The sequence below is a fragment of the Carassius carassius genome, chromosome 15 (assembly GCF_963082965.1).
Source record: "Carassius carassius chromosome 15, fCarCar2.1, whole genome shotgun sequence".
In the NCBI taxonomy this organism is placed as follows: Eukaryota; Metazoa; Chordata; class Actinopteri; order Cypriniformes; family Cyprinidae; genus Carassius; species Carassius carassius.
This window is the reverse complement of record NC_081769.1, coordinates 2,715,938-2,860,116: the sequence shown is the minus strand read 5'-3', so window position 1 is coordinate 2,860,116 and position 144,179 is coordinate 2,715,938. Positions and strand designations below refer to the sequence as shown.

At 38.0% G+C, this 144,179-nt stretch overlaps 6 protein-coding genes and 1 pseudogene across 7 annotated transcripts; 4 read left to right on the top strand and 3 right to left on the bottom strand.

Moving 5' to 3' along the window:
* Window positions 1-37,004: 37,004 nt before the first annotated feature.
* Window positions 37,005-41,579, top strand: ttc29 (tetratricopeptide repeat domain 29). Of its 2 annotated transcripts, none has more exons than XM_059566969.1 (11): window positions 37,005-37,072; window positions 37,170-37,247; window positions 37,326-37,373; window positions 37,459-37,628; window positions 38,748-38,933; window positions 39,174-39,386; window positions 39,864-39,949; window positions 40,032-40,123; window positions 40,775-40,898; window positions 41,096-41,319; window positions 41,402-41,579. In XM_059566969.1, the coding sequence occupies exons 2-11, from the start codon at window positions 37,171-37,173 to the stop codon at window positions 41,421-41,423; spliced, it is 1,242 nt and encodes a 413-aa protein (XP_059422952.1). In that variant the 5' UTR covers window positions 37,005-37,072; window position 37,170; the 3' UTR covers window positions 41,424-41,579. The 2 variants fall into 2 exon arrangements, with proteins under 2 accessions (XP_059422952.1, XP_059422953.1); XM_059566970.1 differs by having other exon boundaries at window positions 37,046-37,072; window positions 37,167-37,247.
* Window positions 41,580-42,886: 1,307 nt separating this feature from the next.
* LOC132158005 (cytochrome P450 4B1) lies at window positions 42,887-55,315 on the top strand. Its single transcript, XM_059567243.1, has 12 exons — window positions 42,887-43,147; window positions 43,590-43,734; window positions 43,838-43,882; window positions 44,163-44,290; window positions 44,851-44,975; window positions 45,054-45,208; window positions 47,467-47,573; window positions 48,137-48,327; window positions 48,950-49,083; window positions 49,673-49,737; window positions 52,810-52,892; window positions 54,568-55,315. Exons 1-12 carry the CDS (start codon window positions 42,962-42,964, stop codon window positions 54,743-54,745), a joined length of 1,542 nt encoding a protein of 513 aa, XP_059423226.1. The 5' UTR covers window positions 42,887-42,961; the 3' UTR covers window positions 54,746-55,315.
* A 6,797-nt stretch (window positions 55,316-62,112) lies between these two features.
* On the bottom strand, window positions 62,113-64,793 carry LOC132158004 (serine/threonine-protein kinase pim-3-like; annotated as a pseudogene).
* Window positions 64,794-78,231: 13,438 nt separating this feature from the next.
* On the bottom strand, window positions 78,232-93,925 carry ppp1r8b (protein phosphatase 1, regulatory subunit 8b). The gene is made up of 7 exons (XM_059567242.1): window positions 93,612-93,925; window positions 93,248-93,308; window positions 92,485-92,638; window positions 91,113-91,330; window positions 79,847-79,991; window positions 79,150-79,214; window positions 78,232-79,074 (listed from the first exon to the last, which is right to left on the bottom strand). The coding sequence occupies exons 1-7, from the start codon at window positions 93,659-93,661 to the stop codon at window positions 78,721-78,723; spliced, it is 1,047 nt and encodes a 348-aa protein (XP_059423225.1). The 5' UTR covers window positions 93,662-93,925; the 3' UTR covers window positions 78,232-78,720.
* Window positions 93,926-94,119: 194 nt separating this feature from the next.
* On the top strand, window positions 94,120-101,579 carry themis2 (thymocyte selection associated family member 2). The gene is made up of 6 exons (XM_059567241.1): window positions 94,120-94,349; window positions 95,752-95,892; window positions 96,768-97,193; window positions 98,758-99,923; window positions 101,188-101,296; window positions 101,414-101,579. The coding sequence occupies exons 1-6, from the start codon at window positions 94,253-94,255 to the stop codon at window positions 101,506-101,508; spliced, it is 2,034 nt and encodes a 677-aa protein (XP_059423224.1). The 5' UTR covers window positions 94,120-94,252; the 3' UTR covers window positions 101,509-101,579.
* A 95-nt stretch (window positions 101,580-101,674) lies between these two features.
* rpa2 (replication protein A2) lies at window positions 101,675-117,871 on the bottom strand. Its single transcript, XM_059567240.1, has 9 exons — window positions 117,717-117,871; window positions 117,414-117,505; window positions 116,076-116,177; window positions 111,654-111,767; window positions 110,638-110,712; window positions 110,149-110,265; window positions 104,514-104,633; window positions 104,002-104,096; window positions 101,675-101,935 (listed from the first exon to the last, which is right to left on the bottom strand). Exons 1-9 carry the CDS (start codon window positions 117,727-117,729, stop codon window positions 101,848-101,850), a joined length of 816 nt encoding a protein of 271 aa, XP_059423223.1. The 5' UTR covers window positions 117,730-117,871; the 3' UTR covers window positions 101,675-101,847.
* Window positions 117,872-118,337: 466 nt separating this feature from the next.
* On the top strand, window positions 118,338-137,209 carry ube3d (ubiquitin protein ligase E3D). The gene is made up of 10 exons (XM_059567237.1): window positions 118,338-118,537; window positions 119,529-119,731; window positions 122,229-122,319; window positions 122,427-122,640; window positions 124,093-124,168; window positions 124,867-124,969; window positions 125,055-125,163; window positions 126,359-126,516; window positions 132,278-132,416; window positions 137,101-137,209. The coding sequence occupies exons 1-10, from the start codon at window positions 118,461-118,463 to the stop codon at window positions 137,119-137,121; spliced, it is 1,191 nt and encodes a 396-aa protein (XP_059423220.1). The 5' UTR covers window positions 118,338-118,460; the 3' UTR covers window positions 137,122-137,209.
* Window positions 137,210-144,179: the final 6,970 nt, after the last annotated feature.

The following is a 144,179-nucleotide window of genomic DNA, read 5'->3' as shown; positions in this document are numbered from 1 at the left end:
TCGCTTGTGTCCTGAAGTGAAGTCAGCCTTTAGTGAACTCAAACACCACTTTACTTCAGCAGCCATTTTCACTGTCCCGGACCCAGACAAAATCTTTGTCGAAAGGTGGATGCCTAAGAGGGGAGAGGATAACAGACTTCATTAATATGCATTCCTTTCCCACCGCCTTACTCAAACAGAGTGGAATTACCACATGGGTGACCAAGAGTTACTGTCAGTTAAATTGGGACTTGAAGAATGGAGACACTTGCTTGAGGGGGCCAAACACCAATTTTCAAGAACTCACTGACCAAAAAAATTCATCAGGCACACTGGTCATAGTTTATTTTATCTTATCTTCCCAGCTTAAAAAATCTTTAACCTGATGCTCTGTCTCGAGTAAATGTAAGTTATAATAAAGAAGAGCCTATCACTCTCATTATTCCAAGCTCCAAGATAGTGAGTTCTGTAATGTATGAACTAAAATAAGCCCAGGTCTGGGAACTAGACCCAGGTGGAAGGCCTTTTGGTGACTGGTCAAGGAGTCCTCCAAGAAGCTACCTTGAAGACCCTGGTCACACTTCTCCATGGACTTTATTACTGGACTCCCACCTTCACAAGGTAACAACACCATAATGGTCATTGTTCACATTTTTGGAATAAAGTATTTTTGTGGGCTTCTATCTTAGGACTGTTTTGTTATTTGAGAATTGATTTCTCTATTTTATGCTCTTTCTGTGAAATTTTTATTAAACTTTTGTTAAACCTTGTACATCTCAACTTCTTCTAAGTGTGTCTTTTTATTGGGTTCATAATGCTCCAGTGGCTGAAGGATTGAGTATCTGACTCTCATGTCACAGACCTGAGTCTTATCCCTGGCTCTGACAACAAAAAATAGAAAACTAATTGTAGCCTAGAGAGAACTTTGCATTGCCTGCATTGAGAAATTTGTACTTTTTTTAACTGGAGGGTTTGATTGGAGGGCAATTTCTCACACTAAAATCCCTCGAGCAGTGACTGGTGACCTGGAACTGGAGAAGCCATAATGGTGCTTGAGAGGAGATAAAAAATGCTTTAATAAATAGTTTGTTCCTGACCTCCACTATGCACTACAGACTTTCACTCTGTGTTTCTTGGTGGCACTGCATTTGGACTATTTATCTCTGTGAAGCGGTAGCAGTCTAAATGAAAACAGTAAAATTTATAAGCATTTCTCTAATTATTTATCTGTTTTGTAAAGTTATTTATTTAATAATATTTTTAAGTTTTTGGATATCTAGATTCATTTATGATTTGAGCTTCTTCCTGTGTGATTAGCCTTACTGATGTCATTGTAATCTTTAGTCAAATCAGACTCTATTACAATAAACCCACCAATCTCAACAAATTAGAATACTTCATAAAAACATTTTTAGTGAATTGTTGCCCTTCTGGAAAGTATGTTCATTTAATGTAATTGTACTCAATACTTGGTAGGGGCTCCTTTTGCTTTAATTACTGCCTCAATTCGGCGTGGCATGGAGGTGATCAGTTTGTAGCACTGCTGAGGTGGTATGGAAGCTCAGGTTTCTTTGACAGTGGCCTTCAGCTCATCTGCATTTTTTGGTCTCATGTTTCTCATTTTCCTCTTGACAATTAAGGTCTGGTGAGTTTGCTGGCCAGTCAAGCACACCAACACCATGGTCATTTAACCAACCTTTGTTGCTTTTGGCAGTGTGTGCAGGTGCCACATCCTGTCGGAAAATTAAATCAGCATCATCAAAAAGCTGGTCAGCAGAAGGAAGCATGAAGTGCTCCAAAATGTCTTGGTAAATGGGTGCAGTGACTTTGGTTATCAAAAAACACAAAGTACCAACACCAGCAGATGACATTGCACCCCAAAACATCACAGACTGTGGAAACTTAACTCTGGACTTCAAGCAACTTGGGCTATGAGCTTCTCCACCCTTCCTCCAGACTCTAGGACCATGGTTTCCAAATGAAATACAAAACTGGCTCTCATCTGAAAAGAGAACTTTGGACCACTGGGCAACAATCCAGTTCTTCTACTCCTTAGCCCAGGTAAGATGCCTCTGCTGTTGTCTGTGGTTCAGGAGTGGCTTAACAAGAGGAATACGACAACTAGCCAAATTCCTTGGCACGTCTGTGTGTGGTGGCACTTGATGCCTTGACCCCAGCCTCAGTCCATTCCTTGTATAGTTCACTCAAATTCTTAAATCAATTTTACTTGACAATCCTCATAAGGCTGCGGTTGGTTGTGCATCTTTTTCTTCCGCACTTCTGGTTAGATGCTAACTGCATTTCGTTGCCTAGTACCTTACATGTGCAGTGACAATAAAGTTGAATCTAATCTAATCTATAGGCACTAAAAACTGCCAGGGCCGAGCATATAAAAAAAATCCAAAACAATCTAAGGTTTTTATTTAGCTAAAATAAAAACCTTAGATTGTTTTGGATTTTTTAAGTTAACAAATAACCAGACGCCACCCGACCTAAATATTCCCTGACAGTTTAATAGTAATGACTTTATGAATTTCTTCACTGATAGAATAGATAACATCAGAAATACAATAACAAATATAGATTCTACAGCATCTAATACTTCAGCTTCATTCATCGCACCCAAAGTAGACTGCAGTGCTTTACAACTATAGGACAGGAAGAGCTAAATAAACTTATCACTGCATCTAAACCAACAACATTATTAGATCATCTACACACTAAAAATACTAATGAAAGAGTTGGTACCTGTAGCAGAAGAACTGCTTCTTAATATTATTAAATCATCTTTATCTTTAGGTCACATCACAAAACCATTCATGCTGGCTGTTATTAAGCCTCTTATTAAGAAACCACAACTAGATCCTAGTGAACTGGCAAATTACATGTCAAATCTTACATTTATGTCTAAAATTTTTTGAAAAGGTTGTGTCTGCTCAATTGTTCTCCTTCCTGCAAAAAAATTATCAGAATGAAGAATTTTAGTCAGGTTTCAGGCCCCACCATAGCACAGAAACTGCACTTGTTAAAATTACAAAAAAATTTCTTGCGTCAGATCAAGGCTGCATCTCATTGCTAGGTTTACTTGATCTTAGTGCCATGTTTGATACCATAGATCATGACATACTCATAGATCGATTACAAAACTATACAGGTATTCAAGGGCAGACTCTAAGATGTTTTAGATCCTACCTGTTTGATCGCTACAACTTTGTTTATTTAAATGGGGAGTCATCTCATTTATTACCAGTAAACTATGGAGTGCCACAAGGATCTGTCCTAGGTCCTCTGCTTTTTTATAATATACATGTTGCCCCTTGGTAATATTATTAGAAAATACGGGATTAGTTTCCACTGGTATGCTGACGATACTCAACTATATATCTCAACAAGACCAGATTAAACCTCTAAACTATCTAAACTAACAGAGTGTGTTAAAAATGTTAAAGATTGAATAAACAATAATTTTCTCCTATTACATTCAGATAAGACAGTACACAGAATCAAGAAAATATGATCATATTACCCCAATTTTACAGTCTCTGCACTGGCTACTTATTAAGTTCTGTATCAGTTACTAAATATTATTACTTACCTACAAGACCCTTAATGGTTTAGCTCCTGCATACCTATCTAGTCTTCTAGCACGCTAAAATCCATCAGTCACGCTCCCTAAGGTTGCAAAACTCTGGACTTTTGGTAGTTCCTAGGATAGCAAAGTCCACTCAAGGAGGCAGAACTGTTTCGCATTTGATTCCCAAACTCTGACACACTGAGGTTCAGACACACTCTCTCTGTTTAAATCTAGATTAAAGACTCATCTCTTTGGCCAAGCATTCAAGTAATGCATCTCATAATCTTGGACTGCAGTGCATATCTGATGTGGCGGGAAGAGCAAACGACAGACACAGTGGGGGTGGCGTCAGGCTTCGGAGAGGCTTTTATTAATAGAAAATAACAATAAAAATATAACAGCGGCTGCATCCTTCTTGCTGGCCACGGCGCTTGAAAGGACTAGACAGCCTGGCATCCTGGCCCGATGACCGTGTAATGGGTGCGGTTCTCATCGGGACCGCGGTTCTGTTACTGGTCACCATCTCTGGTGGCGCAGGAGTCTCTCTACGCACCCTTTCTGGACCAATGAGGACACCAGCATGCATGCATAGGGGAAGAGACCAGTTTCCCGAGGAGAGGCATGCTCAGCATTTAAACAGCGGCGGTGATGGGGCTCCATTTGCGTCAGGTGTGCCCATCACACGCCGCCAGCCCTGGCTCTTACAGCGCCCTTCCTCTCTCACGCACCAACTCCTGTCGGGAGCCTGGCCAAGGGCGGAAATTAAGGGACGGGGATGATGATGATTGTGGCGAGGGGGGCGTGGTTTGGCAGAGTCTGTAACGGGAGAGAGACAATGGAGCAGAGTGAGGCGTAAGTAGGTCAAGTGCAAATAATGAACACGTGTGTTTGATTTCAGTAATTGGCGTGGAGAGACCGGATATAAGCCGGAGCACAACACAGAGAGAGAGAGAGAGGGAGAGAGAGACAAGCTGGGACCTCGTGACAACGCTCGGGAGTGACAACGACCAGAAGACCAGAAGTATACTGATTATACCTGTAAATTTAATCATAGAAAGAAAAAGAATATGGTCCCGTGGATAAATGTAGATATTCTGAATGTGATGAAAGACAGGGATCATGCTTTGAAAACCTCACTTAAAACTAAATTGAGTAGTGATAGATATCGATTTACTATGTTGAGGAACTCTGTGGTAAAGAAATTTAAAAAAGCTAAAGCCGATTTCTTTCTCACTATGATAGAAAAAGCAAGAGGCAATCCTAGAATTATTTGGAATCAGTTAAAAAAATAACAGGCTAACAAAATAAAGATAAGAAAATTTTAGAACTTAAAGTACAAGGGAAATTAGTAAATAATACAGCTGAGATGGTAGAGATTTTTAATTATCATTTTGTTGATTCCATGGAAACTATTACTCGTTGTTTTCCGCCTGCGTATACTAATGTCTGTCCAGTTACAACAGTGGAGCCTGTTTTTACAATAAGGTCTGTTAGTGACTCTGATGTTATGAGAACAATTAGATCTCTTAAGTCATCTAGAGCAAAAGATAAACATGGTATGGATGCTATTATGCTCAAAGAATCTAGTTGGACTCTAATTAAACCTATCAGTAAAGTTATTAATCTTTCAATTTCACAGGGAAAATTCCCAAGTGTTTGGAAGTCAGCAATTGTTGTTCCAATATTCAAAAGTGGAGACCCCCTTTCTATTGATAATTATAGGCCAATTAGTATATTACCCCCCGTTTCTAAAATTATGGAGAAACTAGTTGCAGAACAGATTAGCAGTTATTTGAGTAGTAGTTCATTTTCAATGCATCCAATGCAGTTCGGTTTTAGAGCAAAATATTCCACGGAAACCGCAAATTGTTTTTTTATAGAAAATATTAAAACTCTATTAGACAAAGGTGGTGTAGTTGGAGCAGTGTTCCTTGATTTAAAGAAAGCCTTTGACACCGTTAATCATAGAATCCTTATGTCTAAGTTAGCTTGTTTTAATTTCTCATCACATACACTTAATTGGATAGAGTCATATCTATCAGATAGATCTCAATGTGTTAGACTACACAATCACCTATCTAATGATTTAGGTATATCAACTGGTGTTCCGCAAGGATCTATCTTGGGTCCAATGCTTTTTGCTATGTATATAAATGATTTTCATCTTTCATCTCCTGGCACTAATATACAAATGTATGCAGACGATACAGTGATTTATATACATGGTAATAGTCTGACACAAGTTGCAAATGAACTTACGAATTCTATGGTTAATGTGTCAGCATGGCTAAAAGAGAATTGCTTGCAACTAAATGTGTCCAAAACAGTGTGTATGTTTTTCTCTAAGTCTAACAGTATTATTAAAGAGCCGGATGTTTATGTGTCAGGGTGAGGCTGCAGGTAGTGCCACAATATAAATATCTGGGAATACTGATTGATTCTAAACTTACATTTAAAGCTCACGTAAAAAAGGTTTGCAAGCAGGTTAAGTTTAATCTCAATAATTTTAAGATTACTAGAGATAACATGTCATTAGAAGCAGCTAAGATGTTTATGTACTCTATGGTTCTCTCTCACATGACTTTCTGTTTAACCACTTGGTCTCAGGCGAGTTCAGTGACTTTAAAACCATTAGAGTCCTTATACAAACGTACACTCAAGGTCCTTGATAAGAAATCGGTATATTCTCATCATTGTCCAATACTGGAAAAATATAATTTATTGAGTTGGGAAAACATGATTAAGTATGCAAATGTATGCTTGATGTATAAAATTATTTATGGTTTATCTTCTCCCCCTCTTGGTCAGCTAGTTCGTATTAGAACAACTGATTATCGCTCTACAAGAGGTGCATTAAGACAAGACTGTATCATACCACTTAGACGAAGTAAATTTAGTCAATCTGCTTTTTCTGTTAAAGGTGCACAAGAATGGAACACTATTCCAACAACTATAAGAGATCTAGACACTTATGCTTTATTTAGGGCTCAATTGAAGAATTGGTTAATCAGTACTCAGATCTGTCATCACTAGAATCTTATATCTGCGTATTAGATATAATATTGCTTAAAATATTATTACATCCTCTTATTGTTTGTATTTTGTTGCATTGTTTTTAATTGATCTTAAATTGTTTAAATAGATTTTTTTATTGTATTGTGTAATTATTAAAATTTCTATTATGTATTCTTAATCATATTTTGTTTAGGTTGACTTGTAACATCTTGTCCAGGGACTACGGATGAAAAATAGCCCTTGGCTAATTCTGGTACATTTACAGGAATGTTTTTATTAATGTACAATGTCCCTGTCAAACTAAATAAATAAATAAAAGTCTGAGTTATTTGAGTAATATTGTGCAAAGGGCACACTGATCGCGCTTGAGGCGCAGTATTGTTTTATTATTGTAAATAAAAACGAGCGTCCCAGCTACAAGCCGACCCCTGTCTTCTTCCTTCCTGTTCATAACTGTGTCGAACCTCATCACACTGGTGCCGAATCCCGGGAAGGAGGAAGATCACCGCCGCCATGCAGTCCCCATCAGGCACACCATTTGTGGACATCATCCAGTCGCTTGCGGGTCTTCACCAAGAACAACATCAGCACATGCTGGCGATCAAGGAGGAGCAGGACAAACGTTTCGAGGCGCTCCTCTGAGCCCAGTATGAAGACCGCGAGCTGTTCTGGAGCTGGGTAGACCGGGAGGTCCGGGCCATCCCCTCGTCCAAGGACAGTACATCTCCTCTGCCGCGCAACAAAATGGGGCCTCAGGACGATCCGGAGGCCTTCCTGGATCTCTTTGAGAAACCGGCAGAGGCTCAAGGATGGCCCCCCGGGGACTGGCCCATGCGACTCATCCCTCTTCTGTCAGGAGAAGCGCAGGTAGCCGCCCACCAACTGCCAGTCCAAAACCTCCTGGTCTACCGGGACCTCAAGCGTGCCATCCTCCAGTGGGTCGGTCGGACCCCGGAGCAACATCGCCAGAGGTTCAGGACCCTGACCCTGGAAGAGTCTGGCCAGCCCTTCGTGATGGCACAGCAGCTCCGGGACTCCTGCCGCAAGTGGTTGATGGCCGACAGGGCGGCGGTAAAGTCTGGGCCGGCCTAATGGCGCTGCGGGGACCCAGGACATTTCATTGATAGATGTCCATTGATGGAGGTGGGGACATTGATCCGGGTCCCCGATGCGCCACAGGCTGCCCTCGATCAAGCTGGCCTATACCAAATAACAGTGAGTATCAAGGGGGGTACATATCAGGCTTTGGTGGATTCAGGATGTAACCAATCCTCCATCCATCAAAGTCTGATCCATCTGAGGGCATTGGATAATAGCCGCATGGTTAAGGTTCGGTGTGTACACAGGGAAGTGGTGAATTATCCTATTTTGCCTGTGGATATTCAATTCAGGGGAGAAAAGCATAGAATAGAGGTGGCAGTTAATCCGCACTTCCGGCATCCAATAATTTTGGGTACTAATTGGCCCTCATTTAATAAATTATTGGGGTATTTATGTGCGGATGCCTCTTGGGGGAAAAGAGAGAAGGTTAGAGTAGCGGTTGCGCAGTTGGGAGAGCCTGAACCGGAACCTCCGGAGCCTGTCTCAGGGTTACAGAGTGCTCTGGAGCGGAACATCCTTCCTGAGCGCGATGATTTTCCTTCTGGAACAGTCCCAGGATGAAACGCTGAAAAACGCCTTTGATCAGGTTCGTTCTATCGACGGCCAGCTTCTTCACCCTGATCAACCGCTCTCCTATCCTTATTTTTCAATTTTAAAAGATAAGTTGTATCGGGTGACCCAAGACGTCCAGACAAAGCAAGATACAACCCAGTTACTGATACATAGAAACCGTCGGGAAATGCTTTTCCAGGCGGCTCATTGTAATCCAATGGCCGGGCATTTAGAGCAAACGGCTACACTAAACCGTCTCATGAGAATGTGCACAGATGGTGCGCGTCTTGTCGTGAATGTCAGTTGGTGAATCCACCGGCCACCCCAAAAGCACCATTGTGCCCCTTACCTTTAATGCAGGTCCCCTTCGAACGAATTGGTATGGACCTCATCGGGCCATTAGAGCAGTCAGCGCGAGGACATCGCTTTGCATTAGTTCTGGTGGACTATGCAACGCGATATCCTGAAGCAGTGCCTCTCCGCACTATTTCCGCTAAAAGTGTCGCGAGCGCACTGTTTCAATTAATCTCCCGGGGGGGGGGGGTATTCCAAAGGAGATCCTCACCGATCCGGGCACGGCGTTTATGTCACGTACTATTCGCGAGCTCTACGAGTTATTGGGCATTAAATCAATCCGAACAAGCGTCTATCACCCACAAACAGACGGGCTGGTCGAACGATTTAACCGCACGTTAAAATCCATGATTCGTAAGTTCGTACATGAGGACACCAAAATTGGGATAAGTGGCTAGAACCCCTCTTGTTCGCTGTACGGGAGGTCCCGCAAGCCTCCACGGAGTTTTCCCCCTTCGAGCTTCTCTATGGACGTCAGCCCCGCGGGGTCCTTGACGTCCTTAGAGAGACTTGGGAGGACAGACCTTCTGATAGCAAAAATGAAATTCAATACGTCATGGACCTGAGAACAAAACTCCACACGTTGGGGCGGCTGTCAATTGAGAATTTGTTACAGGCTCAAGACAAACAAAGTCGGTTGTACAACAGGGGGGCTAGACTACTTCAATTCGCACCGGGAGATAAAGTGCTTGTATTACTCCCTATGTCTAGTTCAAAATTACTCGCGAAGTGGAAAGGACCCTTCGAGGTCACACGGCGAGTTGGCGATCTCAACTATGAGGTAGCTCGAACAGATAGGGGCGGGGCACATCAAGTATATCACCTCAACCTGCTTAAAAAATGGTCTGAGGCTGAATCAGTGATGCTGGCGACGGTAGTGATTGGGGAGGAGGATCTCGGTCCAGAAGTGAGTTCAAAGTCTCAATCTCTCACTCTGGCCCCTGGAGGAGACCAAGCAGATTTTGCTGATGTGTTCTCGCCCCTGCCTGGCCGAACGAATCTCATTCAGCACCATGTTGAGACTGAGCCGGGCGTGGTGGTTCGCAGCCGGCCGTATAGATTACCAGAACATAAGAAAAAAATAGTTCAAGGAGAGTTAGAAGCGATGCTAGAAATGGGAGTAATAGAAGAGTCCAACAGTGACTGGGCGAGCCCGATAGTGTTAGTTCCTAAAACGGACGGCTCAGTACGGTTCTGTGTGGATTACAGAAAGGTGAATGCTGTGTCGAAATTCGACGCATATCCAATGCCCAGGGTGGACGAATTGCTTGATCGACTAGGCACTGCTCGCTTTTATTCGACACTGGACTTAACTAAGGGTTATTGGCAGATCCCCTTGTCTCCCATGACCAAAGAAAAAAACGCTTTTACAACGCCGTTCGGATTACACCAGTTTGTTACTCTTCCGTTCGGATTGTTCGGGGCTCCCGCAACGTTTCAGCGTCTGATGGACAAAATTCTCCAGATAGGGTCCAGTGGACGGAGCAGTGTCAGCAGGCTTTCACCCAGATAAAGGCTGCTCTGTGTGGCGGACCGCTCCTAAATGCTCCTGATTTTTCTCTCCCCTTTATTTTACAGACAGACGCGTCGGAGAGGGGGTTGGGCGCGGTCCTGTCCCAGGAGGTGGAGGGAGAAGAACGGCCGGTGCTGTACATCAGTCGTAAGCTCTCTAAGAGAAAGAATATGTACAGCACCATACAGAAAGAGTGTCTGGCCATCAGATGGGCTGTTCTTACCCTCCGGTATTACCTCCTGGGGCGGGAGTTCACCCTCTGTTCGGACCACGCTCCCCTGCAGTGGCTCCACCGCATGAAAGATACCAACGCGAGGATCACCCGTTGGTATCTCGCTTTACAACCTTTTAAATTTCAGGTGATCCACATGCCGGGTGTACAGATGACTGTGGCTGACTTCCTCTCCAGGAGGAGGGGGGGGAGGCTGCAGGCCGGATGGCTCCCCGGCCTGAGTCAGGCGGTGGGGGTATGTGGCGAGGGGGGCGTGGTTTGGCAGAGTCTGTAACGGGAGAGAGAGGATGAAGCAGAGCGAGGCGTAAGTAGGTCAAGTGCAAATAACGAACACGTGTGTTTGATTTCAGTAATTGGCGTGGAGAGACCGGATATAAGCCGGAGCACGACACAGAGAGAGAGAGAGAGAGAGAGAGACAAGCTGGGACCTCGTGACGATGCTCGGGAGTGACAACGACCAGAAGTCTGAGTTATTTGAGTAATATTGTGCAAAGGGCACTCTGATCGCGCTTGAGGCGCAGTATTGTTTTATTATTGGAAATAAAAACGAGCGTCCCAGCAACAAGCTGACCCCTGTCTTCTTCCTTCCTGTTCATAACTGTGTCGAACCTCATCACAATGATAATTAGGGGGGAGGCAGCTGACTCGTCACACTGCTCAAATGCACATTATTATTCTTTAGTTTGGGTTAAATTAGTTTTACTTGGATGGAACAGCAGCTATGCTAATTATGTCTCTATTTGTTTCTCTGTTTTTGCCATGGGTAACTAGGACTTACACAAGCTTCAGTCTGGATCCAGAACACCTGAGAAGAGATGATGCCAACAACATACAGAACTACCAAATTTTGCTAAAAATTTGATTGCATCATAATTATTGCTGTTAATAGTGATCGTCGTCTGTTTAATTATGTCTTTTCCGTACATTTCATATGTGCATAAAGGATGAGCCACCACTGATAAGCTACTACAAAATTTTATAGAAACTTAATTTTCTGTAAAGTTGCTTTGCAACAACTGTATCGTAAAAAGCGCTATACAGATAAAATTGAACTGAATTCCTGTGGAATATTCCCCCTCTTACCAACTGAGACTTATTTTGTATTTTTTTTCTCTAGTAATTAAAGAACTAAAGAAAGCTTTTACATTTATTAATATTGTTTAATTTCACTTTTTGTCTTTTTTTTTTTTTTTTTTTTTACATTTTTTTGTTGTACAGTATTCTTGTGGAAATTTCAAATACAATTAATATTTCCTCATTTTTAGTATTTATTCAACAGTTCATTGAATTCTGAACTGTTTAATTCCTCTCGACACTCTTTCTCAATCATATACATATTGCTGTTGTTTTTACTAGCTTATTTATTCTGAGTGTTCTTGTTTATTAATACATTTTCACCCTTTCTTTGTTACTATAGCTTGTGTTGTTACTATAGTCATTATGCGTGTTTAAAGATGATTTTAATTTTTGGTTTATTTAAATCCAGTAGTATAGTAATTTTTAAGCAATAGCTGAGTTAACAGCCCAGCATGTTGAGTCTAGCCCCTTCAGACCTGATTTTTTTCCATTGTTGTGTGTGCCTTATTTTGATTGGTTGATCAGCATTTTTCTTGGTTTGAACCACAAAACATGTGATGTCCATTCCAGTGGACACAGAGTCTGAAGGGGCTAGACAATATAGGGTTCATCCCTTTTTCAACCCAGTGCGGGATGGTCAAAATGACCCAAACTTTGCTTTTTTTTTTTTTTTTTTGCTTTTTCTTTTTTCTTGTATTATAATTATTCATTGTTTATGGGAAGCCATAATAAATATTAGGTCATATGAATACATATCAAAATAAGATCAAATTCAGGGTAAGTTACAGAACTGCTTTCTCTACAATTTATAGAAGTGACGTGCATGTAAATCTACATGATATAAACACAGAAATGCATGTTTTACTTGAATTGTTACATACTGTATAGATCTAAAGTCAAATGGATTTAAACCTCTACAATTATTTAGTCATCAGAGGTGTCACATTCAATCAGGGTAGCAATCAAGTATCCGGTCTCCATTTTCTGTCCAAACTATTCATTAGTTTGACAGTGACAAATATTGATTGTGAAAACCTCCTCAGTGTGACAGCTATGCTGTTTTGTCCCAGCTGGGTCACATCAGCTGTGTGTCTGCCATCAGACAAAATCAAATCTCACCTGATACAGCATGTCATTATGGCTGTCTCTTAACTGCGCTTGCCTACAATGCCCTGGTTAAAGTGATTATGGTGGAGAGGCGAATGCTTTTTTGCTCTTTTGTCTGGTCGCAATGCTTCTTTAACATGATGGTAGAAAACATCTAATTTCATCAGGTCTATTGTGTATCATGAGTGTTTGAGGATTCAGTTTGTGTCTGTGGTGGGGGAGGATGTATAAAAAGACATCTGGAGAACAGGTGAAAATTATTTTTAAAAGACAAACCCTTTCCAGAGAAATTGGAGGAATGGCATCAAAGAACTTGACCTTTATAAAATGCTGGGAATAACTAATAAATAAACATGAAGATAATTTGCCAGATGGTATTTATGTGCATATCAGGTCAGCTGTTACACGGTTTAGAGCTAAGGGCATTTTAAGCTATGTAAACCTTTACCATAAATCATACAAGACACTGTATGTCTGCCCCAAGAGTAGCTTTCTTGCTATCTACATCCTACATAGGCAGCATCACATTTCAACACACTCCTTTAAAACACATTACAGATAGTGCTCTTCATGTCAGCAGCATATCTGTAGGAGACATGGCCCACAACTGATTTCAATAGAATTTGATGGGTTCACATGCCGCTTTAACTGAGGCACTACTGCGGTCTCTCACACCATATTGAAGAGCATCAAAATAACATTTGTTAGAATTTTGTGATAAAATTAACAGAATTTTATCTTTGTTTCAAATCAAAAAAGCACATTGGGATTATTGCATGGGAAGTGCACCATAAATATAGTTTTATCAACATTTTATGTATCAAAAGATCAATTTTGGATTGTAAAAAGTGGTATGAGTTCATCAAAAAAAATAACAATTAAATTAAAATAGAAAAAGGTATATTGTCAAACCAGCCATGCACTCTTAAGTTCAGCTGATTCCATGTTATATAAATGTAACGTTTAATAAATTTTCATTTAATTGCAATTAACATACAAAGTGTCCAAAACATTACATTCAGTTTGCACTTCAATTCAACCATAGTCTTCCATTATTTCCATATACTCAATACTCTGTAAAAGTACAGAGCCCCGCACATGAAATGCAAGGAAAAATAAATAAATTGTGCGCACAATTTACTAATTCGTTCCCTCAATGTACTAAAACGTGCGCAGGATTACTATTGCTATGTGCACAATTTATAAATCAAGTGAATGAAATCGTAAATCGAGGGAACGCAATAGTAATCGTGTGCACGTTTTTAGTACATTGAGGGAACGAATTAGTAAATCGTGCACACGATTTAGCCTAATATTTTTTTCCTGCATGTCATGTTCGGGGCTCCATAGTAAAAGTATATTAAAGTGTACTTCTTTTTCTTTAGATTGGCTTTCTTAAGAGCCTAGTACGATGTTGAAGGATGATCTAAAAACAGCATCGCGTGTCCTTTACAGTATACAAAATATGAGCTCAATATAAAAGTGAATCTAATATGACTGAGATTAAAAAATCTTATTAGAAATAAACTTATATTCCACTTGCATTGTTATCTTTAATTAAAATGAATATTTGACCAATATTTTTGTACTATGCATTTTAATTGTTTTGCATGGTTCATTTTACATACATTTTATGATGTGTTGAATCTGTTTTAAATTACATTTACTCAATGATTAGTTTAAAGTGCTAATGCACAGCTGAACTAACAGTAACAACAAATTGTGTTTTCTTGTCCAACCAAATCCCTGTAGATATGAGTATTCACAATGCAAAATTATAACAGTGCAGCTTTGCTACGGTTGTTAACAGTGTTGATGGTCTTAACTCATGTTGTGGCAAAATGTTCTGGATTGTATTACCACCCTACACTAAATAAAGAATGAAGTGAGCTCTAGTTTACAGTTCATACTTGACAGAGCATAAACAGCAGTTCAAACACCCTGGGGTTGTGCATTTTACTCTTTCTGAGCACAGCAAACGTACATGGGGGCCTTTCGAGAGAATTCCAATGGGAGCGTTTTGGGAATAAGCAGTGAATAAACAGAATAAGCACTGACTCTTTGCAAATAACAGAAGTAGAATGATTTTTTAAAAACTAGTGAAGATTTAATAATATTTAACTTGGATGACTGCATGCCATGAGTAATGCTGGAGTCTTTATGATGCATGTGTTATGATCGTTATTGTAATTAAGTGGCTATGACACAAGAGACTGGTGGGCATTGGGGCTTATATGGATTAGATGGTTTAAAAGCTCCCTGACAGTACTCACCCACAACGCAAGTTATTTTGTCTCTACTGCCATTTCAACTAACAGGAGTCCTCTTATGAATGACACTAAAATATAAAAACACAAACCAAAACATGACATTAAGATCCATTTCACTATAGGGTTTAAACAAGTAAACTGTATCTTAAACAGTTATAGTTTTATTTATTAGTCTAACTTTTTGTTTTAATAAAACATTTAGCAATACTGCAGGATCTGTTGACCATCAATTGCCCCCTGTCACGTACGGTGATACAAGAAACAAGGGAGAGATCCAAATGCAGGTACGAGGTTTATTGAGGGGCAATCCAAAAGAGGTAAACAGTCCAGGCAAGGTCAAAACCAGAATATTAAATAACATAACACGAACATACATACAGAGCAGACTCAGGGAAGTATCACGCAAACGACATACAACAAGGACTCCGTGACACAGACTCAGACAGACCGGGTATAAATACACAAAAGGATAATGGGGAAACTGGAGACAGGTGGGGAACAATCAATTAACTAAACAAGGAGGAAGGTGACCAAATGAGGAGACAGGAAGTGATAATGTGATACACACCGTGGGAACAGGAGGACACCTAGTGGAAATCCAGGGAACACAACCCAGACACTGTGACAGTACCCCCCCTCTACGGAGCGGCTCCCAGACGCTCCAAGACAGACACAAAACAGAGACCAGGAGGGAGGCGGACAGGTGGAGGCTCAGGGGGAGGGATGGAGGGTCAGAAAAGAAAAACATGGGGAACAGGCACCAGAATGTAAACACAAAACAAGAAGACCATGAGGGAGGAGGACCGGAGGAGGTTCAGGGGGAGAGACGGAGGGCCAGACTAACAGAGGGGAACAGGGACAGACATTACCACAAAAATAAAAGGAAAAAACAACATGAAGCCCCCCCAGGGCAGAGCAGAAGACCACCACAACCGTGTTGTCAGGGCAAATGCCCCCCAGGGCGGAGCAGAAGACCACCATGTCCGCGTGGTCAGAGCGGAAGCCCCCCAGGGCAGAGCAGAGGACCACCATGCCCCTGTGGTCGATGCCGGAGTCCAACAGGGCGGAGCAGAAGGCCACCCAGTGACTTGACCTGACTCAGAACGGTCCACGATGACTAGCCTTGTCTCTGGAGAGTCCATGGTACCTAGCCCTGGCGCTGGAAGGTCATCGGTGACTGGCCCTGGCGCTGGAGGGTCAGCGGTGACTGGCCCTGACGCTGGAGGGTCATCGGTGACTGGCCCTGACACTGGAGGGTCATCGGTGACTGGCCCTGATGCTGGAGGGTCATCGGTGACTGGCCCTGACGCTGGAGGGTCATCGGTGACTGGCCCTGACGCTGGAGGGTCATCGGTGACTAGCCCTGACGCTGGAGGGTCATCGGTGACTAGCCCTGACTCTGGAGGGTCATCGGTGACTAGCCCTGACTCTGGAGGGTCATCGGTGACTAGCCCTGACTCTGGAGGGTCATCTGTGACTAGCCCTGACTCTGGAGGGTCCACAAGCACCTGACTAGCCTCTGGAAGGTCAACCGGAACCTCACTCAACTCTGAAAATTCAACAATCACCTGACTCGACTCTGGAGGGTCCACTGGGACCTGACTCGACTCTGGAGAGTCCACTGGGACCTGACTCGACACTGGAGGGTCCACTGGGACCTGACTCGACACTGGAGGGTCCACTGGGACCTGACTCGACACTGGAGGGTCAACTAGAACCTGACTCGACACTGGAGGGTCAACTGGAACCTGACTCGACTCTGGAGGGTCAACTGGAACCTGACTCGACTCTGGAGGGTCAACTGGAACCTGACTCGACTCTGGAGGGTCAACTGGAACCTGACTCGACTCTGGAGGGTCAACTGGAACCTGACCCGACTCTGAAGGGTCAACTGGAACCTGACTCGACTCTGGAGGGTCAACTGGAACCTGACTCGACTCTGGAGGGTCAACTGGAACCTGACTCGACTCTGGAGGGTCAACAGGAACTAACCCTGACTTTGGATGGTCGACGGTGACTAACCCTGACTCAGGAGGGTCCATGAACACCTGACTCGAATTAGGACTGCCTGTGGAGACGTGAGACGCCTCGGCTTCGGACACCGCCTCTGGAACGGCCTCGGGCACTGCCTCGGTAATGGCCTCAGGAGCGGCCTCGGGCACCGCATCGGGAGCGGCCTCGGGCACCGCCTCGGGAACGGCAATGGACACTGCCTCGGCATCGGGCACCGCCTCGGCCTCCGGAACAGCATCGGGCCCCAGAACAGTATCGGGCACCGCCTCGGCCTCCGGAACAGCATCGGGCACCGGAACAGCATCGGGCACCGCCTCGGCCTCCGGAACAGCATCGGGCATCGCCTCGGCATCGGGCACCGCCTCGGCCTCCGGAACAGCATCGGGCACCGCCTCGGCATCTGTCACCGCCTCGGCCTCCGGAACAGCATCGGGCACCGCCTTGGCATCTGTCACCGCCTCGGCCTCCGGAACAGCATCGGGCACCGCCTCGGCATCGGTCACCGCCTCGGCCTCCGGAACAGCATCGGTCACCGCCTCGGCATTGGGCACAGCCTCGGCCTCCGTAACAGCATCGGTCAACGCCTCGGCATCAGGCACTTCAGCGGCCCGCTCGGGAACGTCCTCCTGGACGGCAGCGGCCCGCTCGGGAACGTCCTCCTGGACTTCAGCGGCCCGCTCGGGAACGTCCTCCTGGACTGCAGCGGCCCGCTCGGGAACGTCCTCCTGGACGGCAGCGGCCCGCTCGGGAACGTCCTCCTGGACGGCAGCGGCCCGCTCGGGAACGTCCTCCGGGCTTTGAGGAACGGTAGGCGCCTGTTTCCTCCTCCTTCGCCCTCTATGATGGCGAGTCGGTGGCACCTTGTCTGGAGACTCAGGCGTTGAGCCGGCCATCTTGTGCTGTGGCTCTAAGCTGGCAGCCACCTTGTGCTGTGACTCTGGGCTGGCAGCCATCTTGTGCTGTGGCGCTGGGCTGGCGGCCATTTTGTGCTGTGGCTCTGGGCTGGCAGCCATCTTGTGCTGTGGCTCTGGGCTGGCAGCCATCTTGTGCTGTGGCTCTAGCTCAGCAGCCATGACGTGAACCGTCTTGGGAACATCTAGGATCCTTGATAGCATCTCAAAGTAATCGAGAAGGGTGTCAGTGGCCATCCTGGGCGTTGGTGCGGAGCTGGCAGCCATCTTGCACTGTGGGGTGAGGCTGGCTTCCATCTTGCCTCGTGGTGCGGGGTTGGTGTTTCTGCACCGCAGCGGCGCTGGGTTGGCGGCCATCTTGTGCTGAATTTCCTCTCGCCCACCTCCTCCTCGGCGACCTCCCCTGGTCCCGCGAAACACGACCAGGCGGGTTCCCTCAAAGCGATCGCCTCTCTCCCGCTCGGTGGCTGGGGAAGAAGCGTCAACCGACATACCGCTGGATCTCTGGGTGACGGAGTCCTTCTGTCCCCCAGGGAACACAACCCAGACACTGTGACACCCCCAGGAGCGAACTGAAATAGAATGTTTTTCACATTCACATAATGGTAACAGTATCTCTTCAGTTCTTAAGCTCACATTTTGCAAACTTACCATTCCAGAGACTTAACCACTGAGTTAGTATCATATACTTTAGATATACAAAGACAGTGAACTCAAATTTCTTATGAAAGGGAGAAATTGCTATGCACAATCTGGCAAAATAGTTCTGCCTTCTAAATAAAGCAGCCAATCGCTAATTGGTAAACTCTTCACACCTCTGCAGCTGCTGTTAGAAACTCTGTCTGAGAGTCACCACTTGCATGAGAACAGGTAAAAGTGTTGGTGTATTATGTAAAACTGCAAAAAAAGGGGGGGGGGTTGTCATTACAATTAACTACACTGTAAAAAAATATAATGTGATCAATAACTCATGGCAACATTGTATTAACTAAAAGTGTAGAAGTTTTCACTTTCACAAAGAGTTGAAATGACTGTACCAGCCATTAGGATTATTCTTCATTTAATGCAGCAACAGATCATTTTACAGTGTACTAAGAGAATTGGACGCTCATTTAGCCTACCAGTAATGAAGGTGTTGCTTCTACTGGTCCCTGTCTTTGGGTCTGAGGAAGAGCTGCCCCCAGGGATGCCCTCCACAATGGTTCAGTTTTCATTCAATCCAAGGGCCAGCTCCTCTGCTGGGGTATATTGTGGTGGTGCAGGACCACCACCTGTTTTTTTTTTCAGCCTTTTTCTTGGTGGCTGTTATAAATAGACAAACACATCATTTAACAGTGGCTTTTAAAAAGGAAAAAAAGTGGCTTTTTAAAATAAAAGACAGTATGAATTAAAGGCTACCATTTTGTAGAATATTCTTGTATTTCACTTTTACTTGTTCCCATGTTCTAGTGGGTCCAGTCAGGGGCGGACTGGCCATCTGGAGCACCGGGACTTTTCCCGGTGGGCCGCTAGCCAATGTGGGCCGGCCCACCCGGTACACAAATAAATATATATATATATATATATATATATATAATTTTTTTTTTTTTTTTTTAATTGACGGAAATCATAATATTACATCTCTTTTCTACGCAAATGGATGAGTGAGTCGATCGCGCAGCCAACAAGCGCGTTTTCGTCTAATTTAGAGAGAGACAGATTCATCTGGTACAGCGAATTTCTCTGAGCAGCAGGCCACTGTATACGTTCACTTAAAACATAACCGACTGTGTTTACGAGAATACTTGCAGAGACAATTATTTTGAAATAATTGTGTGTGTATTTGTTCATTCAGAAGTTACAATACCCAAAAGATGAATTAATTCTTTGTACGCGCATTGTCTGAAATGCTGCTCACAGCGCGTGCTTTGAACGAGTGCGCGCAAGCTTCGAACGCGCGCAAATTGTTTAAAAAAGTTGAATCAGCAAGATTTAGAAACAAGTGAAAACTATCAACTACGATACATTTCACCCCTCCAAGCGAGTGAACAACGCGAATTTTAAATCGCTATTCACGATAGCCCGTCGGGAAGAGCAGTGATATATTTTGGAGCCCGACTGCAAAACACAATAGCCCCTGGACGTCGGGCTAGCGATTTTGCGAGCCCTGCACCTCAGATCTATCCAGTTTGTGAACCACTGGTTTCCACAATGTTTTCGTTAAACAAAATAAATGATTATTTTAAAAGATTTACTCAAGAGAATAATCTGTTCACGAATCGGATCATGAACTTATATTACCGCATATTCATGCATCTGTTAACTGAATGCAAAGTGTGAGTTCTAGGAGAATGTTTGTCTCGTGATGAACATGTATCGCTCACTATGAGTCGCTAAATGAACAGCTGCAGCACGCAGGTTATCTTTTTTTTTTTTTTTTTTTTTTTTTTTTCAATGGAGGATCAGTTGCCCTATTGGTTAAAATCCCCAAACAGTATACTTAAATATCAAATAAATAAATTACATCAAAACAGGGGCGTTTGCATTTTGATGTGGTGGGCTGCTGTGGGCCAGATAGTCCAGGGCCACTTTTTGGTCCCAGTCCGCCCCTGGGTCCAGTGGTGGCTCTGACATTAGCGAAAGTAAATATTAAATTATTAAAATGCAAAAACACACTGTAGAAAATGATAGAAACATCTACAATGGACAGCACTTACGTATTTAATGTCTGCTACTTTTTGCCAGCGCGCTCTCCTGGCTTTTGCAGACATTGAGGTGTTCCCTGTCGTTTTAATTAACGACTCAAATTCGGCATAACCTTCCATTAAAAGCTCTTGTTCTGCTTGGGAGAAAAATTGGGCACGTTCTTTGGCCATGCTGAACAGCCAATAGCAGCGTTGCTGATTAATGTTTCTACTATCGATACATATCCCCTTAAGCCAACACATGGACGCGCAATTATCTCAGATAACTCAATCAAGCAATACTAATCATACACAACGGGTGTGTTCGAAGAACCCAATAAGCCGGATCATGATTAGCACGAAGATATCATCTTGGATGTGTCATTTGATCTCGGATGTAATAAGCAACGTACGAAGAACGGGCCCCAGATCCCTTTCTACGAAAACACTTTTTGTAAATAATATGATCACTGATCATAATATAGATGTACTCTGTTTGACAGAAACCTGGCTAAAACCTGATGATTACATTATTTTAAATGAGTCCACCCCCCAAGATCATTGTTATAAACATGAGCCGCATCTAAAAGGCAAAGGTGGAGGTGTTGCTTCAATTTATAACAACGTTTTCAGGATTTCTCAGAAGGCAGGCTTTAAGTATAACTCGTTTGAAGTAATGGTGCTTCATTTAACGTTATCCAGAGAAACAAATGTTAATGATAAATCCCCTGTTATGTTTGTACTGGCTACTGTATACAGGCCACCAGGGCACCATATAGACTTTATTAAAGAGTTTGGTGATTTTACATCCGAGTTAGTTCTGGCTGCAGATAAAGTTTTAATAGTTGGTGATTTTAATATCCATGTTGATAATGAAAAAGATGCATTGGGATTAGCATTTATAGACATTCTGAACTCTATTGGTGTTAGACAACACGTTTCAGGACCTACTCATTGTCGAAATCATACTCTAGATTTAATACTGTCACATGGAATTGATGTTGATACTGCTGAAATTATTCAGCCAAGTGATGATATCTCAGATCATTATTTAGTTCTGTGCAAACTTCATATAGCCAAAATTGTAAATTCTACTTCTTGTTACAAGTATGGAAGAACCATCACTTCTACCACAAAAGACTGCTTTTTAGGTTATCTTCCTGATGTATCCAAATTCCTTAGCATATCCAAAACCTCAGAACAACTTAATGATGTAACAAAAACTATGGACTCTCTCTTTTCTAGCACTTTAAATAAAGTTGCTCCTTTATGCTTAAGGAAGGTTAAGGAAAACAGTTTGACACCATGGTATAATGAGCATACTCGCACCCTAAAGAGAGCAGCCCGAAAAATGGAGCGCAGCTGGAGGAAAACAAAACTAGAGGTATTTCGTATTGCTTTGCGGGAAAGTAACATATCCTACAGAAAAGCATTAAAAACTGCTAGATCCGATTACTTTTCTTCTCTTTTAGAAGAAAACAAACATAATCCCAGGTATTTATTCAATACAGTGGCTAAATTAACGAAAAATAAAGCCTCAACAAGTCTTGACATTTCCCAACACCACAGCAGTAATGACTTTATGAACTACTTTACTTCTAAAATCGATACTATTAGAGATAAAATTGCAACCATTCAGCCATCAGCTACAGTATCACATCAGACCGTGCACTATAGACCCCTTGAGGAACAGTTCCACTCATTCTCTACCATAGGAGAGGAAGAATTGTATAAACTTGTTAAATCATCTAAACCAACAACATGTATGTTAGACCCTATACCATCTAAGCTCCTAAAAGAGGTGCTTCCAGAAGTCATAGATCCTCTTCTGACTATTATTAATTCCTCATTGTCATTAGGATATGTCCCCAAAACCTTCAAACTGGCTGTTATTAAGCCTCTCATCGAAAAACCACAACTTGACCCCAAAGAACTAGTTAATTATAGACCGATCTCGAATCTCCCTTTTCTTTCCAAGATACTAGAAAAGGTAGTATCCACACAATTATATTCCTTCTTAGAGAAAAATGGTATATGTGAGGATTTCCAGTCAGGATTTAGACCGTATCATAGTACTGAGACTGCTCTCCTTAGAGTTACAAATGATCTGCTCTTGTCATCTGATCGTGGGTGTATCTCTCTGTTAGTTTTATTGGATCTTAGTGCTGCGTTTGACACAATTGACCACAACATTCTTTTGCATAGACTTGAACACTTTGTTTGCATCAGTGGAAGTGCATTAGCATGGTTTAAATCGTAGTTATATGACCGCCATCAGTTCGTAGCAGTGAATGAAGATGTATCCTATCGATCACAAGTGCAGTATGGAGTACCTCAAGGCTCAGTACTAAGGCCGCTACTCTTCACGCTTTATATGTTACCCTTGGGAGATATCATCAGGAAACATGGTGTTAGCTTTCACTGTTATGCTGATGATACTCAGCTCTATATTTCTTCGCGGCCCGGTGAAACACACCAATTTGAAAAACTAATGGAATGCATAGTCGATATAAAAAACTGGATGACGAGTAATTTCTTACTGCTAAATTCTGAAAAAACAGAGGTGTTAATTATAGGACCTAAAAACTCTGCTTGTAATAACCTAGAACACTGTCTAAGACTTGATGGTTGCTCTGTCAATTCTTCGTCATCAGTTAGGAACCTAGGTGTGCTATTTGATCGCAATCTTTCCTTAGAAAGCCATGTTTCTAGCATTTGTAAAACTGCATTTTTCCATCTCAAAAATATATCTAAATTACGGCCTATGCTCTCAATGTCAAATGCAGAAATGTTAATCCAATGCATTTATGACCTCAAGGTTAGATTATTGTAATGCTTTACTGGGTGGTTGTTCTGCACACTTAGTAAACAAACTACAGCTAGTCCAAAATGCAGCAGCAAGAGTTCTTACTAGAACCAGGAAGTATGACCATATTAGCCCGGTCCTGTCAACACTGCACTGGCTCCCTATCAAACATCGTATAGATTTTAAAATATTGCTTATTACTTATAAAGCCCTGAATGGTTTAGCACCTCAGTATTTGAATGAGCTACTTTTACATTATAATCCTCTACGTCCGCTACGTTCTCAAAACTCAGGCAATTTGATAATACCTAGAATATCAAAATCAACTGCGGGCGGCAGATCCTTTTCCTATTTGGCGCCTAAACTCTGGAATAACCTACCTAACATTGTTCGGGAGGCAGACACACTCTTGCAGTTTAAATCTAGATTAAAGACCCATCTCTTTAACCTGGCATACACATAACATACTAATATGCTTTTAATATCCAAATCCGTTAAAGGATTTTTAGGCTGCATTAATTAGGTAAACCGGAACCGGAAACACTTCACATAACACCCTATGTACTTGCTACATTATTAGAAGAAAGGCATCTACGCTAATATTTGTCTGTTTCTCTCTTGTTCCGAGGTCACCGTGGCCACCAGATCCAATCTGTGTCCAGATCACAGGGTCACTGCAGTCACCCGGATCCAGTACGTATCCAGACCAGATGGTGGATCAGCACCTAGAAAGGACCTCTACATCCCTGAAAGACAGCGGAGACCAGGACAACTAGAGCCCCTGATACAGATCCCCTGTAAAGACCTTGTCTCAGAGGAGCACCAGGACAAGACCACAGGAAACAGATGATTCTTCTGAACAATCTGACTTTGCTGCAGCCTGGAATTGAACTACTGGTTTCGTCTGGTCAGAGGAGAACTGGCCCCCCAACTGAGCCTGGTTTCTCCCAAGGTTTTTTTCTCCATTCTGTCACCGATGGAGTTTCGGTTCCTTGCTGCTGTCGCCTCTGGCTTGCTTAGTTGGGGTCACTTCATCTACAGCGATATCGTTGACTTGATTGCAAATAAATGCACAGACACTATTTAACTGAACAGAGATGACATCACTGAATTCAATGATGAACTGCCTTTAACTATCATTTTGCATTATTGACACACTGTTTTCCTAATGAATGTTGTTCAGTTGCTTTGACGCAATGTATTTTGTTTAAAGCGCTATATAAATAAAAGTGACTTTGACTTTGACTAGAGTTTAGGGTACATTAAATACAGGTGTGCTGTGCATCCATTGGGATGAACTGAAAAAAAGCACAGATCGCCTGATGGAGAGTGAAATTTTGAAGCCCACAGTCAGAGAGTGTTCGCAAGTGAAAATATATCTGTGCTAAACTTATACTTGGCCTCCAACTAACACACTGGTGAGTAAAATCTGAGAATTTATTAGCCATTGGCTAATATTAGACATCATTTAGTCGCCAGAATGAAGATTTAGTCGCATATGCGAGTGATTAACTCGCAATGTAGAGGGTTGCCTAGCACTATATATATACACACACACACACACACAGAGAGAGGTGAGTAGTTTCTGAATAAATTCATGTTTTGAACAAATCAGGTGAACCAATGATTCAATGGTCCAAATTACTTAATTTCTGAATGAATCAGCAGTTTGAACAAATCAAATGAATGAATGACTCAATGACTTACTCATAAAGGAATTTACCACCATCTACTGGCAGTTTTAGTTTTTATTCAGAGTATTATTAAATAAAAATAAAAAAGTGATAATTCACCCAAAAAGAAAAATTCTGACATCATTTACTTGCCCTCATGTCAATTCAAGCCTCTATCACTTACTTTCTTTTATGGAACATAAAAGAAAATAATAAAGAATGTTGATAACCAGAAGAAAAAGGTGAATTCTGGTAATCAAGCTGATTTGGTTACCAATGACTTCCATTGTATGAACCAATAATACTGAGATGTTTTTTTTTAATTATCTTCTTTTACGTTACATAGTTTATGTTAGCAGTTTATAGTATATTTATATATAGTATTATAGTTTATAGTAGCATGTTTATATGTAAAAAAATTAATGCTGAATCAAATAAAATATTTCTAATTTTCTAATATCTACTTGACATTTTTCTCATTTAGTGCAATAACCCAAAAATATAATAAATTACTCACCATCATCTCTTACCAATCCTGTAAGATCTTCGGAACACACAAGGGTGAGTAATTAATAACAGAATATTCATAGTTCCACCCATGTACATTTGTGATGCTGTTCGCAAATGTTTGTTGAAACTTTGATTTCGGGAAACACCAACTCATTGAACTGTGTTGGTAACAATGGATCTCGCAAATAATGGCTGAAAACGCTTTTGGGCAGTGCATCCCAGGTCCAGTTATTTACATAGATATAACATTGCACCTTCACAAACTCTTATCATCCTATTTAGGGAAGTAGAAATAGAATCAATTCCAACTGTGATTTTGAAGGAAAGAAGAGGCAAACAAACAGTTTGTTAATGCTTTTTACTTAAGCGAAATGTTGGGATAATCTGACAAATTCATTTAAACTTGGTGAAATTTTCTCAACATCGCAACTGAGACTCCATTTTGACAGATTAGAACACAATCAATTTAGCCAAAATATTTAATCAGCGAACACACAAAGGGCAAAGGTCATGTGGGTGTGTTCCATGGGCGTAGATTCTGTGTGGGCCGGCTTGATTAGTTGATAAACACTAATAGCGGGTAAAGATATACGTAATCCAGATTTTTTGAGCTGTAATTTAAATTAATTTTACCTTCAGAAAACATTTAACTTTCTGAAGGACTCTTAGGGAAATCAGATAGCTCCACACTTTACGGCTTCAGTGTCTCCTGCACTGGCTGATTTCCAAAGTGCCCGCATGCTTTCCAAGCTTTGTTTGATCCTTCATAATGTCAACATCTTTCCTCTAAATAGAGCTTAATTTTGTTTTCATTTTCTTTGTTCAGATTGCTTTAAACAATTCATTAGTGTAGCCCCAGGAGGGAAATGTCTTTTCATGAAAACCAACCCAATGGATCACAGTTCACATAGTGACTGCTTGATTTGTATTGATTCTACACGTGAGTGGCAACAAAAACCAGCATGTCCCACAGTTTCTTCTAATACATCATTGAACTTAGACCGGGTGGGATGACAGCACATACCGTCTGATGGTAGAAATGAGTCACCTGGAAAATTCTGCTACATTATTCAACCCGAGGTACATCAGTGATGCCAAACAGAAAACTATAGATGACTCTGCATACTGTGTTGCATATGAATAAATGTAATAGTCTTTTGCATCACAACACACGTTCTTTCAGTTGACAAGCAACTTTCACGTAGAGCTTAACTAATGTATGTGATTAAAAATGTGTGTTAGATATTATAGTATAGTGTTAGATTTGAACGTGACTTTGACTTTGAAACTTTAAACAAGGTGTACGATGCATAATTGAAGGGACCAGTTCACCCTCAAGTCTCTGGTCCCCTTTGACTTCCATAGTATGGGGAAAAAAAAGAAACACCATGCAAGTCAGTGGGTACCGACTGAAGGTGAACTACTGTATCCTTTTAAGCTTTTGGTTTTAAACTCAAGCATTACGAAATGTAACGTTGCTGTATTTGAATGAATGTCAAATTTTGCATTTGATACGACTGACTTTATCTTTTGGTTTACATCCACTATTAAATGAGATGATGAATCTCAATTTATGAGTGTGAATCTGTTAGTAGTTAAACTGGAATTTAAATCGTAATGACAGGAAAAGAAATTCAGTACATGTAATCCATGAGTGGGAAATAAAGTGTTTTTCCCCCACTTGGGTACACAGGAGGTAATTAAATATGATATTTAAAACACCTTTTTTTTAGGAGGCATTTTAAATATTGATTTGTCTGAGAGGCCTAAAAACTTTCAGATTTTAAGGCTTTTAAATTTTTTGTTTTTTGCTTTTTCAAAACTTTCAAATCACATTTGTTATGAAAACTTTAAAGGTTGACAAATTTAGCTTCTCTAGTTAAAATTTTCCAGAATTTTCTTACTTTCAATTCTAATTCTTCCTCATGCAATTACATTTGAACTGCGGTTTTGCCATTCAGAATAGGAATCAGAGTTTAAAAGCTATTTTCAGTTTGATTCTGAATGGTGCACAAGTCTGGTAACAGGAAGTTCTCTCAGCATCCTTGCGGACGTCTGTCTGCTCTGTCTACAGAAGCTGTGTGTCTGACGCTGTCTCCTCTGGAAAGCGTGGGGAGAGGTTGCGGGCTGTTTTTCCTCTCAGCAGGCTGATAGCAGTGCTTTGAACCTTATCTTCCCAGCATGAGTGATGCGGGCCGACAGTATCCTTTTTGCCTCACACTCAGCTTGCACAACTGTTTCTTTGTCTATATCGGTAGCCTGTTCACCGAAATCAGCCTTCCTTTCAGATTCTGCAACATTCTTTGCACTTCTAGCTGTCACAACTTGTTTAGCAAAGTCCCTTGAGAGCTGCTACTGAGATCTTGGCATCTTATAAGATATCTCATCGATATCTTTAAGAGGGACACCAACAATGCAGAGCTTGGACACACTTGACTGAAATGCTTCTTAAGATCTTAAAAATCTGAAAGCTTACTGTAAATGATCAAAATTAGATATGTAGACAAAACTATAATGCATTTAGTTTTGTAAATAATAATAATAATTATTATTATTTTTATTTGTTTATCATTTGGAGTGGGTAGGAAAGGGAAAGCTTTTAAAATGACTTAAAAATCATCCCAGAATGCACTAAATTCTTTAAAATGTCTAGAATCATCTAGAACTCTAGCAGCAATTTAGGCAAAACACTGTGATAAATGTAAATAAACCAAAAAAATATATATATATGTATATTGGAGTACATTTAAAAGAAAATGTTAAATTATTTTCTGCTTTAAAATTTCATGTTTAATTCAATGTCTTACTTTCCATTTTTTTGTAATAGTTTGTAATGTACTTGCGATTTCTGAGTGAAAAATTGTTTCAAAGTAAATCCCAAACCATTTTTTCCAGTGTAGTTTTTTTTGCAATTATCAAATGCACTTATTTAAAAAATGTAGAAAACAATTTCAACTTCAACTTCATTTTCAGTAAAGTTCACTATCAAAATGGCAAGTAACACATTGAAATGAACATGAAATTATGAAGTACAAAATGTTACAATGTAGAAATACGATGTACTCCAATAATTTTTATCTGCCTTTTTTTAGTACCTTTAATACGTCCAAATATATGCCAGTTATATATAGTTATAAGATGTAGGTTAAATTCAGTAATAATAAATATCTCTAGCAGCTGAGCACTCAAGCTTGAAGTACCAGGATGTGTTGTTGATCAGAACAGATTGCACAGTTCTAAAAATATGTTTTTTTCAAAGCTAAACAAATCGATGTGACATCTGTCAAGTGTACAGCGCTCCATTTTGTGATATGCACACTGCTTTTGTGCTGCCTTTAAAGTGTAAACAAGTTGAAAACAAACTTGACACTTTCAGAGCACAACCAAGGATGGGTTGCAGCGACATGGGACAGGAAAATTGCGAGGTGTTCCTGGAGCACTGCCCGAGCTCGTGCTGTCTCCTCCCCAGGACAGAACACACCACGTCTGCTTCCAAGAAGAACAAGCTGACCCCATCTTCATGTGAGAGCGGATAGGTGCGGACACACACTGCAGGGACTAATCAATCACACACAGTCATTCTTATCGGCTTTGTTGATGAGGGGGGGGGGGCAGTATATTGCTGATGTCATTGATTTGTAGTGCACTGAGGTATACTTCAGCATGTAAATGAAGACATGTACACCAGGGGTAATACGCATCGATTTTGTAAACCACTTGACTTAAACCACTTTGGACAATACAGCTGTGTGAATAACAAATGCAGATGTGCATTTAGAGTGCATGTGTAATGTAACCTATTATAATGCAGTTAAAATAAAGACATAGAGGTAATAAATGCCAATTTTTGTCTTCTATAGTTGTATCATATGATGTAGTTAAGAAATAACAAAAGTTCCTGAATATCAGCACTATTGCAAATGTGAAAACAGTTTAATGAATAAGATGTTAATATTAAGTTGATCATTTTAGACACAAAGGAGTTTTTGCTCTATTTTGCCAACAAAAAGAACCAGAGCAGAATCAATGTCTCTGAGAAACAGCAGTTGTGTCGTTTTATTTTGTTATATAAGAACCTATGTTTTTGATCAAATAGATTGAGTGAATAATTCAGTTAATTAACTTGCTTCATTTCTGAAAGAATCCACCGTTCTTTCAGCCAAAGTTCAGATTTGTTGAACTTTGGCTGTCTCAGTTTCATATTAAAAGTATAATTTTGTTTTTAATATTTAATGCTTATTTATGCAATTGTAACTGTATTCGTGCCACCTCTGAGCTGCACTGAACAGTCTGAGTAAATACATCTAAATGCCACTTCAGATGCAGATTCTACAGTGCAAATATGGATTTTGTTGTTTTATTGATAACAACCCAATAATGTGTTATTCTAATGGAAATCGTGGATTAAATTTAAGATTTTACATTGAAGAAGATGCATGCATTTAATAAGGTTTGAAAAATTTCTCTTATAAAGGTAAAATGCTCCTGTTAATCAATTTAACGGGGGCAGATTTTGTTAAATTAGCTCATTTCTGTTACTGCTTTGAACTCCAAAGACAACTCCACTGTATAGGAGGAATATGAAAAGCTTTGTGAGCCACCTATCCACAACAGGCCAGAAACCCACAGCAAAATACTCTCTTATTCTCACTATGTTTAAATCCCAGAAAATAATAAGATATAAGAGTCATTCACTGGCAAATAAAACCAAAGCATTTTTTTCTCTCACATCTGACAACACTGGCATTCTCTGTGTTCAAACAGATATTATCTGAAAGAGTAAAATATGAGCCTCCGATAACAGGCAGATTTTTAAAGTTCACATGAGAGCCGTGCAACATAACGTTACGCTCCTCAGTACATCACAAGAACAAACCTTTAATTACCCCACTGTGTGCAATCATCCAGAGATCAGCCTATTATCTTTATAGTCTTCAAAACATCATAGTGATGACAGACTCTTGGACTGACTGAAGATGATGACTTAACCCTGCAGAGGATGCAGGGGGCATCTCAGAGGAAATAAAGGCTGTACGATGGACAGAGTTTCATGAGAACACAGCCTACTGCGCAGTTGCTCAACCTTCATTACATGCATTTATTGTTTCAGGCCAAAACCCATTGTGCAAGCAAACCCCCATCTGCTTGAAGCTGTCAGTCACAAAAGACAGTCCAATCACCAGTCTCATGCAGATCACACCCCTGACAAACACTCATAATTTGCTCAATTAGATATCTGTGCAACTCTGGCAAAAGTCTTGCTTTCTTTCTAAACGGCACTGGCCGCTTTTATCAAACCAGGTGACTGGACTCAACTGTATTTAAAGTCTTGTAAATGCATACTTTAATGTCTTTAAGTTAAAGTATATCCATATATCTGCATTTTAAGGTGGTTTCTTATAAAATACTTTGTCCTATGAGAGTAATATGTATGTATAGTCAATTATAGGTTAGCATTTTTATTTTTGTGGACCCAACAACCAAAAAAAAAACTAGGTATTTTTTCACCCTGCCACAAAAGAACGGTCATTTATATTTGCACTATAAAATATATTTTGTACGAAATATTACTTTTTTTATTTTTGCAGAAAGTTCTACAGCTACCATGCAACACCAAAAATACATTAACACATTACTGCTAGAAAACAATAGTATACAATTTATTTTTTAACATTCTTCTTCCTCTTGTTTTTCTTTCTCGTGTTCTTTCTCAAAACTATTACAAGCCATTTTTTGTTAATTTAAAGTTCATATTAGCAATGCATAAAAAGGTACACTATTGTAAAATTTTTAGTACATTTACATTTAGTCATTTAGCAGATGCTTTTTTCCAAAGTGAAGTGACATTCAGCCAAGTATGGTGACCCATACTCAGAATTTGTGCTCTGCATTTAACCCATCCGAAGTGCACACACACAGAGCAGTGAACACACACACACACTGTGAGCACACACCCGGAGCAGTGGGCAGCCATTTATGCTGCAGCGCCCGGGGAGCAGTTGTGGGTTCGATGCCTTGCTCAAGGGCACCTAAGTCGTGGCATTGAAGGTGGAGAGAGAACTGTACATGCACTCCCCCCACCCACAATTCCTGCCGGCCCAGGACTCAAACTCACAACCTTTCGATTGGGAGTCCGACTCTCTAACCATTAGGCCACGACTTCCCAAGTGACTTGCATATGAGGACAATGTAAGCAATCAAAGTCAACAAAGGAGCAATGATTGACAGATAGAATACAGAAAGATTTGAGAAGCTAGTGTTAATTGTTTTTGGTTTGTTTTTTGTTTTTTTAAGAAAACAAACAGTTAGTAAATGAATAGTCTGAGCCTCGGACATCATGCCCACAGACCGCTGGCTGAACGTCTGATGCATATGGTACATTAAAGTGGAAACACTTCAGGAGTTTCAAAGTCTTCATCAGATTGGACAGATTATACAGGATCTCCAGGAGACGTGTGTGTCTCGTTCTTTAACGTTCTGTCTAGAAACTAGATGCCGTGCCACCAAAACTCTCACGAAAGAAGAAATCCGTTGTGTTGTGTCTAAATATAAGCTTATCGGGATTTTCAAAAGTATGTGAAATATTCAAAGTTTGTGGCATAGAATCTTTAAAATACGCTAGTCTAACACACCGCTCTGTTATTGTGGCGACATTTCCACATCCCAAAACATGACGCTGAATGAAACGAACTGTGATTGGTTGATTGACATGTCAGTCAAACAGCCTCATGGCCGGGCCTTGGTCAATAAAAGCTGCCACTGATGGCTCAAGGTCTGGCTATGTGACACTAGTAAATGGATAGAGTGCAAATCTAAAAGAGATTTTTTTTTTTACTATTAAAGAATAGAACTAGAATAGAGAGTGCTAGAGTTAGAGGGTCAAATAAAGATGGAAGAGATGTGTTTTAAGCCGATTCTTGAAGATGGCTAAGGACTCAGCTGCTCAGATTGAGTTGGGGAGGTCATTCCACCAGGAGGGAACATTTAATTTAAAAGTCCGTAAAAATGAGTTTGTGCTTCTTTGGGATGGCACAATCAAGCGACGTTCACTTGCAGAACGCAAGCTTCTAGAGGGCACATAAGTCTGAAGTAATGAATTTAGGTAAATGGTTGCAGAGCCAGTGGTAGTTTTGTAGGCAAACATCAATGCCTTGAATTTTATGGGATCAGCTATTGGTAGCCAGTGCAAATTCTTTTGGGCTCATTAAAAATTAATCTTGCTGTAATATTTCTCAGTAGCAATGCAGCAGTGGCCTAAAAAAGTAATTGTGTCAACTATATCAAAAATATGTTATCTTTGAGTGTAAACAAATATTTTGACTCTGTGTCATAACACAAACCACTTAAAAAAATATATGTTGGGCTTTAAAATGTTAAAATACTGTCTAATATGAAGAAAAAACTCATTTTAAACAGATTCTACTGTTTTACGATTTGAAACCTAACAAACTTTCTTCTGGAAAATGTCATAATTCACTCACCCTCACGTTGTTCCAAATCTGTATGAGTTTCTTTCTTTTGCTAAACAGGGTCTGTACTGGGAAGGGACAGAGGAACAGGATTGAGAAACACAAGATCATATTATTATTTTGTCACAGTCCAGAACAGAGAAAACTTCCCTTATGTCAAAGAGATACAAATAACCATCTAATTAACCAGAAAGTCCATTTAGCTTGTTTTAAGAGTCAACTGTAAACTCAAAAACTCAAAAAAAATGTCATGCTGACTCAAATAAAACGTTGACGAGGTTAAAAGCATACATACAAATTGGGCACTTTGTAGTAAAATCTAATCCACGTGTGGAAAAGGATGATGCCAGCATTTTTGTGCTATGCTAGTTAAAAAGGTACAGCTGTAATGAATCCAGCTCAGCCGGGTGTGAAGCCACAGCAATGGCTGGAAAGAAAGAACAAGCTCTTTTCTGTGTCGAGATATAAGAACATGACAAGCTGCAATTCTCACGTCTAATCAGATTTAGACCTCTTTAATGAGCTGTAAACTTTCTGTGGGATCCACTGTAAACTACAATTTCAGAACTAACATAAAATATCGCAAGTTCATCTTACAAGTTACAACAAGTTAAGCCCTCCCATACAGTGTGAAGTGGTTTAAAATGTATGCATTTACTGTACAAAGTACTGTAAATAGTTAGGGATAAAAGCATAAACTGACTAGCATCTGACATCTCACAGGCTAACATCTCCCCCTAAAGGCCTAAAACATCCAGAAAGGCACAGCACCTCGTGTTTTATGTCCTGAAAAGAAAAGTGGCATTGAAGTTAAACTCTTAATTCTCTATTTCTTGTTTATTTAAGGATGTACTGGAACATAACTAGTTCATATGTGTTCAACTAGTTGTGCTTGTACAAAATTGGATTTAATGATTCAAGGGAGTTTAAAGAGTTAAAGTTATCAGTATGTACTACTATGGATCAGTTACATTAAATAGCAATAACAATTAATATAGAATATGACATATTTTCAGTTGTTTCACACTTTTTTGTTATGTATATAATTCCATATATAATTCCACATGTGTTAATTCATAGTTTTGATGCCTTCAGTGTGACTCTACAATTTCCATAGTCATGAAAATAAAGAAAACTCTTTGAATGAGAAGGTGTGTCCAAACTTTTGGTCTGTACTATATTTCTAGTCAACTAAACACAAAATTGAAAGTTTAACTAAAAGTTCACTTAACTTAATATATTTTGTTGATGAAACATGCACAAAAGTTTGTACAACTAATTGACCTTTAAGTTGAGTAAACTCAAAAATCTGCTGAAGTTTGTTGCCTTAAATTTTAAGTTGGCCCAACTTTTTTACAGTGTACAATCACTGTGCACTTTACATTATATACATAAGCTGGTGTCCATATTTTAAGTAAACCATTAAATTTATGTTGCATTTTTCCAAAAAGTCACATTTCTGTATAGGGATGCATTCAAACTGAATTGAGAATGCAATTTACAAAAAGATGCTTTATTTAAGCATCACTTAATATTCCGTTTCATTTTGCATCAGTATTTTTATGAATAATTTAGCTTTTTTCCAATAATACAACTGATAAACTACACTTGACTGAGTCTCATCTGTAAGTGAACGTTGGTCCGGGCTTTGCTCTGTCCCCTCTCCTCTCCATGGCCTCATAAATCCTGCTTTGTATTGGGCCCCATGCTCCTGGCTCAGCTGCCTATGGAAATCTACCCAGACTTCTTGGCACACACTGGAACCCCTGAACAAAAGGGGCACCCAGAATCACTCATGAAATGCCACCTGGACTCTGAAACAAAGACAAAGTCAGCCTGAAACTTTTGACTAATATATATGCCTTCGTACATGTTGTTATACATGAGCAATGAAGCTGTAAGATTCGGTGGAAGATCAGACATAATTAATAATGTGAATGAGAATGCAGGATGAAAAATAATTATGGCTCGATGACCCAGCAGCATTCTCACTATACATCACATTTGTGGATCATGTTTGTTTGTTTTATTTACAAACTCGTTCATATTTTTGTTTTCTGAGATATAGCTAATATTGTTGGATCGTTACATCGTTGAATTGCAGAATAGTTTCATAATTTCCTGCTGCTAAAGCAAAAATAAAAGATTTTTCAAAGTTGTAAACAAATAAAAATGTTCTTTATATTTGAATATTTCATGTCTACTTCATTTTTACTTTGCAGTTTATTTGTAACTGTTTGTGAAATTTACTGAGTGAAATGTGAAAATTGTTGCACTCCATGTTTATTATTATAAATGTAAAATTATTATTATTAATCATTTGTTTATTTTACAGTGTTATTTTATTGCATTTTTGTTATAGAATGACATGAAATATAAACAGTTTTCATATACACAAACTTGGCTTGCTTGCTCTGCACTGAACAAAATTGGCTTTCAGTCAAATTAAATGAGAAGTAACAGATTGAATTAAATGTGAAATTTTTAAGTAGAAAGATTTATTTATTTATTTTATTTGACAGTTTTTACCCTTTGCCTTAACATGGAGACCTATTGAATGCACTGAATGTAGTCAGGGATGCTCATCTCCGCAAGCATGTCTTTACGAACATTTTACAACCAAAACGGTCGCATTCAGCAACGATAATCCTCTTTTTCAGCACATTATTCAGCCGTCAGAGCACTGAATGGCTGCAGAGCTCATGCACTGAAAGACCTTCTAGGGTGGCATGATGGGTGGAGCTACTAAAAGTGGTCATATAGTGGGTTTACTACTGCTCAGCCAATCCACAGCTAGTCTTTATTTTCTCAAACTGGGGCTTCTCCACAGGTGACTAAAGGGGTGAAATCGTGGCCCTCTTTCGTGCCTTGGCCTTCAACCCACCTTCACACTCCAACACACACACCAAACGGCACAAATGACACAGTCTGTTATAGTCTTGGGACGGTTCTTTGAGTTTGTCGTGGTTCACAGCTTGTGGAAGCAGAGCAATGAGTCTGGACCCAAGTAACCACTCATTCAACCAGTGCTGATCCTGTAAAGACAGTGCTTTTAAACCTGAACGACAAAAAGGGGACGTGATGCTTTCAAGTTCCTGATTTGTTCCCAGGGTCACAATAATAGAGGCAGCTAAGTTTAAATGATCCACTAATTGACTTAAAGGGGAAAGTTCATCTTGAACCACCAACCCATAAAAATTAGGCCACTAATAGAAACTGACTTTGACTAAACAGGGATTAAATATTCTTGATTTTGTTCACACATAGCACCTGTACACAAAAGGCCATACTGTATGATGTGTATGATTCACTTACTTAATTTAAATTACCAAAACTTCTGTTTAAATCACTTTAAAGAAAAGGCTGTAAAACGTGTATAAAGCCTTTTGGAAATAAATAAAAGTCTGTAAAATCACTCATTCATCGTGATGGTAAATGTTATATATATATATATATACATATATATATATATATATATATATATATATATATATATATATATATATATATATATATATATATATATATATATATATATATATATACAAACATACACACACACACATTTAATATAGGCTATATATATATATCCAGCCCTTGGTTATATTGCACCGAAAGAGGCAAATACTAGCTTTGTAGACTAAAAAGAAAGTAACAATTATGCCAATTAGTATACAGTACACAGCGACCCCGTGCGGTCACCAGCGGAAGGTCAGCTACATTCACACGGCTATTGATAAGAGAATACTTCTGTAGCAGAAATCTCATAAATTATGGGTACAAAAAAAATTGAGCGCGGTAGTAAGATTGTAAATTAATAAATGTCTTATATTTTGTGACCGTAATTCATTCCATTATTCGTAATCATTTATATTGCGCTTTTCTAGCTATTGAATCATATTGTCGGGGTCATGGAAACCAGGAAATGAATTTTTAAATAAAGTGTGGTTTCTTTGCTTTTTTAGGGGGGGGGGGGGGGTAAAGGGTTGTTCTAGTCACTCTCAGTTTCTATAAAAGACGAAGCTAAAACTGTTCTTTTGCGGCGATCTATAAATTAAAATAATTGTGTATATATATAATATAACCATTGCTCTATATATGACGTGTGATATGTCAGTTCTAGATCAGTGAATATAACAGACTGAAGAGAGAGAGAGAGTTGAGCGAAAGTGAACGGTGAACAGTCGCTATAGCAACGGAACTCCATTCTGTCAACGTTACAGATACAGAAGAGTCACAAATCTGACAAACAGGTGATGTGTGGGCACTTCATAAGCTTCCTCGTGTCTCTTTAAAATAAGTCGCTGACACACTTATTTTAACTTTTGTCAAATGTTTGTTAATCAGCAGCATGTCTTCAGGAGTGAGTGGATCGAGGACATCAGGCATCTACAGTCCTCATAAACACAGGCTAACTCCGACGTCTAAGTAAGCTCTGCTCATCAACGCTAGAACTGAAACACTTTGCCTTCCAGTAATATCCAGACTGATTCTGATTAAGTTTAGGTCCAGCGCGGAACGGATGAAGGAGGATCCCGTCCATCCAGCTGCAGAGTAAGATCTCATCTCTGGTTTCACAGTGGTTCTAGTTTGTGAGATGATTGTTATACTAACCGTAAGTCCCATTTTCCCGCTGGAGGGTCCCGGAAGCTCTGCGTCAGAAGGTGTGCGTGGATCTGCTGCGCGAGGGCTTTCCCCGCGCGTTCGCGCAGATGTTCGCGCTGCTGCGGCGCTGGGACGCAGCGGATCCGCTCAGACTGCACACACTCCAGCAGCGCCTCGCGTCGGCCGAGACCGCCGAGACACACGGTGACAGCACACACGTTCATATCCACACTCTAAACAAACAGTACAATGTATGTATATATGTATTTTTACAGTTTTTGCATATTTATATTGAAATGTACACTTAATTGCATTGTTTTAGGATGATGATCCACAGGGCAACGTTGTACAGTGTTGCTGTCAGTGGGCAGCAGCTGAGAGACACAGGGCCCATGCACGAGAGATTTAAAGTATCCAGACAGAAATCTGTTACCCATTCTCAATCAGAAAGTGCACAAGCAACATTGCTTAAAAAAGTTGCACCTTATATCATCAGCCTTAGGGTTAATTCAGATGTTCATAAAATTAGATTTAATTTCATTTCATTTATTTATATAGCACAAATAAACACAACAGAAGTTAACCACAGTGCTTTACAGAATATAAAACTACATATAAAACAAACAAAAAAACATAATTAAGAGTTGCTAAAAATAGATGATGACATTAGATAATGTCCTGATGATGAGTTGCCAGTACATTTTTTGTTATTTTATTTCCTACAGTTTAGATTGGGATGAGGGGTTGTTGTTAAAGTTATGTTATTTGTAATAAAAGGGAAAAAAATAAATTTTTGTCACCATAGCTTGTATTTAAGTATTTCTTGTCTGAATAGACATCGATCTATATTTTTAAAAGTAATAATACATCGCTTATTTATGAGCCTGATTCTGTGATTTGATTTTCAGTGTCTGTATTTTTCTTTTTTTATAATTACAAATGAATGTGTGTTAAACAGTTAATAATAAATAATAATAATAATAAAAACATTTGATTTAGGGTTAATGACTTACAGGGGTTATTCAGTCATATCAGATGTACTTTATCCACCTGTTGTTGTTTTTAAGCAGATGTGGCCATTTATAACTTGATGGTTACACTAACACTAACTAACTTTCTCTAACACTAGAACTTTCTGTTCTATTTCTGTTTGATCTACTATTTTTCTTTTTATTTATTAAAAAAATGTACCCTCTTACACTAGAGCTGTTTATTCTGTTTATATTCTATCTACATGTTTTCTTATTCCCTTAACCTAATGTTAAACAGTTGTTACAACAATTAAACAGTGTGTAATAGTTCTCTCTCTGTTTCCTGCTGTAGGACAGTATGGAGAGGCGTATGACAACCACATGTTCTTGGCCAGGTTCTTCACCGAGCCAGAGGACAAATGGTTAAAGCATCATTTCATAGAGCTGGCCCTCCATTCAGCTCGCAGATTTAAGATGGACTCTGGCAAAAGAGAGGCTGAGGCCAACCTACACATGGGCCAGGTTTTTTTAGAGAAGGGTAACATACATACACAGTCCTTCAGTACAGCATACTGCCTCTTTACATTCAGATTCACATTTCCTACCTCAGTTCAAATTTAAATCAATTAGACTACACTGACTACACAAGACATTCTCAATTCAAATCAGCATTTCTTTTAAATTGTGGGTAGAAAATGTGACCCTCTTTGTAAAATACACCTAAACACAGAAAACAAAAGAGCAAAATAGAATGGTTGAATGAAGAGATGTGTTGCAGGTCAGCTGGAGCGAGCACAAGAGCATTATGAGGTGTTTTATCACCTGACCATGGGCCGTACATGGCAGGACCCCAGCGGGCGCATGCATCACTCACACTCATGTGAGGAGCTCCAGAAGGTGTTCACGCTGCTGGGACAGAGACTGCTTCAGGAACAAGACTACACTCATGCCATTAAGATGTTCAACAAGGCTTACCAGATGGCTAAAGAGTGTATGCACACTCCGTTCACACTGACACTATTGCACATTAATTGCTGCCAATATGAAATTCAAATACTCAGTAGATCGTGTGAATAGGGGTAGATTTAGGGGACAGAAATCTTGGTAGAAATCACTTTCCATGGGGTCACTCATAATTGTGTGGGATGCATGGAGCCTAAACACACTACTGAAAAACTACAATTTATAAAATATTAATTACTAATAACTAATAGTGTTTGCAAATGATTTCTGAGTGCTTTATTCTAAAGTATATAATGACAATAAGAGTGACATCTTATACATTTGTACTGGCAGTACAACCCGTTTATGATCAGGTTTTCGAACTCTTGGCCAGTTGTGCATGTCATGAATAACTTTAGGGCAGCAGAAGGAACTTCCACGTCAGATTTCCAGCAGTAAAACCACACAACCCCTAAAGCACGGTTTAATGACTCTTCCTGTTGTTGGGTTTTGATCTGTCGTCTAGCGGGAGATCGAGGGTCAGAAGGAGAAGCCGCTTATAGACTGGGCCTGGCGTATCAGAGCACTGGAGACCAGAAGACTGCTAAACAGGTCTGTTCAGAGCAATCACACACTATGCTGGTTCATTCTGTAACTGTCATTTGTTCTTTGAGGTTTTTGTTGCTTGTGTCAGTTTTTCAGCGTGTGTATGGAGATCGCCACAATACTTGAAAATGCAGACAGCCTGGGAAGAGCATACGAAGCCATTGCCAAATCTCTGGAGAGGTGGATGCACGTACACACACACACACACACACACATCTCACATTTCAAGCTGAGATGTAAAGCTTGATTTCTAAAATAATGACTGTTTGCAGAGACCGAGAAACCCACTGTTTTGCGATGAAAAGGTACAAAAAATGACAAGTAAACATGCTTCTGGACATATCAAAGTTCAGTTTCCTGGGAATTTTGACATTAACTGATTGATAAATTGAACAGAATATAAGCTGCTTTGGATAAAAAAATAAAACACTTGTCAAAATGTTGAACACTACTCATAGGTGAAAAAAAACTCACATGCATTGGACTGCTGATGGTGCTATAGAGCAGAAAATTAGATATGTGCACTGATCTAAAATATATATACATATATATATAGATCAGTGGATATGTGGAATAAACAAGTGTCATATTTAGAATCACTACTCATGCTCTAGATATCTCCAAATTAATTTCCATTATATTAAATTTAAAAAGAAAAATATAATTTATTGTTCAATGACTCCTCCCTGACATTCAAACAAGGCATGAAAAAAGTCAGTGGTTTTTGGTCAATTAAAATGTTATTACGGTTCTTGGACCCTGATAACTGATCAATTATGACTTATCAGTAACCATTTCTTTCTAAAGCTTCTGTGTGTTTGTCTGTTACAGTGAAGGCAAACTAACAGAGGCAACTGAATATTTGGAGAAGTTTGCAGAGATTTCTCTAAGCAGCAAACAGGACAGAAACCTTGAAAAAGCCTGCATGTGCCTCGGAAACATCCTCAGCTTGAGAGTAAGAGACAGAGAGCTTAGATTTAATCCTAACTGTGGGTTAAGAAGTTGTGTCCCAAACCTATATAGGTGAACTGTCTATATATAGAGAGCATTGTAAGACATCATTAGCATATGCTGCATGAGATCTTTATGAACTTTAGGAGTGTTAATAGAGCTTTAGTGTTCCCATATCAGCATGTTTATTTCTGTACATAGAAACAGTATGATGGAGCTCATGAACATTTTGGACGTGCGTATGAGATTGCGTGTAACCTGGAGTCGGTGGCCAGGCTGCAGAAGGCTCGGGTGTGTGCGGGCAGCGCTCGTGCGCTCAGCATGATGCAGACCTATCACAGACTCATAGAGACACCAGGACGCCAGAACATCAAGACAATCATCAGCTGGAAGAAGACGAGACATGGCAGCTTAAGTGCACCATTGTGAGTGGACTCACATCACAGGTATCTGGATTGCTTTGATGTGTCAGATGATGCACAAACTTACTCTCTTCTTTCTTAACAGAGAGGAAGAAATGAAGAGATGAACAGTGGAGGGCAGATGTTTGTCTGAAGGCTGAATAAAGTACTATGATCTGTTTCAAATCTGTCTTTTAGAGAGATTCCATGTGGAAAAGAATTTAAAAGAATATACTGAAAACATTATGATTTCAAATGTACTTCAAAGTAAAAAAAAAAAAAAAAATTAAGTGTGCTTAAGTGTGTTGTCATGAAAGTGTCTTTCTTCAAGCTTTTCATTTAACAAGTTCGCCAAAAGTTTGTCATCATTTATTTGTATTATGTCTTATACACAGATACTGTACAGTTGTGTCAGAAAGTACTGGCAGTGACATCAATGTTGTGTTTTGCCAAATTTCCTACTTTGGCTGTTGTGGTGTTCATTCGCATTGTTTCTTTAAGTATTGGCAGTGACATAATCTAGAAACAATCTGAATGAACACCACAACAGCTTAACATTGATGTCACTGCCAGTACTTTCGGACACAACTCTATTTCTGTACAACATCTATGCATTAATGTCTTGCAAGTATAAATGATTTATCAAGTATTTAAAATATGTCACATTTAGAGAAAGATTTTGAACCATTTGAAGCCACACATAAACAAAAACTGCATATTCCTATTGGCCTTAGCAACACAGACAAAACCTGTTGCTCTGCTGTAAGATATGTTCATCCACACATGAGTGAGTGAATGAATGAGTTATTCATTCTGATAGCACTTTTAAATTAATAACATAAACGGACATTATAACACCGTACGATGTAAAACCTCAAGATACAAATATTTGATTATATCAGAGCAAAGTACTGCTCTGAGAAGCGTTATGTAATGATGTTGCTGTATAGCTTAATGATTAATTTTATTATTATTGCAAAGTGTATTTAGCAGTTTTATTTGCCCTGGGATAGAAGTTTATATTCATAATAAACAAGTACAGGGATCCACTTGTGAAAAACAAGTGGGCTTAATTGTATTGAAGAAGTACGCTTATTTTAATGTGTTGACTAGCATACTAAAGTACAGTGCTTGATTATAATTGTAACTTTTGTTTTATTATGAATTATATTATTCCAAATCTGATATTTGTGTCTTCATCATTAAAAATGTGTTTATATATATATATATATATATATATATATATATATATATATATATTAAAAATAGGCTACTTATACGTTTCATTAAAATAGTTTGATGCATATTTTAGTTCACACTTAAAAATACTTTTGTTGTCCAAAATAAGGTGAAGTAAAAAAAAAAAAAAAAAACACACACACACACACCCACAAATAATAATAATAATAAGATTCTGTGATATTGCAATTTTTTTTTTTTTTTTACCTGAGGGATATAAAAAATATGTAATTTATTCACATCATCTAGCTGTCACGAAACCTGACGGAAGTCTTTATTTCTTGTAGTATAAAAGGTTGTTTGTCTTGTCCAGTAGAAAGTCCGCCTCTCTCACACACACACACACACACACACACACACATCACTTCCTCTGTCCCACATCGAGCTCAATGTCAGCGGACCCCGAGCGCGACGGACTTCTCACGTCATGCAGCTTTACGCGAGTTTCCCGTTGAGTTTGGAGTCGCTCTCCGTGAGTCATGTCTTTGCGCTCGCGTTGTTTGTGTGTTTGGCGATAGTAGTTAAATTATTGGCTATGAGGAGAAGAGGGATGCGAACTCTGGAGTCTTTTCCAGGACCACCTGCACACTGGCTCCTCGGACACGTCAAGGAGGTAAACACACAATCTCTGTAGCTAAACATTTGACTTATGTTGCCATTTCATAATCTATTCGTCAGTACAGTGGAAAATAAAATAATTATCGTAGAAACAATTTTCACACATTGTTGGTAATTTTCAAAATTATTGACAAAAGTAATATTTTCTTGTAAAACGTACTCCAGTATTTTTTGTTTGAATTACAACTCTGAAAAACAAGTGAATTACAGTCATAATACACAATGAAACCTCATGCCTGAGCCCTTGTCTATTCACTACAACTAAACAATTACATAATTATATTGTGCAGCAATAAACACAACAGCCCTGTTACATTCACATTCTTCAGCAGCATTTAGTAGGGTTCACATGAAAATAATCAGTTGAGAGCGCAATTTGTTCTTGAAACGTGTTTTAATGTCCATAACAGTTACACAGACCTTTTGTATATTAACAGTTTCACCAGGATGGACATGATTTGGAAAAGATTATGAAGTGGAGTGGACAGTATCCCTTTGCCTTTCCGCTGTGGTTTGGCCCGTCATTGTCCATTCTGAACATCCACCACCCATCATATGTGAAGACCCTTCTCACCACTACAGGTGCTCATCCATTTGACACTCTTGAGATTCATATCTCAGGCTAATTCACTCTGAAATATTTACAACTAAAACCAGCATTTTGAAAAATGTGCTTTATTTACAGAACCAAAAGATGATTATGCATACAAGTTTTTCATCCCTTGGTTAGGTAAGATCATGTTTTCTTTATTAATTTACTATAAGGTTTATTATTGAGTGTTTCTTTAACTACGGTCAAGTCTGTCCTTGTGGATTTTTAGAAATAAGCTCAAACAGAGTTTTCTCACAATTTATACACTAGCAATGCCCAGTGCATGGCACAGACACCAAGGGAGTATTAAGACATTTTAGTCTGTTTAGTCCATGAATGTCATTTCTCACCATCTCAAGTCATCATTCACTCAGTGGTATTCTGTTATCACTGGAGTAACTCTTGGCTGTCTCCTCAGGCGATGGCTTGCTTGTGTCTACCGGACAGAAGTGGTTTCGGCACAGACGGCTTCTCACTCCTGGTTTCCATTATGATGTTCTGAAGCCTTATGTGAAACTTGTTTCTGATTCAACCAAAGTCATGCTTGTATGTGAAAGGAATAGTTCACCCAAAAATAAAACATGTCATTATTTACTCGCACCGTATGTTAAAAACAGTTTATCCTGTTCCAGCAAATTCATGTGCACAACTGTAAGACTGCTGCAGAAATTAGTCTGCTTGTTTGTTTATCTCAACCAACACGAAGCAGCAACATTTTCACAACCAGTTATGTAATATAGCGGCAGGACTATTTGTTTGTCCAAACAATGGAAGGTCAAATTATTTTTAGAGAAACCCGTTTGACAACAGTCATTATTTTTGTAATTCCTTATTCGCTGTTTTAAAAAATCACCTTCTACTTCCAAACAAAAAGTTGAAGCTTGTAAAACATTCAGAAAAATTAAGTAGAAATTGGTTACATTATTTTGATTATTTCAAGTAATGGAAAAGCACCTATGACTAGTTGATCATTTAATTTTTACAGTGTTGCTAGGTTACATGATAGACTTAAACTAATTAATTATTGATAGGATTATTTCAAAAGCTTGTCTTTTGGTTGCTTTGTTTTAGTTATAGTTTGAGTCATTTATTTTTCTCTCTTTCAGGGTAAGTGGGAAGTTTATGGCAAATCAGGAGAGTCGTTTGAACTGTTTAAGCATGTAAGTCTGATGACACTGGACAGCATCACGAAATGTGCGTTCAGCTGTAACAGCAACTGTCAGACAGAAAGGTCAGTTCACACTCCTTTACCTCGTCCTTTTGTATACATCCATCTCCTTTCAGAATAACCTCATTGATCTCATTGCAGTAAAACCAACCCGTACATCCAGGCGGTGTATGACCTCTGCCACCTGGTGAACCTCAGGTTCAGAGTGTTTCCTTACCACAGCAAGACCATATTTCATCTCAGTCCACATGGATACAAGTTCAGGAAGGCAGCCAGAATAGCACACGATCATACAGGTGTTGTTTTTTTGCTAAGCAACAGTCATGCACCCAACCATTTGGTTCTTTTAATTGTGATGATTTTGGCTCACATTTAACAAAAACCCACCAATTCACTATCTCAACAAATTATAATACTTCATAAGTATATCAATACCTTGACAAAAGCCCATAGATTCTCTCTGAGTTCAGGTCTGGTGAGTTTGCTGGACAGTCAAGCACACCAACACCACGGTCATTTAACTAACTTTTGGTGCGGGCAGGTGCGGGCAGTGTGGGCAGGTGCCAAATCCTGCTGGAAAGTGAAATCAGCATCTTCAAAAAGCTGGTCACCAGAAGGAGGCTTTAAGTACTCCAAACTTCCTTGGTAAACGGGTGCAGTGACATTGTTTTTCCAAAAACACAAAGGACCAACACCAGCAGATGACATTGCACCCAAAATCATCACAGACTGTGGAAACTTAAGCTTCAAGCAACTTGGGCTATGAGCTTCTCCACCCTTCCTCCAGACTACAGGACCATGGTTTCCAAATGAAATACAAAACTTGCTCTCATCTGAAAAGAGGACTTTGGACCACTGGACAACAGTCCAGTTCTTCTTCTCCTTAGCCCAGGTAAGATGCCTCTGACGTAGTCTTTGGTTCAGGAGTGGCTTAACATGAGGAATACGACAACTGTAGCCAAATACCTTTACACGTCTGTGTGTGGTGCTCTTGATGCCTTGACCCCAGCCTCAGTCCATTCCTTGTGAAGTTCACTCAAATTCTTGAATTGATTTTGCTTGACAGTCCTGCGATTGGATGCGGTTCTCTCGGTTGGTTGTGCATCTTTTTCTTCCAGATGTTTTACTTCCACTCAACTTTCTGTTACAGTGCTTAGATACAGCACTCTGTGAACAGTAAGCTTCTTTTTCAATGAATGTTTGTGGGTTACACTCCTTGTGAAGAATGTCAGTGATTGTCTTCTGAACAACTGTCAGATCAGCAGTCTTCCCCATGATTGTGTAGCCTAGTGAACCAAACTGAGAGACCATTTTGAAGGCTCAGGATACCTTTGCAGGTGTTTTGAGTTGATTTAGCTGATTGGGATGTCACCATATTCTAATTTGTTGAGATTTGTGGGTTTTTGTTAAATGTGAGCCAAAATTATCACAATTAAAAGAACCAAAGACTTAAACTACTTTAGTCTGTGTGCATTGAATTTAATACACAAGTTTCACAATTTGAGTTGAACTACTTAAATTAATTTTTCCACGACAAGTCTTGGCCTGCTCATGGGCTACTATTATATACATACCTGCTTATGTGTCTTAGTTAAACCAGAATATATGCTACTGTTCAAAAGTTTGGGGTCAGTATGATTTCTATTCTTTATTTATAGATTTTTTTACATTTATCAAAAGTGACACTAAATGATTTTTCTGTAAAATAAATGCTGTTCTTTCAGGTTTCTATTATTCAAAGAATCGAAACTGAGCAGTTTTCACAAAAATATTACTCATCAAGACTGGGGGGTATTCCAAAATGCAGGTTATGTGACAAACCCAGGTATGACAGAGCATAAGCGAGTGGATAACCTGAGCTTTCGGTTCCAAAATCGGAGGTTACTTTCAGGGCATTTAAGTAACAATAGTAACCTGCTCTCTGAAGATAACCTGCTCCGGAGCAGCTTGTGTTCCAGGGTTAGTTCACGTCAGCGCTATCAGCGCATGCATATCAAAACTTCTTTTAGCAACCTCCCCTGGAAATTAGTTAGCAACAGTATCCGTCGTAAATTATTCCTTACATCAGGAACATACTCTGAGAAGAGTTTTTGGAGCCACATACCTCGAGTAAGCAAGGTTTGGGGTTAATCAACAGAGAGTTCAGGGATTAACAGATGGTAACCGTGCTTTCTGGAATACACCCCTGTTTTCAACATTGATAATAATCAGAAATGTTTCTTGAGCAGTAAATCATCATATTAGACTGATTTCTGAAGATCATGTGACACTGAAGACTGGAGTTATGAGGCTGAAAATACAGCTTTGATCACAGGAATCAATTTTACTATAGCATTTTACTATGTATTCACATTATTGAGAATTGTTATTTTAAATTATAATAATATTTCACAGTTTTACTTTATTTTTAATCAAATAAATGCAGCCTTAGTGAGCAAAAGCGACTATTTTCAAAGACATTACAAAATCTCACAACCCCAAATATTTGAACGGATAAAGCCATCATGTCATTTCAATTTCTTAATATATATATATATATTTTTTTTTTTTTTAGCGCACGTTATCAGAACAAGGAAAGAAGTCTTGAAGATTGAGAAGGAACAGGGAATTTTTAAAAGAAATCGAAATTTGGACTTTTTGGATATTCTTCTGTCTGCCCGAGTATGATATTCTCATCTCTTATATTTAAAGGAACACTCCACTTTCCATTTTCCAACTCCCCTGGAGTTAAACAGTTGAGTTTTACTGTTTGGGAATCCATTCAGCCGATCTCCAGGTCAGGCGGTAGAACTTTTAGCTGAGCTTAGCTTAGCTTAGCTTAGCATAGCAATGGATTCGAAAACGGTAAAACTCAACTGTTTAAAGGTGCAACGGGTGATTGTCTTCAGAAACATTTTTTGTTATGCTGGTTGAGTCTCTTCACATCCCTATAGCAATCATTAAGTTAAGTGGTCTAAATGTATTGTAATACTTTTAAAGTATTCTGGTCTGTGAGCATAAATGCATTCAGGAGGCGTGGCTTTGGGAGGGGGGGACGTTCGCTTTCAGTGCTATCAGGCTAATGTTAGCATTTTTCAAGATCTCCTATTGCACATTTAACTCTAGGGGAGTTGGAAAATTATCCGATTTTCCAAAAAAAGTGTAGTGTTCTTTTAAAGAAAATAAATTAAAATAGCCATTGTATCATCTATCATCGATGTTAGACATATGTTTGTCACTCACAGGACGAGCATCAGCAGGGCTTGTCAGATGAAGATATCAGGGCTGAAGTGGACACATTTATGTTTGAAGGCCATGACACCACAGCCAGTGGGATATCTTGGCTCTTCTACAATCTGGCATGTAACCCTGAGCACCAGGAGAAATGCAGAGAGGAGATCCTGCAGGTTCTGGATGGAAAGGACACCGTGGACTGGTACTCTCATTATTACTCATGTGAGACTGTGTAGACGCCTGGGTTGGTTATAGTGGTATGATCTTGGGAAAATAGTTTTAAGTCACAGTAACATATGGCTGCTTGATTATAATGTGTGATAATAATAATATAATAGTGCTCTGTTGGATTGAGATCTGGTGACTGTGGAGGCCATTTGAGTAAAGTGAACTGAAGAAACCAGTTTGAGATGATCTGAGCTTTGTGACATGGTGTGTTTTCCTGCTGGACGAAGCATCACATAAATCTTTTTCAGACCATTCTTTGTAAATTAAATATTTTACATTTGGCAGGTATTGTATCTTATTTCATTTTAAGACTCACGGTATTTCACAGCAATACACACTGACATAATCATTATTTTTGTCTGGCTTTATCTATACACATTATACAGCACAAAAACCAAATGACTCGACTCTGCTCAGATTTTAAGAAAACAGATGGTGATCATTCATTCATTACACCTTAATTTCATTGCTCTCTTGAGCATATAACAAAGAAATTCTGCACACTGATATCACAACTACTCAACATTTCAATATTTTCAGTAAAGCCTTATTCACTGTCAGTTTCTCTGAGACTTTCCTCTCTGCTTATGTTTCAGGGAAGACCTCAATAAAATTCCTTATACCACAATGTGCATTAAAGAATCCCTGCGGCTCTGTCCTCCTGTCCCGGGAATATCAAGAAAGTTGACTAAACCCATGACCTTTTTTGACGGACGAATTGTACCTGAAGGTAGACCTATATTTCAGTTTGTTCCTCACACAAAGAACACAAGTCATATACTACTTTTACAGTACTATTAATGGTACTTTATGGCACTTTTTGTCTTTTTGGAGCAAGACCATCACTGGTCACCATCTAAATTCTTTGCAAGAAAACATTTTTAGAGGAACTTAAAAAATTAGCTGATGACAGAATCTGCATTTGTGGTTGATAGAGTTCAGTATTGCTTCGGAAGGGGATTTTATAGTTTCCCCAAATGCATCAGTCATAAAACCCAAACATTTTGTGAGAAGCAACAGCATAATCCACTTATTACAAAGGCTGTCCTTGATATAATATTTCACGTAATGGTTTCAGTGTTGGTCTCCGGTGAGTATGAAGTTTGGCAGACTGCTCCCTGCTGCTTTATGAACTGTTCACCTATAAACAGATATGATGACCTCTAACTCAGAGCACATCTGATCAAACATTAACCTGGCTGCTTGTTGTTCAGTTACTCAGTATATGACACTGAATGTTATCAGTTCATCACAGTGAACGTACTGCAAGCTGAATACATCACTGCATGCCTTAAAAACACTGTCTTACTTTTCCACAGGTTGTACCATTGGAGTCAGCATTTATGGGATCCACAGGAATGCCTCGGTGTGGGAGAATCCAAATGTATGGGTGCATTCTTCATATATGAAATATCACTCATTACATAACATAACTCAGTTACAAAAATAATCATTTAAAAAAGGAGTGTACAGTGGAGTCCAAAGTTGTGAAGGTGCACCATTTGCAGTGTTGGGGAGTAACTAGTTACATGTAACGGCGTTACGTAATTTAATTACAAAATTATTGTAACTGTAATTAGTTACAGTTACTAAGAAAAAATGAGTAATTAAATTACAGTTACTTATGAAATTTTTTACGATTACAAAGGGGATTACATTTGAATATTTACACACATCCTCATCCAGTTTATTTCTTTCCCAAATTGCACAAGACTTTCGGCATTAATAAGACATTAATCTCCGAGGTGCGGAAAACACAGTTGGCTTTGTAGAATCGAGTAATAAAAACGGAATTCAGCCTTACACGTATAATTGCATGCCGAATGTAATAAAGCGATTATTTCCGAATCCGCCATTCGATAATTAAATCTCTAATAAATCATGAATCGGTTAGTGAATCCGCGCCTACGCCAAACGGTTTGGATCAGAGTCATCAATGCGAGAGAGAGAGAGAGAGAGAGAGAGAGTGGAGTGGACTGTGGGACATACAGATTTAACTGATTTCTTTCCCAAATTGCACTGACTATTCTGAGACATACCGCCCTAATAATTTCCGGGATGCGGAAATACAGTCTGGTTCGTAGAATCCAGTCATAAAAACGAAATGCCTAACGCGGACGGAATATGCCAGATTTTGGATGACTAAATCAAAAGTAGGTCAGTACACTTGAATCAAAACATGACATCGACTAGTGTCTGTAAATATTAAGCCCCAAAAATGCAAAATATGACTTGCACATTCTGCGTGTCTGTGGAAATCAGGCGCGGACTGGACACCGGGAGAACCGGCACAATTCCCGGTGGCCTGGCAGCCGATTTTGCCCCACTATTTAATATCATTATTGTATAATTGCCTGCCGAATGTACTAAAGCGATCATTTGCGAATCCGCCATTTGATAATTAAATCTCTAATAAATCATGAATTGTTAGTCATGACTCGCGCGCTCTCCGCGCCTCCGCCAAACGGTTTGGATCAGAGTAATCAATGCGAGAGAGAGAGAGAGAGAGAGAATAGAATAGAATAGAATAGAATACAATAGAATACAATAGAATAGAGTGGACTGCTGGAGCAGAGAAGCAGAACTACTGTTCAGGGTTTCAGGTCAGTTTCATCTGTAAAGATGCTTTTTTGTCTTTGTTTTTTTATTTATTTAATCAAGCAGCAGCACGTTGCTCATCAGTCATCACTCAAAATACTATATAAAGGACATTATTATTATCTGTTGTACTGATACAGTAGTAATTTAGCTGAAAAAAAATTCCGATTTTTTTACAACCCTTACGAAAATTAAAATTTTAATATTTAACTATAAATCCAGAGAAAATGGTTACTATTGTTTAACTGTGATAACCAAAAATGTAAAATTGTTTTACAAATGTATTTATTTAAAAATAAATACAAATCCATTTGCAAAACAAAAAAAACAAGGTTATTGTACTTTTATATAGGCTAATAAAAGCATGGTAATTTTTTGTAAGGGAAAAACATGACTCGTGTACAGTATTAGGATTTTTCTATAAAGATATTGTAGTATTGTAGAGTATTGTATTGTAAAGTATAGTTTTGTTTAATCTTGAGTATTAAAGTCATGGATGGATAACAGGGCAAAATAAAGAGACTGAAGAGAAAAATAGAAGTGAAGGTGCAGTTCAGGAGAAAACTTTTAATTATTTTGCATGTCCCCAAATTAAAGATTTAAACCTTTTTTATGTCAGGTCCATACAAAAAATAGTTTTGTCCATGAATTTGTTTGTATGAGTTTGAATTTTCCAGTCTGAATTTTTTTCCCAGTCCACCCCTCCTGTAAATTAATGGCAAAGACATGGTTTCATTTACTACACATAGGCCTACTGAAGCTCGCAGTGTTTTCAACCTCTGCCGCCTCAATATAGGAGTACACGAGCACATAAACATAATTTCTAGAACTGCTCTGTGTCACTTCATGTGCATTTTACTTATTTTGAGAAAACTATCATCATATACAGAGACAGCAGTTTAAAAAAAACACCAATGTTTCAGGAGTTTATTACACAGAATACGTCACATGCTTATTAGATAACTGTATTTAAGTTGATGTATATGCTTTTATTTATTATTCTTTAATTTTCACAAATTTAGAAAAGTAATCAAAAAGTACTCAAAAGTAATTAGTTACATTACTTTAATAAAGTAATTGAAAAAGTTACACTACTATTACATTTTAAACAGGGTAACTTGTAATCTGTAACCTATTACATTTCCAAAGTAACCTTCCCAACACTGACCATTTGCCATGATATACCATTATATATATATATCTTTTTTTTTTTTTTTTTAATTGAACTAATTTCTTAACGTTCAATGTGTTTTTAATTTATATGAATGCGCCGGAGCTGCATTAACAAAACCTGATGATCATGTGACAATCATTTACTCACATCTGACTAGTTCTTTAGAAATAATGGAATCATAACCAATTCTATAATAACCATAAACATTTTGCATTAATCTTTTCATAGATTTAATCTAATAAAAATATCTCAATCTTAAATTATTTGCAGATTTAAATATTATTTTGTTCTCATCATTTTGGACCTCACTGTAATAAAATCGAAATACACATCTGCAAAACAATTGAATAATATATTATATGTGGTTTATGAACAAAGCCATATTTTAACCATAAACCTTCTATTTTATGTTGGTAATATTCCTTAACAGAAGACAATATTATAAAACTTCAAAATATTATGAAGTATTATAATATTTTAAAAAGCCACTGAAATAAGAACATCATAAACTGGTTTTATTCAAGTCAGAAATAACCCAAATTATATGACTTAAATCAAGTAGAAATAGGTCTTGAAGGTAACCATTGCCAATTGCCATCAGTGTTTGATGATTTAATTAACATAATCATGTCTGTCTCTCGTGTGTTTCTTCTAAATGTATTTAATACATTGTGTTGTGCACAGGTGTTTGATCCGTCAAGGTTTCTTCCGGAGAATGTTGCTGAGAGATCACCGCATGCTTTTGTGCCCTTCTCTGCTGGACCCAGGTTTGTTGAAGAGACATGAGCGGTTTAGCAAGTGACTCACTCTCTCACACTTCAGTCACACAGAACAGAGCTGCTCTTTGGTTTGGAGTTTGGAGCGTCTCTGACCTCATCTCAACCCTCATGAGAGCACACAGAAACAAGAGGACTTAGCTGTGCTAGCAATGCTGTCTGTTTTTAACAACCTCACAATTCTGACTTTTGGACTTAGGTTATATCTTGGAATTCTGCATTTAAATCTTTTGATTCTGAGTTTTTATCTCGCAGTTATGATTCTGAGGAAAAATGTCAGATCTTGAAAAGGTTTTTCTATTGAACAGAAAAGGAAGATTCTTCAACGTACTAATTTCTGTACAATGACAGTTGATAGTAACCACTTTGTCACGCTTAAAAAGTCTAAGGGCTATACAGTATGACTCTTCTGTACTTATATAGTTGTAGTAAACAAACTAAGATTTAAGTCATTATTCATTATTCACTCTCAAATGTCATTCTGCATATAAAAAAAACTGCAAGAAGCAAGTATCTGCCATCAGAAACCCTTTTGGTATCTGAATGCATATGGGAATATTTTAAGTGAAAAAAAGCTTTTGCTCTGTTCGTCACAGAAAGCTAGTATTGCAGCACTCAGAATGTTGAACACTGCTCTTGTGGACTACATTCATAATAAATGCATGGGCTCTTCTGTCCTTCCAGCAGTTTAAAGGGATAGTTCACCCAAAGATTAAAATTCTGTCATCATTTTCTCACCCTCATGTCGTTCCAAACCTGTATGAGTTGCTTTCTTATGTTGAACATAAAAGAAGATATTTTGAAGATTGCTGGTTTGAGTGAACTATTTCTTTAATATGTCACTATGAACCGTATTTTTAAGAAAAATGATTGCATGACAAACGGAACTTCTCCCGTGTGAGCTAGCTCTTCCATTACATGCCTGCAGCTCGATGCATTTATGTCTTTGACCTCAAATCAACTCTGATGAGAGCAAACAGCTATAAAGCTATTGATAACGCAGGTCCTTTTGACAGTGATTTTGTTGGAAAACATTTACCAAGTTGGCTATGCTTGTGCAAAAGAACTGTGCTTAATTGTACTCAACGTGCATGTGCAAAAAAGAAAAATCTTATATCTAACTGTACTTGTAGATAATATAATAATGAAAGTCTACTTAAGTGCACTTTGTAAAAAGGTCAGATTAAAAATTATTCTTTAAAGAACATTTTAAATCATTATGTTTTAATCGTGCTTAATAATGCACTCATTTTGATGTGTTGACTAACTAAAGCACATGTAAAGTAGGTAATTATAATGTTAGCTGTAGCTGTAGTTATTCACTATCACATTTAATATTTTACTTAATTGCAGCTTCATTACAAATGTGTAATTTAATTTAAATACATGACGTACAAGATTGAATGGAAATTGCATGAAAGTATATTTTAGCTTTTCATAAATGCTTGTCAGTACATTAATCCCTACCCAAACCATATTTAATATTTCACTCATACTTAAGAGTGATTAAATAAACTACTACGAAAAACCCCATTTCATTGGGCTATATCCAGAAGTGTGATTTGTGAACAACGTTTTTCGGAATGTTTAGTTCTCAGTACTAATGCAAACATATTATTATCATATGCTTGTTTAAAGAAAGCTTGTGGTGTGTATCTGATAACAGAAACTGCATCGGACAGAACTTTGCCATGAATGAGATGAAGGTGGCCGTGGCGCTGACACTGAAGAAATATCGGCTGATTAAAGACCCCCAGCACATCCCAAAGATGATCCCTCAAGTGGTGCTCCGATCAATCAATGGAATCCACATCAAGATCAAACCAGTAGAGAATGATTCCTGATCCGCTAGCGGGTGTTTGCCTTAATGACTGCATTTAGATATTTAATACACATTTAATGTCTGGAAACTTGATGGTTAGTAAATACCACACACTAAAGTGGCCCAACTGTGTAATGACTTCAGTGCCTGAGCCCTGATCTGTATGAACAAACTCGTTTACTCGTGCACCAGAAGTCACTCCAGTGATTGTCTGTTATACTGTACTTACAACACAGCATTTAAAACATCTAAGGAAAAACGTCCAGGTAATATGAATTAGTTTTAGGTACTGAATGAATCTTTTGCCTCAGCTACATTCCTACATGAATTCTAGAACTAGAGATCTCTAATATGGAATAAATACAGATGAGATCTTGTGATCTGTAACTACTGCAATAAAAGATTTAAAAAAAAAATGCATGGTTATGAATTTTTTTTTTTGACAAGTGCATTGCCTTTTTGTGTATTATGAAATGTAATGTTTACTCATCAGCACTACACGTTTTAAATAAAAATTCAGTTTTACAAATTAAATGGAGATTACCCTTAGAAGAATAGTTTATCTAAAAATAGAAAAACACTCATTTACTCACCTAATGATTTATGACTCAGCAATCTATGACTTTCTTTTGTGAAACGCAAAAAATATATATTTTTGTAGGTTTTTTTTTTCATACAGTGAAATTTACCAGAGTTGAATGTATTTTTGGAAGAGTGTCTGAACCCCCTCTGCTGCAGCCCTCGAGGGTTAAAGCCTGTCTGTCTTCAGGAAGGGTCCTCACTGAAGGATATAAGCACTTACTGGTCATCTCTCTGAGATCAAAACTGTACAATTAAGTATGACTTAACTGATACAATAAAATTCCTGGACGAGAAAACTTAACATCTGAATATTTTAGCAAGTAGATCTGACCAATTTATGCTCTCTATGCAGAATGGGGTCAGATGAGCCACTCCATGAATCATGTAAACTGCAGAACTGACCGCATCTTTAGGACAAACTTTAGGTCCGGTCTCTCAAGTGTGCACTAGTGTAAATCTGTCGTCTAAGATTTTATTTGTTCAGTTATTTTCAGTGAAAAACAGCAACTTGAATTCATATTAATAATCTATACTTTACTAATACACTACTTTTATATGTGTGTGTGTGTGTGTGTGTGTGTGTGTGTGTGTGTTTTAGTCTGTCTTTAGCTGTTTCCATACTTGCATTTTTATTTAGGGGTTTGTAAACTCACTTCAAAAACTCTATACAGTTCCACTGTCGTAATTAGTTGTTGTTGCCGTAAAGCGATCCACCTTTTTCGCGCAGTTTTGTACCACCATATAAACGGTCTCTGGTACCACTCACTAAACGTATGCCCTTCCAGAACAGACTTTCGGAAAGAAACAGAAGCCGTTCATCTTATTAGAAGTCGGTGTACCATCAGAGTGACTTTGAAACAATTTTTTAAGGTAAAAATCTTGTTTTAAAACCTTTGGGTGTCTAGTGTCATTTTGGTATTCGTATTATTGGCTGTTGTGTGTTGTATGACTGTTACATATATATTATTGTGTGGTTGGATATATATAATAGCAAAAGGTTGTGTGAAAGTCTGTTCTAACCAGTGACGGGAGAATCCAGATTAGTGATGTCCGATTCGCGAACGAATCGTTCAATTTAACCGGGGCTGCGTCCGAAATCGCATACTGCGTACTAGGTACTACATTTGAATTTGAACGTACTACTCGACCGTTAGAAAAGTACGTTCTATATAGTATGAATGTGGGTAGTATGAATGGAATTCGGACGTACTACATCCGCCATGTTGACATTGTCACGTGACATATGTCGTCACAACAACGCGTAAATTTAAAGAGCCCAATCTACTAAGCGAACATGATATAAAATCGGTGATGTTTTTCGTTATTCTTACCGCTTTCGTCTGCGTTTTTACGTCGTTTGAATTAACAATTCAGATCATGCCTTCGTTGACAGCTTGTAAATCCTTTACTAAATATAAATTTAGCTTTTAATTTTCTACCTCAGAATAACAGCAGCTTCACCTGTGAACAGAATGACAGCCTGATTTTATGTAAGGATATAAAGTAATTTATTGTAATAAATAAATACAAATAAAATTACACAAAAGAAACAAAATGAACAAATTAATTAATAAACTTGAAAGAATGCTTAGACAAATACACACACACATATATACACATAAATACATTATAGAAATATACACAGAAACACACACACACACACACACATATATACACACATGACAATATATACATAAATACATACATAATATATACATTATAGACAATATACACACACACATATATATATATATAGATATAGATATATCAGCAAAAATGTGTAACCTATTGAAATTTTATTCTAAAAAACAAAAACTACATATTTACAGACTGTGAACAGCATCATACAGGCTGCTGTCAATGGCCTTTGACATCCAAGAGCTGCATAACATTGTGCACAGAATGAGCAGGTCAGTCATGGGGATTTTGAAGAGGCTGATTGCCTTCTCCACCACAGATGACAGGCAGTGGAAGCAGCTTTTCTTCTGGTAGCTGGCACAATAGATGGCTGTCACATACAAATTGAACCTCCAGCAAGTGAAGCCCAATGTTATTTCAACAGGAAGCGGTTTCATTCTGTTCAGCTGCAGGTCACCACCAGGGGAAGTACCTTGATATGTTTGTTGAGTGTCCCGGGTCTGTGTATGATGCCAGGGTGCTGCAGAACAGCTCTATTTACACTGAAGGCCTGTATCCACCTGCAGGAAAACACATCCTGGGAGATGGTGTGTGTGTCCTTGTTTGAGTGCACACATCTGCCTCATCACTCCATACAGAGAGACTGAACAGAATCCTGCACAGGTTTGATTCAACACCAATGATGCTCGTGCACAGAACATTGTTGAGAGAGCCTTCAGGATGATGGAGACAAGCTGTGCTCCATCTTCTTCTTCTTCAAGGCCCTGGAAGTGAGTCCTGTCTTTGTGGCAGATGTTGTTGCATGCTGTGTAGTGGTCCACGGACATTGGCGGATCCACAAATTGTGGAGGATCATGATGATGATACACTGGAACCTCAAAACACAGAAGTCAGCACCGTAGAGCATGTGTAGGACAATCTGAGCACAGCTGTGTCACACCAGACGACCGTGTGCAGCTCTTCAAGAGCAGGATTACCTGTAGGACAGTTGAACAGGTTAAGACTCTGCAAATCACTTCATGTTCTCATAGTGCTATTGTTTAAGCTTCTGTAAGTTATGAAGGTAATTTTAAGACTGTCAAATCGAGATATACATATATTAGTTATTTAAGAAATATACATATATATACATATATATATATATATATATATATACTATAAAATCACGTAAATATGTATAAATACACATGTAAATAGTTAAATTTAAACGTGTGTGTATTTATATATACACATAAATATATTACACTCATAACTGGGAATTAATATTACAGTTATTTAAAAATCTAGCAACATATCACATAACATATCATACCAACATATTTACAAGTTTAATTTTATAAATGTATTACTGTATCCCTGGGGTAAATTTTAGATTTCCACTGTTTTTCACTCATTTTTGATACCCAAATGTAAAGTCCTCATCTTGTACACATACAGTTACTGAACTGAAGCTGCTGAAGTTTATTTTCCTGACATTATTATAGAAACGTCTTAAGAAATTCCCTTTTGGTGTTGCTTTAAGCTCTATTATACTACTTTATGAAAATGTTAATGTGGTTTTGTCTGAAGCTTTGTGCTCTTATCCATGTAGAAATGAAAAATAAATAAATAGAGAGAATAATTTTAAATGTGACTTGGTGTATTGGTATTTCTCTAAAGTGTGGCACCCATTCTCAAGACAACATTCTTCAGATGTTAAGATGTTGCTTGTTTAAAAAACAACTGGAAACTGCTGCAAAATCAGTGTGCACACAACTGCTACAAAAGTTATTTGCTATTAAGCACTTTGCAACTGACAAAATAGCAACTGGAAATACCTGGAAATTCATGTTATAATAAAAAAACAGCATAAATCAGTGATGATCCTACCATAAATACATTTAAAGGTGTGTGTAGTTAAGATTAAATTTAATTTATATACTTACTGAATTATGCTTTCCAGTGAGTAGGGTTTTATCAATCACTGTAACATCAGAACAGGATTCACACATTACTGAGGATTTATGATCAAACTGAGGCACCTATTAAGTTAAGTTAAGTTATCCAACAATTTTTATCAACACTAGTAAAATGTAAATTAACTCGTTAAATTTTTTTAACTTTATCTCATTAAATTACTTAACGAGCCGTCTGTAGAAAGCAGCATTAACAAGCTGAGGCACAGCCTCTGATCGATAATGATTATTAAACATATTTTTAAACTCAATTTACAAAACAGTCTCATCCGTTTACAATGTGTAAAACTTTAACAAGTCAGTCGTTTACTTGGATTATGTTAAACAAGTAACGTTACACTTTAACCACAATGAACAGCGTTTATCCATAAGGTACTTACACTTCAAAACAGCGGCGTCACGATTTTCCGTTATTTTCGAATGCGAGTATGACGAGTCCTCTCCCGTGGCCTCATTGGATAGAGTAGTGTCCATCCTATGCATACTACGGAATTCGGGCGGAAGTAGTAGGCCATCCGGGTACATTTCGCCTACTGTTTTTCGAATACTAAGAATTCGGACATACTACTGGCTTCGCATACTGTTTTTCGCCTACTATATAGTATGGAAGTATGCGATTTCGGACGCGACCCGGTTCTTCTTAGTCAACCGGTTGAACCAGTTCACCAAATCGAACTGAATCGTTTTAAACGGTTCGCGTCTCCAATAAGCATGAATCCACAAACTATTTAAGCTGTTAACTTTATTAACATGACTGACACTCCCTCTGAGTTCAAACAAACCAATATCCCGGAGTAATTCATTTACTCAAACAGTACACTGACTGAACTGCTGTAAAGAGAGAACTGAAGATGAACACTGAGCCGAGCCAGATGACGAACGAACACGCCCACTGCTGGAGCAGTTCTCGTTCTCGAGTCAAGAACCGGTTGCATCGGTTTTCGGATCACCAGTACACTGAACCGAAAACCGATTCTTTCGGACGCGTCCGATTTGAGAACCGATGAACTGATGATACTGCGCATGCGTGTAATTTTTTTAAGTATTTTGTTAAACATCAGAAAGTGTGATAAAATATTTATATTTTATTTTGCTTTTTTTTTTTTTTTTAAGATTAATGTTTCTAATCTGAATATTGTAGATTATGTATAGGCCAAAGGGGTTTTCAGGGAAGTTGGACAATAATTAAGACTCTAAAGACTGTTTAATAGGAATAAGGGATGATTTATGAAATATCTGTACTGTATTTATAGTTAATGATGACACATTCACAAATTGAGTTTGTAGTAAACAGAACATGAACACGAGTAGAGCAGATGATGATACTGAACTACAGCATGCGGGTTAGAGCGGTTCTCGAGTCAAGCATCAGTTTTCGAATCATCAGTACACTGAACCGATTTGTTTTTAACTGACTAAAGTTATGATTACTGACTTTATATATTTGAATGTTTGATAGACTTGACGCCATTACGTCATCGCCAATGCGTAAAAGTCTAGCGTAAAAGAACCGGTGAACCGTTTTTTTTCAACCGGTTTATTGAATCGAACCGTCTGAAAGAACCAGTTTGCGGAAAAGAATTGAACTTCCCATCACTTATCCAGATTCACTGTTTCGAACAGTGTTGCCAAATCTCGCGAGACAAATATAGTTGTATCGATGATATTAGGATGTGGTTGTCACAAAATTTTCTTAGTTTAAATAATGAAAAAACGGAGTGTATCATCTTCGGCAACCCAAACGGTTCAGCGGTGAGTTTGGGGGCTTTGGCTCCATACCTTAAGCCTGCTGTCAGAAATTTAGGGGTTACTTTTGATTGCGACATGAAATTTGACAAGCAAATCAGCAATATTGTCAAAATGAGTTTTTTTCAGCTTCGTCTTCTAGCTAAAGTTAAGCCTTTTCTTAATAGGCATGATCTAGAAAAGGTGATTCATGCTTTTATTAGTTCGAGGTTGGATTATTGTAATGCTCTCTATGTAGGTTTAAGTCAAGGCTCTATTGCACGACTTCAACTTGTGCAAAATGCTGCCGCTCGGTTTTTAACAAATACACCTAAGCGTGTACACATAACTTAGGTATAAATAAATAAACTGTGTGTTAAATAAACGGTTTTACAATTCGTGGGGACGGATTTTAAACTGTGGGTACAGATTGTCAATTTACATCCATGTGGACAGATTGGTGAACTGTGCGCTGTTTTACAAAGCTGCACACATGGTAAAGTTTATTTATTGTTCTCCCCCCTGAGCTTCAGGACAATGACCACAAGAGGGAGTTAAACCACCTTTAAACATTATTTAACATTAGAAAACTGATGGGATATCAAATATACAGGTCCTTCTCAAAAAATTAGCATATTGTGATAAAGTTCATTATTTTCCATAATGTAATGATAAAAATTAAACTTTCATATATTTTAGATTCATTGCACACCAACTGAAATATTTCAGGTCTTTTATTGTTTTAATACTGATGATTTTGGCATACAGCTCATGAAAACCCAAAATTCCTATCTCAAAAAATTAGCATTTGGTTTGGGTTGCCTGATAATATTAATTATAATACCACTTTTTTGTCTCTTAGAAATGCACATTTAGGATGCAGAGGTAACATTTTTGTTCATCAAAATCAGTAGCATCTGTAGAAATAATAGCAACCTTTTATAATTTTACATTTATTCTGACCAAGGGTTTTTTGGGGGTTTTTTTACTTAATGAAATTCAGTGTGAATATCCCACATTTCTGTCACAATACCATGGTGCAGTGAGTGTTACCATGGTAAATGATGGCAACGTTTAGATTGAAAAGCCTTCTGGCTGTCTCATTTGTTGCACACAGTGTTTCTCCTGTTTGGCTTTAAACTAGTTTAAATAACACAGTCATTTATGAAGGTAAAACAATGCCTACAATATTTGCATATATCTATATTTATATTTGCAGGGCAGGAGTTGTGGAAGTGTACATAAGACTGTGAATGTAAATTAAATTTGCATGCACAAGAGAAGCTTTGTAAAGGTGTAAATCGTGTTTCAAGCGTAAGAAAAAATGATTTGCAGCATTTTACTGTCACTCGTAAGTGTAATTCATGTTTTGTGCAACTGCAGTTTCATGCTAACGCAAAATAAATCTGATCTGCATTCTTCTGACGACTTCTGCATCTTTATTTTGAACAAGCTGTGACAATGAGATGCTATTATGGTTTTTATTAAGATTTAGATTTTTAGATTCAGTTAAAGGTTGTTTTATTTCAAATAACAGAAATATTTTCTGTAGGTTTCAGTTAACTAAAGATAAGTTATTAAATAATTCCTAAGGTTTTGATGTTTTTGTCTCTGCATGCTGGTTTAGGCTCAGTCTGGAGCAGATCCCTGTAGCATCAGGACTCTGGTTTGAGCCGGTGCTGCGTGTCCAGCTCCTCCAGCATCCACACAGAGCCCTCAGTCACGCTCCAGAGTGAAGCACAGCATTACAAAACACATGAAACGCCTGCTGTCCACTCGTCCTCACTGCAGGTGTCCAGCTGTCTCTGCTGCTCCTGTGTCCTGCACTCCTGCTCACCCTATGTTCACAATTACAGCCAGTTACCTACATTGATCCTGACAGGACAATCCAACTGTCCAATCAACACGGAGTCATTGAGATGAGTGTGCTGTGATTGGCCACCTGTGGAGCGTAACCAGGGATGCTGTTCAATGTCCTGTAAGCTGGGACGCTCGTCCGCTGCTGCTCTAAGACACCATCTAATCAACTGACGGCAGTCTGTCACATACAACACAGTACTTGAGCAACACAACATCAACTTCTGCTCGCTCCGGCCCTGATTTCCGACTGTGAACAGATGCATGTTTGCCATCTCTTGCCTGCAGACAGGTGACTCGGGAAGCGCAGTCTGCGAACCCTCCGTGCGCTTTGGAAAGGTAGAGAGCCGCACAGGAGCTTGTAGAGCATCGCACCCAGCGACCAAGCAGTGGCTGCTCCAGCACGATAGCTGTGGGAACGAAACCACTCCGGAGGGGCGTATGAAAGAGTGCCTGAGAGACCCAGAAGAGCAAGAGATCAGCTCAAACGCTTCCAGTCCAAAACACAAACTTCCACAGAGATCTCCTCCTGACCAACCTGCAAACTCGTCATACTCCGAGTCCTTCAGGAGGTGTCCACAGCCAAAGTCCAGCAGCTTGATCTCGCTGGTATCGGTGCAAATGAGCAGGTTCTGTGGCTTGACGTCCCGGTGGAAGACACCGCGGCTCTCGCAGTGTTTGAGAGCGTCGATGAGCTGCAGCAGCACCTTCTTGGCCTGGCTCTCATCCAGACAGCCGTTCTCCTCACAGAATCTGTGGAGATCCTGGCAAGGATCTGGCCGTTCCAGGATCATGACGTAGCGGCCAGGATGGTCAAACCACTCCAGTAGCTTAAGTACACTGGGACAGACAGGAGCTGAATTGACTCGGGTCATCAACGCGACCTCCAGTGGCAGCAGACCCTGACCTTCCTGCAGCAGCAGAGACAGCAGACAATTGAGTCATCGCTAGAGGCCTGAGTGTGGCTTTATGTGTGTATCAAACCTTACATGTGACTGAACTTACAACTTCCACGTCCTCGTGCTCCTCGTCTTTAGTCACGTACTTGATGGCCACCTGCATGACAGATGAACCACAGTATTTTACACCTGCTAATGATGAAAATAACCTCAAGCTCTGTACAGCTGAAATACAGTTTATGTCACGAGTGTCGTGAATGAGGGCTGTTTGAATGAATCGAGGAGGAAAGAAAGTGTCTTACTGGCAATCCATCAGAGCTGCGGGTCCCAGCAAACACAGAGCCGAATCCACCTTGACCCAGCATTGGGCCCTTTATATACGCATCTGCAACAATCACACGATCATAAGAAATGAGAAAACAGGCGACTACAAGACTGTTTCTGTAATCATCATCAGTGAATGAACATGTCAATGGCCAATCACTTAATTCAGCCATGTCTTGAGAATCAGCCTGACCTTCAGCAGAGCGTTTGGTGAGTCTGGGATCTTCATCCTCCGAGCTCTGTCTCTTCCTCTTCCTTTGAGTCGACTCAGAAGGCACAGGACAGATATAGCCAGGCCGGGTCGGGGTTGACAGTGCTTTCTGAATGTGGTCTCCACACTGTCTCCCAGCCTCCTGACCAGCAGCCATCTGGGTTAAAGCAGCAGTGGATCTGGAGCGACGCAACGCTGAGAGAGCACCACTTCACTGTTTCACACTGTTTGACTTTCTTCTGGTTTTAATGAATTTCTTCAAATAAATCAGCTCAACAATGTCTTGAGATTTGTTAACCGTGGTATAAGTGGAATAATTGACTCTGGTCAGATTATTATTGAAAGTAATGCACATCCGAGATGAAAACAATCATGTGAAGTGACACATAATACACTTTTTTATAAAAAGGCAGTTTTTCGTATTCAATGAGTACAATATGTGCTTATTTCACTAGTGTTCGAGATAAATCTGCTAAACTGCACAACGTTATTAATGTAAGGGTAGTCTAACAATACAACATCAAACCAAACCAACAAATATGAAAAATTAAAACACTCACCTTGTCTTTCGCCCATGTGAGCCATCGAAAATATCCTTAATATCTCTCCTTCACAACGAGAAAAGAAAAGAATAGATAAGAAAAAGAAACACCTAAAACCAAATAAAAACAAATAAATGAAATAAAACTCTCCTCAGAAATAAGCTAAACTCAGAAATGCTCCGAACACCTTCAGACATAAAAGTGTGTCTTGAGAGTCTCGTCTTCAAACACACAACAATCAGAAAACAGAAGACTTCAGTCTTTTATAGCTGCAGATGGAACTTACAGGTTGCTATAGCAACTCAGATTCGATTCACGCACAATCGAGCTCGCGCTGCAGACTAGCATTTTTTTTTTTTTTTTTTTTTTTTTTAATTGAAAATATGTACAAAAATATTACAAAAAAAAAAAACAGGCATCAAAAACAGAAACCCCAAAGATGATTTAAAATAAAAAAAAAAATAAAAAAATAAAAATAAAAGGAGACATTCACAGGACGCCAAATACAGATTCATAATATCTTACAATAGACATAGCTTTTGAATTTTTTACAATTTTAAGAGACTTCATTAACAGAGTGAGTTCGTTAGAGAAAACCTTGTATAAAGGAGATTTTGACAATCTACATTTATGAATGAAAAATTTGCCATTCAGGATGATAAAATTAACAAAATTATGAATATTTTTATCATCATTCTTAAAGTAGCAAATAATATCTTTCACATTCAATGTTATCATTAGATTAGTTTTAACTGAAAAAGTAAAAAAACAATCTTTCCAAAATGACTTTACACTTTGGTGTGTTGATATATCAGCTTCTTCTTGTTTTGCCGCTCGGTTTCATTTGCACAAGCAACATTGACTTTATCAAAAAGAATTTCATCACTCACATCAATAGTTGTCAAGTAAGGTTGCAGATCACTTCTGATACTGTCATTTTGCAGGCCAGTAAGGACAGTGTGAAGAAACATGCTCTGAACTAGGTTTGGGTCATATTTCAAACTGGATTCCGCTTCCTGGGATGCAAACAGGATCTTTTGCCTCAAATCAAGACACCGAACGAGGAAACTTTGTGGGGTCTCTTTACTACTTTGCGCCTCGGAGGTAAGCTGTTTGTACAATTCAGTCGCACCTCTTTCTTGATAATGCGCTCTCAGTATACGTCTTAGCACAGGGAGGGTTAAATTTGGTTTTCCTTCCAGGTAACTACGCAGCTGCATGCCTGGTGCGATTGCTCTTATTACTGCATCCACTATTTCAAGCGTTGACACTCCCCGGCTCAATCCATGTTCAATCTGATGCGCCAAACTTGAAAAGGTGAGTTTATCTTTTTGTCCAGGTTCACCTATCTGTCCTGATATTTTGAATTCTCTGTTCCAGGGTGGCATGACTGGTCTGTGTGTCATAAACTGCAAATCAGAGCTTGTGTCTGGCCGTACATTTGGACTTGGCAATGTGGAATAACTCTGTATAGTACTTATGTTCTGTTGTGTACCTGTGTGTTGTGGTGTGTGATTAGCTGCTCTCTGTTTTTGCTCTATTAACTTCTGTAATGCTGATTGTAATTTGTCAATTTCTTTTTGTAGATTTTCCTGTTCTGTGTTTTCTGCTACTGTCGTTTCTGCTACTGGATTTACATTCACTATCGTTGTGGTTGGTGCTGTCTGTCTTTCTGAATCACTGTTTTCATTAACACTCTGAATTTCACAGATTTTATCTTTTAGACACAAAAGCTCTGCCATACCCTCATCTTCAAGCTCCTCTAATGCCTCTCTCTCAATGTGTCTCACAATCAAAGAAATAAAAAATGACCGGCTTTTGCTACTGACATGTTCACAATCAATTCTTAGGAATTTACACAGTTCGATCAAGTTTTCTCGTGAAAGAGCATATACTGCTCCTATAACCTCAAGCTTCAGATCCTCTACGTGATCCATGAGTTACTCAGTCTTGATGTATGCAAAGTGATAGAATAAATGCCCTTAGCAGGGTGGAATCCTGCAGCGTTCCTGGTATCGAAAATAAACCTCAGATTGCTTGCACTTTCCTTCCTGGCTCGACACGGACACCGAACGTCTTCACTCCACTGGTCACCTGAGTATGAGTATAAGGCTGAATGGCACTGGAGGAGGGCTGTCGTCACTGAAAGCCAACTCGCACTGCATTCATCCTCGCTGGGGCCTCCAAAATGTAGCACCCTGACCGCCTGGTTAGGGGAGATATACAGTCAATAAAAGACACAGGACACGGAGCTGCTGCAATATCTTCTGAGTCTCTCTATTGTCTGACATTAATGCAAATAATTCTGCATTCTCATATGTCATATAAAACATATAACAACATATCTCTTTTAGAGAAAAACACAATATATGGGAAAAAATATATAGAATTACTCAAATACAGCTTCTCAACAGGTACTGTTTCCACCAATTAAACAAATAATTTCAATAGAAACTTGAATTACAATGCATATTAATACTACTAAGTACTGTATATTGCATTCAATATTCACATGTGATACTCTACATTGTAAACATATGTGTCAATTACTATATCTTCAACTCTTTTAAACTTCTTAGATTAGCTCAAGAATTGTAGCATGTCAGCAAAACTAATTCTCTTGACACACCATTAGTATGAACACATATTACACTTTCTCTTATGAACCAACAGATTACTTTTCTTTAAGCACTGTCACCTGTAGCTTAATTGTTAAATCAGTTCTCAAAAACAACAATATGGTATTCATTCACTCCGTTTTCACATTTCTATGATCGCATGGTCTCTGCCATCAGTTAAGCATTCACCAGTTGTACACGTGATACACACGCGGTAAACTTGAACCGAACTTTTAAACATATATATACACACAATGAATACACTTCAAACAATGACACTTGCCATTTTTACAGCCTTGACTTATATTAAGTGTATTTCCACTACAATTTACTAAGGATGGCTGAAGCGAAACAGTCGTTCCGAAGCTTTGCGAGATCCCGAAGCGCAAATGTGTCGAAACACTGATCCGAAGCGTGATTCGAAACACCCATGTCACGTGACTATGACCAAACGAAGCCTCGAAGTGTTTCACTAATTGTTTCATCAGGTGTGGTCCGCCGAATCAGCGTTTGATTGGAACGGTCGGGAACAGACCACACAATCGCACATCTGTATAAAAGTGAAATAAACGCATTTTGACCTCGTGGGTTTTTGTGAGAGGAGTTTGACTTTGAGATAGCGGATTTTTGGTGATATAGTGACATAGTGCGATTTGATTAGTTATAGGCAATTTAGACTTACATTTAAATTTACACAATACATTAACTGAGAGGCTAGAGACAGACAGAGTATACATATAGTGACACATTAATAGATACATAGATATAAATATATATAGACAGCTAGATTAATAGATAGATACATATATAGATAGATTACAGATACATATATAAATACATATATTATAGATAGATACATATATAGATACATAGATTATAGATACATATCTAGATACATAGATCGATTCATATATAGATAGATAGATTTGGATAGATAGATAAAATGGAAGCTCCCCAGAAGAGATGCCGTACATCTGTGGTGTGGGAGCATTTCCATTTAGAAACCCCAAATAAAGTGAGATGTGTGTATTGTGATCGGCAGCTAGCCTACTGCAACAATACATCATCCATGATGCGCCATTTGAGGAGCACTCATCCTGCCATTTTGCAGGGTGCAGAGGATGGCATTCCCCCTGTACCTAGGCCTGCTACTGACACTGCTGGGCCATCTAAGCAAGGTATGCATTGTTTGGGATATAATTATAATTGAAATATAATTACAACCTTTTGGGACACTGTTTATAAAGTGTATAAGTTATATAAAGCACTGATTATAAACACTGGAAGGTTTCCAAATAATGAACCAGTAGGATATACTTTTAATAGATGTGCACTAATTGAAGCTGTATTTTTCCAATGTATTTGTCTGAAAGTATGTTTTGTCTTCTCTTTTAAAAGTCAGACAGAGGGAATTGGATGAGTCTCTTATAAACATGGTGGTGAAGGATCTGCAGCCCTTCACCATCGTGGACGATGAGGGATTCAGGGCATTTGTGAACAAGCTTGATCCAAGCTATGTCCTCCCATCCCGGAAGGTGCTTAAAATAATGGTCAGCGAAAAGTACAACAAAGCCAAGGAGAAGACAATGGAGGACCTACAAAAGGCCGAATTTGTTAGCCTTACAGCTGACATGTGGTCCTCCATTAATATGGATGGATATCTTGGTGTGACTTGCCATTACATAACACCAGAGGCAAAAATGGCAACTGTTGTACTGGGTGTAAGGAGGTTTTACCAAACCCACACAGCCCAGCATCTCATGGAGGCTAAAGCCTTGCTAATGGCTGAGTGGGGAATAACCTCCAAAGTTCAGTGCATGGTGACTGACAATGCATCTAACATGATCCTAAGTGCCCAGCTACTCCACCTTCGCCATGTCCCATGTTTTGCTCATACTTTAAATTTGATTGTGAAAAAGGCACTAGATCAAACCCCAGTCATCAATGAAATACGCCAGAAGGCCAGAAAGATAGTGGGGTTGTTCAGATCCAGCTGCAAAGCAAAGGACAAGCTTGTGGAGATGCAGAGCTTGATGGGAAGACCAACTCTGAAACTGATACAGGAGGTTGACACGAGATGGAACAGCACATTTGACATGCTACAGCGCTTGCATGACCAACGTGAACCAGTGGCTGCTGCACTTTCCAACTTAAACAATGATACTGCTCCCCGGACAAGTATTGATTATGACATTATTGAACAATCATTGTCAATACTGCAACCATTCAAACTCGCAACAACAGAGATGTCAGAGGAAAAGAGAGTGTCTGCTTCAAAGCTTATACCACTGTACAGGATGTTGCAGCACAAGCTTGCACAGAAAAAAGGAAATGCAACGCAGGAATCAACTGTTCAATTAGGTAGGCCACAATGAGCATACTACCCATGTGATTGGCCATAACTGTCATATTATTGTCATTATTATAAATATGTGTTTCTCCTGTTTTGGCTCATAGGCTCACATCTGCAAGAAGGTCTGCACTCCAGATGTGGAGGTTATGAGAGTTTTAGAGCCTTGGCACTGGCTACACTGCTGGACCCAAGGTTCAAAAATGTGGCATTTGGAAATGCTGCCAAAGCCCAGGAAGCTGAAAAGCATATCACACTGGAGTGTGCTTCACTGATGCGTTCAAACACAAATCCTGGTGAGCAGTTTCAGTCTGTGTTATGTTATGTAATCTGAATCATGTAATATAATATATCCTTCATATATGCCGTCAGTTTAGGATTTGTTACTAATTGCGGTTTTCATTTTTATTCAGACCCAGAAATGTCAACATCACACCCATCACCATCAACATCACCATCACCATCAACATCAACACCAGTAGAAACACAGGACAGTTTATGGGAACTTTTTGATACTCGCATCCATCAAACCAAGATGATACACAATGCTACAGCTGATGCCACAGTGGAAGTGAAAAAATACATCAACGATGCATATTTGCCCAGAACTCATGATCCACTAACTTACTGGAAAGAGAGAGCAGTAATCTTTCCTCATTTGTATGTCCTTGCAAAAAAATATCTTTGTATGCCAGCAACAAGTGTCCCTTGTGAGAGGATTTTTTCAAAGGCTGGAGAAATTATCTGTAAAAAAAGAAGTAGGCTAAGTCCTTCCACAGCAGATAAATTAATATTTTTGAATAAAAATCTCTAAAAAAGTGAGACATTGTGGCTTGATTTCTTTTATTAATATTCATTTTTCATGACCAAAATAACATTATGCACAGTGAGGAGCCTATAGGTTACAAGCTTCACATATTAGAACATTATAATAATAAAAAAACAACACATTTTTTTAATGGCTCGTCAAGGTTGTTTCAGATCAACACCTGCAAGTGACCACTAGGTGTCACCGTTGAGACGGGTGTCGGATTGATTCGAAGCCTCGACACAATATGGCACATTTGGTTCAACTGTTTCATTGGTTCACGAGGCCTCGATTTTGCCATCACTACAATTTACTAGTATCATACCTGGTTAGGGGAGATATACAGTCAATAAAAGACACAGGACACGGAGCTGCTGCAATATCTTCTGAGTCTCTGTATTGTCTGAGCAGCGCGCCCCCTCCCCCAGCAGGTGAAAGTCGCAAAGCAAAAGTAATCAAATAATCGATCATCCATACTAGGCAAGGAATACCAATCACCATTATCCAAAATAATACACTATGCATTAACGGCATTTAGTTTATTTTTTCAATGACAACAACATATTCTAATAACACTAATTATTATTAATTATATATTTTTTATATATATTATATACTTTATATATTTTTGTAGGCACCACATTAATATCACTGTCTTAGTAAATTAAGCCACGTTAAGCGTTTTCACGTTAAGAGTTTTAGAATGTCCCTGACACACACGTATTCCAGCAATTCAAACTTACATCACAGTCTGTTCATTATCAAAATAAAATAGTCAACTAAACATTTAAAAGGTTACACTAGTCAGTTTAAATAGTTCGTAGTATACTGATTCACTGTGCTGTTATGCCAAGGACGTTTTTGCTCATATGAAGAGGATGATCTTTTTCGTCTATGCGAATGTGTGTAAAGTACAAGCCTAGTTTACATTATAATTAATAGTTTAACATTCAAATACATTGCGAATATGGAATCATTTGGAGTTGAATGCAGAATGAGACATGAGCAATAACCTCCACATTGTCACGATCATCAGCTGGAATGCCCATGAACTCCAGCAGAGGGCACTCCACTCAGGACTTTTAAATTTGTGTCCATTCTCATCTCCAACTCCATTTCCCAGAATACCATGCTTAGGACTAATCACCGCTAGGTGTTCCCCATTACCACTCCCCTATATAAACTGTGTTTGGACTCTCATTAACTGAGAAGTCTTGTTTAGCCTGTCTTACATTTAGGAGCGTTTTCCCTGTGTTTCTTCCTTCCGTGTCTGACCTTTGGATTGTTATACCAGACTGTGATTCTCTGCTGCCTGCCCCGATCTCTGCTTGATTATTGTTACTGATTCTGGATATCTCTGACATACCTGACTCCATTCCTGATTGCTGCCTGTCTGATCATTCTTACAATAAAAGTTCTGCATATGGATCCGAACATCTGTGTCTCCACATTACACAAATAAATCTAGCCAAAGCCCTGTCATCATAATCACATAAAAAGATTTAATGTGAGCAACAGTGTGTTTGATGGAAGCGGTTCACTTACTGCGCAGCACAGCCATACGTGCGCCACAGTTATGTTTGGGATAATTTAATTTTAAATGCCATAATGTCAGTTGAAAACATTCCAATTGTGTTTTAAAATACAACAATGAGCACCAAAAAACCATTTAAAGAGGCGCGTTCAGCGGCCTCCGTGTGGGATAGGAAACAGTTAACAAATTTAACTATTAATCGATTAATTGATCGTTAATTTAAATGACGATCGATCATGGAAATGATCGAAAATTGAGGCATGAATGTATCTCTGGTTAAAAATCTTCTAGATGTTTTGTTCTTAGTATCAAAATGATCTGCTCTTTATTCCTCAAACCATGATGTACTTTATGTGATCGTGAAATGCACCATACTATTTGTACCATATTTTTGGTAAAACTACAATTATTCAGGACAGTCATAAAGCATGCCAATGAGGTGTCAAAGGGAGAAAAAAACACTTTCCCTCTGAAACTATACGCCTTGTTACTGGTCAATCTATTCAAAATTGGTGTTATAGAGAAACCAGATAAAACCTCTTCCACACCCAAAAAGTGGGCTTCTCTTAACTTGCGATTCCCTGGAGACACCTACCACCTTGGAAACCTTGCTACTCCCCTTCCTGGCAGTTTGATCACTACAAAAATGGCTGGTAAGGGACTACAACGAGCTTCTTCCCGAGTCTGTTATGTCATGAACCCAGATAAACCCCGCTCCCCGGAACACGCAACAAAGAGGGTGAGGCCATGTTGTGCTGCTTTAGAGTAGAGGAAGAGAAAACTATGGGTGCATATATGAATCTGTCTTCTAATGACTGTAATCGATTCATGTCTAAATGTTCTAAAGCAGATGTTATCAATCCTGTTCCTCTCTCTCTTGCTCTCTCTTTCTCTCATTCAGATCGTCAGATCAGCTCCAACAAACTGTTCCATTTATACACTTATTTTCACATAGTTATGAGAAGCGCTATACATGGATGCTATAATCAGAGTAAAACCATATTTTAAAAGCTAACAGAAGCAGTAGCATTTACAAACAACAGCGTATCTAAAAGTTTGAGACAACAACAAACAAACATAACATTAAGAGCCGTGCTTGCGCAGGTTCTGCATGATCCTTTTCATTAATATTCTCTGTGTCTCAATCGGGCTCAAAATGATAAGCAATAAAGAGGACAACATTGTTCACAATACAACCGGAGCACATTCTGAGCTTGAGGGGTGGGATGTTCAGATGCGCTCGAGGCAGTTTAGCGAATCATAACACACTGAGCCAGCTGACCAATCTCAGCCCAGCATATTTCTGAGGGAGGGGCTTCATAAAAACATGAAATAATCGAGGCATCTTTGAGAAAAGGGACAGATCGGTGTTGAATAAAAGTAAATTATGTGGAAAATAATGTTTTTTTTAAAAAACAAAGCATGAGCACATGTCACCCCATAAACTCAATCAAGCCTAGAAAAAACCCAGTCAAACACCCCTTTATCATATGGATCCTCAACGGGAGCTTACGCAGCTCCCAGCGAGAGTGTGTAATACCATTTTAGAGACTAGAGAACCATCTACAAGACACACTTATGGCCTCAAATGTGCAGTCTTTCGTGACTGGTGATCTGCATAAAGTGTCTGGACCCAGTATCTTGTGACGTGTCCCAAGGGCTATCCTTTCTACAAGAGTTGTTGGACAACGGGCACACTCCTTTCAAACTCAAAGTTTACGTGGCTGCTATCTCAGCGAATCATTACCTCGAAGCTGGCCATTCAATTGACAGAAACTATCTAATCGTTAAGTTCTTGAAGGGCACCCGGAGATTAAACCCTCCTCATTTTCAGACCGTACCGATCTGGGACTTGTCAACAGTCCTTAGGACTTTATTAAGTGCCCTTTCAAGCCACTACATTCAGCTGAACTACGCCCTTTGTTGCTGAAAACTGCTCTGCTACTGGCACTAGCATTGGTCAAGTGAGGGGGTGACTTACAAGCACTGTCAGTCAGTGCTTTCTGTCTGGAGTTTGGGCCTAGCAACTTTAAAGTCACCTTCAAGCCTAGACATGGATATGTTCTGAAGGTACTCTCAACTCCGTTCAGAGCCCAGGTAATTACCCTTCTGGTGCTCCCTGCTGCAGATGGTGACCAGGGTCCCAATGTTCTATGTCCGATCTGGGCCATGAGACAGTTCAGACAGTCATAGCAGCTTTTTTTTTTGCTTTGGAGGCTGCTCTAAGGGGATGCCGGTTACAAAGCAAAGACTGTCCCACTGGATAATTGATGCTATAGCTTTGGCTTATGCCTCAGAGGGTTTGCAATGCACATAGGTGTGTGGGCCCACTCCACAAGAGAAATGGCTTCCTCATGGGCTTGGTCCAGCAGAATCCCTATGGTGAGATATGTGCAGCTGCCGGCTGGACGTCGCCATCCACGTTTGCCAGATTTTACTGCCTAAATGTCCCTGCTCTCAAGGCACGGATTTTATTTAAATTTATTTATTTATTTTAACTGCTTATTTCTCCCTATTGCGGAAATAGCTATGTCCAAAGTCCTCTGCTACGCTCGGGACTCGGTTGGCTCTTGTTCTGTAGGGGCCCTTAATATAAGTGCTCCAGAACTGGGCTCACAGAGTGGCTTAGTCTGCTTCTACTCATAGCATGGCAAGATTGGATTCGTTCCCCATACACAACGTTAAGTAAACATTTGAAAGGGAATGCTCAGTTACTGACATAACCTCAGTTCCCTGAGATAAGGTAATGATGAGTGTTGTGTCATTTGCCATGCAGTCGATGACTGTCGCTTCAGTCTAATTATTCTGATCAAATGGTGCTGCAAGCCAATTTACAAATTGGTTCTGCCCTTTCTGTTGGGTGTAAGTGCCATTGGTTTGTGTATGGAGCTAGATTTGTGTCTTTATTACATGCGAGAAAATTAATGATCTGAGAGAAAAAAAAGTTATCACACTGATAGCAAAAAAGCATTTCATGAGAGAAAAAAGAATATTTGAGAGAAAAAGTTTTCATACCAATAGCAAAAAATTATAATATTTGAGACTAAAAAAAGTTTTGAGAGAAAGTATTTTCTCATAGAACATAAAAAAATAAATTTGAAATTTGTCAAATTATTTCTGAGAAAAAAACTCTCAAATATATATTTTTTGCTATCAGTGTGAAAACATTTTCTAAAAAAAAAAAAAGTGATTCTCTCGAAACGCTATTCTTTGCTCTCGTGTCAGGATTTTGCTTTCACTGTGAGAATTGTGTCATGGGCGGAGCCACGTTCCTATTGGCCAGTCGGGTGAGCATCGTCTTGTCTTGGGAGTCGAACTGAATCATTACACCATTGTTCTGTTCACCTCAAGGGGTACTGTCACAGACAGCCGTCTAAACATCCCAGGGGCAACTCCCATGGAAATGGTAGAGTTGGTACTCAGTGTTCACCATGATTCTGGCCTGCACTCCCCTCAGCATGGTATACTGTTCCCCATAGCTCCCCCTATAGGACGCAGTTCGAAGTTCCCTTGAAATGGAACGTCTCAGGTTACAAATATAACCATGGTTCCCTGAGTAGGGAACGAGACACTGTGTCCTCTAGCTCCCTGCCATACTTTGGACGCAAGCTTCAGTTGAAGAAGTGAATGACGTGTTCTCCCGGTGCCCGTTTATAGTCACGGCAGTAGTGACGTCAGAGGCTGTCACCGGCCAACTTGTTGTTGTGTTTTCAATGTATGTTTCAGACACGGGTCATGACAGATTAAAGATTATTACAGAAATACAGATTATTGGGTGGTGCAGTAGGATTATCTAACAGTAAACAGTAGTTAAAATTCTTCTGATTTTGTCTTTTCTTTCTGATAGTCTAGTACACTATATATAAGCCTTCTTTGCACATTTATAACACCTTGCGAAATAGCAGAGAATCCGTGCTTTAAAACCAACTCAAATAGAGCTGTGAGTAGAGGAACCTAGATGCACTAGTTTTTTTATATCATTATATTGAGTACTATTGCAGAATTTGTAAAAACTGTCCATCTACTCAGCTCCTGCGATCAGACCTGCAGTCATTATGTAGGACACAACTATTACAAATTTAAGCCATTCATGCAAATTACCATGAGGAATTGCAATAATTGATTAAATAAGCAACGACTATTGTACATGCTTAAGTGTGCACTCAGTGTTGTTTGGACCCCACTGACTTTTCATTGCATCAACATAAACATGTCTCCTTTTATTTTCCACAGAGGAAAAGAAGCCAAAGATTTTGAAATGAGGGTTTTCGACGCAAGGGTGAGTAATTGATGACAGAAAACTTCCCATTTAACTTTTATAGCCATTAGTGAAGGGGAAACGGTTACATCAGCATGTGGAGACTATGCTGTAATTTACACGTGATGCAGTTTATGTGTAACCCTCACTCAAACTGCATTTTGATCGGTGTTGATGAAACTTTTTTTAAACACTGAGATGTGTTTATGAATCTTTCAGAAACATTTGGACCTGTGGACTCCTAAACACATGCTTTACAAATATTTCCACCATGTAAAACAATAACCAAGAAATTCATTTATTACATGCCATAAATCAGACAAACTTAAAAACTAGTATAACAATTACAATTTGGCTTTATAATAAGATATATAGGGGTGAATTAGTTTGTGACATTTTTCCCAGTCATCTCAATGACAAAATGTGTCCCAGTTTAGCTGAATTCACTCTTGAACTAAGTATCATCTTTCAAACATTAAGATCAGAAACATAATTTACAGTCATTGACCTACAGTTCAAATACACATCATAAACTGTTCAGTGGGCATCTACTTCTGTCTTTTTGCTTTTCCTTTTATTTTTTCTTAAATGTTTCCCTTTGAACAGTCTCTTTTAACTAATTTATTTAGTATTTTATTTTGGGGACAATGTGACTGTGTGATTCATGACAGATTTGGTGATATTCATGTATGTATTTTAATCTCACCCTGATCATGTATTCTCTGTAAATTAACGCCATCCTTGGGCATGAATCATATATATATATATATATATATATACATATATATATATATATATGTGTGTGTGATTCATATATAAAAAAACACATCTGGAGTAGCATGTTACAAGGATTTAAAGACTGGTTAAAATAGATAAATTTGGCATTTCTAATATCATGTCTCATTAGCGTAGGACAGAAGAAAGAAGCAGAAGTGGGCAGCATGCTCTGCAGAGTGAAACGAAAAAATACAAATCATTTCCTGTAAGTGAAGCACAGCAGAAAATATCCGGATGTAAAAATCCAATTTATTCTGCCCTCAAAGAAATATAATCTTTCAGTAAACCTTCAGTACTAGATGACCCCTGAGGTTTAAGAGACGGTATATGCCCATGTAGAAGTCAGTGATTTTAACTTATTTTATTCTGTATTTTTAAATTTCTGGTGAAGAAACACACTTCTCACAATCCTTAAGAGAGATGCACCAATCAGAGAAGTTATGGATATCATGTAGACGTCAATGAACGAGTTAAAACAAGATTTTTTTTTTTGTCCTTAAGGAATCATTTTTTGTGTGTATTGTAATACACAAGAATACAGAATTTAACACAGAAGGGAAAAATAAGCATTTTAATTCTAGTATATTTTATTTGGCAAAACATGTCTAATTGAAAGTGTCTCCTTTCATAGACAAACCAAAGCCTCAAAGGCAGGTTTGGGGTTTGATATCAGTATCCAGAAATAAAGTATGCTGATGAAGAACAGGAAGAGAGACAGCAAAGGTTTTATTTACTGACACTGAACTGAACACAGTTTAACTGACATAGGTAACTACCTAAATTCATCACTGGCATTGCAACCTACTCTTTCTGGTGTATGTGTATTGTACTAGGCCCATAATTGCTGCTTGCAGCTGTATATGTAAAAATAATAGTGTCTGTTCCTGTCATGAAGGTGCTTTTGTAAAGTAAAGGCAGAAAAGGAGAAAATTAACAGCTCAGTCACGGATATAAAATAAAATGAGCAGCCATTGTCTATTCGAAGGTAAAGACTTCTGGCATCCATTTAAATATATAAAAATACACTGGCTTTTATTGTGAATGATATGTACAAACATCAAATGTACCAAACAGCACAAGAGTATAAACTTTTTCTTTCTCTCTTTAACAGTAAAGACTGTAGACATTGACTCCTGATGAACCATCAACTAACAGTTCATTTGAAACCCTGCTGCCCTCAGTGTGTATATATTAAGGGGGAAATAGTGTATGAAACTAATACAGTGTGGAACAGCAGAGTAAAAAGATCTTCACAAGGTAATGTTGCAATATTACAGAAATTTCATCAGTTCTGAAACCAAATACAGGTTTTGTGGTTCGTCTAGTGGTACATTTTCAACATTTTCACATAAATAGTAATATGAAAAAAAAAAAACAGACATCTTAGGCTAAACATGACATTTTGCGGTTTGGATCAGGTTATAGTACTTGTGTCTGCTTTTCATTAGGCTCTCACATTCAAGCTGGCATTTTAAAGAAATAGATCAATCAAAATGCATTCAATTACATCATCTACTCAGCCTCATGTCATTGCAACGTTCCTATGAAACACAAAAGATCTAATGCGTCCTAAACATCCAAGGAGCTCTTTCAACAAAACAAAAATGAATGATTAAGACCAGATTATTCTGTGAGGAACAGAGCGAAATGAGTCAAAATGCACTTTTACATTTTTTTTCACTGAACTGTGCAAAAGAGGAAATCGGCCTTTTGCATTTCAGTGAACTTAGAAAGTGCCATGCGTCTGGAATGACACGAGAGTGAGACAATGCTAATGTAGGAGGAAAGATCTTTAAAAAATTACAAAATTCTTGCAGTCAATCAGATTCTTGTAGCGCAGTCGAAATCAAAGTCTGTTTGCCAGATTCTTCAAGATAGAGTTCATGGGTAAAGAAGAGTCTTGTATTAGTAATACCCAGCTAAATGAGCAGAGACGGCGTGGGCTTCTTGCCAGGCCATGCCTCTTTAGCGTACTTCTTCTTGCGGGGTTCGCTGAGCGGGTCGGAGGCGTAGGGGCCGGGTAACGGCGTGGGGTTGAGCACGAGCGGAGGGGGCGGGGCCTGCTGGGCCAGGTCTACGTCTGGAGCCGGGTTGGGCAGGGGTAACGGCAGACCTCCCATTATTGTGGCTCCGCCGGGCGCTCCTGTGGATTGAGCTTCATGACTGGCTGGGGGAAGGTCTCTGTAGAGTCCACCCTGCAGGGGGAACATGTGCATGTGTCGGGTCACGGTTTCCTCGATTCCCAGCGCATTGCCTCCGCCAAGTTTCTTCTTCTGTGGGTAAACAAACAGAAGCATGCAAACATTTAAATCAATCTCGACTGAATGACTTGAGATTTTAGAAATTACCTTAATAGGAACCACAGCTGTTGAGACCATGTTTCTGAAACGTCCAACAGAGGGGTCGATGTCCTCTAAAAAAAGCCAACAACACAAACACTGTTAAAAGCCTCAAGTCACAAAAGTAGTGAGGGTTGCTAAAGGCCAATTCTTTCATTTTAGGATCATTTTCAGAACCATTTTTTTTTTTTTACAGCTGATGACCGATACAAACACTGACGTTATAGTTATCGTTTTGTGCAAACGGGGCTTAAATCTTAATATTTAAAATGAACATAGTTAAATTACACTAAAAGTTAAATCAGCTGAAAATATTACATCTAATTCAGAATGTTAATATAAATTATAATAGCATTTAAATAATGTTACAATTTTAAATAAATGTTCATATAATGTTAAAATATAACTTAATCTCTTCTAAGGTAGTAAGAAAAGTTTTTATTATAATTATAGGAGGTAATTAAATGAGGGGACAGAAAAGCAGCAAATGCAGAACATCTTATTTGTAATTGTTACATTTCAAAAGTAATTGACTGAAATAAATGTGATCACTGCACGTTCAATGTCGAAAGCATGGCATTGTTGCATGTTCCACAAGCTTGTGGTTTCAGAGTAGTTCACATAAATTAATTGCTTATGGTCTGTTGAGGATGAACCAGTGGTTGACTGAGGTGCAGTTAAAAGTTTGATTTTTTAATCACTCCACCTGGGTTAATGATCTCATCCTCTTCACTGAAGCTCACTCTGGAGTTCTTCCTTTTCCTCTTAGGTCTCTGAATATCCAGGTTGCCCTCCTCTATGGTGAGGGTGGAGATGCGCTTGTTATGAGCGGTGTTGAACTCGGTCAGGTTCTGCCAAAGGAGCCCAAAAAAAAAATCATTTGAGAGATCTGTTCGTTAATTCATTGCAACGTCCTGAAATAAATTTTGCAGACCAATTGTGCCTTGTGAAAACCTCTCTTAAAAACCCTAAAACATGTGGCATGGATACATGGGGCAATATGTGAAGTGTAATCATCAACTTTAAGGCAATCGATCAAATTTCCTCATTTCCTGTAGTGGGTTAATACTACTGTTAAATATACTTGCATGAAAAACATGATTTACTCTTTCACTATAGAATTCCCAAGTTAAAGTTAATTTATGCTTCAATAATTATTTTTCTTACTTTTTGCACTATAGTCCCATGCATGTACATGCTTCTGTAACAAATACAGATGTCATATGCATAAAACGCACAGTAAAGTTCAGAACCATTGACATTTGCAATCTTGTCTATTTTAATACTGAAAATAGGTACGTAGGTGCATTGATGTTTCCACACTGGGCATTAGTTACGTGATGTTCAGATCACAGACCAAGCGATCATTAATCATCCTCTCCACTGTTTTGCATAAGCAACTGGTTAAAGCTCTATGGGGATGACTAATATTTTCATTAAGGTTATTTCCTGGTTTCAGAATGGGTATTATATCTGCTTCATTCCAAAAGAATGGGATTTGTCCTGATGTCCACAGAGTTTAAAATTATAACAAGCATTTTCAGACTCTTTCTAAATAGTCAGTGGATGATATCTGGTCCAACAGCTGTGTCTTGGGATATACCATGGGCTTGTTGTGGCTCTTCTATAAAAATAAAATTAAAAAAAACTGGTCGTATGGCTTTATTTTACTCAAGTAAATTTTCTCCTTCCCTTGTTGAAAAAGCATGAAAAGTTTAAACAATTTCTTTAATTAGTATTTATTCACATTAGCTAGCCTAGCAGTTGTTTTTGCTGTGCTACCAAAATTGCTATCGAGAACATTTGAATTTCACTAGTATATAAAAATATCACATACAATTATTTCTTTTTGAATAACTGATATAACTATATATATAACTATAACTATAACTATATATATATATATATATACATATATATATATATATAACTGTACATATATATAAATAGCTATATATATATATATATATATATATATATATATATATATATATATAGGGGTGTAACAGTACACAAACATGATGGTTTGGTACGTTCGGTACATACCTTGGTTTTCACGTCACAGTTCGGTACGGTTTCGGTACAGAGTACAACAAAATTCAAAAAAATAAATACAACTGTATGCAAACATGTAAATTGCACTCAATGCAGTTTTTAAATTTACTTCTAAATTATACAATTTCTATTGGTCGTTGAAATAGGCTAATCATTTAGACAGTGACTGTCATAACTTGTTTCATAAGATTATTATTTTCTAATATAGCCTAAATTAAGTTGAGACATGACAAAGCTGAACTTGACTACAGCTCTTGTTAAGTCCAAGTCAAGACCAAGCCCAAATGAGAGGAAAAAAAGGGTCCTCTTCAAGACCACATACTTGATTACTGATAATGTATGTGATCCGAGAGACAGCATATCTCCTATTCTAAGAAAATATTTTTACATTATTATTTCCCAATGATCAAAAAGCTTGTGCAAAGTAACAACTCTGTAGGACAGGGGTCTCTAAACTAGATCCTGGAGGGCCAATGCCCTGCAGAGTTTAGCTCCAACTGGCCTTAACACACCTATCTGGAAGATTGTAGTGTAAGAGCTTGATTAGCTGGTTCAAGTGTGTATAATTAGGGTTGGAGCTACACTCTAAAGGACACTGGCCCTCACCGAGTTTGGAGCTGTAGGGTCAAATTAATTTTATGTACTTTATTTACATTTTATTTACTTTATAATGCTGCTGTTGCTGACTTTATGCCTGTGGTCAAAAATTAAAATGACTGATGCCTTGGCACAGCGCACACTGGGCTCTACTGGGCACGTAAATACAGCAAAATTTTTGTCATACTATACTAGAGCTTGCATAGACTAGTCGGCACTGTCAGAAACAATCGACTACTCCAGCATGCATTAACCATAATGCATACAAAGTGTTTGCAAGTACGACGTGAATTTTAGGATTACAATATGTGTGGAGCTGTTACTTTCTATGACCTTATGTTGCATGTAAAAATAAAATATGTAATGTAATAATTAGGGTTTTGCCTGAAGCCGAATATCTTATTCGAAATGCCACGGATAATGGCTTAAAAAAACGAATAACGGAGAAGGAATAATTCTGCCTGAATACTCTGCTGAAGCTGGCACAGTCTGGTGTTTGCTAGATAACAGTTGAGTCAGGGGATCAGCGCAATATTATACACAGACCTCTAAAGTCACGAGTGTGAAGTGAATGAATGTAAACTTTATGAATGAAAAGAGCGCAAATCAAACACAGCATTGCAGTTGCCTCTAGTGCATCTCTCAGAAATCAGAGCTTGGCAAGAGTAATATCACCTATAATATTACATAATTATAAGTATTTAAAAGGCAATGATTTAAACTTTAAGCTACAATATGAAACAAATGAATAAGCACAGCGCACTCACCAATCAAACAGCTGCGTTGCGCATCTCAGTGTGTCAAAAACCAAACCAGTTCGCTCTCAAGAGCAGGCTAATAATCAACTTCGATACGGATACATTTTCTACTTGCCCTACATGTTTGCATCTTTTACTTTTGCTGGTTTGCGCGGCACACACACCTGTTTAGTGAAGTTCACTAAACATTAAGACTTGCTTAAAGAGTGCTGCGTAATGAAAATGTGCGCATTTAATTAATTCAGTCGTGTTCAAATGATCACTAAACGTTTGTCATGACATCTCTCTGCTTGCATGATAAATATTATTTTAGAAATTAATAATTATTTAAGTTTAATACGACATACTTGTTCAGTGATAACTACGAAAAAAAAAAGATAAAAAGTCATAACGGTCTTATCAAGTAACTGTACGACGTTGTGTCCGAATGCAGATACGAAAAATGTTGTGATTGTTACAGACACAAATACTGGCTGTTACATGAAAATTGAAATATGTAACAAGTATAAAGTTTTTAAAATTTATATAATTGTTGCATAAGGCTATATATTAATAAGCGTTTATTGATAAAAACATTTTTTTAATGTGTTTTCATTTAGAATAGCATGAACCACGAGTAGTCGTGTAACTCAAGTATTTTATAAATTAAAAAAATCAACTAGTAGAAATCAGTAGTCTTGCAACCCCTTCTTTTCCACACGTTTTCAGTTGCGACATGCAAATGTAGTTTTGTTTTGAAGGAGAATTATTATTATTATTATTATTTTGCTGGACTCGGTCGAGACCATCGAGAACATTTGGCGAGTCCAATGACCAAGTCCGAGACAAGTCCGAGTGCAAATGCAACGAGTTCGAGACGATAGAAAAATGTCTCAAGACCGGACTCGAGTACTACAGCCCTAGACATAACTAACAGGTAAAGTAAAATAATGAGTATATAATCTAATACAGGTGCAGGTCATATAATTAGAACATCATCAAAAAGTTGATTTCACTAATTCCTTTCAGAAAGTGAAACTTGTATATTCATTCATTACACACAGACTGATATATTTCAAATGTTTATTTCTTTAAAATTTTAAACTGGTAGCAGAACCTGAGCTGAGTGCTGTATGAGATACTTGTGGCCCATCCAAACAAGAGGGCAAATATACATTTAATCTCCATTCAACCTTGTGTGACTATGTCATTTGCTCTCTTTTAGCTTTGAGTGTTAATGTGATGTACTGTAGCTGAACACAACATATTATTATTTTTTTTATCTGCTGTAGATTTATAGTGATTTGCTTTTGAACTGTGTTCCAGGTTTGTCATGACTTGATCTTTGACGAGGTCATACATTATTCATTTATCATTCAAGGAATGTAATGTATCAGTATGTGTGTTACCTGGGAATTGCACCCTTGATGGCATTGCTATTGCTAAGCAGGCAAACGCCTTCCAGAATAAGGTAAGTAAAATACGTTTCACATCTGAAAGTAACTCCACCTGAAAGTTTTTTTTTAATTTTTTTTAATTAAATCAGCATCATGCAATGCGTTGACCAAGCATTCAAATTTGTGTAATTGCATAGTATATTTGTGGCCTGGTGTGTTTCCATTATAATCTCACATGTTTGTTTCTGGTTTATTCAGATTTGGCTGATTGGTGTTTTAAGCTACTACAGTCGTGGCCAAAAGTTTTGAGAATTACATAAATATTGGAAAATGAAAAAGTTGCTGCTTAAGTTTTTATAATAGCAATTTGCATATACTCCAGAATGTTATGAAGAGTGATCAGATGAATTGCATAGTCCTTCTTTGCCATGAAAATTAACTTAATACCCAAAAAACCTTTCCACTGCATTTCATTGCTGTCATTAAAGGACCTGCTGAGATCATTTCAGTAATCGTCTTGTTAACTCAGGTGAGAATGTTGACGAGCACAAGGCTGGAGATCATTATGTCTGGCTGATTGGGTTAGAATGGCAGACTTGACATGTTAAAAGGAGGGTGATGCTTGAAATCATTGTTCGAGTAAATTTTTGTGATGACGTCGGTATGAATTTAAACAAATTAGCATATCGTGACGTCACTGACTGGGTCTTCAACCCATGCCTTCGGGCGCATCATTGCAAACCTCATTTTGATGCAGGCTATATAGACCACAAACAAATTTAAATCTGTCAAAAACATGTTTATTACATGAATTTCAGGTGAGAAAAAAAATGAGGTACTGTTTTACTTGCATCCACCGCTACGTATCAATGCAACCTACAAATGAGAGACCGTTTACTTTGCTTTCTTGGGTTGTCACTTTTGTGAAAAAAATCCTGTTTGATTTGAGTGACGAGTGTTCATTGAATCGATTGTAAAATCGATTTTGCATGTCTAAAGTTTTATACGGCAAATAACACCAAATATAGGTAAATCCACGGACAAAAGGCAGGAGGAATGTAAAGATTCAATATATTGGTAAAGACCAATATTTCTGATGATTTATTGGCGTGAAGTTACGTGCAAAATGACAAACAGGAGTGCAACATTTTCGAAAAACAATAAGCAGAGTGGACTGCCATAATGCAAAACATTTACTGCAGGCTTCAACATGGCTGTGTTTACGATTAAATTTCAACAACAACAAAAAAATTGCATAGGCGATTTTCTTAAGCTATCAAAAAATAAATGTTTTTTCGAATATTCATCAAATTTAAAATAAAAATCCACATTCGAATGCGCATATGAATTTTAGGTGTGCATTAAGGAAGCTGCATGAGCCCCGGTACTTCACAGTCCGTGTTCCAGTCCATCTCGCCGCGCGCACAGCTGTGTCTACACAACTTTCAAAGGCGGACGAGCTCAACACGCAGTATCTGCTTTCTCATCTTTCACCTCGTGTACGCGCACGAGATGCGATGACAATATACATGTCATTGCATTATAAGGTTATGTTAGCCTATCCAGTTGAAGCCACTTAAAAAAAAAAAAATCAATGTGGAGAAGATCATGTTTACATCAAAACTGAAACCAAGCCGTTCACACAGAATGCATATTTCACGCATATCATCTTTTTAAATTAAAAAATGTATCGTGTGTGACTGGTTTTCCGCCCTTATTTATTTATTTAACAATGCATGCATACATGATGCTGTTTTGTTTATAGTTCTTTAAGCAACTTAATAATAATTGGTTCATAAACATTATTTTAAAAATATTATGTTTTTTTCACAGTCATGTATTCTAATGCTTTGAATAAACATGCAGTAATATTTTGCTCGATGCGCTATCTTGAGCCTCAGAAGAGAAACAAAAAGCTTTTCTTCACCCTAACTGAAATAATGCATTTTAAATTCGAATACAATTCGAATTTTGATCATATTTAAGTAAAAAATTTGAATTTAGTTTTTTCAGCTATTTTGACAGCCCTAGGCGATTCAAGCCTGAAACTGTATGAGACTGAATACCGGCTGAATTCACATTTCTGTTGTAAAAAGAGAAACATTGTGAAGAAGTATTATTTGCTGTTATGCGTGTTTGTCCGAAGCTGCAGTTGCTGTGTGAGTCTTCATATCACGAAAACCTGCAGCGCTTCTGTGAGCGGAGAAAAACATCATAAAGCTAGATAATACGAGAAATGTGTTTTCCCTTAAATATGAAAATGAACGAAAAAACGCAGAGTTCCGGTTTATTTTTGTGCTGCACGAAAGGAAACAGACGGCAGAAAGCACAAAAAGATTTGTTTTTATTGTGAATGTACACAAATAAAGGCCAAACGTTTACAATTCACCTCACAAATCTTTATGACTTAAAGAGGTAATTGCTTCCACTGTTAGAAGGAAAAACTCAAGTGATTGCACCGGCACTGAATGCATGCACACAGTTGAGATTTGCTACTTTGACAATGCAGCCTGTTCATTATCATACTAAAAGACAGTCAGTCAAACATGGGAAAAAACCCCGAAAAATCAGTGCCATTAAATGTTATCTCCGTACCGCCGTAATGTTATACAAAACATATTGGATATTGGAACGTGAGTGAAGTACATAAATAATTACTTGGCGTTCAAATACATTGTGAATATGGAAACATTTGAATTTGTGTCGAATGAGAGACCCGATATTGTTTTCAGTTTTGTTTTAGCCTAAATTAATTTGTTTTGGCGTGTCGTTTATATTGCTGTAACTTCTGAAAGGCCTATTTCTTATTCTTGCTCTTTTCTAAGTACTAATAATTGAAATGATTTGTTGTGGAGTGAGGGGAACTAAAATAGCCTGTGTTTACAGTTTATTATAATATTTGTACACATTTTGCGTCGGCATTAGGCCTATTTATGAATGAAATAAAATGTGACTTCTTATACACAACTTATGTTTTTTTTCTCTCTAAAAACCAATATTTTATACGCATAGAAAAAACCTTTTTAAAATTTTTTTATCAATTATTGAAAATAAATCACTTTTTAAACCGTTTAACTAATTGTATTAATTGGTAAAAATTCTTAGCGAATGGTTAACGGTTAAAATGGACATCCCCATTTCACATTAAAACTAGCAGTAAATAGGAAGAGATGCGCTGAGGCCTTTATACATCGTGCCTCATGAAAGTTATATTTAGGACAAGTTATAAATTAAATGTGTCCTTTTATTATTGCTTGGACAAAATGCTGTGCGTTTCTTTGTGAAATTGAAATAACTACAATATACTTATATATCACTTGCATGTTATTGCTCTTTTTTTGGTTTTGATTGCTTCTATTGTCCTCATTTTTAAGTGGCTTTGGATAAAAGTGTCTGCTTAATAACTAAATTTATATATACACCATGTTGCAAATTATTATGCAAGAGACATATCAATAGGATTTGAGTACAATAAAGAGTCAGATTTTCATTTGTGTTGTGTTTCACATTATTTCAGGTAACTGGTATCAATCTCAGACTGGTTTGGTCAATAGTCTAGGTAAATGGAAACCCTACTTAAAGAGGTTGTTTCACATTATTAAGCAAGTCACAGTTCTTATGAAATATGATGAGGAAGAAAGAGGTTTCTGAAGATGAAAAGTATGAAGATCTTGGTCAGATGATGATTTATTAAGGAAAGTTATTGAATAGTTACAGAATAAATCTTCATCGGACCAAGATCTTCTGTGCTCGAGCTCACTCACAAATCTTTTGACGGTTCAATAATCTCTATTTACTTTTTGAAAAATATGGTTTGTTTTGATACCTTTTGCAAGACATTGCATTTTTTCATACTTTTAATCTTCAGAAAGATCTTTCTTCCTCATATTTCATGAGAACTGTGACTTGCTTCATAATGTGAAACAACCTCTTTAAGTAGGGTTTCCATTTACCTAAGAAGACCTGACAAACTATTGACCAAACCAGTCTGAGATTGATACCAGTTACCTGAAATGATGTGAAACACAACACCAGTGAAAATCTGACTCTTTATTGTACCGAAATCCTATTGAGACGTCTCTTGCACGATAATTTGGAACATAGTGTAAAGTAAATGTAAATAACAAAACTAAACTGAAATTTTAAAACAATCCCCAAATCAAATAACAAAATATCTGCATAAATAATTATTTGTCTGTGCATTTCCATTTAAAATGACAGCTGCATTTTAATCATGATCCAAACAATGATGCTGCATACATGCAACATGAGTAGATTTTAATCTAAAGTAGATTGTATCATTTAATTTTTTTTAAGCAAAAACAGAATGATTTGACCAGTTTTGTAAATACTATACATAAGAAATATCATCATGAAACAGCAGACGAGCAGGTGGAGCTTAAAGCGTTTCCTTGGTTACAGCTGTAAACAAAACAGGGCTGCACTTATTAACTTTAATATGCCTTTTACAGAAGCAAGAGAAAATACCATCTAAACTCTTCTCAACACAGTAAGTTCCCTTCAGACATGCGTTCATATAAACTCCTGCCCTTAAATGAATTGTGATTGGTTAAGGATCTCAACAGATTGTTCAATAGTCACATATTTGAATCGATTTTCAACCGGCAAAAAAAAAAAACTACCAAAACTACCACTGGCTCTGCACCCATTTACCTAAATTCATTACTTCAGACTTATGTGCCTCTAGAAGCTTGTGTTCTGCAAGTGAACGTCGCTTGATTGTTCATCCCAAAGAAGCACAAAGTCACTTTTATGGACTTTTAAATTAAATGTTCCCTCCTGGTGGAATGACCTCCCCAACTCAATCCCAGCAGCCGAGTCCTTAGTCCATATTATATATGTGTGTGTGTGTGTGTGTGTGTGTGTTTGTATATATATATATATATACAGTGTTGGGAAGGTTACTTTGGAAATGTAATAGGTTACAGATTACAAGTTACCCTGTTTAAAATGTAATAGTAGTGTAACTTTTTCAATTACTTTATTAAAGTAATGTAACTAATTACTTTTGAGTACTTTTTGATTAATTTTCTAAATTTGTGAAAATTAAAGAATAATAAATAAAAGCATATACATCAACTTAAATACAGTTATCTAATAAGCATGTGACATATTCTGTGTAATAAACTCCTGAAACATTGGTGTTTTTTTAAACTGCTGTCTCTGTATATGATGATAGTTTTCTCAAAATAAGTAAAATGCACATGAAGTGACACAGAGCAGTTCTAGAAATTGTGTTTATGTGCTCGTGTACTCCTATATTGAGGCGGCAGAGGTTGAAAACACTGCGAGCTTCAGTAGGCCTATGTGTAGTAAATGAAACCATGTCTTTGCCATTCATTTACAGGAGGGGTGGACTGGGAAAAAAATTCAGACTGGAAAATTCAAACTCATACAAACAAATTCATGGACAAAACTATTTTTTTGTATGGACCTGACATAAAAAAGGTTTTAATCTTTAATTTGGGGACATGCAAAATAATTAAAAGTTCTCTCCTGAACTGCACCTTCACTTCCACAGTCTCTTTCTTTTGCCCTGTTATCCATCTCTCTCATGACTTTAATACTCAAGATTGAACAAAACTATACTTTACAATACAATACTACAATATCTTTATAGATAAATCCTAATACTGAACACGAGTCATGTTTTTCCCTTACAAAAGTTAAACATGCTTTTATTAGCCTATATAAAAGTAAAATAACCTTTTTTTGTTTTTGTTTTTTTTGCAAATGGATTTGTATTTATTTTTAAATAAATACATTTGTAAAATAATTTTACATTTTTGGTTACCACAGTTAAACAATAGTAACCATTTTCTCTGGATTTATAGTTAAATATTAAAATGTTAATTTTCGTAAGGGTTGTGTTGTTGTCTGTCCGTAGCTCCCCCTAAACCTATAAAAAAAATCTGATTGTTTTTCAGCTAAATTACTACTGTAACATTACTACAGATAATAATGATGTCCTTTATATAGTAGCCTATTTTGAGTGATGACTGATGAGCAAGGTGCTGCTGCTTGATTAAATAAATAAAAAAACAAAGACAAAAAAGCATCTTTACAGATGAAACTGACCTGAAACCCTGAACAGTAGTTCTGCTTCTCTGCTCCAGCTGTGCGCTTCCACAGTCCACTTTATTCTCTCTCTCTCTCTCTCTCGCATTGACTCCAAACCGTTTGGCGGAGGCGCGGAGAGCGCGCGAGTCATGACTAACACTTCATGACTTATTAGAGATTTAATTATCAAATGGCGGATTCGCAAATGATCGCTTTAGTAGTACATTCGGCAGGCAATTATACAATAATGATATTAAATAGTGGGGCAAAATCGGCTGCCAGGCCACCGGGAATTGTCCCGGTTCTCCCGATGTCCAGTCCGCGCCTGATTTCCACAGACAGGCAGAATGTGCAAGTCATATATTGCATTTTTGGGGCTTAATATTCACAGACACTAGTCCATGTCATGTTTTGATTCAAGTGTACTGACCTACTTTTGATTTAGTCATCCAAAATGTGGCATATTCTGTCCGCGTTAGGCATTTCGTTTTTATGAATGACTGTATTTCCGCATCCCGGAAATTATTAGGGCGGTATGTCTCAGAATAGTCAGTGCAATTTGGGAAAGAAATCAGTTAAATCTGTATGTGGATGTGTGTAAATATTCAAATGTAATCCCCTTTGTAATCGTAAAAAATTTCATAAGTAACTGTAATTTAATTACTCATTTTTTCGTAGTAACTGTAACTAATTACAGTTACAATAATTTTGTAATTAAATTACGTAACGCCGTTACATGTAACTAGTTACTCCCCAACACTGTATATATATATATATATGTGTGTGTGTGTGTGTGTGTGTGTATGTGTGTAAAGACCACTAACACTAGCTTGCTCTATTCTTTTTTTATTCTATCCGTTTTCTTTTTATTTGTTATATTATTTAAAAGCCCTTGCTACGTGTACTGTGTTAACCTAACTGAGACTTGTTATAGCACTTATATATCATTGCACTTTTTGTTGTTTTTGATTGCTTCCACTGTCCTCATTTGTAAGTCGCTTTGGATAAAAGTGTCTGCTAAATGAATAAATGTAAATGTAAACCAGCTCATGGTTAATCGTTAGGTCCTTAACCCCTAGTGCAAACTAGTAGAGCACACATGTACCTCCAGTTCAGTCTCTTCCTGTGGGAGTCCCAGAAGACCCTTCAGCTCCTCCTCGTCCCCGGTTTTACTGTCCCCGACGCCAGAGCCCGGCTGACTCTGAGGTTTCTCCCGGATGGTGTAAACACGAGTGGATGCGCCAAACGACATGGTGGAGTCGATGGGAACCTGCTGGGGCTTGTGGGGCTCCAGGCGAATGTGTCCCAGGAACGTACCATGTGCTACAGGAAGTCAACATACATGCTGGTTAACAGGGGCCCGTTCTTCGTACGTCGCTTATTACATCCGAGATCAAATGACACATCCAAGATGATATCATTTTGCTAATCATGATCCGGCTAATTGGGTTCTTCGAACACACCTGTTGTGTATGATTAGTATCGCTGGATTGAGTTATCTGAGATAATTGCGCGTTCATGTCTTGGCTTAAAAGGGGATATGCATCGATACTCGAAACCGTGATCAGCAGTGCAGCGATTGGCTGGTGGCAAGACGGCAATGTAATGACGTCATATAATTTAAAATGACACCCGACGAAAAACTTGACAAATTTCTGGACTTTCTGGACAGCCAAGCAAACAAAACTACATAAATGTTATAATAGATACATGAAACAGATAATAGATGCATGTTTTTATTTTATTAGAATTTTTCTCATGATTCCCAATTATTTATATTCGCAATTTATAATAGTTGTACAGTCTTTACATTTTTATTTCAATGTAGAAATTATCTATTCATTTCATTTTATATTTGGACTGATTTGTTACGTGACAGCATTAATGAAAGTTTCTTAAGGGTCAATATCATGTTATCTGCATCTCCTGCGCTCCATCAAGCCACTCTTATAATAGCAGTCATCACTCAAAATAATGCACGACTCTAATATCTGTATAGCATGTGTGTAAGACTCTAATACAATTATGAAGTAATACTTTTATGACAAATAAATATTTCAGTGAGTAAAACTGGCTGTCTATAGTAGGCTGTTATGGACTACACAGCATTTTTATATTATTTTTAAATAATTTTTTAAATGATTATTATTTTAAATTATTGTCCCTGGATCAGTACGATACTCTTGTAATAAAGTAGTGGTGGTAGCAGACATATTTTGAGTATCAGTTCTGGTTGAAGAGAATCGATCTAATCCTGTTCACATGAAATAAGCTGCTCCCGAGCAGGTTTAAGCTTACGGACCTGTTGCTATGACAGCAGCTCCGGGATGAGCTTCGAAGAACCAAATGATCCAAGATCACGCCAAATCGTCAACAATCAAATCCAGCTAACTGAGTTAGAGAGGTACGAAGAACGGCCCCAGGTCTACTCTTATCTGTATGATATGGCACATTTGTCATTGGTCTGATGCACTTACTGCTGTTGAGGTCGATGAGAAACACTCTTTTCAGATGCCTGTGGTAGACGAGCGCCGCATGCACACGAGAACACGATTGATGGTCGATGGTGAAGTCACAGATGTCTGGGTTCCTCCCGAACAAATAATACTTCTTTTCATCAATGATCAGTTTCTGTAGAGAGAGCACTTCAGTAGACTGTGTGCAGCCAAAAAAACTACTTTTTCCCCTATTTATTTACATTCAAAATTTGAAGCAAAATTACAGCAAGATACTACAGGTTTTTATTTTTTTATTTTTACTGTACAATAGTTAAAGTTGAATTTCTAGGCTTTTTGGGGTATTATAACTATATCTTCCAGACTAGTGGAAAGAAAACATCCAAAATACACATGTGAAGTTATACAAAGTGAAATTTGGATTTCTCTTTTAAAATGGCAACAGAATGAAACATGCAATAAAATTAAAGAATTCTGAACCGAGTTTGATCCAATGTTCAAATTTCTGTGCTGAAAATTTATGCATATTAATTATTTTTATAAATTCAGTAATGCCTCATTTGTGCATTTAAATGTCTCAGAAAACTCGGAATTGTGGTTACTGACTTTGCATAGAAAAGAGCTGCTTTAATATTCTTTAAAAACTCTTGCACTTTTGTGTTGTGTGGAAAACAGTAACAGCATACAGGTTTGGAACAACACGAGAGATCGTACATGGAAGAGTTTACAAAGCCTGCAAACCAGTCAAATTATAATCAGATATTCTTAAAACTCAATATAATACCTCAACGAGTTTGTCTCCTTTCACCACATCCAGATGCAGTCCTGCTGGAGGCTTCCCTGCCCTGAGAAATAAAACCAAGGCATGAAAACGTGCGTTTACTAAACATATGCTCATAAATAAAGCACATAGCATCTGTGGTGCTCTCTGTAAAAATCTACTCCGATTAAATAATCGCAATATACACAAACAATGCAGTTAGTAAAACAAGTTTGAGTTCCAGAGTGTGGCGGTAGATCTGCTAAAGAGCACGAGAGCTAACAGTTCGCTTTGAGACTGATTGTTGTTTTTATGCAGGATACAATAAAGCCTTAATCACGCACTAAATCCTGCAAGTAAGTTACTGGAGCGTTTTATTTTTTTTTACCATGATGGACAGTCGAAAGGTGGGTTATTTTCTGTAGTATTTGTTGCCATTGTCACACATTCCCCCCTGCTCCAAGCACGCCGAGCATCTTGGGTAATCTTCTCAAACTGAATGTCTTCCGGATCATAAATATTAAAATAAGGCGACGTTCCTTTAAAACTCGCAATTGATTGGCTTAAAAGCAGACCTGAGAGAGTGGGCGTCACTTTAACTAGCGAATCAGCGAATCACTCGGCGGTGAATGACGGACGCGAGTCAACGCCCCTTTACGAAGACTAACCAATAGCAGTAATGCTCGATTAATATTAATGAGATTAGCCTTCGCCATATAAGGAAGACTCGGACTTAAATTCCCGAGAGACAGTTGTATATAAGGAAGAAATGACAAGTCAAACTTCATAAACATTTATTATTAATGCATTATTAAACGTATTTTAAGTACATGTATTGACATTGAATTGAAATGTATCTATTTAAATCAATCAATCAATAAACAAGTGCAAACTCAGTCTTGTGTGCAGCGTTGGTGGTTCTGGGTGAGTTCCTCTGAGACTTCCTCTCTGAGTCTGAACTGTCTTCTAGTTCTAGTGTGTGCACACAGAAGAGCAGCTCAGTGTGTGCTTGTCCGTTAGCTGTGAGAGATGGGAGACCTCCAGTCTCTGCGATTCTTCATCAGCTGTCTGGATCAGCGGTCTCTACCCCGCATCCTGCAGATCTGCTCTGGGGTCTATTTCCAGGGTAGGTTCATATGATTTATATACTCTCTCTTTCTGTGAATTCTGTATGAGACTTCCTCAAGGCATAAAAACACGAAACAAGAAGCAAGATAATAAAAAGTTTTTTTTTTTTTTGGTGTGTGTGTTCCACTATGTCCATGCATTTATTTTGCATTGTGTTTGTTAATAATTCTCCCAGTTGTATGTATCTTCCAACCATTTTTTAAAATAAGGAACAAGAATATTTGTTGAGACTTTGATTTTAGCCCCATAGATGTACAATGATGTAGAAATAATGACATTTTGAAGCTGAACTCTATTATTAGTTCTTTATAGGGGGCTGTGACCCTCTGTATTAAACAGGCATGCACTTTTTAGAAACCTATGTGACTTGTCCAGTATATGATGCTGTTTCTGTTTAGTTTAGATTTGACTCATTTCTACATTTAAAACAGGGTGAAAAATAAAAATAAACAATGCGCATATGAAACCTTCAGTGCAAGCTGATGTGAGAGCGGACGAGCAGTCGAGTTTAGTCTCGTCCTACACTCTCTGTGACCTGACCCAAGAACCACTGCTTCAAATAAACACAGTGTTCTTCATTTGATTAAATACAACATTGAAGTACAAATTAAACAAAGGCTGCATACGATAATAGGAACTATGCCTCTTCACAGAGGAAGATCGTATCATATTCAGACTCATTTTCAAATAGTTTCTCTTAAGAGAATATCTCCGGACATCTTTAAGGCTTTCGGAGCGTACATATACATGTCTACTCTGGAGGACACGGTTATCAGGCATTTGAGGTAGACATAAAAAATAAATGATATATCAATATTCCTATGAAATATGAGATTTTATATGAAAAGGGTATTACTCTTATTATTATGCTTATTTTTTCATTACATGTTGCCTAAAGAACACATTAATATGGAAATATTAAGAGACTTTAAGCTGTTTATAACATATCAAATCATTCTCTAATCTCTTTCATGCCATGATTGAGAATCTTTGTGCAAAGTTTGGTTCAGGTGCAAGTGTCCTGTAGCTGACAAAGTCCTGGAAATCTGATTTCTATTAAATGCAGGCATACAAAATCTATTTCCAACATTTTCTTTTTTTTTTCGTTTGTTTTACAGAGGACACTAGAATTATAGAAAAATAAATGGTCTGGAAACTAAAAATTTACTAGTACTGAATATATATATATTTTTTTCTTATCCTCAAAACAATGTAACGATGTGAAAAGAAAAAAAAGAATTTTTATTTTTATTTACAACTTTCCTTTTATTGCAGTCAGGAGGCTATGGCATGTTTGACTTTGCGATCAAAGTCCATCTTAACATTTTACAGGAAATTCTTATAAAATGAACCCAGGATATTATGCAATTAGGCCATGATGAAGTGTTATTGTTTCTCAGGTTCCGTGTATGAGCTTTCAGGGAGTGAGGTGTGTTTATCTACTGGAGATTTGGTGAAGATCATTGGTCTAGAGCTCCTGTCTGTGTCATGTGAGGAGATCGACACTGGAACTTCCTTTGAACTGCCGACTGGATATACAGGTGAGTCCTTAAACAACAGCAAGGTGTTTCCAAGTAAATGAATATAACCTAGAGTTGAGTATTTGGACCTAGTGAAACCTCTTCTTACATTATTGAGTAAAAAACAACCCATATGATTACAAGTAAGCTGGGACAGGATTCACATAGGTTTAGATTAAAGCATTGTTGAAATGGCAAAATGTGTTATTGAAGTGTTCTAACGTCACCAAACTGAATTTTCAAAAAAATAAAGATTGTTTTCAAACAGGTTTCCCAGACATCGGACAGACATACAGATCTTTCTTATCCTATCCATCGATCATTATATGGTGCATAGATGTTCAAACCAAGCAATGCTTTAAGTTGAGATCATGCATTTAAAATCAAATTATAGGGAAAGAAGAAATTATTACTAAAAACAATTACTTGTAAATATTTAAGTATAAAATCTCCAGGTGAAAAAGTGCACTTTCATAATGTACTTAAAATGCTTCTTAAGATAAACCTAAGGTCATTTAAGTCTTCTCAACTGGTATTTTGGCACACCATAAATATGAACTAAAATGTGGTTTTAACATACTATCTCTATTTAAAAATTGTATTTAGTTACCACTTTTAGTACACTCAATATTTTAGTTATTTTATTTCCCAAAATAGCAGTTGAGAACACTTAGATGATCTTAAATACGAAAGAAAATGCATGCATGAAAATAGAGCACTTTAAATCCATTATAGAAGTGCACTTTTTTTTTTTAAATCCAAAGCAGTTGTCTATCCATAAACAAGACATGATGCTGTAGAACTTAGGTCTTCAAGGAGGAAGTTGTTCAAGGAAATTCATTTGTAGACTGAAAGCTAACTGGGGAAGTTTATTAACACACTGTGCATCTCTCTAGGTCACTTCAGTCTCATCGCTGAGGACCTACCGTACAATACAATAGAGGAAATTGTGGGTTTGTGTCCTGTTGGAGTGGACGCCTGCGGCTCCTACACCTTCATATGCCAAAACGAGCTGACTATAGACAACTTCACGCTATCTGCAGGAAAACAGCTGACCCTGTTGTCAGTGGAGGTGGCCAGGAATGGAGAAAGACTGGCGCGGTGTCAGGTGTTGGGGCAGAACATGGCCTCTGCAGAGATCCTCCTTCCCCTGGACCTCAGAGGAGAGTTTTACGAGTGCCAGAGTGACCGTGGCTACTCTCTACAGGAAATCATGTCATCATCCAGACTGAGCTGTCGTCACTTCCGCAGTGAAGCAGAGAAGAACAGTGGAAGCGCGTTGATTTTTAGCCCAGTGTATGAAATTAGTGCCATCATGCATAGTAAGTACAATAGTGTTTCTCTCTAAAGATTTGTCAAGTCTTTGTCCCGTTGACAGGTTGCTGGTGCCAAAGCCAGATCCATAATTGTCCAGCACAGATGATGTAATTTTTAGCACAGGAAGTTAGCATCACCATGGTTCCTTCATTGTTTTTTGGATTATTGCAGAAATTGCCCTGAGCCACTTGTTAGATAAAATGTTTAGAATGAAACGTGAAAATATCTTGAACGAATTGTGTGAGCAACAGTCCTTATTTCAGCCGTTTACCCCAAAACCCCTTTAGAGACCCATTGACTTCCAAACAATGGAACCAGAAGAGCTGCACTTCTAGGCTATTTGATCTGAGAATGGGAACTGCACTTAAAAGACTGTAATTTTTAATTCTAGTTTGGTGAATTTGAGTTCATTTATTAGGATTCTTATTTATTAGCTATATGTATTATATTTTTGCTCTTAATTACTGAGGTGTGAACGCAATTTAGTTTTTATGTGAAGCATCTGAATCTGCTAGAATGTGAAATAGTTTTTCAGGTTTTACATTTATTCATTTAGCTGACGCTTTTATCCAAAGCGACTTACAATTGCTATATATGTCAGAGGTCGCACGGCTCTGGAGCAACTAGGGGTTAAGTGTCTTGCTAAGGGACACATTGGTGTCTCACACCAAAGGCATGTGTCTTATCCACTGCGCCAACACCAACCAAAAAAATTGTTACTTTGTTACTTTTCACCTTATATATATATAAAAAGAGTAAATTGCCAACTAGTAATGAAGCTCCACTTCTCATAGAAACATCATTGTCCTGAAATGCATTGGGTGTCTATTGGCTGGATCATCTTGCCCTTTGATAAGAAAATATTTCATGTGTTTTTTTTTTTCTGCTGATTTGTAATGATGCAAGCAATGTTTAAGATTCTGGTATTTTCCCATTCAAGAAGATAGGAGTTGGTTTTGCATGCCTGAAGAAACTACCAGAAGAGTTAATTGACTTTCCTTGAAAGCAACTTTATAATATAATCAGCAAAGCAGTCTGAAGTGGAAATTACTTGATATGAATTGAACTATAACTTCTGAACATTGCATCAAAAGCAGCATGTAAATTAAGTAAAATTACTTTTTTGGCAAGCTCAAAGAGTGGTTTGCAGGTCCCCCAGTCAAGCACTATGTTGGTGGAATAGGGCTATCAGTCTTTACACAATGCTACTCCTGGAGGTCCACCTACCAGCAGAGTTTAGCTGTAACTAACACACTTGGACCACTAATCAAGGTCTTGGGGTTTACCTGAAAACTACAGGTACAGATTTGGAGTCCTGCATTATTGGGACTAAGTAATCATCATCATGCAAATGATGCAATCATCATCATGCAAAGATTAGCTCCAATCCTAATTAAACACATCCTAATTGAGGATTACTAGAAAGATCCAGGCAGGTGTGTATGGCGCTAAACTCGGCAGGACACTGGCTCTCCAGCAGCAGGAATGGACGCTCTAAATCATAAAGGCTTGATGCATGGAATAAATGTTTGTTAATGATTTTCTTTCTTTCCTTCTTTTTACATATAGTGAGGAAGAATGTAGTCAAGTTCCCATCCAGCCTGGAAGTGGATGTCGAGGACGTGACAGAACAGTTCCCGGATTTAGTTTTCATAACACCGCTATCAATGACTGAAGTTGCGAGTCAGCCAGCGCAGTCCTTCCCGACTATGGCAGAGATCCTTGATGCCCCAGAAGGCAATCAGTTTTTTAATTGCAGCTGGTTCCATGAACTGCATAGTGGCAGGCAGCTCGTGTTACATGCGTGTAGCACAACAACAATGATATTAGCCTCGACTCCAAAGGGGAGGAAGGGAAAACAGTTCTTCATCATCTCCAAGAGCTATAATGGACGAATGAGAAGAAGGGCCCGGGAATTTGAATCAGTGTATGAGCTATACTTGGCATCCTCTCAGACTCCAGGACTGAAAGTAAGCGTGACCCGTCACTGCGAGGCGGTGGAGGAAGAGGGAATGCCTGCGCTCAGTGTCGGAGAACAGCTGGAGGTTTTGGGAAAGGCGCCGATGGACGGACTCGGGGAAAAATCTGGAGCTGCTCAGAAAGTTGAATGTTTAATTTGCAAGCGGACTACAGAGGTGGATGAGGACGAGGATGAGGAAGATGAAGAAGATAGCGAGGAAATCTCTCTGCCACTGTTTATGGCAGGTCACTTTGTGGAAAAGCTTTCAGACAACAAGAAGTATAAATTAACAGACTTAATAAGCAGCACTTTGCCTCTGGATGTTAAAGTGGTGACTCGGGACAAAGAGCTAGAAAAAGATCCCCTGATGGGGTTATCAGCACTTCAGCTTGAGGAGACTTTCACAGAGACTATGGTGTTGACAAGTCTACCAAATCAACCAGACCGGTGCTTTGAGCTGCCAGTACGATGGTTACAAATGTCTCTGTGCTTCACCTCCGATCATCTGCCGTGGTCCACGTCCCCAGAACGTCATGTAGAGACAGTCACAGAGGTTACCGAGAAATTCTACTATGAATATCATAAACTCGTGAGCAAAATTGAGGAACCACCTCCTCGGCCACCAAAGAGGAAGCCATCCACTTCAGAAGTGGCGAAGAAGTCCAAATCTAAACCGAAATCATCAAAACTAAGGAGCGCCGTGACCAAACAGCTTGACAACCTTTCACTTTGTGAGAAAAAGGAAAAACGAGCTCCTGCTCCGCCTCTGCCAGATGTAAGCATGAACTTTTTATTTCACCCACTACAACAGAAATGCAGCGTTCAAACACGAATACCAAGGTTTCATAATGAGTCATTACAGGATTATCAATTACTACATTTTCTGAAATTCCCCTCTATGGTTCATGTTATTTAGTGATGGAAAAATCAATTGCTGATATATTTACATGAAACAGTTAAAAGTATGGCTCATCCAAAAATATGATCATCCTGTTCCCAATCCATACAACTTGCTTAGTGAAACAAAAGATGTTTAGCAAAATTTCTAACATGCTCTTTGCTTTACAATGAAAGTGACTCAGGATAGATGCGGTCAACCTCCGATACTGACAAAATATCACGTAGTCTGTAAGTTTTGGGTCAATATGAAGCGCTAATACTCCTTTATTGCTTGTTTAAACATACAAACTCCATATTATCCATAAATAGAAGTCTAGACAGCATAATTGATCTATAAAGGTATTTCTAAAGGTAATAACAAACGCAATAAAAGACAAATACGATTTTTTTTTTTTACAATTTGTGACAGAAATAACCTTTCCCACTATGCAATGAATTCATTTCGAATAAGACGACACTATAGGACTGTTATCAATTAAATTAAATCAGTATATCAACAAAATCCATATGCACACTGTAGTGCTGGCAGGAAGCTGCTTCTGAAGATTATCGCAGCAATTACAACTGCATAAAAAATAACATTTTGAATACAGAAATATAAAATGATGGAAAAGAAGTACAGATAATTCAGTAATGAAACATGACGGTCTTGAAGTCAATGAATCATTCACTCAACTGATTTGTTCAAAATGCAGATGCATTGAAGAATAAAAACCCCACTGGTCTAATTCATAGTGAATTGTTAAAACATTAACTATGCAGATTTACAGCACTGTGGTCAAATTTTCAGTGCGTATTAGTGCAAACTTAAGGTACAGATTCGGACAGCGTCGCACTAGTTGCACTTCATCTTTGAAGCTTGACTGTTTCCTTCATTTTCATTGTGTGAGCAAATGCCATGATTTTTTTTTTTCCGCTGGAACAAAGTACATGTCAAGGGAGAGTTTTTGGGTGAATTATTGGTACATGCATAACTCCCCATCGCTATAAAGTCTTTTGCAAGCACCATGTGGGATGGTAACTATGCATGCCAGTATTACTGAACAGAAACACAAACCATCATCACGTTCCTCTTTTCTTAGTTGTTTAGCTGGCTCAGCAGCTTATGAATTTCTTTTTTCTTTCTGCAACTCCATTAGACTCTAGACCTGCCCCCTCCACTGTTGCCCCGGAAAGCCTCTTCCGCAGCTGACAGCGTCACGGTGCCCAACACGTATGTGAAAAGCCCCACAGCAGCATACAAATCAGGTTCGTTTCTATTTGCATTTTAAGACGTTTGTTGCAAGCTATATATTTGGAATAGCCCGTCAGGGAGCTGAAATAGTGTATACTAATCTATTCTTCCCTTTTCTTCCTCATTAACAGCACAGAGACTCTCTGACGCGGACCTCGACTCTGAACATGACTATGAGTCTATTGAAGATACAATTAAAAACCCCCACGAAAGCTTGTTTTATTAGTTCAAGGACACTTGTATTCTGCGGTCTTCATAGCAAGACGTGCCAAAGAAACCAGAGAATAAAAAAAAAGAAAAACAAAAAGCACAAGCTAATATGAGTCTGCACCGAAAGCTTATGCTAATATGAAATAGTTTTCACTGTGTCTCAATACTCAGACAACGCAAGGTTTAACAAATAGAACATTTATTGTAAATCATGTCCTTTTCACTGCTTTTTATTACAGCATGCTGAACTTGAAAGAAAATAGCTTTATATGAGTGTGCTTTTATTAAAATGATCCAAACGAATTGAATTTTTTATTTTTTTCATGAACACTTGTAGATCTGACCACAAAGGTAATTAGGCTTCATTGTCTGTTGATCTGAAGTGGTCCTCATCAATAGTGGAGAAAATGTGTCCTTCGTTGCTGAGAAAATCCACGATTTGCCTGGAAAAACGAAAGAAGTGAAAATCAAACCGGAGTGAAAAGAACTGGTGTTAAGTGATGAGGTGCAGCCGACAGATGTTAGACTCGGGCCTGGGCTTGTGTTTTTAGACGGCTTTTCACACAGTTGACTTGGTTCAGCATTACATAGAAAGAGTTTGACAATCATTTGCATATTGCAATCCGTGAAACATCTGGTGGTTAAAAATGAAAAGCAGTTTCAAATAAACGCAGTTCCTTTGAACTTTCTATTCAAAGAATTCTAAAAAAAAAGAAAAACTATCATTATGGTTTGCACACAAATTTTAGGCAGCCAAGAATCTTAACATTTATAATAAAAACCATTAGTAGCTACTGCTCAATTATCATCAATTATAATTGGCAAAGACTAATGACACTGAAATTAAATTAACATTAAAATAGAAGTTACTGTAACCTGTAAGAATATTTTACAAGATCACTGTCTGTTTTTGCCGTTTGTGAATAATTAAATGGTGAGCAGAAGAGACTTCTTTCAAAAACAAAAACGTGGTTTTTTAAAACTTAAACGGTAATGTGGGTGATCAGCTCAGCTTTACTGATTTATTACTGTTTTTTCCACTTTAGGTTTACTAAAAATGTCACTTGGGTATGTCTAAGAGCACATGTCTGTGACTAATGAGAAACACTGAGCAGTTGAGTCTGGACACCAAGAGCAGATTCACTTTCCTGATCGCTAACATCTCAATAGTTGCTTAGACTGGTTGTTTTCTCACGCAGGTGAGACTTTTATCATCAGTTTAGCACTCATATCTGCCGTCAAGATCATCTCACACTTGTTACTTGTTACTAATTCTAATGGTCAGAATGCGGACTGCACATAGCACTTTTTTTTTTTTTTTTTGCACATTTGTCACATTGCTGAATTTCTTTGTACTGTTGCTTCATTATAACTACAAAAACAGCCAGACAGATGGCTTAGTAACTTATATTAATTTTAACTGTTGCCGTTTTGCTCAGCATTGTTATCTACTGAGATGGTTATTTGTGGTCAGGTTTTTTTTTTAAATAAAAGCTCCTTCCTGATGTGCACGTACATCTGTTGTGGTTTAAAGAGGACTATACATTTAAAAGGTTTCTGTTACTGTAGACAACTAACTTTATGCTGTTCTTCAAGTGATTATTAAACCGTTAAATCTTTTTACTAATTTATTGTTTCCAGGCACAAATGACCAGCCTTTGAAAAACTGCTCGTACATCTCTCATTATGTTGTTTTATCACTTAATCCTGGATTCAATGTTTTTGTTTTCGTTTTGGCAATGTTCACTCAAGCTGAGATGCATACATTCAGATCAATGAAGCCTCAGATCAAACAGTTCCTTAAGGAAATACAAAACCTGTGCTGACTGAAAGAAAACAAGTTGACAAATTTTTAAATCACGATTTGGTGACAAAATAGCATGAAATAAACAGAAGAAATTTTGGTACGCCGGTCATTTTTAACTGCAACCAAGTACAAAAAAAAAAGTTTTTTTTTGGGGGGGGGGGCAGTTGTTATTGTTAAATTCAGTAAGTTGAAGTCCACTGCGATGACTAGCATCTTTAGGAAAATGAAAATCCTCTCGTGGAACTCAACATGAGGGTTAACAACAAAATAAAAATGTGCATTAAAAGAATGAAACTGATAGAGTTTGCAACGGATTTGAAAGTTACAAAGGCTAAACTGACATTACAAGTCAATTTGAAAACAGAACAAAAGTTCAAAAGTAAATTAAATACAAAACTGTGATATCTTTGTTAAAGACCGAACTAAAAGCAGAAAGATGATGAAATACCATTTCTACATTACAACAGAACTAGCCTCATAAACTGGGAAACAAACCACCGAGATCCAGATATGACGAAGCTCACATGAACACAGACAGAAAATAGAGGAAGCCTCTTCAGGGAAATAAAGGACATGTTTTCTCAAAGCTCACTTGGCTTCAAAGAAGAGAAACTGAAACTAAGAAAGAGGAAGAGCAACGTCAAATCCCTCTCTGGGTTAAGGCCCACCACAAAAGCCCTTTCTGGTAAGAGAGGTCTGTACCTGATGACCGTGACGCTCATGCTGCTCAGCTTCTGCTTCAGGTCATGCATGCTGATGCCTTGAGGCTCGTGACAGCTCTTGATCAGACCCAGAACCTGCAGAGACCAGAGCCCACATCAGAAAAACCAAAACACTCTCTTTGATGAATACAAATGTTAAAAAGAACCACATTTAGAAAACAAGCAATTTAGGTCTTTTGGATCACTTTTTATCGATTTAACATCCTTGCTGAATTAAAAAATAAACTAACCCTGAATCTTACAGTATGTTAAAACAGAAAACCATTATTTTAAATTGCAATATTTCACAATTTCACCATTTGAATAAAATAAATGCAGCCTGGATGAGCAGAAGATGCGTTTAAAAAAAAAAAAAAAACAAAAAAAAAAAAAAAAAAAAAAAATTTGAACATATTACCGATCCTGCACTTTTGAATGGCAGCGCACGCACACACACACACACACACGGACATGGTTATTCAACTCTTGTACAATGAAGCAGTTTTGACTCGCCTGATTCTGGTTGGCACTTAAACCGTTGACTAACATCATATTAGCACCAGAGTAACTTCCTGTGGAGCTCATGCTAGTGTGCACCGCGGGCATCATGTTCGTTCCTGCACCTCCTCCCATCTATAACAGAAACAGCTTTGATTAGCAAACACTTTAGTCACAACAGAGAGAAAAAAAAACATTAATGCAAACACAATGAAACGTGTAAGAGATTATATTATTTGACATATTTGATTATTTAGGGCCCTATGGTTTTGGATGACAAATCAAACAGAGCTGTGCAGTTGAGTGATGATATGGACGAGTGTGTGTGAACACTACGCAGTAAAGTGCACTCTGTAGGTCGGTCTGCTGCACACACCAGCCTTTAGGATCGGCGGTCTGTATAAAGGCCGATCTCTAGCGGACGACGTGAGAGCGAGGCGTTGTCAGCGAGCTGCACAGTCCACACAGGAATTGTCACTTGTACTATCGAGGCAGTGTTGCATCCTCACTTAAGTTTATAAACTGCATTTCTTTTGAATTCTTGCCTGTGTTTAAACCATTCAGCGCTCGTGTGCTCTCCTGGAGACGGTGCACTCATGCACACTCGCAGCACACACACATAATAATGCCAGGTTTACATTACTCTGTTTGCAGTGTGTGTGTGTGTGTGTGCGCTTATTCTTTCTGTGCTCATGTTAATGGATCCAAACGTTCACACTGCACTGTCTACTGTTTCAGTCAACGAAGGCTAGGCTGAAAGGAAAAGAGCACTTTTAGATAATCAAGGCAATAATAGATTGAACGCGTGGAGGAACTGCGGGATTGCTTGTAATAAAGATTTCAACGCTTAAGAAAAGGCAGAAGAGCGGATTCTGTCAATGGTGAGATTTAATTTAGAATGTGGTAAGAAAAGTAGTTTAAATGTTTTGCCACTTGTTTGAGTAACTTAATACATCAATCTAGAAGTAAATGCAAAATTAAAAGCACTGAATAATGTTTCTTACATTTACTGCGTTTAAACACACATATGTGTGTATTAGCTACTGCACGGTGTAAAACCAGAACTGAAAAAGCATTTCCAGTAACAATGTTTAGACTTTAAAACTAAATAATGGATAAAAGCTGTGTTTGTAGTAAAAAGCCATGGATCAGGAGCAGACTCCTGTGTGAAAGATGCTAATGTACCACACATGGACTGCACTGCAAACGCTGTGTGTGTGTGTGTGTGTGTGTGTGTGAGAACCCGGTGTTAAAGGCCGCCTCACATACAGCTCACAATATCAGGCTTGCGCTGTGTAAGCTATTGTGCAACAACTGCACGGCGAGCTTTTGCAGGATTTTTAAGCTCAAATTTAAGACTTTAAGACCTGCACAAATAAAATGAATACCATATGAGTGGGGTATAGGGCAATGCCTATAAAAAGAAAAAATTTCGATAAACTTTACACTTCAGCCTTTAAACCACTGTTAAGAAAATGGATGAGTCAAAAGTATTATATTAATTGAAACAATTATCAATAAATTAATATATCAATTAATTAAATTAGGGGTGTGCGATATTGACCAAAATATATTCTGCTAATATTCTGGGATTTTATCAATAACGATAATTACACAAGTGTGTTATTGTGCTGATATCTTAGGGACTGCTGTGGACAGCGGACTCATGAATTTTTCGATATTCTTCATATTCTGTGTGGTCAGTTCAAGTTTTAATGGGCCTTTTAACCTTTAAGCCATATTTTTTTTTCCAAAAGTGTGCACCATCTTCTCAGTCAAATTCTTGCATTTGAGTTGTTACCAAGCAAATTAAATCAGCATCAACAGAAATTATATTTTTTCATGCAGAGGAAACACAGAGGCTGCATTAGAAGTGTCATTTACATGCATTTACTGTTTAATGCACTCTGTGGGACATGGAATATACTTTAACCTGCAGTTACAAATGCATAAATAATGTTTTGATATTTTAAACATAAAATATTGAAAACTGATGTTTGAAATTATTTAAAAACGATGAAAACATACCTTAAAGGTCCTATGACATGAAAATTTCACTTTCTGAGGTTTTTTAACATTAATATGACTTCCCCTAGCATGTATGTGGTCCCCAAGTTTCTAAAAATTTTAATCGGTGTAAATCGAGATTTTACTATCTTTCTCTGCCTCTGAGAAAATGGAAGCTCAAACGGTCTGATCTGGAATCTCCTCTTTGTGACGTTGTAAGGAGAAATGTTACCTCCCCTTTCTCTGCTTTGCCTGCCCAAATATTTACATATGATTCAATCGCAATGTCAGCACAGGCGTTACAAACAGACTTTTACGATATGGATTCGACAGCACCGGCACAAACAGTGAGTAACAGTGTTCATTAATGCCTGATCTGTGATCAGTGATTTCTGATGTGTAGTTAATCATTCAAGTTCACACAGACTTTCTTTCTAAATCGTTTAATACTGTTTATGCATCAGTGAATCAAGCCAGTGACTAAACGATCAACTTCACGTTGTTTCTCTTAGTAGCATGAAACAAATCTGTTATTTAAATTGTGATTTAACTACAGAGAGCGATCAAAGAACGCTCCCTTTTTTTCGGAGCTGTCACACATCGCGAATATATCTGCACTCTTGCCCAAACTGCCGTTACAATGAATGACGCTGTTATGCTGCACAACAAAGCTTTTACTGTATTCATGTGTTTGCTGTTAGTTGTGGTGAAAGCATTGTGTGAGAGAAAACGTGTTGCAATAATGACGAGATCACTTCATTCACGCGATAAACAGACTCTGTCTACTCAGCTCATCACTGCAGCCTTTCATGTGATGGGAAAAGATCGAAAAAATAATTATATAATCAACAAATCCACGATTCGTTAATCTCGACAGCTGTAGTATATATATATATATTTGACAGGGGTTCCACATGTAATACGCATTTCGAATGCAAAGATGTCAGCCAATCACAACAGTTGTGGTTTACTCGAAGTCTCACAGCAGACACGCCCCTTCAAACAGAGCATTCAAGCCAGAGGGCTATTATCAGGATATAAAAATGCTTTTTATTTCTAAATTTTAAATGTAAAAATCATACTAACAATATAAGTACACCTAAGGAAACATTAAAAAGCATTTAAAGAAAAGGAAATAATCCATGTCATGGGACCTTTAAGATGTTCAATTAAAACCCCCAGTAGGCAGCAGCAAGTCACTGTTAATGAGTGAGTCATTAGGATTGAACCGAATCATTGAAACGGTTGATTCATTCAGGAACAAAATGGTCCTGTTTTGAGTTTGCTTTTCGCGATATATTAATATTAAATCACAAATTGTTAAAACAACAATTACGATATTATCGCAGACCATACATATCACACAGCCCTATGTTTAGATATTTATCATGCATTGTCTTCTTATCAATCCACCAGTTCACATTTAAAGCTCTGTGTGTTTGCAGGGTAAAAACATGGGTCGATTTTAGCATTAGTCTGAACTCTGAACAAAACAACAGTTGTACTGGAAATGATCCCCTCTTACAAGAGTCACCTAAGAGGGGAATTCAATTTAAAAAAATTAATTAAGGTCCTGAATGTCTAAAATTCCTGATTGGACTCTTAGAATAAATAATCCTACATGATAAAAAGAAGGCTTTAAAAAGATCACATCTTTGATTGTATCAGCGGATACTGCTTTTGGTGATCGGCCTCAAGAATCCTGATCAGAGCACACTACCAGCATTTCATTTGAGAACAACCACCAGAATACAGATCAACTCAACAACACATCAAAGTAGAAGTTGGGTTTAACTCTTCAGTTTATGACAGAAATAAGTATATTACAGCTGCACAGTAGAATGCAGTTCTCAGAAACATTACTTTAAGGAAACACTAAACTTCTGTTGTGCAGCACTTTGCCTGCCCAAAAATGAAAGGATTGATCAAACGTCATATAATTACATTAAAAAAAAATAATTTGTAAAGATGTATGCATTTGACTACCACCGTTTTTGATAATACAATTTTAGAAAAGTGAAAAACAGAACCAAGAAAAATTTTATTGGAAAAAAAAGGGGCATTATTATTATTGTTAAATCAGTTTAATGAATTTAACTAATTAGACTATTCAAACTCATGGTACAATTATTATTGCCATTTTAATAAATATTAAATTGAAGTTTTCTGAATTAAATTACTTCCACATGACCTTTTATTATCAAACGTAAACCAGAAATATTAAAATGTAAAGCACAGAATGTTGGGTAATTTTTTCATATATTACATTATATAAGATTTGGAAATCTTCCAGAGAGCATCTTGATCTGTAACATTGTGCTCGGGGGTAGGCGAACTGATGATTTTATATTGTGATCGATGCTGAAGATGAAGTCTATGACCTACTTCAAGTGAATCATATTCACTAATAATCTTCATTATAAGGTTGAGACTAGAGCAATGATTGCCCACTAGATGACTGTGGCCGGTCAAATCACATCACGTCTCCATGTTTCTTCCTCGCATGGTGACGCATTCAAAAACAACACAACGTGAGCTAGCAGTAATAGTGCGAAGAATCACATTTTAGTTTCAGATTACGATTTGTGCAGCACTCCGTTCCACTCCTTTTAATCGGTGTGTTTCGCTTCCCCAAAACCTAACTTCCAAATCAGTCCAATCATGTAATGTGACTAGCATATAATGCAGTCTACCGTGGGGCATGCTTTATTTCAATAAGGGTTATTAAAAGCACATGAAATGCAAATGAATCATGTTCTGTGTGCACACAGCTAAACACAGACGAGAGAAGTATCCTTGGGTTTTCAGAGGTGTGCATTAACGGTCAAATACACACAGAAATATGTCTGAGTATTTATGTATAGACAGTCAGTCAGTTAAGTCTTAAGTGAACATAAACAACTAGGCAAGAAAATGAACGAGTGTCAGTATATTAGATCAATTTCATCAAGTCTAACGCAAATACCTGCTACTGTCTGTGTCATTAATGTTAATTAAACAACCAAACACAGAAAATCACTCACTGCTCCTGACTGAATCCCCTTTTAACTTTAATAAGAATCAATGTATGTCTGATTCATATAGTAATGTAGCATAGCATTTAAAGTTTAACTCAGGCTTTAATCAACATTTTGGATGATGTTTAATGCAATACAGTGTTTAAATTGTTCAAGCAGATGAAGCAAATGCTTGTTCCAGTCTGGATAATCTTTATAGTACCTCTTAAAATTGGGAAGATCATGATTCGGACTGTGATTTGATGTGAAAAGATGGTGATATGATATTTTGGGAAGATCGGCCACTCCTAATTCGGCTTAAAGGGATAGTTCACCCAAAAACTTAAATCTACCATAATTTTACAAAGCTACGAGAATACTTTTCATGCAAGAGAAAAAAAAGAAGACTTTATTCAACAATTAACCTCCTCCGCGTCACCCTATTGCTCCATTTTGGAAAGCATCACATACGTAAACTACGTACGCAATGCATGTACATGGATATATTGTTTACATACGAGCCCTGCATCGGTTTAATTCATAACCAACCCCATCATGCACAAATAAGCATATCATAAATGTCATCTATGAGCTGCAGTGTGAGAGAAAAGCAGAAGGGTAGGGTGAGAAGGATATGTTAATCTCACCATGCTCTGTGGTTTGCTCTGCTGCATATGAGCGTTTACAACCTCCAGCATGTGCGAGGTGACTTCATTCATGTCCTCCAGCACTCGGACGCTGAACGCCACCAAAGACCGGTTATTCTGCAATGAGACCAAACACTCCTGGTTGGTGCTTCATACACTATTAACATATAAATATATTACTGAACATGTTCAGGGAGCCATGATGGATGGAGACCAATGGGCAAGTAGGGTACTCTATTTGAAGATAAACAAATGGTGCACAAGTGAGTTATGAACCTGCCAAATCTCCCAGCAGAGGAATATAAACAGTGATCTTGAATCCATGAAGTAAAAAAAAAATATATATATATTTCATTTCTCAAACTGCAGAATGCACAGGAAATTATAATATAATGACATTGTGCAACAACTCCATTCACACTTACACATGTAAGCACATATACAACAGCACTTTAATTTAGATTTTCATCGATTTTCACAAGTTCTCACCTGAAAAGAGCGGAGGTTGCCGGAGACTTTGACATAAGAGCCTGGAGGAATGACTGAGTTATCCACACCCATGTCCTGGAAAAACAAAGACTTATGAATAAACATTCCCAAACTTTTTGATCAGTCAATTTCCATGACTTAAGTTTCTGAATAAATATATATTTAAACAATTTCATCAGGGTTTCTGCAGGTCTGATGATGGCCAATTTTATGAAGATACAGTTACTTGAAGTATAAAAGACAGAAAGTCAGAAGTCTTGTTTTATGAGAAACTTAATTTAACCAAGTGTCTGTCAATGAGCTTAGAAAAAATGCACTTAATTCAAACGGAAAATAAGTTTTCATTCCCCAATGACAGGTATCTGTTTGAAGCATAAACTCAACTGTGTGAAGATTTGAGAAATCTGAATCTCAAGTAAATTAAAGTTCCTTAATTTAAGGACGTTGAGATTTTATTACAAAAAATAAACACTGAGGAAGATATTAATTTTCACAATGCATGAACCATTTATTGCTGTGACTATAAATTTAAGTCTTTCTGCTCTGATTAAGATTTTCTAAAGGCCTTTAGTGCAAAGACAAAGTGCGAATTAAAACTTAAGACCATTTTAGGACCTGCAGAAACCACAGAAGTTGCACTTAAGAAAGGACAAATTTCTAGCGTGTCTAGCAAACACATCTGAGGATAACCAGACAAATCTATTAACTATAGAAATGTCCATCACTTCATTTATTCATTGCAGTGCCAGTTTTGTATCATTGGGATACTATTTTAGTTTTTGTTCATATTTTGAACTATTTTTTATCTTGATATTTAACATTTTAATTTTTAGTAGTTGTGTTTTGTCATTTTTAATGGTTCTTGATTGTTTAAACACATCTATATAATCTGAAAACTAGCTGAAATAAATGTATATTTAAATTTTCAAGTAACGAATATGATTGTTATTGGTTTAAGTTAACTACAAATCGAATCTCAATATGATCCCAGCTCTGGAAGCCATCTGAAGCAGTACCTCGGTGTCGATCCACTGCTTCACATCCATGGGAGCCGCCGTCATGTCATCCACCTTATACTGGATGTTGATCGTGGATTTATCAGTGCTTCTGATCACACCAACAATAGTTACCTACACAAATCCAGACGAAAACAAAAATAAAGGGCCTTTGTGTAAACATATTAGGGATATGCTTGCACAAGTATATCAGCCACAAATGCTTGCACAACTACTTTCCTGTTTCATCATGACCCTGGCGTAGGGTCCTATGAAATCACTTTTATATTTACCAAATTCTGTTTTTTTTCCCTCCCCATTTTAATTTTTCTGGATTCTGTTTTTCCCCATTAAAATCTTTGGATGGGTTAAATGCAGAGCACCAATTCTGAGTATGGGTCACCACAATTGGCAAATGTCACGACATTCACTTTTATATTGCATTTCTGTCAATAGATCATCCTAAATATTACAGTCGTGGCCAAAAGTTTTGAGAAATACATAAATATTGGAAAATGAAAAAGTTGCTGCTTAAGTTTTTATAATAGCAATTTGCATATACTCCAAAATGTTATGAAGAGTGATCAGATGAATTGCATAGTCCTTCTTTGCCATGAAAATTAACTTAATACCAAAACCTTTCCACTGCGTTTCATTGCTGTCATTAAAGGAGCTGCTGAGATCATTTCAGTAATCGTCTTGTTAACTCAGGTGAGAATGTTGACGAGCACAAGGCTGGAGATCATTATGTCTGGCTGATTGGGTTAGAATGGCAGACTTGACATGTTAAAAGGAGGGTGATGCTTGAAATCATTGTTCTTCCATTGTTAACCATGGTGACCTGCAAAGAAACGCGTGCAGCCATCATTGCGTTGCATAAAAATGGCTTCACAGGCAAGGATATTGTGGCTACTAAGATTACACCTAAATCAACAATTTATAGGATCATCAAGAACTTCAAGGAAAGAGGTTCAATTCTTGTAAAGAAGGCTTCAGGGCGTCCAAGAAAGTCCAGCAAGCGCCAGGATCGTCTCCTAAAGAGGATTGAGCTGCGGGATCGGAGTGCCACCAGTGCAGAGCTTGCTCAGGAATGGCAGCAGGCAGATGTGAGCGCATCTGCACGCACAGTGAGGACAAGACTTCTGGAAGATGGCCTGGTGTCAAGAAGGGCAGCAAAGAAGCCACTTCTCTCCAAAAAAAAACATCAGGGACAGATTGATCTTCTGCAGAAAGTATAGTGAATGGACTGCTGAGGACTGGGGCAAAGTCATATTCTCCGATGAAGCCCCTTTCCAATTGTTTGGGGCATCTGGAAAAAGACTTGTCCGGAGAAAAGGTGAGCGCTACCATCAGTCCTGTGTCATGCCAACAGTAAAGCATCCTGACACCATTCATGTGTGGGGTTGCTTCTCATCCAAGGGAGTCACACACATTTCTGCCCAAAAACACAGCCATGAATAAAGAATGGTACCAAAACACCCTCCAACAGCAACTTCTTCCAACAATCCAACAACAGTTTGGTGAAGAACAATGCATTTTCCAGCACGATGGAGCACCGTGCCATAAGGCAAAAGTGATAACTAAGTGGCTCGGGGACCAGAATGTTGAAATTTTGGGTCCATGGCCTGGAAACTCCCCAGATCTTAATCCCATTGAGAACTTGTGGTCAATCCTCAAGAGGAGGGTGGACAAACAAAAACCCACTAATTCTGACAAACTCCAAGAAGTGATTATGAAAGAATGGGTTGCTATCAGTCAGGATTTGGCCCAGAAGTTGATTGAGAGCATGCCCAGTCGAATTGCAGATATTTCAGTACATCACAGAAACAACTGGAACAAAGATCTAAAAGCAGTTTAGCAGCAAACTTTTTGAAAACTAATTTTTATGTAATTCTCAAAACTTTTGGCCATGACTGTACACACTGCACCTTTAAGAGAAAGCTCTTATTAGGGGATTTCAACCCTCGATATTTGTAAACCACAACCATGAATGCTTACTGCAAGATAACACAAATGTAAAATGAAACGTTTTCAGGATATAGCTAGTGTGAAAATAACTGCAGGCGATTATGCGTCAACGAGAAAAGCAGAAATCATGTACACAATTACTGCTGCATATTGTCATTGTGCAACCCTATCAACTTGTTTTTAAAATATGCAAAAATACTTTGAAGAAAATGACAGAAAAGTGACAGGTATTCATTAGGTATTAGGCTTAAGGTATTCGGCCAATCACAGTGCACTGGATAGACTGCTGCCCAATCAGAGCACACCTCGCTTTTCAGAACGATGAGTTTTGTAAAAAAAAAAAACTTGTTTCAGAAAGATGGGGCACAAGGTGGGGAGAAATAATATCCTACAGTATGTGGACAATGTGTTTTTTTAACATTAAACCACATAAACACATTGCATAAGACCAAATACACAAAATTATGTTCTTTTTTTTTTTTTAGCAACGTCATATGACCCCTTTGAAACATTTAATTCAGATGATAAAGGGGTGAGTGTGTTCACGTGTGGTCGGTTCGGAGCATCATCACACACTCACACATACTGTGGCACTGTGGTATATCAAGGGTAGTTATTTAGAGAAGTGGATCTAAGAAACACAAACCACCAAGAGCGTCCTCAAGCGGTACACAGAAAAACACAGTCTTAAAAAACATTTTATCCACAGTAACAGTTACTACAAAATGACATTCTTTCTTGCTTTAAAGCCAGTGAGATTGATTTACTAAAAGAGATCTTAAAGAGTAGCCAGCTTCTGACTCGGTTTGGGCAAAAATAATTGAAGCTTAATTCAACATAAACTTGTCTTTTGGTAAATCAAACTCACAGACTTCATTTTTGGTAAGTAAATACAAATAATGTACAGTCAGTTCGTTTGTTAATGCAAAATAGATCAGTCTGTATGAGTCGGGATGACAAACATTAGCACCCTCCCATCAGTGTTTGTTTATTAATTATTTTTAAAGCTCGCTCCTTAAGAGTATTTTGTTGTATGAATATCGGTCCAAAAAGACCAGAGCCTTTTTGTTTTCCCAAGGACTAAATCAGAATAGGATTCAGAATGAAGATGAAAACATAGACGGAGTGGAGCTTCACAGTCCTAAACCACGTCCTTGGTCAACATTTCAGTCAGTAACAGAAGGCCGTTTTCATTTAGATGTGGTTTAATGTTTGATAATTGCACCGTTTCATCTGCGATCACTTGTTTCTGGTTCTTCTTCACCTGTGTTTCAATCCAGAGATTCAGTACTCTTTCAGAAGATTTGCAATAGCGCCTCCTACTGTATAACAATGAAAACATGGAAAGCCGGAAAATTCTGTCAAAGGCGGGGAAAGAGTTAACACCAGGTATAAACGAGGCCCTAGTTTTAAAGAAAAAGAAGAAAAAAAAAGATCAAAAGTCAAAGATGAGGATATTGGTCCATGAGAACTAAAGCAGTGGTGTCTGAGGATTAAAATAAAAAAGGAGACGGAGACATTTGAGAGTATTGGTGAAAAAATAAAAATAAAACATTATTTTACAAATATTTTCAAATACGTTAAAGGATGAGATTAAAATAAAACAAAAAATAGATGATATTCACCCTCTGTTGTGTTTTATGATTAAAGTTAGTAAAATAGAGTAGATAAATTGATGGGTCGAATAAATAATATTTTCAAAGCAATTAAGTATATGGGTTTATATAATATTAAAACAAAGTGGGAAACTGAATTAGATGATAAAATAAGAGAAGGAGATTGGAAACAAAGTTTAAAAGAAAATGTAAGATTCTCCACATTGGCAAGAGTGTGCTTGGAAAATTAATATGCTGTATAACACCAGAAATATCTACCAATCACTTATCTTCAGCATGTTGGAGAAACTGCGGTGAACTTAAAGCCCATTATACTCATATATTGCAAAATAATACAATTATTTTGGACAGAAGTAATTCAGGTAATAAAAGACATTTTTAAGAAATCAAATATATAATAAAAGGTACAAATGGTAGTTTGGGATATAGGACTTCCGCTGTTAGTAAAGATGAGTTGTAATTATTTAGAGCACTGAGAATTACAGTTTTTAAAACAATAACAACATTTTCGAAAAAGGCAAGAATCTGCCGTTTTAAATGATTAATAATTAGCTAAAGTTGATAGTATTTCTAAAATATACCTTGACTAAGTGATCCAACTCTGACATGTCCTTTATCAGTAGGCTACGCAATGAACTCTGATCGAATGCATTATTCTCTACATTTCATTTCGACTTTTTTCTCAAAACACAAATTTATTCTCGAAATTTAACGAGTTTAATCTCGCAATATGATGACTTTAATCTCAAGATGGTTTTATTATTTTATTATCATCGCTTGGCCCCAATTCTCTTCCGGTCTATTGTGTTCCCTGACTTCGATGACACATGCAGATGTAGATGTATGTTATCAGACTGACCTGTGCGATCTCGACCTCTCCCACTCTGAAGACGTCCTCGGCCTGCACCGCAGACATCAGCTGGGACACGGTGCAGGGAACGATCTGCTGCGCTCGAGCTCTCTGCACAACACACAGCACACTTTACTCTCACCCTGCTTCAGTGCTTTTGCCAACTTGATACTTTTTTTTTTTTTTTTAGCTTTGATTTACTTTGATTTCTGTTTAGTAATTAACTAGTCATTAGTATTTCCTTTAGGTAGCTGCAACATCTCAGATTTTCCGTTTTCATATTTTACATATATTAAATTTTTTCATATTTCATTACAAATTATTGCAAGCTATCTTAATAGTTTTAGACTGAGTTAACAAAAAAACAACACTGTTTCCAAGCCAGAGAAGTCGTCATCAGTATTTTGGTCGATTTTCTAAAGAGGGAGACTAAATATAATAAACATTTAATGGCACTGAATAGGTTATTTTCATTGCGGCGAAACACTGCAGGTGAACAGAGTAAAAGAAAAAACTAATTGTTATCACCTTACTTACTAAGTAGATTGATTACATTGATAATTGCCAACAGTTTTCTAAAAATGGTATGTTTAAATAAGCAATTGAGATATGCCCTAATTTGAATAAATTTCTAGAACAAAAATCTGAACACCGGGTGAAGTCAATTTAAAAATTCTAGTCTAATTTTTTGGGCATATTAGAGTCACATTTTTTTACAGAGGGAGTTCTGGGTGTCTCTTTTTGTCACTCCATAATTCAGAAACTACTTTGAACAGCCGCAAAACTACCGGATATATTTTCACAATTTTGGTGGGAATAGAATGTTGTATTTGATCAAGAAAATTATATATGAACAAATGCCTTTGTAAAAACCTTTAGATTACAGAAAGGAATAAATATGTAACGTTTGGTGTGTGAAAGTGCCACTGAAGTGGAGATGTATGGCTCAGTGTTGGAGAAAAAACTCATTTTGAGAAGACGGCATTTAAAAATATGTATTGTACTTGAAATCTATCAACACAGTGCTATAAAAGAAATACTTAATAGTGTCTTTTGTAGGTTTTCTTTCCATTACTCTGAAAAAACACTTTATGAAAAGCCAAAAAGCCCAAAATCAAAAAATTAACAGGTGCATGAAAAAAATGTTTACATGCAGTGTCTTCCCTTAAAGTAAAATAACTGAATATTAGAATAATAATAACTCATTTTAGAAGAACGTTTCAGACGGCACTTAGAGGCTTTTTCATCTGAACTCATCAGTTGAATTCTTATTCTGCTTTTGTTGAGTTATATATAATTCATGCACACAGACAGGTTTCATACAGACTCGAGACTGAAGATACTGACCCCTTTCTTGTCTCCTCCCTGAGATGCGGCTGGAGACCCGAATCCTCCTGGAGACTGAGTGTATCCAGACACATTAGCCTCACCGTATTTACCTGAGAAACACAGAGAGAGTTTATATTTCCATCGAGAGCACTGCATGTGTAAACCCACATCGACATGTTCACAGTGAAGCAGGACTGTAGCGCGAGTAACAGACAACAACACGATGCGCTCTCGAGAGTCGAATTAGCAGTTAGCAAAACTCAGTATACTAGGAGCCACCGCTTGTTAAACACAAATACAGATCATTACTGAAACAAATACCTTGGTTCCACATTTTACTCGTTAATGTTTTTCTCCTGAACACGAACTTGATCGATAACACACTGGAAAATCTCCCGCCACTGCCGATCGCGCACTGCTTGACGTCACGAGTAAGTCCGCGCGCTGAAAGTGCGCACGCGCGTACCAGCAGTGCCGCGAAAGTCCTTCAGAAGATTACAGATTTACTTTTTTCTTTTAAAACTAAAACTTTTTTTTCCTCAACAAAAGAATTACTCTGACCCCTTTACATATTTTAAAACTAATAAAAGAAGCCTCAAATTTAAGGTGATTTGTTTATGCGATTTAATTTGGTGAACTCTTTAACTATATACTTTTGTTATATTATATTATATTTTATTATATTACATAAAACATATTCACGCTCCTTCTCGTGTGTTCTAGACAATTTGTTAGTTATTTGTTTAGTTAGTTAATGTCTTTCTTGATAAACACTGATTAGTGTTTTTTATATAAGTGTCAATAAAATGACTAATTAAATAATAATATACTGTGTATCTAGTATTATTTACACAGATAAAATGACACCGTACAGTGTTTTAGCAGTATCTTGGAAAACGGTTTATTGAAGACTTTTAATTTGAAATAATGTATTTCTCCTTACGTCACGACGGTGTCGCGGATATTTATTGTCACGTTGTTTTTTCGTGTCGCGTGGGATTCTTCAGTTGAGTCGGTACATGAATTAGTTATGTAATATAGATTTATTTTCTGGTAAGGGATATAATGGAAAAGATTGCGCAACAAGACCTCGTCTTTTTGGAGCTCAGACAGAAGCTGCAGAGCGGTCTCTTGTTCATCCGGTAAAGTGCGGGTTAATGTCTCTATTAATGCTCGTTCAGTTATTAATGTTGAGTTCAGCGGTTCATCACAGAATATGAGTGAAGCAGCAATAAACTACTGACAGGACATTGATTAGCAGCAAAGCCTGATTACTGTCTTTGCTCTGGTAATTAGGCAGTAATGTACATGTTCAGAGCGCACGCTAAGATTGATCACATAACAACAACGGCACTAGAATAATATAACTATAATCATGTCTGGTTTAACGTTACTGTCCTTGTTTACATATATTTGGAGGAGTATTCAATACAGTCCTGCTGTACCCGCAAACAGTCAGCAGTGCAGGAGTATAACAGCAGATGTCACTGTTGGACAATGTTCAAATAAAAAGTTGTTTTGGCCACAGCTTAGTTTTTATATTTTTCTATAAGTCCTCGTGTCAGAACTAGATTTATAGAAACATAAATGCTTTGTGTAATTTGCCAATTAATATGAACCTTTTAACCGTGCATGCATATTTATATAATAATGTGGACAATTATGTGGTACAGTTGAAATGTATCTTTTTAAATTAGCATTTTTTTCCCCTTAATTTTTCTTGTTTTTTACAGGTGTTCATGGTGAATCTTTTCTGGTAGTGTTTGATTGTTACAGAAACACGCAACCGTATTAAATACTGGTTAAGTGACGTGAAGGATTCAAATACAAAGACTAATATATTCAAAAATAAAAAGGTTACTTGCACCTTAAGTAAGTACTGTGTAGCTAATATTAATTAACTACATGATGTACTTATTATATGGTGAGGGTTGCTTGCATGTAATTATGCATAATTCACTTTTTAATAAGTGCATGTAATGTGTTACAAGGACACCTAAATGTTGACTGAAGAATATCACAGAGGCTTGCGTGGACACTTGTCCTCCCCCTAGCATCGAGACAGCATGTTTTACACAGACGAACTTCTGATCATGAGTGTTTGAGCGCTGTGGTCTTCTCTGTGCTCCTCAGCTGTGACGCTGTCAGGGATGATGCAGATGTGAGGATGGAGGGTAAAGCAGACTCGCTCCTGAGCATCCAGACCCCTGACAGGAGCTATGAGGTGCATCTGCCGTCTGCTGTGAGTCTGGAGGAGACGTGGAGTCAGAGGAGTCCAGTACAAACTCAACACGAGTCACAGTTCAGACTGAGGCTCAGGGTGGAGCGCCTCACAGGTACACACGCATCATTACCCACAACCACATCCACATCTCTTTAGTCAGCTTTAACACAAGATCTACACTGCTTTGGGATATGATACAAGTAATGTATATATACACCACCGGTCAAAAGTTTGGGATCAGTAAGACGTCTCATCTGCTCAAAAATACAGAAAAAAAACGTAATCTTGCAAAATGTTTTTACATTATAAAATAATGGTTTCTTTTTTAATATACTGTAAAGTGTAATTTATTTCTGTGATGCTCCGCTGTATTTTCAGCATCATTCCTCCAGTCTTCAGTGTCACATGATCTTCAGAAATCAGAATAATATGATGATTTATTATTTGGATTATCAATGATGGAAACGGTTGTGCTGACAAATATTTATTTGGAAACTGTGATACTTTTTTTTAGGATTGTTTGATGAATAAAAAGTTAAAAAGAACAGAATTGATTCAAAATAGAAATATTTTCTAACAATATAAATCTCCGCTATGACCTCTTATCAATTTAACACATCCTTGCTGAAAAGAAGTTTGAATTTCTTTCAGAAAAAAGAAAGAATAAACATGTACTGACCCCAAACTTTTGAACGGTAGTGTGTATTGTTAGAAAATATTTATTTTTTAAATAAATGCTCTTCTTTTTATCTTTTTATTCATCAAAGAATCCTGGAAAAAGTATCACAGGTCCCAAAAACGCGAAGCAGCACAACAGTTTCAACACTGATAATAAATCATCATTTTAGACTGATTTCTGAAGATCATGTGACACTGAAGACTGGACGAATGATGCTGAAAATACAGCTGCAAATCACAGGATTAAAATAAATTTTTATGTATATTAAAAGAGAAAAACATTATTTTACATCATAATAATATTTCACAATATTACATTTATTCTTGCATTTTTTAACAAATTAATGCATCCTTGATAAGCAGAAGAAAGTCCTGTAAAAACATTTAAAAATCATTCTGTTCCCAAACTTTTGAGGGTAGTGTGTGTGTGTGTGTGTGTGTGCACTCTTATTTGATTCTCATTAGATTTCCTTGAGGAATGTGAGTATTAATGAAGCATACACACACACACACACACACACACGCACCAGATTAACAGAGAACAATGAAGAACAAAGTGAACTCCAGTAGCGTGAGCTGATGCTCTGAGTCTGTGCTTTACTTCATGTCAGAACAACTCAGAGTCAGCTGACTCAAACCTCTTGATCCCAGAACACCAGTTTAAGTTGCGACTTACTTTATCAGGTATACTATCTGTGTTATATTTGACAGTCTTTGCAATGTTGTTATTGTTAACTGAAACGAAATGTTAGTTTAAATGAAGCTTGCATAAAATAAAATATAAATATTAGATGGATAACACTGGAAATGAGAAATGTTGTCATTGCGTTTGGCAAATTTCTGAAAGTATTAAAATTACTACAGCTAAAACTGAAATGTAAATAAATGAGCTGACTATTTTAGCATTATTTATACTCTTTTTGTCATATGATGATGCAAGGAATTGATCAGTATACAAAAAAAGTGTAAGCTGAAGTACTAAAATTTGTAAAACTGAAAATAAATAAAGCTAAATAGAATTATTTTAAATTAAAATGTGAAATAAATAAATATTAATAAATAAAATATGAATATTATGTCAGAACACATCAGAGTTAGCAGACTCAAACCTATTTGTCCCAGTATTTTTTTTTCCTTTATGGTTTATATTATATCTGACAAGCTTTGCAATGCTCTATAAAAGCATTATTATTATTGTTTACCAAAATTGATTGTTAATTGAAATAAAGCTCAAATAAGACTAAATACACATTATTGACACACTGTTTTCCTAATGAATGTTGTTCAGTTGCTTTGACGCAATGTATTTTGTTTAAAGCGCTATATAAATAAAGGTGACATTGACACATTTCCGATAAAACACTAAAAGCTTCTAAACAGAGATTTAAAATGTTGCCTTGGCTAGTAACTGAAACACAGTGTTTGGGTGCCTTCACATTTCTAGTTCGATTCATTTAGTCCGAATCAAGGGCAAACAATTATACACATCACATTGTCACCACAAACGAACCGCTCCAGAGTTCGTTTGACAGCGTACCGAGACCACCTCTTCAAGCAGGTCTCGGTACGCTTGTTTGGTCCGCTTTTAGTCCGCACCCGAGTGCGATTGCTGCTTTCTCACCTGCCCAATCGAACCGCACCAAAGGGGGAAACGAACTCTGGTACGATTCAACCGAACTAAATGAGGCAGGTGTGAAAGCATCCTTTAAGTGGAAGTGCCAACATTACTGAAGCTGAAATAAAAACAAATGAAAGCTAAATATAAATATTTAAAAAAATATATATACTATCAGTTAGTACAAATAGAAATATTTTAATTTGAATATACACTGTGCTCTCTACAGATCTAATCAGTATCATCAGATGAATCATTGGTTATCCAAACCAGTATCATGTGTTGTGTTGTGTGTGTTGTGTGTTTCCTCCTGCAGAAGCTCCGTGCAGTGTGATTGGACAGCTGCGGGTCGGTGTGACGTACTCCTTCCTGTGCCAGTCTTGTGGCTCCATGGTGCTTCAAGACAGGTTACTATTCATGCCTTCTTATTTCCATTGATTTGCTGAAGTAGTGCATCGAAGGATAGTGATGCATGGTGTTCAGCTATCATGAGACTATCTTCTGACTCCTAAAGGACTTTTGGGCGAGTGCTTCCTCTGCCCAATGGAAACTGGAATGCATTAGTGGACGACTGGTGCTGCCACCCGGATCCCTTCGCCAACAGGAAGCTGCTCCCGCGAGACGGAGACTGTCTGCTCGGGGACACGTTTCTTCTGCTGGCTCGGGACAGCAGCTGTGAGCAGACCCTCGTACGGGAAGAGAGCTCGCTTCAGAAAGCCTCTGCAGAGGTGAGCTGTGGGGTTTAGAGATGCATGATTCAATTAGGCATAAATGGCACTCTTACTGATGCATCTGAGTGCTAAACATCTGAGCTCTTCACACGAAGACTCACACAGTTGTAGAAGTGCACAGATCTGACTTACACAGCCTGAGGGGGGCAGAGGAGGAGGACGGCTTCCTTTCATCACAATAAAGGCTGAAGAGGCGGGAGGAAATCCACTCTTAAAACCATTACGCTCGGTCGAGCCGTGGAGGAGAAGCGCTCATGTCTTTAACAGGGACTGATTCTCTTTCTCAAGGCCATGCCGAGGAGATAAAAACACACTTTCCAGCACTTCTCAATCCTTAATGACTTCAGCACGACTTCATTTGTCGGCTTTCCTGTTGATCTAATCAAAAATAAAAAAAGTACATATTATCAGCATATTCCAGTCGAAGCAGAAGTTTGAAACACCTTTTTAAAACAAGTGCTTAGTGAAAAGAAGCGTTCAGCCTCAGGAGGTCAAAATAAGCATTACATGAGAATGTTTTATTTTCTGCTCATGTTACATGAGGTCTGCAATTTTCCAAAATAGCAAGACACGATTGCAGATTTAGCTTAAAAAAATTAAGCTGGGCTAGTTATTTTGTCATCCAAAAATGGGTTTGCAGTTCTTCATAAACTAACCAATGACATTTCGAATTAAGCTTTTATTTATTTCTAAGTTTATAATCGGTAAGATTGATTATTTAATATTTAATTAAGTCTCTTCTGCTCATTAAGGCTGCATTTATTTGATCAAAAATGGAATAAAAACAGCAATATTGAGAAATATTATTACAGTTAAAAATAACTATTTTCTCTGTGAATCTCTGTTAAAGTGTAATTTATTTCTGTGATGCTCCGCTGTATTTTCAGCATCATTCCTCCAGTCTTCAGTGTCACATGATCTTCAGAAATCAGAATAATATGATGATTTACTGCTCATGAAACATTTCTGATTATTATCAATGTTGAAAACAGTTTTTCTGCTTTTGTAACTTCTTTTTAATATAAGATTATAAATGTCCTTAAATGCATTTGATCAATTTAATGCATCATTGGTGAATAAAATAATGAATTTTGTTCAGAATATCCTACTGAAACCCAAACTTTTGAACCATAGTTTATATTTCCTGTAAATTTAAAGACAATTTTTTTTTTCAGAATAACTTTCATAATATGTTGGAATGGTAGGATTCTAGTAAACAATTACAAATGAAAAAGTTGACGTAACTTTAGTACTCCATTGAAGTTTTTTTTATCTGAAAATGACGATAGAAAATGTTTAAATCTCACTTCAGATAGCTGAGTGTGTTATGAATATGCCTCTGGAGTGAACTGACTCCACCTGTCATATGTGTTAGCATGTAACCACTGCTGTATAGAGCAGCCTGTGACGTGTGTGTGTATGTCTGTGTGCGTGTGTGTGTGTCCGCAGCAGAGGCGTAGCAGCAAGCGTGTGATGGTGTCCTGCAGGAGCTGCTCTGCGGTGCTGGGACAGGAAGTCACCGCAGGTGAGCGATGATGTGGGAACACACCCTTGAGTCATTCTACACGGAGAAAACCACAGCTTATCTATATATAAATCATGATGTCGTCCATTACCCATGATGCATATTGGCCATCCTTTTTTTACATTAGCAGCGGCCTTTAATACGCTCTGAAATGTTTTGTTATTGACCCTTGGGTATTAATGAAAGTGCTGTGCTTTTGAGGCAAAAATAGTCTGTTTATTTTACATTACATTTATTCATTTAGCAGAAGCTTTTATCCAAAGCGATTTACATATGAGGACAGTGGAAGCAATCAAAATCAACAAAAGAGCAATGATACCACTTCACAAACCCACATCAGGAACGTTAAGTCAGGTTAATTGAGCTCAGCATTATAGATTAATTGCACACTTATACTCGTTTAGACAAAACAGGAGTGAATGAAGAGAATTATTAATGTGTAGGCTATTAATAATTGTCTTGAGATCAGAAAATGTTCTTTACTGTATTTATTCAGACTACAGTGTGTCTGGGGAACTGGGGAAGTGAAAGGACAGTATTTGGCCTAGAAAACTATTCTTGAGCTCAGAATTACATTATAGCTTTGTTCTTTATTACAAGAAAGCAATACGTGTTTCTATCCGAGAGGTAATTTCTTATAATCTCGCACCTCCAGCTGTTGATAATGTGCAATTTTCTGTCTGTCTTTTGTGTTTCAGAGGTGCTGAAGATTTACATAACTGAAATATTAGTAAAGCCACGTGAAGATGGAAAGTGTGATCTAACACAGCTCAGTTTAGTGTCCCAGCCTAATTCAGAAAGGTTAGCGGGTTCATTTGATTCATTCGTGGTGTTGTCATCTGTAGATCATATTCAGTCAGAGAGGTTTTGATTGTGTCTCATACAGGCAGAGATTCCTGGAGCGAACGCTAGCGTCCCGGCTGGTCGAGCTGTCATCCGCACAGAATACATTTCGTTTTTCCATCCAGAACCCAGATGACAAAGCTGTGATTTTGGTACAGACATTAAAACCTCATACACTGTATAAAATAATGATAATAATAAATTAGAAGATACCTTTTCAGTCTTGCATCGTTTAAATTTACTAGCAATTTTCTGTACATGTACAAAAGGGTTTATTTTTTTTACATGTGTAAAATAATGTGATTATTTCCAATAATCAGAGCAGGGACTTAACAGATGTTTAGCATCCTATTGCATGCAACTTTCATTATTCTACCGCTAGTATTCACAAATCCCAATGCAAGTGGTGTTTTTGACCATCAATATACTGCATTAAATTAAAAAATACCTAATTTGTACTGTGTACCTTACAAACACATGCACACTTTGGTCACAGTGGAATAGAAGCGATTAAAGTGTTAAGATGCCTGTTAAAATCAGCATACATACACTACTTGTTTTACTGAAGTTATGATTGCTATAGGAGCTTAATCTTATCAATTTGATCAAAGCATTGCATTGACATGAGGTTAAAGTTATAATATTGTTATTGTATTATTAAGGTGCATGTAAACGTAGTCATGGATCCCTTGCTAAACATTTTGCACCATCTTTTTGAGCTTCAGCTAAATAATATACTGGAGTTTCCTTCCCTCTGTGTCAACACTTCAACTAACTTTACATTGGTTTGACAAAGCCAAGTTAAATCATGCTAGCAATGTGTTAAAACATACTTGCATTGTGTTGAAGCATGCTACCAAACTGTTAAAACTGGGTAGCAACATGCTATTTTATGTTAGCAATGTGCTAAAACATGTTACTAATGTGCAAAATCATGCTAGCAGTGGGCTAAAACATAAAATGTGCTAACAGCATGTTAAAACATGCTAGCAATGTGCTAAATCATCCTAGCAGTGTGCTAAAACACACTTGCAATGTGTTGAAACATGCCCCCAAACTTGTTACAACATGTTCAATCATGCTAGCAATTAGCTTAAACAGTTTTGCATTGTGTAAGACCGTTAATAACAATTTATTGACTTAAAGTAAAATCTTCAAACGAAAGTTATTACAAACTGCTTTGTCAAGCCGACGTCAAAGTTTGTTAACAACCTTTAAGTGAACTGTTTCACTGCCATGACAGCAGTCGATCCAAAAGAGAAAACTCTGAAACCAGGAGACTTATTTTACTCATCATGTCCTTCAAATCTGCTCTTCAGGTAATTTCTTTTCTCTTTTAATTATCAGCTGTGGCTTCTGAACACGGACACCCTGGTCGCTTCATTTCCAGGGGGCGACAGCTTCATATCCGCAGACAAGGATCATCCCGGAGAGCATCAGTCATGTCGGGCCGCTCAAGCAGTCAAATTGCTGTACATCCTCTGCTCTGACAGCAAACTCCAAGAGTAAGTCATAGTTCACCCTGACATCTGCGCTTATCACTCATATTAATGTCCATATCTAATCAGACTCCATCACAGGATGTAAATGAGCTCTCATGGGTGTTGTAGTCTAATGTACAAATAGATGCCCCCCTGTGTTCATATATTTGTAGAGCACTTTTAAACCTTGGTAAAACAATATTGGGACAACATAAAACATAAACACCTCTAAAGTTAGTTAGCCTTTAAACAAGATGCCTTTTTAAGAGAATATCTCCTATCTAAAATAAAAATCATTATTAAAAATCATTTATTAGGTTAAGTGTATCTGGGTAATATGAAAGCCTGTTTGCACATCAGAATAAAAAAAATGAAGGTAAGTGCATACTTATTTGTGGCCCTGGAGCGCAAAAACAGTCTTAAGTCGTTCAGTATATTTGTAGCATTAGCCAAAAATACATTGAATGGGTCAAAATTATAGATTTTTCTTTTATGCCAAAAATCATTAGGATATTACGTAAAGATCATGTTCCATGAAGATATTTTGTAAATTTCCTACTGTAAATATATCAAAACTGAATTGTTTATTAGTAATATGCACTGCTAAGAACTTCATTTGGACAACTTTAAAGATGATTTTCTCAGTATTTAGATTTTTTACAACCTCAGATTCCAGATTTTCAAATAGTTGCATCTGAGACAAATAGTTTTTGTTTTTGCCTTTACAGAAATGTTTAAAATATCAGAAAGAAGTATTATTAATAAACTGAAGGAACTACAGCTGTAGAAATTGTTCATCTGTAAATGCACAAGCCGAGAGAAATGCTCTGATCCCTCCTGGAGATGTGTAATGTTCCCATGGTAAGAGCTTGAGGATGCTGTGATCACAGAGGGATTGTGGGTGTGCGCTCTGCACTTCACTGTGTCTCTGACACCAGAAGGTCGTCACGACTCTCTACTCCTCTTACCTCGTCTCGCTCACCTTTATTTCAAGTGTACATTAATTCTGCTGTTTTCCTACCCTGTGCTGAATCGTCTCCCCTCCTCGCTGTAAGTAGAGGTGCAGATCAAACATGATTCATGATGTTTATATACAGGCCCCGAGCCTTTATTCTAAATAGACGATAGTCTTACAGGAACCAGACTTTTGACTACTTACATAATGTCTGCTTGGCATCGCAGTTCAGTCTGGCCAGAAGCTGCTCATTTAGATAGCAAGTGACTGACTGATGTAAAAAACTGAACTAATAGAAGTTTTATGCCATTTTAATGGTATATAATCCAGAAATAAATAACACCAACCTTCATCGTATTTGCTGAAGCATCTGTTTTGCACAAGCAAGTCGCACTTTCACAGAAAACATGATGCATTTCGTAGCATTTTTGACAATCATTTGTAAGGTGAAGTCTTGTGTTCTCCCTTAATCAGCAGAAAAAACTGCTACAGAGACATGTTTCCTGTCTTCCTCTGAGCCAGAATACAGTTATTTGTGCAACTCTCAGCCCATTTTCACACGTCAGGATTAGGTATAAAATAATACCATATTCTATGCTTAATCCTGATTTCAAAACTCAAATGATGGCCAGTGACAGAAGAAAATGCACAAATGAGCCAGATGTGTTTTGCTGCATCTGCATGACAGAAAATGATGTATTTTGTGGACCAAAAGCTTATTGTGAAAAGTTGAATAATATATTTTGAATTCTTATTTTTGGTTTTTGATATTTTGAGAACCATGTTAAAGCTGATGAATGTAATTAGAAAATATGTTCATTCTTATTTTGTGAAAAACTGTACATGATGGAAAGTTGTTATTGATATTTTTTTTAGTATAATCAAACTCGATAATATTAGGCCTTTTTTTGGAAATCAGCAGAATTTCTGTTTTTTAAGATGCAAGACATCCCGTAAATTAAATGGGTAACACTTAGCATGCACATTACTAGCATATTGACTGTTTATTAGTACTTATAAAGCACATATTAATGCCTTATTCTGCACAACCATATTTTAGATCTCTTTATCCTGCCCCATACTTAAATTTAACAATTATCTTACAAATTAAGCAGCAAATTAAGAGTTTATTAAAGCAAATGTCATAGTTAAGTTAAGAGTGAGCACTGATCCCCAATCTAAAGTGGGACCTGAAACACATAAATGAGCACAGTGAGTTAAACTGTGTAATTATAAAGCAAGTTGCAACATTGGACAGCAACCAAACGACCTACAGTCACATAACCTCTGTTCAGGATGTCAGCAGTACATCACAACACAACAAACACTAAATTACCCCCATTATAATCAGCAGAGCTCTTTACGCTCATCCGTGACACAGCTTTGCAGTGAAGTTCAAGTTTGCTGATTGCTGTCAGTTTTTTAAAGCTAATTGTTGTCGGATTATGAACTATATAACATCAGAAGTAAAGCAGAATCACTACTGGCTGACAAACATCGCACAGTTTCCACTATAGCTTCCACTGTTATGTATTTAAATATTTAAGTTACTTTGTGAAAGATTTAATGCAATGGACCTTGGGAACTTTGGGAAATTTAGTGGCTAGGTGCTCATCGTATTAGCCTGGGAAATTTTGAAGTTGGTATGAAATGGAAATTCACTATATTATCTCTGTAAATGCATGCTGTTGTAAACAGTTAATCTGTGCATGTTAATTTTTATTCATGTGAAATGGCAGGCTTCTCTCTAGTGATGCCTATGGGACTCCGCCATTTCATACAGTTGAATTCAAGCTCATCATCCAATCAACACACAGTGCATGGTTGACGCTAGAAGGGATACAGCTATGTCCGGAAGTGACACAATCTAGTTCTTCACTGTCCATTTCATTTTTTCCTTTACACCCGGCAAGATATTTAAGAGATTTTGGAAGAGCTTTGCCACAGCGTAGGCTGATTAGTTTGCTAGTTGTTTTCCTTACAGTTGATTTAATTAGTTTATTTTATTTTTCCTGACTTCCAGTGTGATTTTTCATCACTTCTGGCCATGACTAAGCCTGGACCTCTATAAATTATGATCCAAGCTTTCTATTTGTCCTTTGGTGTGAACATTTCTCTGTTCAGATATTTTGGGGGAAACATTATCGTTGTTTGGCTTCAGATATTTAAAATGAATTGTCTACCCCAAAATAAAAAATTTCTGTAAATATGCTCACCCACAAACCATCGAAGAAGCTGTCCAAATTCTTCATCAGGTTTGTAGAAATGTAGCATTGCATCAGTGTCTCATCAATGGATGCTCTGCAGTGAATGGGTGCCGTCAGAATGAGTCCGAACAGCTGATAAAAACATCACAATAATCCACAGCACTCCAGTCCATCAGTTAACATCAGGAAGAGACAAAAGCTTCATGTTCGTAAGAAACAAATCCATCATCAGGATGTTTTTATATGAGTCCCTAATAACATAACGTTTCCTCCAGTGAAAAAGTCCATGTTGTCATCGAACATCTAAATCCATCCAGCATATTTGTTTAGAGCTGTTTTGGACTGTTTTTGCTTGTAACAGTGCTTGGTCTGTGCAGATTTCTCTCCTGATTCAGGTAAGACAACTTTTTCACTAAAGGAAACATTATTAAGCTCATTTCCATTTTTGGGAGAACTATTCCTTTAAGAGATGACTTAAATCATAAAGATCTTGTAAAGGAGCAACAGTTTCATTGGTGGTACAGTCCTAGCTCAGACTTCCCATTGCACTTTGTAGAACATTGTGTCTGATATCAAAAGTACTCATCAGAATTAATTACGGTTGTGTAATTGACCAACTGGTACAAGAGTGTCTGAGGAAAAACCCTGCTTGTAGTAGTGTGCTTCTCTCTCTGGGCTTCTCCAGCGTTTGTGCTGCATGTGCGCTTTCTGTGGAGTCGCAGCACAGATGGGTAAATGTCAGTGAAGTGTCCTGAATAGATCATCTCCATAATGTGTGTCAGGACATAAGTCTCTCCGTTTCTCCGCTCGCTCGGCTGTCTGCAGTGCAGCGTATTGACAGATTACTGTGTCATGATTAAAACCGTAATGTTTCAAACTGTCAGTTCAGGTCCAGCTGCTTCTGCGGGTGCAGAGTTGTGGCACAGAGGAAGTAATGCTTTCTGTTCACTGTGCCATTTGGACAAAGAAAATTTCAACTAATATAATACAGAACAGTTTATTCCTTTATTAAAGGGTTAGTTCATCGAAAAATGAAAATTATGTCATTAATAACTCACCCTCATGTCGTTCCAAACCCGTGAGACCTCCGTTTATCTTCTGAACACAGTTTAAGATATTTTAGATTTAGTCTGAGAGCTCTCAGTCCCTCCATTGAAGCTGTGTGTACGGTATACTGTCCATGTCCAGAAAGGTAAGAAAAACATCATCATAGTTGTCCATGTGACATCAGAGGGTCAGTTAGAATATTTTGAAGCATCGAAAATACATTTTGTTCCAAAAATAGCAAAAACTACGACTTTATTCAGCATTGTCTTCTCTTCCGTGTCTTTTGTGAGAGAGAGTTCAAAACAAAGCAGTTTGTGATATCCGGTTCGTGAACGAATCATTCGATGTAACCGGATCTTTTTGAAACAGTTCACCAAATCGAACTGAATCGTTTTAAACTGTTCGTCTCCAATACACATTAATCCACAAATGACTTAAGCTGTTAACTTTTTTTTATGTCATACAGAGTCATGTTATTGTTTATTTAGTACTGACCTGGATAAGATATTTCACATAAAGATGTTTACAAATAGTCCACAAGATAAAATAATTACATTTATTAAAAAATTGACCCTGTTCAAAAAGTTGATTCTTAACACTGTGTTGTTACCTGAATGATCCACAGCGGGGGGGTTTTATTTAGTTTGTTTAGTACCTTTTTGTCAGTTAAACTGTCTGCTGTTCTTCAGAAAAATCCTTCAGCTCCCACAAAAATCTTTGTTTTTCCTGCATTTTTGTGTGTATTTGAACCCTTTCCAACAATGACTATGATTTTGAGGTCCATCTTTTCACACAGAGGACAACTGAGGGACTCGTATGTAACTATTACAGAAGGTTTAAACACTCACTGATGCTCCAAAAACATGCATTAAGAGCCGGGGGTGCATATGTATGTGTGCTCTTGTTTTTGTGACATATCAGGACACAACTCTGTATAATGACATGGGTATGACGCAGGTATTACAAGGAGAGGGTGACTTATGAGGACATAACCCATGTCCCCATTTTTCAAAACGCTTATAAATCATACAGAATGAGTTTTTTTTTTTTTTTTGAGAAAGTAAAAAAAGTTTCCTGTGAGGGTTAGGGTTAGGTGTAGGGTTGGTGTAGGGCCATAGAATATACAGTTTGTACAGTATAAAAACCATTACGCCTATGGGATGAACACACCTTTCACAAAAACAAACGTGTGTGTGTGTGTACAGTGTATATCTGTATATGTGTATATCAGTGTATCTGTGTGTGTGTGTAATTAATATTGTTTATACAATATGCATGTTTTTTATTTACTTTTTTTATATAAAATATAAAAAAAATGATCCAGTGAGCCTAAAGATTTGAAACCAGTTTGAAAATATGGATTGAGTAATAAGTGAATTAGTGATATTGCTAATTTTACTATTCTGATGATAATGCAAGTGAAACCCTCTCTTTGGTTGTTTACTAAAAATCCATGTACATGTAAATGGACTCCAGCTTCATTTAGCTCAGATTTGAGAAATGATTCTGGCAAGAGCAGTATGAGAAATGTGTGCCTTCATTTCCCTCTCTCTCATTCATCTTCCTCTCTTTCTAGTGTTGTGGATGTCTGGGAGAAGGACATTGGTGTTCATCCTCTGCCGCTCCCTCAGAGCTCATGTGAGGAGCTCCAGAAGCTTCTGATGTCCAGCACCTCCAGACTGCCTACATTCCTGCGGTTCATGAAGTCGTATCAGGTCACATACCGCTCTGACCACATGCATGCCAGAACATGTGACTGCTTAGTCATTATACTTCTTTATTCCCTGTTCTTTATTTCAATTAAATTTATTCATTTAGCAGATGCTTTCATCCAAATCTACTATAACAATAATATGGGAAACAATACAAAATTCCAAAATTGTCTAGAAAAGGACAGACTAGGGTACAAATGTACTAGAAGTGTGACACAGTAAAGAAACCGTATAATAGAGTGCTGTAGTGATAGCTATAGTATTGTCAATTGGCTTTTATATTAGCCTATTGCAGAAAATAAGCTTAAAACATCCCAAGGAGATTTTACGGATGTATTTTATGCCATCGAATCAGCATGAAAATATTGTGAGCTTGTGTTAATCCCAGACATAATTTGAGGTATTTAAAAACAAACCATTAAAAAAAAACCTATAGACTTCTGAAAGAACCAGAAGTTTAACTAAACAGAAGTTCAAAAATGTTTCTGAGTTTTGGTCCTCAAAAAATATACCATCCCCAAAGCATTCTATCCACCTTATTTTAAAGGGATAGTTCACCTCAAAATAAAAATTTGCTGTTCATTTACTCACCCCCAGGCTATCAAAGATGTAGGTAGGCTATCCAGGATGTAGGTTAGCTGAAACCGTGGTGCTTGGTGATTCATAAAATTAAAGTCAGCATCTGCCCGTCTTTGAGAATAAAAAAAAAATGAACAAAAATTTGTCTACTTAGTTACCTACTGCTGCTAATGAATTTAAAGTCTTGCACAGGAAATGGTGAATAGTCATTCACAGAAAATAGCTTACTTCCACGGTGGAAAATGTGGATAAAGTGAGTTTGGTCATGTTGTCCTTAAATGATGTAAGAGTAAAGCAAGAATTCTGGTTAAGTTGTTAAACTAAGATCCATACAGTCACTGGTTGCCTCAGTAAAGATGTATAGCTGTGTGTCATTGGCGTAAGAGCAGTAGACAATTCCATGTTCCTGAATGTCCCATAAATTAAGTGTACATTGATGGAAAAAAAGGGGGCCACATACCGAGCCCTGAGGGACCTCAGTGGCTAGTTGATGTGACTTAAACACCTCTTCTTAGTAAAATACTCTGAATTATCTCACTATGAGGCAAGACTTCATCCAGCAAGTGCTGTGACCATAATGGTGAGGATATGGACAGGAGGATAGACAGAAACATATGGTGATTTGCAATGTCAAAGAATCTAGCAGAATAAGGATGGATTATAACCAGGCCTTTCTTACTACCTTCTATATATTTCATGTTTTTTTTCTGAAAGTTTTGTTACCCATCACCCCATTTGACAGCATTTTAATTGCCCACCTTCAGCTAAGCTGACATCAGTAGCTCTTCTCCGTAATGCTTAAACTGAAATGCCTTGGCATGCAAAAGAATCTCTTTGAAGCAGATGTGCATTGGTATCAGGCAGATAGCCTGGTTGAAACTCTTGCCTCAGTTTCTGTTTTTTCTCCAGCATATTTGCTCCCAATTAAGGAAGCAAAACGGCTGTCTCCTGGCAGTCTTTTCCCCCCACCTCCCTGTGAAGAGTTTCAGGACTTGACCCGATGCTGATGTGCAGCTTTATCCTCTTCAAAAGAATCTAGATTTCCATTTACATTCCATTTACAAATAAGCTGATAAAGAGGACACATTTACAAGTGGTGTGCAGAAATTCCTTGGAAAGGGCGATTTCTGTAGGGTCTGCAACACTTGAGGTGTGAGGGAACAAGTCTGACAACAATTGTTAATACTCAATAATTATGTGTTACACATGGAATTTTTGTTTATTTATATATTAGCGCTTGTTATGTTCTGTTTCAATTAGAATGTTTCCTTGGAATGTTGCTGGGTATATATATGAATGTATGTATGAATGATTAAATACAAGAACAAACAAACCAAAAAAACAATCACAGTGTAACAGAGAACATTCTAACTGAAACAGAACCTAATAAATTGGGAGCACTCTACAAAGGCAGCAACTCAATGAACAATGCAAGCCTGTTCATCTCAGGTCATTAATAAGGAGATTTACATTCTGCAAGCTTTGCATCACATTAAACAAATGTCTTTTTTGGTCCTTCTTTTGTCGCTGTGCTTTGTTTTGACCTTGTTTCTCATGCTAGCAACATGTGTTTGCTCTGCTGTTGCTGTTGCAGGCAGCTTTCTCCATCAAGTGGAAAACTATCACTCATCCTGCCAGTTTTTGTAGTGCTCTGATGATAAAAGGGCAGACAGGCATCGTCAAGCACACATGCCTCTGGGAATGCTGTGTGCATTTCATTCTATGCCTTTATTGTGCTGAGAGCAAGCAGACACACGCAAACAACTGACCTATATGGATATAAAAGGTTATCGTTGATCAGGTTTACATGAACAGATGTTTTCCAGTGTTTCGTGGGAAGTTGATCCAGCTAATATCTGAACGAATCAGAGCATAGAGACCCGTTTTAGAAGTAATGGAAGAATTGACATATGTTACAGTGTTTGGTTTGCATCAAATTAAACACATTTCTCATTTACTTTCTAGCTAAACTAGCTATGTTTTATATATATATATACACTACTGTCCAAATGTTAAGACTTGATTATTAATGTTTTTGAAAAAAAAATTCTGCTCACCACGCTGCATTTTTTTCATTACAAATACTTTAAAAACAATATTACTGTGAAATAGTAATTCAATTTTTCAGCACCATTGTACCACAAAATATTTTATTGTTACATAAATTTAATTGTTTTAGGTTTCAAAAGAACAGCATTTAGCCTATTGGAAGTAGAAGTCTTTTGTCACATTATGAATGTAGTGTAGTGCATCCTTGCTGAATAAAAGTATTAATTTCTTGCCAAAAAAAAGAAAGGAAATACTGATCATGCACTTTTGAACGCTAGAGTATATAAATTCCAGTGATGTAGGACCCTCTCATCAGTAGCTCTGATGCATGTAATTGAAATACTGCTGGCTTGACAGTCTGTTTGATGCTGTGCATGAGTTAGTGGAAGTGAGCTCACTGAAGACCGTGAGGGATCACAGCAGGGACGAGTCCTTGAGCCAGAGTTTATCATCATCCGTCACAGGACTCAAGGCTGCATCAAGCTGATTTGGTTAATGTCGCTGCTGTCTGTTTGCCACAATTTTTACATTATGTTTTTAAAGTTAAGTGGCTAACGTTTTAATTTTTTTAGGTTGTTATTGTAAATGAAAAGATACCAGAATTAGCAATCCTTCAGCAGTTGGACATGATAATGCTGCTGTTTTTGAAATGTAACTCGTCTGAGAGGTGACTTTGGGGTCAGTAAGATTTTGAAATGGTTATTTTTTTTTTTATGGAAATGTATGCTATGATTTAGCTAGGGTGCATTAACTTGATCAAAAGTGACAGTAAAGACATTTAGGATGTTACATTTCTGTTTCAAATAAATGCTGTTCTTTTGAACTTTGTTCATCAAAGAATAAAATGCATCACGGTTTCCACAAAAATAGATTTCTGAAGATCATGTGACACTGAAAACTGGAGGAATGATGCTGAAAATACAGCTTTGATCACCGGAATAAATTAAATTTTAATATATTTTCACATAGAAATGGGAATCAGTTATTTTAAATTGTAATAATATTTCACAATATGATTTTTTTTTTCTGTATTTTTTGGTCAAATGCAGATTTTAAAAAATCCTACTGATCTTAAACATTTAAATGGTAGTGTATGTGAACACTGCAAATCACGACTCCTCGAAATCATTAAAAATACTTACCGTAGTTTTCGGACTATAAGTCGCACCTGAGTATAAGTTGCATCAGTCCAAAAATACGTCATGGCGAGGAAAAAAACATATATAAGTCGCACTGGACTATAAGTCGCATTCATTTAGAACCAAAAACCAAGAGAAAACATTACCGTCTACAGCCGCGAGAGGGCGCTCTATGTCTTCAGTGTAGGCTACAGGAGCACTGAGCAGCGCCCTCTGGCGACTGTAGACAGTAGTGTTTTCTCTTGGCTCATTTCTCTCGGTTCATGTCAAATTAATTTTGATAAATAAGTCGCACCTGACTATAAGTCGCAGAACCAGCCAAACTATGAAAAACAGTGCGACTTATAGTCCGGAAAATACGGTAATATTGTCAACCTTAGTGTGAAACAATGCAGTGCATTGCATGACAGACAGTAGTACACTAATTTAGACCGGGGGTGTCCTGAAGCCCTGCAGAGTTAGCTCCAACCCTGCTCCAACAAACAAACCATGCTTTCAATTGAGCCTGCCGGACTTGATTGGCTGGATCAGCTATGTTTAATTAGGGTTGGATCTAAACTCTGCTGGGCTTGACACCACTGGTTTAGACCTACTGTCATCTTGGAAATAACTGCATTTAAATGCATTTTCAAACCAATTTTGGAAAAACAAAAAACATTTAATAGTCCACTGAGATGAAGAATTAAGAGAAATAATTAGTTACACTAATTCCAGTTCATTCTAAACCCTAGTTGAAAACATTGCACTGCGGTATTTCATGCATATTAATATTATATACTTCATATTTTGACATGTAGTAGGTCCTACAGATCCTCTGTGGGTTTTTTGCACAGTGTACATATTGTAATTTACTGCAGACTTTGTGAGAGTGATAGGTCATATGGTGATCTAAACACAGTCTGTTCATCTTCTCTCTGCAGGTGGCCTACATGCAGATGTGATGCATCGAGCTCAGACACCACTGGAGCAGTTTATCAGCACAGAAGTCAGAAATGAAAACATTAAACATTTTTATATAAAAGCCTGAAAGAGGTTTTTTTCTTCACCTCAGTATACCAAGGTCTGCATGATATTAGAACGAAGTGGCTCATATATCTTTCTAATTGGGGTTTTGATGACAGGTGTTGTCTAGCAATCTGTAAAAGTGTAAAAAGCCATCAAGCACATTAAATATAACTCCATGCACTCTTAAAACATGTTTCTGATAGCTGAGTGTGTGTGTGTGTGTGTGTGTGTGTATTTATAAGTTCAGTGAGGTGATATTTTGGACAGGGCTGTTGTGGGACTGAAGGGATGAATAAGCTAATAAACACATGAGCTGGTGAACTGTGAACAGACCTACTTCACTAATTAAAGGAGAAATGGCACAAACTCTTCTTTGACATTTTATTAAGACATAATATATAGCATAATATAAACAGAGTGGATAAAATTATGGAAAGACCCCCAGAAGATGATATTAAACATCAGGAACTTAATGGAAGCGTTTGGCTTGGTTCTTCTTGAGTGCTTTCATAGCTCTCAATCCTTAAAGATAATCTTTCTTCAAATAGATCCTTCAGTTTGAAGATGGAGATGGATGAAATCTGGTTTGGACTGTTGAACACTCACATGAGGAAACTAGCAACTTTTCTCCTCAAAAGCAAAATAGAATCAATCGGTAACTGTCTTTCAGATGATTCCATGATCATGACTGAACTTTAAGTGTTGAAATGAAAAGTCTGCATTATTTACTTACACTCTGCTGCTACAAACATGATTTGTGTCTTTAACATTTGCTAACCAACACCATTAATAACACGGGAGGTAAAGAGAAAATAACTATTAAGAAGAAAAGCAATGATAGAAATCAAATATCATCAAAGGGAATTCTGGAAATGTCAGTTTACAGCTTATAATTGTAAATTGTTCAACAAAATATCTAAAAATTAAATTAAAATTAAACCGAAAACAGAATGAAATTGAGGTCTGATTCAGTATTACTCTACAACACGGTTCCATTTTTAAATTTGAGTTACCTACATTAGTTATTACGAACTTGCAATGAAAACTACTTCTAATGCATTTACTAATCTTAGTTTATTTTAATCTCAACATGTTAACAGGTCATCAATCAAAATAAACAAAAAAATAGCTTTTTAACATTTGTAAACACACATATTTGATTAACATCAAGAAAGGTTAATAACTGCTAAAAAAAAATTGACGCTCATCTTTAGTTCATATATAAACGATTAACAAATGAGACCTTATTGTAAACCATTACCTCAAAAAACGTTTATTTGCGGTATTCAGTTTTTTTTTAGTAACATGCTAATCGTGCTAGAATCATGCTAGCAACATGCTACTAAAATGGTAATCATGTTATGAATTATTTTTACAGAATGTCTGAGCATTTTTTTTTCCTTAAATTGACAGCGGATGCTGATTTGTATCATTAGGCTCCAAAAAAGATAAAATCAACATGAAACGATCACAAAAGTAGGTCTTTCTGCAAGTGCACTATATTCCAGGTGTTGCACATCATTCAGACAGGTCAGAAGAAAGCATGAACATCTCATTAGAATCGTGGAGAGCAGTGCAAAGTGGCATAAAAACGTATTTCTGGTGCTAGTTATTGTATTTTTGGTTGACTGCTGTCACCCCGGCCTTTTCCAGCGCTTGTACAAATGCACCGCAGCGCTTCACTCAGCACCTAATTTAGGGGAAACTGTATTTTCCAGCAGACTGCAGTCCATCACAGCGGCGCTGCTGTCTGTGGGCCGCCGGGAGCCGGGCGAGCTTCAGTTCCACAGAGGAACACAGTTAGTCCACATCCTCACTGTGTTTGACAAATAACAGCCTGGAGCCAAACTTACTGCTTCCAACAGATGCCTGCAAAATACACGGGGAACTAGTTTGCAGTAATTGTTTTTTTATTTTCCTGAAAGTTTGGGTTGGAATAGCTTCAAGAGTGTCGTTATAAACACAAGAAGAAGTGTTAGAATGCAACTCATTTCTGGGTTTTGGATTACAAAAATCATCCCAGCAGCACTCTACTGTAAGTGTGTACTGTGATATAATCTTCACGAATATCACTCCCGCTTCCACAGCAGGTTTGTTTGCTCCTGTTTTCAGTTTTCACATGCATCCACCACTTCTGACAAAATGTGTAAAAGCATATTAAAAAGAAAAACCTTACCGCTGCTCTGTACACCTCTGCACAGAACAACTGGATTCAGAAACAACGGTGCACATGTTTTTCTCTCTTATTTGCTGGAGGTAGAAGTAGTATAAAGCCTTTTTTTCTTTTATGCCAAAAATCATTAGGATATTAAGTAAAGATCATGTTCCATCAAGATATTTTGTTAATTTCCTACCATAAATATATAAAAACTTAATTTTTGATTAGTGATATGCATTGCTAAGAACTTCATTTGGACAACTTTAAAGGTGATTTTCTCAATATTTAAATTTTTTGGCACCCTCAGATTCCAGATTTATATACTTATACACTTAAGACTGGTTTTGTGGTCCAGGGTCACACACACACACACACGAACACACACACACACACACACACACACACACAATGGGACCATGTAATGAACCTTACATCGGGCTTTTATTGTTTATATAGTATGATATAGTGAGAATTTGGAGGTCATTCTCAGTGAGGAAAAAACACTTTTTTTTTTTATTCAGAGACTTAAACTGAGCAAAAATATGCAATTTGATACAAATTCTGATATTTATATGGAAAAAGTCAGATGAATTTCTGATCCCTTTAATGTAAATCAATGAGATCTTTATAACAGCATAGCAGATACTTACCATAAAATTATATAAATATCAGTCATAACTCTATATTGCCATAAATGTCTTTCATGATAATTAAATAATCAAAACACATAATGCAATGCATTACAATGATAACACACTGAAATAAATTAAATTTTAAAATTTATTCACACAGAACACAGTTCTTTAGGATTGTAATAATATTTCACAGTTTTACTGATTTTACTGTATTTTTGATTAAATAAATACAGCCTTGGTGAGCAGAATGATTCTAATCTAGCTGACGTATGATGTGTATTGTGTGATGTTGGATGTTTTAGTTTGGTGTCGGGGTCTAGGATGTTTTATCACACTGTCTTGGCATCTCATAAGTTTTGTAATACTGAGTCCAGTTTTGATATGCAGCGGTTTGAGGGGTTTTCTTTAACAGATATCATAGTTAAACAAACCTGTAGTGTAAGCGGCCATCCTGGTCGGGTCACAGAAGCACCGTAGTGAGAACTTTCCACTTTCTTACTTCAGCAAATAATGTGAATGAGTTTGCAGAACTTTTTGGCTCGGGGGGCTTCAGTGATCTGTCTGTAAAAGGCCTTTTGGGTGTCTGCGGTGCATCCAGAGAAAACGGCTTAGAAAGAAAATGAAAGAACTGTCAGTGAAGAAAGATCAAATAATGATTTACCAAGTTTATAAAACCTACCTGCAGAAAGAGTGATTTCTATAATACAAGAGTCCCTCAGACTGTTACGGAATACCACAGGAGGCTGAGGATAACAGAAAGACAGTTTTATTCAGGCACAAGCAGAGGAGCGGGTATTGCTGGGTAAAGTGATGTGGAGGAAGGCTGTGATGAATGGATCCGTAGTAGAGGGGTAGAGACGTCAAAGGGGGGAGGTGTACCACACACACACACGGAGATGACTGGGGAATTTCTGGAGATCGCTGGAGAGAGGTAAGTAGAGATAGTTAGTCCTTAGAGTTAGCATAAAGGTAAGACCTTGTTGCGAATGAGACCGGATGCTGACTGAGTGCGTGTGTGTGGTATTTGTAGTGCAGAGATGATTGAATGTTGATTAGGGTCAGGTGGAAGTGCTCAGTACTCAGGTGAGGGCGTGCGCTGTGATTGGATGGAGGTGGAACCTGGCGTGTCTGTAACAGTACCCCCCTCCCCACGGCCCGCTCCTGAGGGCCAAGGACACCGACAACGTGGTGGACGCCCTCTTCCTCAGGGAGCTGGCCTGTTAGGATGATGGGAGTGGAAGGTGTTTAGTAAGTTCGGATCCAGGATGTCGTTGCGTGGGACCCATGTCGTTGCGTGGGACCCCGTTTCTGGAAGACGGAGGGGGCGTTAACAAGTCCATAAGGCATCACGCAGTACTCATAGTGGCCAGTAGGGGTGATGAAGGCAGTTTTCCACTCGTCCCCCTCACGTATCCGGATGAGGTTGTAGGCGCTGCGGAGGTCCAACTTGGTGAAGACAGTGGCACCACGGAGATGTTCCAGGGCAGCTGGGACGAGGGGAAGTGGATAGCGGAACTTGATAGTTATGCTAATCGATAATCAATACAGGGTCGTTAGCCGTCGTCCTTCTTCTCAACAAAGAAACTCGAAGCAGCAGGGGAGGTAGATGGACGAATGTTACCCTGGGCCAGCGCCTCCTTGATGTACTCCTCCATGGCCTTCTCCTCCGGAATGGAAAGGGTGTAGATCCTTTCTTTAGGCACTGGTTCACCCGGAAGCAGATCGATGGCACAGTCCCATGGCCGGTGTGGAGGCAGCTTGGAAGCCCGTTTGGGGCAGAATACATCACTGAAGGGGGTGTAGCATGTCGGGATGGAGATGGATTGGTTTTCCACCGGGCTCTCTATGGAGGTAGTACAAACTGCAAGAGGTGCAGGGGTAGATTTGCCTGGGACAGGACAACCGGTGATGCAGCTATGGAAACAGGAATCGCCCCACTTCAGGACTTCGCCCGTCTTCCACGAGATGAAAGGGTTTGCTGCTCCAACCATGGGTGCCCTAGGATGACGTCAGCGGTGGATCTCCTCTTGGTGGAGTAGTCCAGTTTGGAGGGTAATGGGACCCACACTATGATGCACACATCTTCTATTCAACAGCCTTCCGGTTATTGTGTGGACCTGGTAGGCTGACGGCATTGCTGTGGTAGCGAGGCAGAGGGCGCCGGAGATGAAGTTGCCTGCTGACCCAGAATCGAGGAGGGCGGAAACTGGAAGAGAGATGTCAGCGGCAGTAAGTATCACAACAACGGTGAGTGGTTTCATACTTCGCAGGGAGAATGGCACTCACCATGGGACGAGGAGGACGGACGGGGCATACAGAGATGATATGCCCCGGGGATGCACAGTAGAGGCATAGATTCTGGGCCAGCCGTCGTTGTCTTTCAGCCGCAGTGAGTCGATAGGAGTCGACTAGCATAGGTTCGTTGGTTGGTTCTGGGGAGCTGACGGCCTCTGGTCAGCAGAGTGCCGAGTTGGAATACGCCTGGTCCTGGTGCTCTTCTAGGCACGACTGCATACGAGTGGGGAAGCAGATGGAGAGTTGAATGAACCGTTCAAGCCCGATGGTATCCTCGTATGCAGCGAAATGCAAACACACTCGAGGTTCCAATCCCTGACGGTAGGTAGTCAGCAAGGCCTGTTCGTTCCATCCACTGGAGGCCGCTAGAGTCCTGAACTGAAGAGCATATTCATTGACAGACATGTTTCCCTTTTTAAGGTTATACAGCTTCTCACCAATAGACGAGTCCCAAGCTGGTCTTCCAAAAACTTCTCGGAAATGGTCGATGAAGCTGGAATAAGACTGGATAACTGGGTTATTCTGAGTCCAAATTGAATCGGCCCACTGAAGAGCTTTATCTTGCAGTTGGGATATCACGAAGGCTACCTTGGATCTCTTGGTTGGGTATAAGTGTGGTTGCATCTCCAGGACCAGCGAGCATTGAAGCAGAAAACCGCTGCAATCCTCCTCCGAACCAGAGTAGGGCGACGACTTGGCCATGGGACTGGCGTGCACGGCAGGTGAGGAAGTGCTGTTTGTTGGCGGAAGTGCTCGCTGGTGTCGGTGATGCGGGTAGAGTGGTGTCCGACGTAATGCATCGACCAGGTCTTGGAAGGGGTCCATGAGGCTCATGCTTGTGCCGATCGGTGTTGGTCCGGTCCGGTGTTGGAAGTTCTCAGTACTCAGGTGAAGGCGTGCGCTGTGATTGGATGGAGGTGGAACCTGTCGTGTCTGTAACACAGACCTCAGAATCTGGGTTCAGCTGCAGCTAATTCTGTGTACTCTATGCTTTTACCAGTCTGAGACGTAAGCAGAAGACTTTATTTTGCATTGAAATGTAACAATCCTAGCTTAGATCTAAAAGAGTTTCTTCAGGTTTTTAAACGAAGCACACTGACACAACCCAAAAACACATGATCAATACAATTTAAGACCTTCAGTTGAGTAAACCCTTATTTTAAAAAAAATTACAGTAATTAATTAAAATCATATTAATTAACTACAAATATTTCAGGGTCAGTGAGATTAGCTTTGAATTCATACTTTAATTCAGCAAGGATGCAATTAATTGATCAAAAGTGACAGTAAAGACATTTATAATGTTACAAATGATTTATATTTCAAATAAATGCTGAAGATTCTATTCAACTGTGAATCCTGGAAAATGTAATGTATCATGGTTTAAAAAAAAAAATGAAATAAAATTCCGGCACAACTGTTTTCAGCATTGATAATAATCAGAAATGTTTCTTGAGCAGTAAATCATCATATTAGAATGATTTCTGAAGATCATGTGACACTGAAGACTGGAGGAATGATGCATGATGAATAAAAATTCAGCTTTGAACACAGGTATTCACGTAGAAAACATTTCTTATGAATTTTACTGTATTTTAGATTAAATGAATAGATGAATAGACTTATTTTAAAAACATTATGGAATTCTATATATTAGGGGTGTAACGGTACACAAAAATCACGGTTCGGTACGTACCTCGGTTTTAAAGTCACGGTTCGGTTCATTTTCGGTACAGTAAGGGAAAGAAATGCAAACATTAAACTGCAGGTTGTTTATTTCTATAAACTATTTTTAACAATTTGTTTACATTTTTTTATACTTTTAAATAAAGTATATATAAAATAAAAAAAGAATAAGAAATAAAATACTGCTGCAAAGTTCTCCAAAGTCTCAAGTCTCAAACCA

Excerpts from the sequence above, each read along its gene's own strand:
- ttc29 (XM_059566969.1), top strand. The coding sequence starts at position 37,171 with ATGTCTTCAGGAGTGAGTGGATCGAGGACATCAGGCATCTACAGTCCT. Across the intron at positions 37,374-37,458 it reads CCCGTCCATCCAGCTGCAGA|GGTCCCGGAAGCTCTGCGTC; the intron begins GTAAGATCTCAT and ends TTCCCGCTGGAG. Across the intron at positions 40,899-41,095 it reads GAAACATCCTCAGCTTGAGA|AAACAGTATGATGGAGCTCA; the intron begins GTAAGAGACAGA and ends TTCTGTACATAG.
- LOC132158005 (XM_059567243.1), top strand. The coding sequence starts at position 42,962 with ATGCAGCTTTACGCGAGTTTCCCGTTGAGTTTGGAGTCGCTCTCCGTG. Across the intron at positions 45,209-47,466 it reads AATAGCACACGATCATACAG|CGCACGTTATCAGAACAAGG; the intron begins GTGTTGTTTTTT and ends TTTTTTTTTTAG. Across the intron at positions 48,328-48,949 it reads GGAAAGGACACCGTGGACTG|GGAAGACCTCAATAAAATTC; the intron begins GTACTCTCATTA and ends CTTATGTTTCAG.
- ppp1r8b (XM_059567242.1), bottom strand. The coding sequence starts at position 93,661 with ATGGCAACAAATACTACAGAAAATAACCCACCTTTCGACTGTCCATCA. Across the intron at positions 93,309-93,611 it reads CCTTTCGACTGTCCATCATG|GGCAGGGAAGCCTCCAGCAG; the intron begins GTAAAAAAAAAT and ends TTTATTTCTCAG. Across the intron at positions 79,075-79,149 it reads CAGCTGTGGTTCCTATTAAG|AAGAAGAAACTTGGCGGAGG; the intron begins GTAATTTCTAAA and ends GTTTACCCACAG.
- themis2 (XM_059567241.1), top strand. The coding sequence starts at position 94,253 with ATGGGAGACCTCCAGTCTCTGCGATTCTTCATCAGCTGTCTGGATCAG. Across the intron at positions 95,893-96,767 it reads ACTGCCGACTGGATATACAG|GTCACTTCAGTCTCATCGCT; the intron begins GTGAGTCCTTAA and ends GCATCTCTCTAG. Across the intron at positions 97,194-98,757 it reads AATTAGTGCCATCATGCATA|TGAGGAAGAATGTAGTCAAG; the intron begins GTAAGTACAATA and ends TTTTACATATAG.
- rpa2 (XM_059567240.1), bottom strand. Across the intron at positions 116,178-117,413 it reads AGGGAGGAGACAAGAAAGGG|AGAGCTCGAGCGCAGCAGAT; the intron begins GTCAGTATCTTC and ends TGTGTTGTGCAG. Across the intron at positions 104,097-104,513 it reads TAAGTGCCAACCAGAATCAG|GTTCTGGGTCTGATCAAGAG; the intron begins GCGAGTCAAAAC and ends TGGTCTCTGCAG.
- ube3d (XM_059567237.1), top strand. The coding sequence starts at position 118,461 with ATGGAAAAGATTGCGCAACAAGACCTCGTCTTTTTGGAGCTCAGACAG. Across the intron at positions 119,732-122,228 it reads CAGGGTGGAGCGCCTCACAG|AAGCTCCGTGCAGTGTGATT; the intron begins GTACACACGCAT and ends TTCCTCCTGCAG. Across the intron at positions 126,517-132,277 it reads TCTGACAGCAAACTCCAAGA|TGTTGTGGATGTCTGGGAGA; the intron begins GTAAGTCATAGT and ends CTCTCTTTCTAG.